We start from the raw sequence: 130,065 nt of genomic DNA, 5'->3' as shown, positions 1-130,065 counted from the left end.
AATTTATCACATCATATAAATCTACTAAAAGTATAAACATGGAATACAAAATGTTCATAGAAAATACATACAATATGGGCCTTGAAGAACACTTATAAAACAATACTGTATATAATATGAAACATATAAAAACAGAACTTAATCAACACATCATGCATCAAAGCCAAAAGATGAAGAGCCCAAGTTTTTTTTATATTTATATATAAAATGGATAGCAAAAAAACATTGTTAAAAAAAGCCTTCATTAACAATGATCACAAAGAAAAGTCAAAGGCATTTATAAGAGGAGAGCTCAGAGATTAATGGCTTGTGGTCAAAAGTCACATAATAAGCATCTAAATTAGGAGAAAAAAACAAAATACACAAAATTCAAGATCTCCGTCCTCATTCCTATAACAAGCTCATTGAAATACCTTCGTTTTCTCTGTTTTTCTCAATGAATACATTTCAGCTTTAGCATGACTGCACTGGCAGTACAGTAAGTTCCCAAGTTGGACATGAAATTGGTTCAAAGGACGATACAGACAGTGATGAAATCAGGTAACATATCTGCAGCTGAGATTTTTGGAGCTGTAGAGTTCAATACGTAAAATGAAGTAAACACAAGTTACAAGGAAGATGTGAGACAATGGAGCTGCAGAATAGTGAGGTCATTTTACCAGTTAAACGGTGTGTTACTAATGAGGAAAGAAAGAGTAGAAAAACACTCCAAGTAGACTTTCTTTTAATTGTGGCAATTAGAAAAGTCTATTTGTAATGATGTCTTTGTCTTTCTTTTTCATTACCTGCTACTTTAAAGATCTAGCACCCAGTTTTCATGGCAGATTGTGAGTTGAGCACGTTGTAACATATTTTTTAAGAATTGTTATCAGTGGGGCTATTTGAACATTTCAGTATTTAATGAGAGGTGCAGGTTTTTTTTTTTTAATTACTTGCAAACATTTTTTTTTACAGGTGCTGCACACAGATTTTGCAAGCCGAGTACCAAACCAACGCTATATAAAGATTATAAATGTATAACAAAAGGTAGTAAGATTTATTAAATCCTTCATAATCTAATGTCGTGTAACATATTAAGGTACTGTAACAATATAGCATGTGATCTATAACATTACCTTCACATAAAATGACAAAAGACTTTGTAAAATTGAGTATAAGCCTCTTTTAAAGACCCCATTAAATGAAATGAAACCTCTGAGGGTTTTTTTAACATAATGTAATATTGAATATTGCATGCTACCAATTTTAATAAAGGCACGATGATCCCGTGGAAGAGATACAGCAATAAAACAATAAAATTGGTCTGGCTTTAATCATTCCTCATTCAAAATTCTTTGTTTTTTTATTTGCCGTCTCCTCATATTTTGTGTAATGACTTTCTGATGTTGATAATCCAGCACTCAGCAGCAGCGTGAGCCCTCCTGCTGTTTAACTTGTAACATAAGTATAACGCATAATGCTGCCCCACATTTCCTTCCACCCAGAGCCAAACTCTGACTTTCATTGCATGGGGTCTTTAAAAGGCTACTCACTGAAATGCCTTCATCCTTAATAAATGCATTAAAGTACATTTTAGATAGAGACAGAGAAATAAAAATACATCACATTTACAGTATGAATGAAATCAGGTCCTTCAACATAAAAAATATTTGGAAGGTGTTAAGTGCAACTGACATACTATTGTTTTTAGCCCATGAATGTACACTAGCACTGCTCACAACCAAACACTGCTTCTAGCATCTCAAAAAAAAAAAGCTCCAACATAAACCACAAGTGCTGTTATGTATCAACTGCAATGACTCACACACAATGAATCAACTTCATTTTAACAGAAAGGTTCTTCAACTCACAATCGTGCAGCTTGGATTTTCTGTTGACATCTCCTTCTACCTTTAAGTCTAGCGTTCCTTCTAGCTGAAGCACATGACAAACACAATCAGGAGTAATTCAATAGTCTAAATGTGTAACAGCGTCGCTTTTTAGGTCCTTTTAGCTGAGAGCGCACTGAAAAAAAATATACATTCTGCGAGTGTCATGCTCGCCGAGCGCACGACGAATGCTGAGATAGTTTTCAGAAGCCTTCTCACACACACACACACACACACACACACACATACACACAAACACAAACAAAATAAGATAGAAAAAACAGAGTGATGGTCCGATGTTTGAGATACCTGAGCTGCTGTCAGAGCGGTCAGTCACCTGCTGACATCTTTGCCAAGTACCCACAAATTATTACACGAGCCAATAAGAGTTTCTATTCGCACTAAAATTCTGAAGTTATTAGATGCTTCAAATTCCAAACACAATATTCTTTGTACAACAGGCTTAACATGACCTGATTGAGTTGTGTTCATATTCAGTAAGATCTTTATCCAAGGCATTGAAGTTGTTGCAGTTTATGTAGTATTATATTTAGTTATTTGCTCTATTAATAGACACAGGGTCCATTCTTTTCACCGTCTTGAGTCCAGAATACTAGATGTAAGTATAAACACACACATTAAAACATTAATGAAACACGCTTGTCTGACTTCAGAATGATTCATCCCTTAATTCTGGTTTGGTTTGATGGGTCATATGTCCCGTACATTCACCAATGAAAGGCAGGCTTTGTTTCTGTAGGTCTACTTTGAGGAAATAGATATGAAACCATGAAAAAAAAAAAAAAACCCCAGTCAGCTGGGAGCATATGTACAGGTAATTTGAAAGAAGCACTGATATCCTGTATTCACTAGGCACAAAGAGGTAACGGCTATGGTGGCAAGTGCTTGTTTTTACGGACGGACGTGCATACTGTAAATCAAGGCCTGATTACCTGGACCTCATAACAACACACAAGATATAAAACGTATAAGTTCAGAAGAATCACCTTTATATCTATGGACGCGATCAATACTGTTACCAGGAATCCTACAGGGTGTGAAGGCATGTTTTCGCAACGGACGGCGTGTTTAGTGTGAGGGCAGAGTGGCAGTGTTGGCTGCATTGAGTTGGCCCACAGCTAACATCAGGATGTCTTTCTTCTCCTTGTAAAAACGCAGTTCTCTGCCCGCCAGTCTGGCCTCCTCCAGTTCTCGCTCTGTGGAAGCCAGCTCCTGGCCGATAGCGCCCGCGACGCTCTGTTCCCGGTTCACCCAGTCGGCAGCCATCTGAGTGCGCATGTCATCATCCAAAGCCCGGTGGGAATAGTGAGCCAGCACTTCCTATGAGTAAAATGAGAGTCATAGCTCAAGTCTTTGATACTGTAAAGCTCTTTTCTTTCATTAAATACTGTCAGTTTTCTGCACTGGATGCTAACTAGGAAGCATTTAAGACTTCTGTAAATGTTTAGCTGCACCTCTAATGGGAATTAGGGTTAGGGTTAGGGTTAGGGTTAGTGGCAACAGTGTCAGAAAAAGAGATTAAAGCATCAAATCTCCCATCTGAAGGTGTGTCGATATGCTTCATGTGTCAGCCAACCAGTAGGATAAATTGTCAGACGAATAGAAAGTATTTTTAAAACTGCTTTTCAGTACTATGAACCTTTCCATGGGAGTGAACTGAAAAACATATCTTCAGTTAAAGATTCATGATTCACAATAAGACCGCCAAAGAATCCCGAGACATCTCATCGTAAATGATCTAAAACTGGGCCATTCACATCAAAGCGACATAGACAACTGTTTCCATAGAAACGATGCATTGCGATATCCCACTACTTCTACGTTGATAGACTATATTGAGCAGATTAGCAGGATTTCTGTTTGTGTTTATCCATCAAGAATTAAAATCAAATGGATGATAGAGGCAGTGTTTTGTTTGCTAACATTAGCTAACGTAAGCTAACGTAACTACTTAACTCACCAGGCATACCCATGGACACATGCAATTGAGCAAAGAGCGTTGTTTTTGTTTATTTTATTGGAATATGTTTTTGAGCTACAATTGTGAATTGTGAAAAGTGAATGCTGCCTTTCAAAAAAGTTGGATGAGCTCTTTTCTGTCCAGAAATCTGTCATGTTTTCATACTGGCCTGTGCCGTGTCCTGATTGGCTGAGGAGAAACAGCTGCGTTCTTACCTGCTAAAACTGAACTTGGCAATTTAACATGCTCAGTATTTAGAGACCCCAGGAAACAGCTTAAGAGTCTGAAACTAACTCATTCACATGGCTGTAATTCTCTCTGCGATACTCTAAAAGGGTTTAATTTTATTACGAATCATTGATTTGAACTTTTCCTTCCCAGATCTCTCTTGTAAAATAAATCCTGCACTCAATGAGACTTCCTGTATAAACAAGTAAATAACTTGCTAACTAAATGTCATCTTTTGCTTTTTGCACTTCCTCTGTGGTATTTTTATTTCCCAGCTTGCTGCTGCTCTCAAACATTACTGACACAAGATGAAAACGTCTCATTCATCCTGAATAATGATGTCATAAGATATAGGATTTGACAGAGGATTTGTTTGTGTAGGAAATACTTCATGTGAAAAATGAAAACCACTGCTGAGCCCGGATAATCAAACCCATCTGTGAGATGGGCCTGTATATTAAACCGTACCTGTCGGGAACACTGTCGTTCTCTCATGGCTTTCAGGCTTCCGTTCCAGTGCAGAAGCTGGAAAACAGTCATCAGCTCCTGAAGAAAAACACAACCAACACAGCGGGAATAAGAGACTCAACCTTTGCCTCACAGATCTGCAGACTCTCAGTCATGTTAGTCGACAGTTTTCAGCATTCAAACTCAACATCACCAGTGCTATTTTCACATAACCCTCATACATTACATGCTACTTGACACAACACAGTCAAACATATTTTACACACCTGAAACTCCAGCATTGATTTTCCTTTGTTGGACTCGAGCATGAAGCGAAATGCCCCGATCCCCGTGTTTGGATTGTCTGCCTCTTCTCTGTTTCCCTGTGAATGACAAAGAGCAGTTAATGCAAGTGTGCTGCTCTATTTCAAACTGCAGCTTGACATGAACTGGATTTTTGGGGTAAACATAATAAAGAGATAATGATGAACAGGGTGAGGGTAACTTGAAATAATAATATCTGACATCTGAAGACATCTTAGCAAAAGTCTGATCATATAATCTCAGCGTCCCTGGTTCGAATGGGACCAATGCTGCGGGTCATTCCCCTCTTTCTTCCTGTTTCCTGTCAGCCTCTCTGCCAGACTGTCTGAATAAAGGCATAAAACCGAACATTTGCTGCTCTCAGCTTCTCAAATGTAACGATTAGATACTTGTCTTGTCATACATGATAGTATAGTAAACTCAACATCTTTCTGTTTTTAACTGTTGCTAAGACAAAACAAGACATTAGGAGATGTCATCTTCATCTCTGGTGAATTATACTGGACATTTTTTAACTATTTTTTGACATTTTACAGACAAAATAATTACAATCGTTAATGAAAATAATTTTTAGTTGCAGCTCTGTTCTTCAGTTTTATTGCAGATAAACTGTGACTTTGCTTCCTACTGACAAAACCTTCAACAATTGAACTTACATTGAAGGAGGCCAGAGCCTCACTGACGCTCTTCTCAATGAAGTCGTCTGTGATGCGACGAGAGGGATGCTCATTGAAAACAGAGTTCATGAGAGCAATCTTGGCAGCACTGCGTCTGGCCTCTGCCTTGGTGGGACAGAACTGTCAAACAGTGAAGAATTCAGGCGTTAGCTTTTGCATGCAATCGGACACACACACAAATATAAAAACCCAAGTGGGTCCAGTTAGGTCCAGCAGTCACACTAACAAACTGCAGATGCCTTACCTGGAAACTTCCAAAGCAGCTGCCTCCTGGAAGACTAACATAGCAAACATACGGTGGGCTGTTGGATGGGACCATTTCATAAACAACGAGAGCTCCGTTCCGCAAGTCGGCCCCTCTGGTCAGCTTCATCTGCCAAAACTCCTGTAAAGCTTCCACCACGTTTACTATAGGGCACAGATATAAAAGAAGTCTAATCACACTGCGGTACTGTATATCAACTCTGTCTGTTATCGTTGACATAAAAAATACTCAAGTTTCCAGAAGTCTGAGTACATTTTGTGATTAGTTTGTATTTCAAGTTACAGACTGTTGATTAGTTACTGGCCGCGCTCTGCGACATCCTCTCTAAACAAAACAAATGAAAGGGTGGGGGGAAGGTTATCTGGAAGATGCCAGGGCTTTTTCCTGCTGGTGGCTGCTTAGAGGAAACTACATCAACTCAGAGAAGCTGCTTAAAGAAACACTCACTCAGCTCTACACTTCGTTTTCGCTCATGATGGGAAGTTAGATTCCTGCCCCCCCCCTCTCCTTCAGTAAGGGAAAAAACAACAAAGAAAACCAGTAAAATTTGCAACTGAGTCATGAGCGATTCTTCGGGCTTGGTTCTGTGGGGAGGTTTGAGTGCAGCCAACATTATCCAAAGCTCTTTGACTTCTGTTACCTCACAGCTCTTTCCTGCTGAGCTCTCGCTGTTTGATATGAGCACAGACAGTCTGCTTCTGGCTCACACATACAGTCTGGAGCCTGATCAGTGCGTTTTAGAGGTGCTGCCGTGCCAACTATTGAGGCTTCTGTAAACAAGCTCTGAGGTTTATTCTGTCATCAGATAGATAAGTGTTAATATACACTGTAATCCAAATCATTTTGTCATCATCGCTCTCTGTGTGTGAAAGTAAAATCCTCTGTATTAACTCTGCTGTTATTGTTAGCCTATGATTAAATTATAACTGATGGGATTCAAGAACTACTAACCAATATCTGATGGGAATGCTGTACTCTCATTATTCATATTGGTCTATAATATAAAACATATAATATAAAAATCATTACACATCTTATTATTTATCATGGGTATTCTTTAAATGATAGAAGATGTATTGTAAAGAACACATTTCTGACATGTGCAGTTTTTTCTCAGAAAACAACTACGTCCAACAAACCAAATTCAGACCCCAACAAAGTTTGTTTGTGAGACTCCAAAAAGAATAAAGGATTCAGGACAGTGGTAAAGTAATAAGCTGGGTCTGTTTTCTATCTGTTTTTTAATGTTTCCAAAACAATGAAAAGGAACTATTGAGAGAATATTGGGAAAGACTGGACATATTAGACTGATCTCAAACACACAATGTGACAGTTATATGGCAGATAACTGAGTCCACTGATTCACCAGGACCACCCACCTTCCACATTGTCATTATAAACATCTGTCTTGAATAAAAAGTCCAAACATTTAATAATAATATAATGAATCGTGTTACGTGATCAAAATGACTAGTACAGCATCTTCCAATGATGTGCACGGCTCTTAATCTTCTATATTTGGACCTACAAATATGCAAACACGCCACAAGCTGAAGTAAACATACACTACCACCTCATAGATTATGAAGATTATATAAAATAATGCAGACATTGTCTGTTTAAATTATGGCTGAGCAAATTATTTGATTTTTGTATCTTTTATGGGAGCCAAAAAGACTCTTTCTTACTCAATTGTGTTTCATATTGAAAATTACTTATTTTTAATACCCTGGTAATGTCATAACGACAATTATATCAAAGGAAAAAATGTAGAAAGGCTTCAATAATATGGGAGAAATTATTATTGCAGTGCCAAAATATAATATACATTTTCCGTTAAATGTTCTGTTCTGCAATATTCTCTAAAAACCTTCTTTCTTTTCCCTGAGAATAAGTCACAAAATTGGAGCAACATTAAGAACAAAAATATATCCCGAATAAAAAAGCCTTCGTATTGCTGCCAAAGCTGACGGTGTTAAGTAGCCTAAATGGGATAAATGAGAGAAGAAGCTGTTTTTTCAGAGCACAGGGGGACAATCTTTGAGAAATAAATCCTATTACCACCAGACAGGCACACTTGTATTAGCTGCCAACTGCCAACATTTACTGCAGCTTTTGGTGTAATGTTATAAGAAAGGCCTCTGCCAGGGAGATGTAGTGATAAATAAAAAGGTGAATATCCATCCATCCATCAGGAGGCAAACAGCAATCAGAATGAGCATTAATCAATCATATGTTCAGAAAATCTACCATGTCTTTTTCTGTTAAGATCTCCTGTCACTGTACAGTATATCAGTGTGGTGCTACTCACTGTAATATGATGTATAGTTTAGATTTAACTAATATGTTGGCCAACTCTAGGTAGATGGATACAATCTTTTTTATTATTAACTAAAAGGGGGATGGTTTTAAATTCTACCCACTATATCTGCTCTTACTGACAATATCAAAAACAGCTTTTTGTTAATGTTATTAATATTTTTGATAATTTACATCACAGGACCAGGTACATCTGAGAGATATGGACAAGATCAAATATCACAAACCAAACCAAACCAAGACCAAATACCTCAATATCGATATTGCAACAATATTGTAGAGATGACAAAATATTTACAGTAATTTTTGATAATAATCATCTGTGATGTGGATATAACAATTAATTGTGTAAAGGCAAATACTAGAAGAAGTAGAGCAGTCTGATGAATTCATAAAATTGCATCAGTTTACTATAATGCAGCCTTTAAAACCAGGAAAAGACAAATACTTATGCCATATTACAATATTATAATATCGATATATTTCCCAGCCCTGGCTCCAGTATTACACCTTGTCTCATGTAAAACTGTTTTACTATGGCTAATTTAGAGGTATAAAATCTTATTGTTCTTTAATAATCCCCCCGAGTTGTTGTAGTTAATCCTGTAATGAATTGTGACTGAAGCCAGCGTTCCTGGAGGCGTGCAAATATCAAAGGAAAACTTTTTAACTGCACACAGAAACATTATGGCGATGTTTCAATAGTTAAAAATGGGCATAGTACAGTGTAAAGTCAGTGTAAAGTATTTGTGTTTTACACTGTGTAGAAAAACATAAATATTACAGGAATGTGGCTCAGTGCTTTTTCCGTCTCTAATCCACTACCAAACAAATGGCGCAGCTAAAAGTGTCTCTCTGCCCCTCCAAACTCCCCGAGTACAAACTGAGGCACATTAACACCATCATCTCCACATCAAATTGAGCTTTAACCCCTCTGCATGTTACCTCTGCCGTAGCCCTGCGTGTGTTTAGCGAAGCTGCGGACCACAGCCTCCACCGCCTCCTTCAGCACCGCCGGGTTCCCCGGGTTGCAGTGGCCGCCGGCCCCCGGCCCTAGCCCGGCGCCGATGCCTCCGTACAGGCTGTGGAGCTGCAGCGGTGGCGGAGGAGGAGGAGGCCCGGAGGAGGCGGCCAAGGAGGCCGGGGAGGGCAGCAGTGGCGCGATGGGGACCGTAACCCCGGGCCGGAGAGAGGAGGAGCGGAGGGTCCCGGTCGGTCCTGAACCGAATCCAATCCCCGGCTGCAGCCTCTGAGGGCGGATACTGTCCGGGATCACGTTAGACTCCATTGTCCCAGCGTCACGTCTGTGTAGTCCGGGTCTGGTTCAAATCTGGGACGGGTTCAGGCTCAGAAAACGGGCTTTGAGGGCTGAAAGCACAAAGTGTCGTTGGTTTTTTATCAATCAGAGCCGAAAGAAGTAGTCAGCCGAGGTTCAGTCGACACATCACAGTGCTGCTATGCATCCTCACTCTCTGGATTAACTGCTGCGTTCACTGACACCTGGTAATCTGCAGTTTCAGAGATAAAGGACCAACCCACCAATGTTTATCAACAGGGTTGGGAAGGTTACTTTGGAAATGTAATAGGTTACAGATGACTAGTTACCCTATTTAAAATGTAATAAGTAACGTAATTATTTCAATTACTTAATCAAAGTGACGTCACTCATTTGATTACTTTTCTAATTTTATAACTAATGTTTTCAGCTGTTAGGGTAAGTGTACCCATTAAACCCACTGAAATTCAGGTGTTTTTCATGGATACTGACATGATGTATAAGGGAGATCATTTTTTATAAAGCAAGATTTTGCTCTCATTTGAAAAGGTATTAATTAGTTCATGTAGATTTTGGAATATGAAATAGAGATATTTTATGAAAAAAGTTTAAAAAAAAATGGCAAGGGCTTAATTGGTACTATGATACCATTCAAACCCAAATGTGTCCCAAATAAGGTCCATGTCATGATTTATTTACAAAATGTAAAAAATATTGGTTTCAAAGAATTAAAATAAGCAATATATGTATTCAGTTACATGTCAAATATGTTATATTAGAAAATACACTCCTGAGCAAAATCTTAAAGGTTTGGCTTCAGATGTAACCCCCTTTGTAATCATCAACATTTTTATAAGCAATAATTTATTTACACATTTGTTTCTCAGTAACTGTAACAGATCACAGTTACATTTTTTTGTAATTAAATTACATAACACGTTAACATGTAACTAGTTCCCTCGCAACACTGCACAACATCTATATACAAGTGAAACTATTTCTGTGAACTGTAAACAGGGTACAAATAATGCAGAGGTGAGGAGCTCACAGTTTGCTGAGATAAATATTAAATAGTTCAAAAAAGTGGAAATGTTACTTTATGTGGTCAGATGTAATGTTCAGTACAACCTGTTCAAATATACAATAATGAATTAATTAATCTCTGTGAGCAATATTACAGTGTTATTTTCACAGTGTTTCTTTATTATGACATGCCAAAGTCATTTATGCACAAAGTCCTATAATCCAAAACTGTTTCTCTTATGGGAAGCATTAAAAGTAACAATGACCTTGATATTACACTGATATGATTTTATGTTTATTTTTTTTACCTTATTACAGATACTCAATATAGTTATTGTAGCTGTATCTTTAATTGCATTCAGTTGTTTACCTTTTTAACTCATTGTTTTTGTATCTATAACGTTCAGAGTCAGAGAAATGTTGATGCTTGACATGTCAATTTTGAGGCCATATAGTGGTGGTAGTGTTGTGTTGGCTTGAGTTACACAATATTGTGAGATTCTTTTAGTTTGTGCACCACTATTTACATACATGATGCTGGGAGATTATTATATACACTCACTGACATATGATAAAGATGTAATGCTATGAAAAGATAACATAACAAACTGGATATTACAGGTTTCTGGTTTCTGCTGGATGCTTGTTTGTAATGATAGTATGTTAATCTCTAATTTTTGAATCTGGGAATTTGTCATTTGCAAAGTCTTTTAGAATTTATTTGTCACTACAATTTTGTTTAGTCCATGTACTATTGAAATAGTCAAATGGAACAAAGCTTAGGTTGCGCTAGCCAAGAAGAAGGTAAAAATGCTGTATTTATCAAGCTTTAATACAACCCTAAATGTCACATTTCAGTAACTCAAGCATAAAAAAATGCAGTTTTTCCCCTGACATTAAGTATAGAGTTTGTACAGTTCTGTGCAAACTGGTGTCATAATTTCCATGTTTTCTGCAGAACTTGAATGCACCACTGGAAAGTCAGAGAAATATCAAGCCAAGAAATCTGAGCCTCCTCTGTTCTCTGGCACCAACAAAGCACAACTGCACTGTGAGCTTACAGCTCCAGCTCTGGAGCATGGAGCATGTGATTAAAACTTGGAAGCAGAGTAATTCAGTTTTACTCGATAAGGGGGCGAACCAAATGACGTTACGTCTTTCACAGACAGCCAAACAGATATCCTAATGCCAGTTTTTAAGATACTGGGTTTAACTTTGAGTTACTGGACCACCAAGTTTGTGCAGAACAAAGAGTCAAAGAGGAAATGGGACCTCCTCTTGTGCTTCCTAGAGGGTTTTTTATGACTTTCTGGGCCTTGTATAATTTTTCATTCTTTCTGTGGTCTGAGAAGAGGCCAAGGAGGTTCAGAGGAGCAACCAAGGAGCATCTCTTATAAACCTGAATCTGCATTAGAGTAAATATTCACACCATTTTAAAACAATTTAGCACAGACTGAGAGACTGTGCGAATCTCACTAAAACCAAGAAATAATGTGTGAAGTCTGACGTCAAGATGCAGCCTGTTGACACACATCAGAAGAGGAAACACAACAGTCATATATCACAGCTGTAATGAGTGTTTGGCTCACTGGAGGGCGTACTCTCATTACATCAGTTAATAACTTCAACAATGCAGCTTACTGGCTGATGTTCAGTTCCTGAGATATTTGGACGTTGATGTTGTGAAGTTGTTTTCTAATGCCCAGTTTGTTTAAGCTCCTGTGTGTGAGTTGCTGCGGACTGAGCTCCTCTGACCCAAATACTGAGGGTTCTTTTTCAAGGTTTTTCAAGTTTTTGTGCTTCCCTTTTTACAATTAAAGTCTCAATTAAAGTCAAGCATAACTACCTACATCTCTTAGCTTTATGTTTCCTCATTTTGCCCCAGCTAAAATGTTCTTACCACTCATGTCTGCCACACATTTGTATAGTACTCAGGTCTGTGTTATCCTTGCATGCCTCGCATACCACAGCAAAGATGATCCCATGTCTTGAACCCGTTTTTTTTTTCATTTTTAGAGGATGAGACATAAACAATCTAAGCCATTTCCACCAGGGGAGACCAAGCCAGTGGTGAGCGGCCGCTGGACAGCGAGAACAATCTCTGCTTAAAAACATGGTCCACATTCCCACATCTGGTTTTAATCAAAGCCTTATAGTCGAAATCTGACTTTTAAAAAACTCTTCCAGGCTTTTCTCACTAGAGGCTCATAGGACTGTCATCCAGGCGCATGTTGTTCATGTCCACTGCTCACATACTGTATCTTCTGTGTCAAATTGTTTATTAGTGACCTGGGTGGAGTGCGGTTGACAATTAATTACTTTACAACAACCATAAAGATAGAGAGTTAGAAACAAGACCTTGCTGGATGTAAACCAAAGGTAGAAGGTTTACATTAGGGTGGCCAAAAGAAACATTTCAAGAGAGCATATTACTTAAAAAAACTTGGTTCTCCTCACAATTTATTGCTTTCTTGCCAGTAATTTCCTGTGTCAAACGTTGTCTATTAGGGTACAACTCAGAGGGAAGAAAATGTGTATTTACTTTTGTATATCTACTCACTTAACACCTGTTTAGACTGGCATAAATCTTTACATTGAAACTTCACAATATCCATCATAATCTTAGCAAACACTTTTTTTTAGAATATAATCAGTTATTTTAATGCATTAATGCTGTTATATCGTGTCATGATGATCATTGATAGGTTGCCATAGATTAATTTAACAGTAAATCTAGGTTAACACCAATTACATTTATTTATTTATTCAGTGTTTATTTTTATGAAGAGTAGTAGCACAGATTGATGACACTTACATCATAATTTACAGCCTAAATTGCTGTAGCTAGTGATTTACAGGTGGACCTTTGTACAAATACAAAACATAATACATGTCACAAAGTACATCTATCAATGAACTCATCAGTGCAATAAAAATAGCATAAAAACAGACTGATACCTTTCAAAAAAAAGGGGGGGGGATAACTAAAAAGGTACCTACTTAACGCTGGATTCTAATAATTCTAATAAACTTTATTTATAGGCCATTTTCTTAACAAAACTACAAACTTCTTAACAACATGAAGTCAAAACAGACAACCACAATAATGTAATTAAATGATACAAACTCAAACAAGACATCCTGTGACTAATCTTATCTGTTATCATGTCTCTCGAAGCTGATGTGGCAATATCAAGTGCTCAACCAAACGTGGCCTCAGTGACAAAAAGCAGATGTGATGATTAAGTGTTTTATTTAATCAATATGATAAGATGCACACACTCATGCATACAGTCAGCAGAGGGACTATTGGACTTTGGTTCAGTTTGTCCAGGTGGCAAACTGAACAGCAAGGGTCAACACTTTAACATCCAATGATGCTTTGCCATTTTATCTTGTCCAATCAGAGTCACATCCCAGCAGGGCTGCAGCACCATGCTGGACTATAAGAGGTATGACAGTACTGCAGGAAGGCACCATCCGGTCCAAATTCTTCTGCCATACAGGTGAGTTTCACTCCGTTGGTCTTCTCTTCTTGCTGACTTTTAATGCACTTCTTTGAACCTTGCTTTTTACTTATACTGAAACTTTACTGTGAGTCTGTAAAAGTGCATTCCTGATGTTTGAAATCAATCAACCTGTGACCTGTAATCTTTATTCAATGTCCACTTATACATTTTTTCAGGGCTTTCTAGTGCATCTTGTAGGAATGTCAGGAATTTTTCCCATTTAAAAGTAAAATGTATGTTAGTCTTTAGATGGGTGAAGGCAGCACATTGCACTAGAAAATGACTCTTACACTGTACAGTTAAATCCCATGTGTATTTTAAGAGAGCACTGAATAATCAAGTAATAGTGCAGATAACACTTCAAAACAACCTAATATATTGATATTTGTATGATTTGCTCTTAAAAAATAGGAAACATTTAAACAGATTTTTCTTGCTGTAATTATTCCTCCTGTTAATATTGGCAGTTAGAAGATCCCTTCATAATGCACTTACAATGTAAATGATGGAGGCCAAAATCCACAGTGCAAAAATGGTTTTAATAGTTTATCTAAAGCTAATGTAACGCTTCAGTCGTCCAAATGAGTCAAATCAAGTTAATATCTTTTAATGTTATAATCTTTTTAGTGTGGAAGTTACTATATACTTCCACAGCAGCTCCACAGGGGAACACCAAGAGGGAATTTGATGCTAAGAAGCCTGTAAATGTGGCAGATATCCATGTGAAATTGTGAAAAATTGTGAACCTATTCTTTAAAGGTGTTGAGTTTTAGGAATCATGTTATCTATTATCTAAGTTTTGAATCTTATGAATTCACAAAAAGTCTGGCAAAAATCTTGAGATGTTGAAGTTAATTCAGAGCAGTATAATAATATTCAGTACTGTATAAATTAACACAAAACTAAAAGAAGTGATTCTGACTCTTCTAAATTCACAAAAGATGTTTATAACCATCATGTTGTGTGACAAACAATATTTATCTTACTACTTCTTGGCAAAAAGCCTGGCTGTGATTCATAATAAGTGTGACTTTTGATCAGTGAGTCATCAGATTGAGCAACAGGAGTCCCTCCTACGTCCAACATGTGAAAAACAAACCTCACCAAGTGTCGTCATAGCTCCACTCACAGCATGCCATTAAATGCTTTCAGTCAATAGTGCAAAAGAATGAAAAGAAACATACAACATATTAATATCAGGTTATCATCCTGGACAATATAGAGGAATTAAACATTGCTTCTTTTTTTTTTTATAGGTCCTCGCCCAGTTAGCAGCCATGAAATTCACCCTCATCGCAACCCTCGTCGTGCTCGCCCTGGCTCAGGGTACAGTATAACTTTCATACCATTTCTCTTTAAGTTCTCCATATTTAAGTATTTAGTCTACATACTTATTGACTTTTTTTTTTTTTTTTTTTTTTGGAAACCCACAGGTAGCTTTGCACAAGACATGGCCGATCTTGAAAGACTTGGTCAGTACTTCGAGGAGATGAAGACTAAGATGACCATGGAGCTGACTGAAATGATCCGCACCCAGGATCTGGCACAGCAGGCTCAGTAAGTATTGATTCCTCTCACCCACTCAGAGGTTTTAGTCACAGGTCTGCATAGAAAGACCTCTGCAAATACTACACAGCATTATCAATCAATGCTTTTGAAAATGGACTCAAGTACTGTGGTTGTGCACACATTTGAGGTACTTGTACTAGAGTATTTAAAAACTAGTATAACATAATAGTTATGAAAGGTTTATAAAATATGATACACTTTATCACCCAGCAGTATAAAGTGATAATAATCATATATGACATTGTAACATTTATTTTCTGTATTATCCCTATTTTTGTTATTTAAATTAACATTTTGCAAATAGCTCCTTCCCATAAGTTCCATTTTCATTTAGCTATCTGTTATGGAGCATAATTATATTACAGTTGGGCTATTTTTACTCCACTCAGAAATATGTTTTACTCCATGTCAGTTCAGTTTAATGTGTGAACTTCACTGTGCAGAATGAATGTTTTTTTTTTCACATTGATCTGCCAGTTTATCACCTTAAATTTCACTCAGATGTGAACCAAGGAGGAGGATTTGATAAATCACTACTAGTTTGGAGCCAATTGTGGGTCCAGTGTATGCAAATTAGGAATGAAACATATTCACAAATCATCATTAATGAGTGGAGTATAAAACATGTCTGGAGGGAGTCTGAAGTAAATTATCAGCATACTTCCTCCACCAGTGAGTAAATATAAATGTGGGAAGGAAATATTTAAATTTATCTTCTCATTTAGAGGTTTTTCTGTGGTTTCTGGACTCACTTTGACTGTCAGTGATTCCAAACATAATAAAAAACAAAATTCAGTCGCCTCGGACACATTCTAATAATAAAAGAGAATTCACAATAACATGTATTTGTACGAGGTGGCTCATCACGATCCTCTACCCAACAGGACCTTCATGGAGGACAAGAAAACCCAGCTGGAGCCCCTGGCCGCTCAGATCCAGGAGCAGCTGAAGTCCGTCTCTACCACCGTCGAGGAGCAGATCAAACCCCTGGCAGCCAGCGTGCAGGCCCAGATCGCCCCCATGGTTGAGGACTTCCAGAAGCAGATGGAGGCCATCCTCGTTCGTCTGACCGAGCAGACCAAGGCCATCGGCAACTAAAGCGCTCGTCCTTCCACAACGATGCAAACGTGCCACCAAACAGCATCTTTCTCCTCCCATCAAGGAGATAATGGACTTGTATCTGAAGGCTGGCCTGAAGCTGCGGACAGAAGCCTAAGATGTGTTTCAGTGCTTGTTAACAAAGATATTTATTATCTCAGCGCCAAAGCACAATTAAAAACTTGAAACACAACTTCACAGTGTCAATCTCATTTTTTTTGTGCGTCACTTCACCATTTTGGGTTCTGAACATATTTAGTGTTATACCTAATGTCTCTGTGTCTGATGAGGAGTGAGTTTGGTCTTAAATCATTGTGTTTTCTTCCTATTTTCACTGGAGCAAAGGTTTTACAAAGGAAATTATAATTTCTTACCACAATCACATTGGTATGAGAGTGATAGGAATAGACATATCTTTGATAATCAGTCATCTCTCCAGCAGCTGACAACAGACGCATCATTATTTTATAAGTTTTATTCAAGCAAGCAAAGGTTGAGGGAAATTTCACAATAGCAGGCTGTCCCTGTACTTCTACAGCCCAAACATTCAAACATTAAAAGGGATAAAATGGCAGAAAGGAATGCTTTCAATCATATTTTTGTCACAGAATTCTCCTCTAAAACCCCTCATAAATTGATCATTTTTTATTTTGACTTTTTCCTCTTTTTTTGTGGGTTTTTCTCTTTTAACTCAGCAAACCAGGCCCGGAGTTTCTGTTCATTAAAGGCCTGGCTGGAGACTTGTTTCCATTGTTTTGTTTTGTGTTTTTTTAATATATTATTTGACTTCTTTTTACTTTGTTTTGTGTATTTTCACTTTTTCACTGTTAAATTTTTTTCTCCATCGGCGAAGCCAGTCACAAGGTTCCCCCTTCCTGTGAAAACACAACAAAATTATGATCAGTCATCTTTTTTCACAATTTAAAAGCAATATAAAATTCACATTCCACCACCAACCAAAACCAGAACTTCTGCTTTGAAAGACTGCACCAGTTGAGTGTTGAGTTCAATGTAAGAAGAGTCATCATGAAGATCTGTAATGTAAGCTCAACGCTGTCCTCTACTTGTTAAAGCAGCTCTAAAGAACTTGTCATACCTTGGGTTCAGACACTTGGGACACCAGCTGAGTTTGTCACAGTCTTCTGGGCGGCCTCCTTGGCCTGGTGTGCCTGAAGCACAGCCACTGCCTCATCCACCTGCAAAGAAAACAGTTTAATGTTAGTCACACTACGACATCATGGTAGGATCTCAAAAGTCCTCCGCTTCCTACTCTCCAGAGACAACTAAGGGACTTTGTCACGTACTGACCTTCGAGCGGAGAGATTCAGGAGACTCCAGCATGTGCAGCAGCTCTGAGTTGTCAATCTCCAGCAGCATGCCAGTGATCTTCCCTGCCAGGCTTGGGTGCATGTTCTGGATCAGTGGAAACAGGCGCTCACCTGGCAGATGTACAGAAACAGATGTTTTAAGAGAAGACATTATTAACACTCCAAGGGTCAAATGCTAAAACTAAATTTGCGGTTTAAATCCAGCATTAAAAACACTGAGGTCTACACTGTATAGTCAAGGTGGGGTATGGTTGTATTATCATTCCCACCAGAAAAAGTCTCAGGTAGAAATAGTATTGTAATGCAGAGCTGCTGCTGAACCTTACCGAGCATCTGCTTCTGTTCCTGTGGTGGAGCGGCGGCCAGCATGGAGGCAGTCAGCGGCTCCTGTCCCTGAACATGAACAGCAGGCTGAGGGAAAAGAAACAATGAAAGAAAAGTCACTGTCAGACCTTTTTTCAGATGAGGTCAGCATGTTTCAGCTGACAGAGATGTGTACAGTAATCTGTACCTGCTGCATGTTGACCTGTGGCTGGGTGTTCATGTGCTGCTGGGGATTGCGAACTCCTGCAGCGTACTTGTACTGAGGGACTCCTCGTACTGGAGCGGCTGCTGCAGCAGCTGCGGAGGCTGGTCGGGGACCCATAGTCTGAGCAGCTGCAGGAGGAGACAACATTAGGACAGAAACATTAAGACACAAGGAAAAGATGCACAGTTTGTACTTTCTGTGCAGTTAAGACTTAATGGAGTATAGATGACTAACCGACACGCTGGGTGGACATCATACGGGGCACCTGGGAGGCGGGCCGCATGGTACTGAAGGTCTGAGGGCGTGGAGCTGAGGGACGCATGGCACCGGGCATGTTCTGGAAGTCTATTTACACACAAACACACACATTTTGTCCACTGTGTCTTAAAGTGCTTTTAAAAATAAAAACGGAATTAAAGTAAATATTTGATAGGGGCGAGATACTCACGCTGGGGTCGGACACCTCCTGTGGTCCAGCGTGGGCTCGGGCGGAGCTGAGCCATCTGGCCAGCAGCTGGGTAGTAAGCAGCTCTGTTCTGGGCCTGAGGTATGGCGGCCATGAAGTAGCCAGAGGGCGGTGCCGGCTGGTAGGGATTGATGACAGGGTTCGGTACAGCACGCACACTGGCCATACGCTGCATGTACTGGTTGGTCAGGTGGGCTTGGCGCTCCTCCTTCCGCTGGGCCAGGGCCACATACAAAGGCTTGGTGGCAACAATGCGTCCGTTCATTTCCGTCACCGCTTTGGTGGCCTCCTCTGGGGACGAGAAGCAAACGAATCCAAAGCCTTTGCTGCGCCCCCCTTCCATCATCACCTGAGAGAGAGGGGGCCAAATTAATTAAAAAATACTTCAAGTAGCACAGTACAGACTATATATTCAGCTAGAACGTGTACCAGTAAATGAAAGCAGCCATATGTTACAGCTGAGGTTACCTTGGCACTGGTTATGGTGCCGAATGGCGAGAACTCCTTTCTCAGGCGTTCATCGTCAATTCCATCATCGAGGTTCTTCACGTACAAATTGACACCCTGAAAATAAATATAAAGACAAAAGTAGTGTTAACTTTTGGGTTATCATTTGAAAACACCACATTATGTTCATTTAATGGTTTTGTCTGTAGTACATATTTATCCCCAGAGCCTATGGTGAAGAAACGTGGGGCCCATGAACTACAGAGTCACTGTTGCAGCCATTTTGGCCGGTGCAACCTACTGAGGAGGGAGCACCGAATTTGACAAAGCTGCATTCTTTAGACAGACTCGTTAGACTGAAGGCGATCAGGAACTATATGACGAAGTATGTCAAACTACAATGTTTCATTAAAAGACACTGCAGCCTAAAAACAGCTCATGATCTCTAAACTATTAATGTTAGTTGTGGTATTTTGCTGTTAGACTGTGGTGAGCGTTTGTGAATTTGTGCTAAATCGGACCTGGTAGCGAGTCATGCGGTCCTGCTTCATTTGCTCAAATTTGCGCTTGAGTTCTGTCTGTCGCTCCACCTTCTTCTGGGCACGGCCGACGTAGATCAGCTTACCGTTCATCTCCTTCCCGTTCATCTCATCCACTGCCTGTACAAAAAAAAAAACAACAAAAAACCAACAACGTGAGCTTAACATGAGGTAGGAAATGGGGGAAACTTCCTCATGGTCACTGGTTAGTTCTTCCTGTTTCATTCTTCACCTTCTGGGCGTCCTCGTGCCTCTCAAAGCTGACAAAACCAAAGCCTCGAGACTTTCCGCTGTCATCTGTCATGACACGGATACTCATGGCATTTCCTAGGCAACAGAGAGATATAACCTTGAGCGAATATATTTTGCAGCATATATTTTACTGCAGAGGATCAAACACTATATAAGCATGCACAGACACAGACTAGACAGAGTGTGACATCATTTAAAATGAAATGTTGAAATGTGGACACCCTGACTGACCGTATTTACTGAAAAGTTCACGCAGCTTCTCGTCGTCCATTTCGTCACCAAAGTTTTTAATATAGACGTTTGTGAACTCCTTGGCTCGGGCACCCAGCTCAGCCTCGCGCTCTTTGCGAGATTTGAAGCGACCCACGAATCTGCATCAAAATGGAAATTAATCAAAATGTTACGATTACACCACAGCTACAAATTAAAAGAGAAACTAAAAGAATCACTTTTGCTCATCACAACTTTGATGCAGATTATCTGAACAAAGAGAATCAGTTTTTTATTTTTTTATTTTCACACATTAGTATGCACTTCAACAAACCATTTAAAACATTCACTTACACTTTTCGGTCATTGAGCAGCATGCCATTCATTTTCTCAATGGCTCGCTCAGCTGCCTCCTGAGTCTCAAAATGCACAAAGCCGTAGCCTTTAGAGCCATTCTCGTCACAAACCACCTTAGAGAAAAGAAAACACATGCTGCACTTAAGCCACACACACACACACACATGCAGGCGCTGTACAGAAACCTGAACTGTGTATTTAATCTTATATTATTATATTTGTCTGTCCTCTGACTATTTTTACCCCTGAATATAATTTATTTCAGTATTGTTTTGTGATGTAGTTTAATGTTGATATTCCTAATTTAATAACAAATTAATATTTGGTTATTTCACCTGTAATGTCTGCAGCTACAAACACAATCTATGATTCCATTTCATCTTAGTGTCATTATTAGTTGGGGGACGGGTCTCACACCTTACTACAAACAACCGGAAGTAATTTATGAGGCACACAGATGCAAATTATGCCTACACTCACGATGCAATGCTCCACCTCATCAGTAGTCCCTTTTTTACACAGCCTGTTCAAGGCAGGAATGTTGTGTTATTCTGTCTCGCCGTTTTGTATAAAAGGAGCGAACACGGAGTTGGGGGGGTGCACTGTTGTTAAGCCATTAAGCCGGCGGCGGATGTAGTCATATTGCCGGATCAATGTCTGTGTAAAAAGGACAGCCAGCGTGGTGGGACTTGACACACTAGATGCTGACGCTGTTGTGTTAAACGTCACACCTCCGCTTCGGCAAAAATCACACACTAGGCTGTTTTTTTTTGGTTCAGTGTAAAAAAGCAAAACCAGCACAATGACGAGTTTTCTTTACCGCAATATAACAGAATATGTGTAAATAGGGCTACTGATGGCTCAGGTGAGATAAAACCAGGTGAAGACGACCACACTTCTTTTACCTTGCATGACAAGATGTTGCCAAAAGCAGAGAAGGTGTCGTACAGGGCCTTGTTGTCGATGGACTTGTCGAGGTTCTTGATGAAGATGTTTCCCACGCCGCTCTTTCTCAGTGAGGGATCCCGCTGTGACCACATGATGCGCACAGGCCGCCCCTTGATCACATCGAAGTTCATGGTGTCCAGAGCACGCTCGGCTGGGTGGAGAAACACAAGGAGCAGGGGTTAGGGATATTTATTTAAATTTAAGTACTGTTTGGTGGGTTAGACATCTATTCTGTTTGTGTGTGTGTGTGGGGGGGGGGGGTAAGGGAAGGGAGGGGACTGTTAATATGACAGCAGAATTAAAGGCGGGGTCATTAGTCTTAAGGGAGTTTCTAGTATTAGAAAGCTGGTGGGAACATGAACTGGATCTTCAGGTTTCTCCTGAGGTGATTTGTAATGGAAAAGAATGACGCCGCCTTGCTGGTTAAGCATATTTACATCTTTTAAGTCTTGCAGGTGTCAGTTTTCTTTCAGCTCTTTGCTCCTGGGCAGCTTGACAGTAGGTGATGCTGAATCATCTACTTCCCCTAGTCCTAAATTTCAAAAGAGGACCTCATAGTCAAAAGTACCAATTTAGACTGACAAATTTAACACTTAACATAGATAGAGATTTTGTCATCTAGTTTAGACCATGGAAGCTACCCATTTAATAGCTCTGGTAATATTAGGCATTAATTTATGGTATTAAAGTCGATTTCTCAATCACTATGATGAAGTACCTTTATCCAAGTTTTTTCCACTATATTCATTAGTTGTATTTCATAAACTCTTTCGAAGTTGAGTTTTTGGAAATGTTACCATATCATGTTATATACCAATACTATCCCTACTAACAGTTATATTAAGATGCCACTGGTGGAAAAGCTTCACCAGATTATATCTCAGTGAAAACACTGACACACACACCCAAAGCAAAATGCAGACCTGTGCTCTTATCACTGGAATGCAGACCATTTGTTTGCAGAGGGAATATTGATATATGGTTTGGAGACTTGACACATAAAGAAAAAAAATCAATAATTGACAAGTTATATCCTAACAGATGGGGTACATAAATTGATATCCATGTCACCAAAAAAACAGGAGTGGTTAACACTCTGCAGGGGGAGAGGTATTTAATCTTAAACTTTTGTGGAAATGCATAGCTAAGCAGGACAGTTGGGGTGTTGTCTGGACAGAGCAGAGATAAAGATGCACTGAGGATTGCTATCCACTGCTACATAACCGGGGTGGGCAGGGCAGGGCTGGGTTGGGCTGAGTGGTGCTTTCTCACTGCTAACGCTAAGTTACGCCACTGCTGGGAGGTTCAAACGGGGAGACCCTGCTGACAATATGTCGGCCGCAGTCACGTGTAGTGGAAAAAAGGCTAACTCACACTTGTTGTCAGCGACATTTAATATTTTTTACCATTTTAAGTCTTTATTTTCATAAAGTTACCTACCGTCCGCTGGCTGTTGGAAGTTGACATAGGCGTAACCAAGGGAACGCCGGGTGATCATGTCCCTACAGACCCGGATCGACAAGATAGCTCCGGCAGGGCTGAATTTCTCGTACAGCATGGCCTCGGTCACATCTTGATGCAGATCTCCGACGTACAGGGAGGCCATGGGGTAACTGGGAGCAGTGGGGTTCATTTTTTTTCGTCAGCTGTGGATAGACTTTCTCAACGAATAAAAAAAAAAGAAAAGTTTTCTACTGCTCTACTAACGCTGGGTTCTCTAACGGCCGCTGGCGTCACGTCAGCTCGGGGCAGAACGCTGATGGTAAACGTTAGCAACCGTTGGGCTTGTCAGTTACAATGATTTCGCCTATAATTTAGAATTTTTTAAAGATGACTACACTAAAAATGACACAATGTCGATGTTCTTATGTGATTAAAACTGTCATTCAAACGTGACACGCAAGGATAAAAGCAAAAAATCTAACACGTTACTTTGGCCTCTCTCTTCTTCACACCGGTAAAACACGTCGACCGAAAAAATGTGTCGTTGGAATTTTTTAACGTTAGGCAGCCCGTTCTTGTACGTTACCCGTCCGGTCCTCGTATGTCTACTCCAGCTTCACCGACTTGTTACAAAAAAGGAAAAAAATAAAATAAATGATTTTTTGGTTTTTTATGTTTTGAATTTTTTTTGTATTTTTATTTTTTTATAGAATGTGTGCCGAGCGAGCTCAGGAGCACACACGCACTCACACAGCACTAACAGCCGGGGTTGAGGGGGAGGAAACATTGGGAGGCTGTGGTATATATACTAGTGGGCACGTCACCGAAATGAGCCAATCAGCTTCCAGGATAGTTGAAAAAACGTCAACAAAGGGGCGTTAACCACCACTGGTACCCATGATGATGAAATCCTATAAAAACGTATTGCTAAAGCCTAAAAATGACTTTACTGTACTGACAACAATGCTAAATTGTTCAGGAAGGACTTAACTTCCTCACATGTGTCCCAGTGGTTAGGATCCACATGCATGAGCCAATAATCACACACCCATCCCAACTACTTATATAGCCTACAGTGTTGGGACTGTCATGGGTTAGTCATTCCTTGACATTTACTGTAACACGTGTGACATTTCTCATTTAATAAGAGTAGGGCCATTCAGCATCACATACAAAAGACTACACACATTGAATTTTCCCCCATATTTTTTCCTAAGTGTAGTGCTTAGCCTTTATGCTGATTAACTCTGAAGGGCCTCATCAGCTGTTATCATAGATAGAATGAAAGACAGAGCCTTTCAATGGCCACTGATCAAAGCTGAAGTACCATTGAAATCAGCAAATGATTGCAGAGCGACCCCTTTGACATAAAACTGCAGTGTAATGTGATGGGACTCACTATTGCTCACAAGTATTAGGCCAACAGTGTGCGCATGATCTGCATGGTTGAGGAATAGATTAGGATTTGACATCTATGCAATAATTCAATGGAGAGACTTTGTGCTTTGTCATTGCTCATATGAGTTAAATTTGTTTTATAATTAGATTTGGTTTCAACAGCCAAGGGTAGGACAAATAATTTGTACGTTTATGTAGAGACGGTTATCTGTGAAGCACCAGATAATCTGTAATGGGTTTACTAATGCACACCATAGGTTAAATTAGATGTAATGATTTTTTTCCCCCTCACTGTATAAATTCAGCATGGCCTTTCCTAGCCATTACCATCTGCAGAGGGCAGTGTTGTCAGTGAAATCCATGGTTCCCAATTGAAACTATGCAATGCTGACACTTTTTAATTCAACAGAACCAAGACTTATAATGATATAATAATTGATGTGAAGTCATGACATTTTATCCTTCTTGGTCTTTCAGCAGTTTAGTTAAAGCATATTAAGCATCTCTGCAACTACTGGAAGTCAATCTCACCCCAGGATTGTACTTTTAAGATATGAGTTTGATTCAGAACAGGTTTGAAGTCATGAGGATGTAGAGGGAACTTATGCCTCAGTAACAATACACCAACATAAACAACCTGTACTTTAATTTCTGTTATAAATCAAAGTTTGGGTCCCATGTACCAATCTAGATTTGAGAGATTAAACCAATTGTAGATTTAAACGAGTCATTGTTGGGGTCCATGATGGCTGACAACAGTGTACCCCTTTCCCGCTTCGTATGCGTTTAACATTGTCAAGGTGTCATTGCATATGTGCAGAGAATAAACACACACAGTAAGCACAGCACACTTGATTTTAATGTTTTAATTCCACTTACATGAAAGCACATAACCAAATAACGTACTCAGAGTGTAACTTGCAAATTCCGAATCCTGCATCCAATCTTTTTTTTTTTCTTCCCCTCTTTAAAACCAAGATACTGTAATTATATGAAACTGGCACTACTTTGTGTCTACTAAATGGTCGTAACGCAGCTCTCTACCAAGTTACTTTTATAAATCAATTTATATTTTAGCATTGTTTTAGTTAATCTTTTCACAATGTACTTTCAAGGAAGGTAAATGTTACTGTAAACCACCTGGTTCAAGCTAAATCCTAAGCAAAAACTGCCAGTTTCGAAGCACGCCTAACCCTCACACCATACTACTGAGAACCACATACATTCCAGGAGTCAAAAATCAAGATTCAAAGGGAATAAAATACACAAAAGAAAATACAAAAACACCTGAATAGAAAAAGAGTAGAAAGCCACATAAAAGCACATGGCAAAAGTATCCTCTGCACTGCTGAAAAGATAAAATATCAAAAGTTACAGTATTGAGCCGTTTTGTCAAGTTGTTCACTTTATCTTAGGCTGTCTATACCTTGTCATATGGTATGGAAAATTGCAGGAAATTATAGTCTACACACATTTCACAAAGAGTGAAAAGATGCCAGTAAAATGGAATGTGATGCTCTCAACAAAACTATCCAACCAAAAAGTTTGACTAGTTTTCGCAAGTGGCCAGAAAACCTTTCCTACACCCGAATGCACATAGAACCCACTGAGCCGTGACACATGTACCATCCATAAAAACACTACCTGCTACACTGGACACACCGACACGGCAGGATGGATACAAGCAATATGGTTATAGATCTTTACCAAGGTAAAATTCTGCCATCTATATGATCACCATTGTTGTCAGATGGAGCCTAAAATTTCGTGAGACAGCCTCAGATTCAGACTGCTGTGACCTTTTTTTTTTTTTATTTTACTTTTTATGGTTTACATGCTTCAAAGGTGTTTTGTGGACTCAAGTGTCACAAAGGTTGTAAATGTTCAAGTAAAAACATACAAATCATCAAAATACAGTTAGAGGTTTTCTGTTTAGTTTTTTTTTTCCTGCAACCACTGCAGTTTGCTACAGTGAACAAGGTTCAAGAGCATGGGGGCTTAAAGAGCATTTCATCAAGACTAAACGATGGACAAAAAACAAACAAACCAAAAAAAAAAAAAAAAAAAAAAAAAAAATCCACTGGTTCACACAATGAGTAATGTTCAATAATAAAAATAAAAAAAACAGATCTATTCCATTCTTTTCTCTGTGGAGGTGCTCATACAATTAACACACACACTTCAATGTATCTGCACACACATACTGTACTTTACACATTGTGAGTGGAGTGTAAACATACATATCTGTGCATGTATGTGCACACACAACCACACACACAACTTAGGCTGGTGAGAGGTAAAAAATGTGTGTTTTTGTTTTGTTCTGTTTTTTTTTCTCTCTGAAGTTTCAGTTCTTCTCGGCTGCCTGCTCCGTCTCCTCTCCCTCGCCCTCGCCCTCACCCTGGGCTTCTGACATCCACAGCTGCGATAAAGCACAGGATACCAGTATTAATGCACACTCAGAAGCACCAAGGGGAAAAAGACACCCATGTCAGAATAGGCAACATTCATTTATATTTTAAAAGGGAAACTCCATCAATGTTACACATCAAAGTCCGTTTGCAGGTCTTGGGGAGTGCTACTGCATGTGTGTAAAAAGCTGTAGAAAGCTTTTTGTGGTTCAGATAAAATGCCTCACTCCTCATTTCTGCTTGAGGCTAGCAGCTCAAAGCTACGCCAGCCGCTACGAGCATAAATCTGACCAAAGTATTGGCAAGTGAGTAGAAAAGGAACAAGAATGTACAGCAAAAGAAAGTGATCTCTGTGGTTGTGCTGCAATGATTAATTTTTTTTTTTTTTTTAAAGAAAGAATCCATCGTGAATCCAGTACTTTTTTTAAAGTGATGACTTTCTAACAGTGAGACATCAGTGGCATTACATAAATATTCCCTATGACTTAGACTTAACAGGACCTTTACTGAAAGAGTCATAAACTTTTTTTATTTGGCACCTGGTGCACAAGAGGGAGCAGTGGCAACACTAGAGAACAGCAGTTAGTTGAGGAGCAATGATGGTCAAGGAGAAAAGAAGTGCTCTTAGGATGCTTGATCACCCCTCTTCTCATAGATTTAAATACATAATGATTTTGTCTCAATTTTATCATTTGACATGATTTGATAGCAAATTCTGTTCCTGGTTTTATAATGTTTGACAATGAACAAACAAAAGCTGTTAAATTGGGAACCTAGATTAATTTGTATTTGTTTTACAAGCTTTTGAGGATATTTATCTCTTCATCCATGTAGCTGACATGGTTGAAAGTATAGAGAGGAAATGCTGGTCTCATTACTATTGCAGTTGTAAGATTTTGGGGGTTCTTTTAACTTCTTCTGCCTCACTACGGGGGATAAAATGATTTTCACAGACTGATCTAACATGATAAGCATCACTTCAACAATGTAAAATTGGCTCATTCACATCTACTGATTTAATTATTTTTTTTGTGAAGATATAATTCCTTGTCATAAGGAAAATAAGGCAGGTTTTTCGTTTCTATTTGTGCTATTTAATCCTTTGCTGCTGCTACATTTATGACAATCATTAATTTCAGATGTGTGCCATGATGGATGTTTTACAGAAATGTTACAGGTCCGACCTAGTAAGATGGCCTTATTAGGCATAACATACTTTCTACAATGAGGTGCGTTTCTGAAAGGGGCTTCAGTTAAGTCACACACGTACTGTGAATCTCAAAGAGACCGGAAATGAAGCAGAGCAAAACAAGTGAGAGTATAAGACAGAAGCTGACATGCAGGAAGACAAAGATAAAACACTCACTGTCAGATTGTCACGGAGCAGCTGCATGATCAAGGTGCTGTCTTTGTAGGAGTCACTGTTGAGGGAGTCCAGCATGGCAATGGCTTCGTCAAAGGCCTGGAGGAGGTAAAGACAGCCATAATTACTTTTAAAAAGTGACTGAAATCATCAACATGAAATAGATTCAAATAAATACTGTTTTAAAACAACATCAAGCAGATTTGGGTAAGTATGTAGTAACGTGCTTAATGTGCAGTACGTCATAAAAAAACTGAACAAACAGCTCCAAATTCATTTAACAGACCACCACAATCGAGTTAACCTCATATTCTACTACTATTCAGGGGAAAAAAAGGAACATAAAAAACGGACGAAAGCCAAATAAGAATGAAGCAAAGCCAGTGAGAAATTGATGTTAAGATAAGAAAAGAGGAAGTGAGTCAATGTAAAGAGAAGCCCAAATATGAGAAGAGGAAGTGTTCTTACCGTCTTGGCCAGCTGACAGGCCTTCTCAGGTGAGTTGACGATCTCGTAGTAGAAGACGGAGAAGTTAAGAGCGAGGCCGAGGCGGATGGGATGAGTAGGCTGCATTTCGTTGTAGCTGATTTCCAAGGCCTTCTGGTAGGCTTCTTGTGAGTTGTTGATGATGGCTTAGGACAGAACAAGCAGAAAGAAGACGTTTAAATGGAAGCAATAAGATTTCATGAGGTTTGTTCACAGCTTTGGGCAGGACAACAATCACAGCCATCCATGCCAAGATTTACACATATTAAAAGTTTTTAAAAAACAGAAATTTAACAGACTGCATACAGATCAACTCCTACAAACAAGAGTTAGTTTAAAGCAGTCTGAACAAGCTGTATACCAAGACTCTTTTTAGGTTTGGACCAGGATGTTACAAAACATCATAAAAACCTTTGAAGCAAGTTATTCCAGCAACATGACCCACAAACAGCAAACAATAAAACTGCAATAATAGGGACAAAAACAGGATTCAATTGAAAAATTATCCACAAAACCAAAATTTCTTCAGATGTGATTTAAAAAAAAATGTTCCTTTTTGTCTATTAAGAGCCAAACATCAGACTTACTAAACTAAAGGCTCACAAGCATAGGCAAAAAAAAAAAAAAAGTTAAAAAGGAGGTTATTATGAATTTCCCATGGGAATAAAACTTGTGCTCTAAAATCTTTGAGATTTTCACGGCAGATCTGCTGAAAGTCACAACCAGCGATTAAAGAGAAAAAGAGAAAAAAAACCATCATCCAGATAGTTTGGGTTGCCACAGCCACCGAAGAAACTCTAAAAAATGCCTCCAGGCAACCAGTAGCAGCCAACACCCTGGTGCTGCTCCTGTTGCCATGACAACGTGGCAGCAGCCCTAGCCTGCATTTAGGCTGACAGTAGTAGGTCAAGGACGTCAGTATTCTGGCCACAAACAAAAACCTGAAGCGATTATGGTCTCCTCACCCTAAAGAGGATTTTAAGGACCATTCATCTCATCCTCCAGTAGATGTGCGATAGGCCATCGCCATAGAAACATGAACATGAAGCAGCTGTTCTCACAGCACAGCAGCCATGTGTTTTTTGGCGGTGAAAGGCGACTTTCACATGTGTTTCAAGTGTTCTGCGCTCTGCTCATGAACCCTGGGTATAATAACCCCCTTGTCTGTTCTGATTTGCTCGAGTGATTGCACGAGAGATGGATGGAGAGGTTATTATCGATGTACGATGGGAGGGGGGGGGGGGTCACAACTTCATAGGAGACAAAAGAGGTCTGTTTTACTCACCCTCTTTGTCCTCTCCAGTGGCCACCTCAGCCAGGTAGCGGAAGTAGTCTCCCTTCATCTTCAGGTAGAAGACTTTACTGTCAGCAGGTGTAGCGTTGGGAATCAGATGTTTGTCGAGCAGGTCCTGCAGGTGAGAGCGTGCAACACATGGATTGAAATGTGTGGAACTCGACCACGCCAATAATTACACCTCTGAATTACATAACACTGACAACAGTCTGCTGAGTGTGCAACCTAAGCCCTGCAATATAAAAGCTAACATACTTTAAGAACAACGCCTTCCTCAATGTCATTGACGGAGTGACAGTGTGATTTCAGAGAGCATCAGATTTTTAAAATTCAGACAAAATATATCATAAATTAGTTTCCCCCTTCATATTCATCATGCACAAATTGATATGAAACAATCAGCAGAGGAGATGGCCTCTTGTTAATAAATTGATAAAACTGATTGGGAGTGAATGAGCCCAACAGATTAACTTAGATAGCGGAGCAAAAAGACAAAAAATACAAAAGTAATTGTAATTTAAGTGCACCAGTTTGCTTCTTTCTGGCTGGCAGTGAATGTGTGAATACAGGATGTATCCAAGTTATCCTCTAATGTTTATCTGCAGAATATTCAAACATCTGTTGGTTCAGGAAGGCTTCATTTGCATAACGGATAGCTCCTCTACATGGCATGACGACTGCAGACCTGAGGCTTTAGTCTCAGACATGTTAATATCAGTTATTACAATGGCACAGATGATGGATTTTCTCAGTTACTTGAATTAACTGTGACGTTTGCAAAGCTAGACAACATTTGAATTGTACTCTTAAACTTATTCTTCCTTCATTTTTAAAGATGTCCAACACACCACATACTACAGTCCTCTTGATTTGCTGGGTGGGTGTCGACTGTCACATCACCCCCCTCAATTCTCTAACCCGTTCACGTTGGACACACAACCAACTAATAGGTGACAAAGCCATGATCCCTCACTGACCATTGTGTGTTGATTTGAGTACTGATGACACACATTTATATGAAGTTTAAAAAAATGTCTATCTTCCTGGTTAATTTCTGCACATGCGCATTAGGGTTTCTCTCGCTGGCCCTGCCTGCTTAGACCAGCTTGTCCCATAGACTTTACACTGGTATGACATCATGTACATCCAAAATAGCTTTTATATGTTCTCCATAGTTTTACAAACATAAAACCTTAATAGTTTAAAAATTCATAACACAAGGTATTGACTGACCTTGTCTAGAGTTTGAGAAGTCCTTTCAACAGATTTAAAGACGTCTCCTTTATGATGGCTGTCTATAGGAAAAATTATTTTTGGGCCACATTGGATTTTTTTGTTGCTGCAGTATTGCGGTTTGCCACCGGGGCAAACAGCCAGCAGGGCTGACTGCCCAGTGGCCACAACATATCCAGCTCTCTTAATACATCCATGTCTCTGCCAGGCCAGAGGCACTGCAGTCAGGGACTGAACTGAAGTCGCCGCAGTGCTCTGTACTTTTCTTCTTTGCCACATGGCACTGAGAGAAAAAAATTCAGCATGCAAAGGCATTTGGAAGTGGTTTCAGATGAGAATCACTTCTTGGTTCTGCTATATAACTCAGTATAGCTATGTCATGATAGTTTGCTGTGTGGATTTCCACATAAAAACATTTATAAAATTATAAAAGATTATAAAATCATTGCCAATTATTCTTATTTTTAAATCAACTAATCATTTTAGTTCTACTATTACACCACTCATTTGTTTTTTCACCCATCTATCTCGATTCAAGCATTTACTTCCTTCCTTCCACCAGCCCCCCCCTCTCCAACGTCTCTGCTCCTTACCAGCACTTCCTTGCAGATGTCATTCAGCTCCTTCTCGATCTTCTCTCTATACTCCTTGGCCAGTGTGGTCTTCCCACTGTCGTCAGATTTCTGCTCCATGCTGGAGACCACCCTCCAGGAGGACCTCCGAGCCCCCACCACGTTCTTATAAGCTACAGAAAGCAGATTGCGCTCCTCATTGCTGAGCTCCGAGCCCTCCTCTGTGACAGCCTTCATGGCTGCGGCCATGTCATCATAGCGCTCGGCCTGCTCAGCCAGTTTGGCTTTCTGTACCTGCTCCTCCTTGTCTGCCATGGCTCCTGTGTGGGCTGCGGAAGGAAGGAAGGAAGGAAGGACAGAAGAGAGGGAGTCGGGAAGGACAAAACAAAGGGGACAGGAGACGGATTAGGAAGACAGAGGAAAGAGAAAGAGATAGAGAAAGGGAGAGGGAGGGAGAGAGAGAGCCAGAGAGTTGGGGGAGGGCAGGAACAAGGAGAGAGGAGCAACATGATGGGGAAGGGGGGAGGGATATGATTATTTCACTTGGACGAAAGAGAACTACAATGCATGTAAACGCCCTGTCCTTCCTGCGTAACCTGAAATCTCTGAAGCAGTTTCTTGTGTGTAGGTTTGACTCTCGAGCACTCTCCATTATATTCTGACATCAATTTGATGATACAAAAAATAGCAATCAGTGAGTCCACAGGGAGTTAATGGACAGAAAGTCCAAGTCACATAAAACATTTGGTACACTGGTCAGTTTCATAATTCTTTGCTGTAATCCAAGCAGCATTTCGGTCTCTCGCAAAGTTTGGGAACATTTCTGAATTGTATGCCTGCCGTCGGTGTGTACGCACCAGTCTCTTTGAAGTGTTTTTTGATTTCAACCAAATTGGCTCATCTTAACTCTGGCACAGACATGAAATACCAATGACTTAAGTTACTTGAAATCTAAGTCATTAGATACACAACGAGAGAAAGTGGTTGTTTGTGCAGACAAGTTTTAATTCACAAATAATTTTGTATGTGGAAATATAAAACGGCATCATAATGGAAACAGCATGATGAATTAAACAGCACAGTGTGGTTGTATAAGACTGATTGTAAAGGCTGCTTTAGGGCCACAATATTAAAATAGGAACTTACATTATGGATGCAATTAATTATCATTTTAATTATTCATCAATATGCTAATTATATTCAATTGTTTTGTTAAAGTGCAGTGAAATAATGAATATCCAAGGTGACTTATTTAAGACTTTTCATTTGTCCAACCAAAACCCAAAGATATTCATTTCTCATGTGTCATATTAGCTATAAAATGTCAGATAATCAATCAAAAGAAAACAAATCACAATTTCCCAGAGTCCAAAGTGACATCTTGTCATTTCTTGTTATTCATGACCAACAATCCAGTTCAGTTAATCATCATATGTGACACAGAAAAGCAGGAAACTCATTTGGAACCAGTGAATGTCTGACATTAGAGCATGAAAACTGATTAATTAATTATTAGAATAGTTTCTAAAATATTCTCCTGTTTAAATCAATGTATTATTTCAGCTCTACTTTAATTATCACATAAAATGAAAGAAAAGCAGCTTGATAAAAAAAAGTGACTACTTGATTATTCAACTATAATAATCATGACAGCTGTATGTTACAAAAATAACTGACTTGATACAAAACCAATTATGAATTTAAGACTAGGGCTGCAACCAATTATTATTTTGAGTATCAATTAACTGTCGATTATTTTCTTGATACAATACATTAGTTGTTTGGTCCATAAAATATCTGAAAATTATGAAAAATTGATTACTATTGTTTCCCAAAGCCCAAGGTGACATCGTCAAATGTCTTGTTTTGTCCACAAATATATCTAGTTTACTGTCATTAAAGACTATATTCACATTTGAAGAATTGTGATTTTTCTTTTCTTAGCCAGTGGCTCCAAACAATCAATCGAATATCAGAATAGTTGACAACTAATCGATTAAATTTACTAATCGCTGCAGCTCCGTTAAGACAAACGTATACATGTAGACTGATACAAGCATGATAAATCAGTAGATTATTGTTATTATTCTGATCAGACGCCTGCAGGCTTCATTTTTACAATTGTCTTGCTTTATTCAAGGATGGCTGCACGATTATTGTAATGCATGAACAATAATGTCATAAAATTCATTTGCAGATCGTGGCTTACCGGCTGTCTTGTTCAAACGAAGAAACACCAAATCTAAGATACCAGCATTTACCAAAAAAAGGAGGAAAAAGAAAAAAAATCAAACGATCAATGAGTCAGATCTGCAGACACCTGCACCCTTCAGAGGAATGTCGGCCACCCAGTTTCACGTCACACACCTGCCCGCACACAGACAAGGACATAAAACCGCCCAAAAATAGCCTTCCTGGACAATTTGGCTTAAAAGCTTTTAAATATTTAGAGTGAAAATGCTTTCATAACGCTGGATAAGGAGCGATAAGAGCTGCTAATAGAGTCACCGGCTCAGTAAAGCTGCAATGAAAAGAGACTAGCTTAGTACAGTCCACAGTGAACGCCCTTTTTCGTTTCCCGGAAAGCAGACCAGAGCTGTCGGTTTTTGCGAGCATTAAGCATTAATTTTACGTTGTTCCATTTACAAAGGCTTACTCGGTACATCCAAAATCTGCCCTCCAAACGGAGCGAGCGAAAGAAACGGATGGCTGAACGCTAAAGAGCAGCAGCGCTTCCCCATTCAACGAGCGCCGAACAATGACTGAGCAGCGGAGCATCACTGGTTTCAACTGCACGCCCCCCCCCCCAACCACCTCACCAAAAGGAAGCGGCGATTTGCGCTGGATTAAAAGCGTCCTCGAAGCACACCGAGCAATTTAACGAATCACCGTCGAAAATAACACCGAGTATCAGTGGTTAAATAAAGGAGAACTGACCTGTGAGCGTCGTAAAACGATGTTGTTCCTGATTCCCGGCAGCACAGCTGATGATCTCTCCCGCTCATCCACGGGGTTTCCCTCCAATCAAAGACACAGCAGCAGGGTCGCACCGGGACGGGTGACGTCACGATCGGGTTGCTAGGGTAACAAAATCGAAAGGCAATTTTTTTTCTTCTTTTACCGCCACTTAATGCAACTTTTAAAGATATTTCCCTGTTTTATAAAACAGAGTATTTTAACAAGCAACTTAAACATTTTATCTATTTTTCTCTCTAAACGAAGTAAATAGTGCACACAAAACACACTATTTCTTCAATGTTCATTTTCTGAGCGCTTCAAACTGTTAAAATGTGCAAAGTTTTACTCTTATATGAAAGTAAAACAATACTTATCGCCCGCAAAGACTCACGGGAGATGTCGTTTTTGTATTCAATCTTCAGTATGACAAGGGGTTCGTATACCACTTGATCTCGAAAATAGATACTAATTCTTTGGCCAGGAAATCCCATCACATGTTTTATCTTTTTTTTTTTTAATGAGGTAATCTAGGAAAACGTAAATTAACCTGGAAGTAGGGCATGACTAATCATTTTCTTTCCCTTCCCCTACTATGCAATTAATTAGCCATGTTACTTGTACAGAAGGTAAACTATGTTTTACCTCCTTGTAGTACAATTAGTTACTACATAACTGTGTTTAAATCTAAACTGTGTTTAAATCTACTAGCAATATTCAGTTTATCTACATAATGAAGAGATACATGAATTAATAATCCCAATTAATGAATTTGTCTGTAATAATTCAGTTTTTACCTCGTAATATGTGTCATTACCTTAAAAACAGACTTACCATGTCATGCCATTTAAATGCAGTGATTCAAATTCTGTCAATTTATATGCCCTTGTAGGTAGCCTATAACAGCAATACAGCTGGAGAGATCAATGGCCCAACAGTATCGTTACAGACCGACATACAATAAATGTATTGTACTAAACATTACTGATGTTCAGTGTGTGAAGTGGTGGAAGAGTATGCAGATCATTTCCTTTATAAAAAAGTAGCAATGCCACAATGTAAAATACTCCAATATCATATCCAACTTAAGTAAAAGTACAAGCATTATCCACTATATTTACTTTAAGTGTTAAAAGTAGTAGTTTTGTAGAAAATCAGGAGCAGTGACTGAAATATTACACACTAAATAAAGTACATTAGTAATACTGAGCATGTATAAGCAGCATTTAACGGTTGTATCTGCTTGACGTGGAGCTAGTTTGAACTACTTTATATACTTTTATATAGTTTAATGCTGTTAACTCCCACATAGGCCCCCTCTAAATGGTCTAAAGTTGTCAAATTAATGTAATGGAGTAAAAAGTACAATATTTCCCTCTGAAATGCAGTGACCCACTGTTAGGCCTTTCAGTGACTGTGTGGTCATAAATCTAATAAGGTAACTCCTTTCTGTAATTCTGACCAAACTTACTTTTAAACTGTCTTCCTTGTCCAAGCAAAGAGCTGATACTGAGCTGCTTAATCAGGCATTATCTCCAAAATGTATCTGCTTAGGTTGCATTACATTGGCTGGCCTCACTGGTTTGATGAGCCCTTCAGTTGTCCAGTCACTCCCCCTGTTTATTGAGTTTCACTAGTCCTACAAATAAACACTATCTGGCAAACCCGCCGGTATCAGACACCATGCATTCTCTGATATATTGCTAATTTAAACCTTTGAATCCAACCCTGACAAAGAGAGGACATTCCGTTGCGTAAACAGGTCTTACAGCATGTTGTGTCTGCTTTATATTTAGGCTACAATGGTTGATACCACTGCCCTGATAGGCAGTATCACCTGAAAGTCACAGCCCAGTCTTATGGATAGCCATTCATTATCATAAACCTTTCCACACTGTTGGGCCATCCCTGTGTCATGAGCTCAATCCAACAGCATACCAATTATTGAGAGATGACTCACTTACACTGAGCTTCAAGATGAAGCAATTTTCCCTTTTTTTCCTCATATAAAGCAGGTCAAAGAACATGATTTATGTGCTCAAATGTTTCTGGTGCATAGGCCCTGAAGGCTCCACCAATTGTCTACCTTCAAATACACCATCAAGAAATAAAATTACAAGATTGAAAGACATGACTGGAATAATCAGCTATTAACATGTTGGAGAAAATGTGCTCAGTTATCAGGTTTTCAACAGGTTGTGCCTTAGTGCCAGTGACTTTTGGGTGTGGTTTTAAGTTGTTCTGAGGTCAGCCAGCAGATGGCAACGGATTTCTGTGCTGACCATAGACTGAAAAAAATATTAGTGACTTTCAAAAAAAAGACAGTTTTGGTACCAGACCAGAGACAGACATGATGATACTGCATTGTCATTTACCATAGTGACCGGTATGGTATACCATACATTGTTTTTGATGAGAATAGTTTATATTATAGCTGACAAAAATGTAGATTTTAGCTGTCAGTGTGAACAACACCTTGAGTTTCTTTATATGTTGGTCTAAATTAATCTTAGATGTTCATGAGAGCAGAGAAGCCACAATGTGAGCAGCTATTTTCATCTCTTCAAACTGAGATGTGAGGCTGGAAATAGATGATCTATAGCCTGTGGGAATCAATTAAGTCCTTCACCTAATTAAGATGACTAATTTCTTTCTTCTTTTCTTTTTCTTTTTTGCTATTGCTCCTCTTTTTCTTGTACATCATGTGCTTGAATTCAAAAAAGGAGGACTGGTAGATGTGTGTGTGTGTGTGTGTCTGTTAGTATGAATGAATGAGTATATCTTGTGGTTTTTCATTCACAAGTTTACACATGGGAAGGAAGAGAAACAATATGCTTGGCTATGGCTCATTCATAGCTGAGCCTGTTATTCCTCTTTCTGCTATAGACCTATAACAGCATTTTACAGCCTGTTGATACCATTATAAACATTTTAAAAAGCAGTATGGCAGCAGCTCCTCTGAGTGCCTTATTCCCTCTTAATTATGACACATTTTGTGACCTTCTTTGGCCTGTATTCTTAAGTGAATACACAGCGAGGAGCTTGTAACATCAGTAAAAGCAGTGCTCGTCCACTCACTGAATCTGAGCTAAGCTGATGTGTCTCTGCACAGCTGGGAAAATGGGTTCAGACAGGATTAATTGCTTTAATTGACTGGAGACACACTGTGCTGTGGTTTGAGTCATTTCCTGTTGTCAGCAGTTTAATACAAAGCTTTCCATGAAGTTGGTGTCAGATTCATTATCGCACCGCTGATGTATTTGTTTCATTACAATTTGAATTTCCGTTTTGACATTTGGCACTTGTTTTTCTGTTGTTTGCTTCAAGTCGTAATTTCCACTTGCAATCATTTTCACAGGTTTGTCTGAAACATTTTTAAAGCAATGAAACACAAAATTCAGAATCTTGAGTTGATCACTTATGTAAAATAATTCATTTTTTAAATGTAGAACACTGTTGGTACTTTTAAATCTTTTCCCAATTCAACCTTGGTTTAACTACTACTCCAAAAGGCAAAAGAACAAAGAGTTACCAAAAGAAGGGTAATGCTATATTTATATAGGCTCTTTTATGCTCATTTCCAGAAAGTTTTCTGAGTAATTTGTTGGTATTTTACAGTTCAATTTAGGTCATTTTACAGAGAGGGTGGTGCAAGTTGGTCCAATAAATGTCAAGTTGTTATGTCTTCAGTGTGTGTCAAACTACATATTGAATAACACTATTTCTTAAAACTCCATAATGAGCACATTTCCAAAATACATACCAAATTACATAACCACTTCAAAGAAATTAAATACACAGAGGGTACTTTCAGGAAATTATTGAAAAAACCTAATGTGCTAATAATCCTAATGTGTGTTTGGCACACAAAACTACACATATGGTTTAGACCTGCTCTATGTGTAAAGTGCCCTGAGATGACTTTCGTTGTGATTTGCCGCCATATAAATAAAGATTGACTGATTAACTTCTGTCAGCTAAAGAGCTGTCAGGACTTTTGCAAATGAATAACTAAGTATGAACCCAAACATATTGAATGCCAAGATAATGAGTGTAAAATCAAGCTGTACTTAAAAAAAAAACAAAAACAAAAAACTGCTGACATTCAGGTGTTTAAACCTCCAAGTGTAGTAAATGTACAAGCTAGTTTCTGTGAAGCATGTGTATATTTAGTTCAATCAAAGTGGCTGGAGACTAATTTATTTATATCAAAATGTCAAAGATTATTAACGAGGCCTCCTGTGAAGATTTCAAAGTCAGCTGTCAACTACTCTCTGTGAATCTTCCCGTCTCCCCTTCAGCCAGATATTCATGTTTTCAAGTGGCAAAATGCATCACTGTGTATAAAAATTATTCATTAGTTATTACACATTTATAAAGTTAAGTAACAGCTGATGTCTACAGGAATATTTACACTCACATTATGTGATAAGAGAAGTGATAAGAAGTAAATATGGGCAACACTCAAAAACAAAAAATGGGGGGAAAAAAGCAGACATACCACAAAGTAAAGTTTAATAAAATGCTATAATACATCATTGGAGCGTACATTCATGTTCCTGTCAAGCTCCCGTAAAATTTTATTAACTTGCATTTCAATGTAGCAGCTTGGCAATGGCTGGCAAAATTTCACATTTCGATGACCCCAACATGAAATTATGATTAACTAATGATGAAAAGATTACAGTACAAACCAGGCAGACAGCACTGTGGTGGAATTTCATACTGAACGACGATGATATGACACCCAAAGAAAATTATAAAATAAAAATATAACAATGTCACAGACTCCTTTTGATTCAACGCTCAGCATTCAAAGACAAATTAAATTTAATTACTACTAAAAAAAATAGATGAGGTCACATTTGTCATTGCCCTGATTGCAACAAACTAAAAAAATCAAGATTAAAACTTTTTTTTTTTTTTTTTGGTCTCCCACCAATGCCGAATCCCTGCTTTGTAAAAAGGACACACTGTTGTGTTATAACAATTTAATCAATCCATCAGAGATTCAGATGAAGGCGTGTAAGTGATAGTAGCAAGAATTATTCCTATGTGCAGAACACATCAGGGCAGTGAGGAGTCTGTTTCATTCACCACTTGGATTGTTCATGGATCATACAGGTCTTTAGAGGCCTTCAAATAAAAAAAAAACAAAAAAAAACAGGCCTTTGGGGGTTTATTTACATACACAGACGAGCGCCAGGACTGGGTGGGAGGAAGCATTGTGTGTGTCAAAGGCAACCGGGCCTGTTAAAGCCTAAATTAGGGAAAATGCCTTCATGTTGGTTACATCAATCCAATGCTGTCAGACTGAGACAAGTGCAGAGTTGGTGCAGGGCCTTGAGGAAGTCGGTTTGGTTATCCAGGAGCGGTCGTTTATGCCTCCACTCCCTCTAGCTCGGGGGGCATAGGGGATTTGGGATGCTTGCTCTCAAAGTGTTGCTTAAAAGTTTTGGGGTCGGGCATTTGAGACTGCAAGAGGAGACAACACATCCAACATGTTAGAATGTATAGCTTTGGATTTGGTTGAAAAGTACGACTTATCAGTATATATTTTGTCTTTGGGTTGTCAGAGTTGAGGCCTGATACTCACCCTGCACACAGCACATGTGAACACTAGCGCTGCCTTGGCCGCTGTCTTCTGATCGTGACCCTTCGCCTTCTTCATCTCGGCCTGTTTCTTGGCATTCTTCTGCTGGGACTGAATCTTCTGATGCCCGCGTGCCATGTTGGTGAAGCCTAGAGGCGTGGACACAAAAACAAAGGGCTTAGAATGATGAGATTATTATTATTGTTGATACACACCCACCACCAATAAGTCAGTCATAAAAGCCCAATCATTTTTTTCATGCCTGCTGATAAGGGTTGAATCATACCATGTTTACTGTGAGACCAAAGATAAAGTAGTGCTGTATGAGAGGTAGCGTTGTCCTTACTGTATGTTCCATCAGTCTTTTTTTTAAAAAAAGGGGCCAATGCTAAGCCTTTCTTAGCAGCAGATAAATGTTTAATGAGTATTAAAACCAAACAAAAAGGAAGCAAAGAACTAGTAAGTGCCAGCCATCCAAGGTCAGGCAGAGTAAACAAGATAAAGCTCCAGTCTGACCTCACAGAAAGGTACTTCAGGTTTTTTGCTACTGAAAAGTGTTCAGATTAAATGTTTTCAAAACAATAGCCTAACCTTTTAGCCTTTAGCCTAACCTTTAAAACAATAATATATAAGGATGGTATTTTCTAATTTAGTTTTAAGCTTAGACCTGTGCAAAGCTAGCCTGGCTAACACCAGACTGCGTCTCAATATCTTTCTCAGTGAAGTAGAATCTCGCTGGAATGAGAGCATGGGTATACCCAGGCATAATATAAATAACATGCTAGATTGATAGTAAATAGTCATGTATATTCTAAATATCTGGTACAAACTGGAAAGTGTACAAGTAAAGTCCTTGCAGAAATCATTAGAGTATTCATTATTCAAAATGTATTTCACACTTTAGTTTGTAGAGAGGGACATTAGCATTAGGTTACTTAATGATTATAGAATGCCAAAAAAAGACAGAAAATTGAAGAAATATATTTTCTATGACAGAGATGTTTGCAAGTAGATCCTAATCAGTACAAACGTGTTCTTTGCCTTATATTTTGAGTCAAATTATAACATGTTTATCTTAATCCATGTATCCTATCAACCAAACATGGACCATTGTTCTCTACTGAGAAGCAGAGAGGGAGCATTAACTGTATTAGGTGCCGTTTATAGTTCTTCCCCCCTGTCTCTCAAACAGCCACAGTTCACCCCTGGGTTAGGGTGTATAAATGGGAAGAGGTAGGAGTGGGAACTAAGGGACACACTTATGTAACAACGCAGGACCCCTCTTCGGCTTTTATTGGGCTTTAGTGCTGCATATTCCCACATAAATTAGCTATTAGTCTTACAAACAATGTGTAATTGGGTTCTCAAGACCCCTGAATGTATATTAGGACCCATTTTGACCTGCTGGTACACTCAGCCTTGCTTACAACTCCTATAAATAGCCTGGTGTCCGTCACCAATGTATTCAGTGTTAACAAGTGTTTGGTTTGCCTCATAAAAGCCTGATTAGCCTGATAAACACCTGGTATGCTAATTTCTGTCTACACTATATTTGAGCTATCTGGTTTTTAAAAAAGCCTGTTTCGTGTGTTTGCGGTATAGGAGGAACACAAGTAGAGCATATCAGTGGTTCCCCGTGTTCACTATTATTCTCCCAACGTGGGAACAACGAGAAACAAGACACTTAGCAGCTAGCAGGATAGTTAGCTTAGCCGCTACTGTTTTGATCTGGCGTCGTCTTCTCGCTTTTACAAGATGGGCAAACACCAGAAAAGTCCTGCCAGGTTGGGCAGATTGAGATAAAACGTCCCATCTGGCGAATACGGATCCTTGATGTGACTTTAGATTAGTTTTAGTCCTCACAAATCACACGACTAAATCACACAATTACATGAAGCTACAATCAGCTGTAACGTGGGTTAGCATCGCAGGCTAGCGTCGGTTCAACCCGGCTACCCCATGGCGGATATTAGCTCCGACCTGAGGCTAAAAGTGTTATCTCGTACCGTTTACCATGTTACAGCTAATAACGAGTTTAAAAGACGACAATACTTACCTTTTAACACTACAAATACGTGTCCTTAGTCGGAAGCGCGCACACACAAGTTGTGACAGCTGCTCGATTCCCACTGACAAGTGAACGTCAAAGGTGCGTTCACAGGCTCTCTGTAAACTCTAGTTTTTATAGTACAGTATAGTACAGTTCTTGATTTAATCCAAGTGATTAGGTGGTGTAGAAATGCAAGAAATTTCTTTTAAATTATTATTTTTTTCTGGGAGAGGAACCTCCTACACCCCACCAATTATGTATTACTGAAAGTTTGCTCCCCCTCTGAAAAACATAAGCAGGTGCTCATGACCCCAAACTACACATTGCTTTTTGTAAAAAAGAAAAAGAAAGTTGGAAACCACTGGTTTCATCTTTAATGATGTGTTGTATTTTAAAAGCATGTTATATTATCCATGTATTATCCAAAAGTAACCAAAGGTGGAGTAGAAAGTAGTTTCCCTCTGAAATGTAGTGGAGTAACATAAAATTGAAATACCTTAAAGTTTTACTTCAGTAAATGCACTTAGTTACTCTCCAGCACTGCAACCAAGTTTATATTTTAGATCTTGGTATAAATACAATTACCTTAGTTTGATTTAACTGAATGAGCGGATAACAAGAACAGCTGAATAACCAGACTGGAGATTGACGATAATGACTTGATAGATATATAGATAGATAGATAGATAGATAGATAGATAGATAGATAGATAGATAGATAGATAGATAGATTTGTATAATTCTGAAATGGTAACATCCAATCACAACACTATTCACGCTAAATTAACATATTATTATTGGAGATACTTATTTTCTTAGTTGTAGAGAAAATGTAACTGATAATAATAGTTATAGCAATAGTAGTTCGCGGAACTGACAACAACACGTCAGGAAATTGACATTTTATAACTCAAGGAGGGTTCCTGAAAGCACCATCCTGGCAGAGTGACGTCACTATGCTGCAGAGACATACGACCAGGGAAATGTCTCCCCCACGTGGCTCAATTAGGTTAATACACTCTCATAAACACACAAGCTGACTTCTTTTAGAGTGTTATATTATTATAGTATATTATATTGTTTGTTGTATCACTAATAAATAAATGCAAGAACATTTTAAAACTGTAGTTTGCCAGTGTGGAGCCAATTTTTCACATACACATGCAGCTGCAACTGACACATTAACAATTATTTTGAAAATACATTATTCATGTAAAATCTTAATCTAAAAACTTAAAGTATTTACTAGTTGAGTAGAAATACAAAGTACATTTTCTACTTAAGTACAATAATTCACTGCATTTTTGATTGTATTATATTTGATTGTATTTAATGTATTCATCACAAGTTATAGTTATCCTTACTTTCTACTCTACCATAGTATATATGATGATGATGATGATGATGATGATGATGAAGATGATGATGATGAGCATCATGCTGTTGTGCTTGTTGGTGAATGATTTGTGGACTCAGCTGATTTTTTATTATTATTTTTTTTTTAAATGTTTTGTATCTACAGTTTTCACACGTTCATTTCAGCAGGACTGGAGCAGTGTTCTTGGACTTAAAGACATATACAAACTTAATACCTTTTTCTACTTGATGATATGTATTAAGGGAAAGAGCTCCTTATATCAGTGAGAAATCACTATTTGTTTTCTTACTATTTTTTATTATCTAATTATACATTTTACAGATCTATATAACTTGTTACGCCAAATTGTCTTCATTGGAAAGCATTTTATAACATTATCTTTGTATGACTTTCCCAAAATTGTACCAAAAAACGAAATGTACAACTCCAATTATATATGTTCATGAACATTTTTCAATTATACTGCTTGTCAAATTATTTGCTATTTATTGAGCTTTTTGCACATTATTCTGTGTTAACTTGTTCTTCGTTTTTTCTTTTTTCTTTTTTTAGCTAAACAGCTCCAGTCTAGTGGTATTACATCAATGCACAGCACCAAAACTCTTTCACCCTACATTCACTTTGAGAAATAATTGATGAACGAGCTGTTCCCTCAGAGTAACACTAGAGGGCAGGTACAGTGTACAGTACTGTGAGGGAGTAAACAGTCAAACATCAGGGTTAACTCATGCTGTGCGAGTGCTGCTGTGCCACCAGCATCCAAATGATGTGCATCGCTTCATATCTGCAACACTGATACTGATATAACCCTCATACTAATAATGGTTGTAATGTTTAAAAACAGCTGAAAACAACCTCAAATAAAAGACTCAACATATTTAAACATTCACTAACTAACATTTATTTTTAATCTTTGCTACACAAATACTACAGCAGTACATTGAGTTTACACCCTAATGTGGGTCATGGGAAAGTATTAGATCCCTTTTATCTTTTCTGATCTGTAACTGTGGTTTTGCCGTCAGATGGGAACAGTAGTTCTCTTCACCTCCGTTCGTTATTTGACTAAATTCAGCTAATATGCAAACAACCTGCGACTCCAGTTATCTCGTGATGCCAACGCAAACTCTCAGGCTGTCCCAGTGACATCAAATTATTGATCAGTCTATAAAAGTACAAAATGAAATCATAGTTTTTATTTGACTAGTTGAGAAAGAAGTAAGCCAAAGTTCAGAGAGCGGTATTTATATATGTTTTTATTCTCTCATTCTTGCTGTAAATCGTCCTGACAGTATTGTATCATGACTTTCTTGAGAGAAATCTTACCGTTGTGAGAAAAGTCCCAGGCAAACCATTGTGTCCTACTCACCTTCCTACTTTTTTTCCCATCATAAGAACAGAGAGACAATCCCTTCACTCTTTTGAAAGGGGGGGAAATATCTCTCAAGAGAGAAGGATGTGATTATGCTTTCAGAAGGGTGTAAAAAAAGTAAAGGAAAGAGGAGGGGGGGGGACTTTATGACAAAAGCCACGCATTGCTCAAGTTCCCCCACCCTGGAGGTAGTTGTGCAGGGACTTGCTAGCTTAAGTTTGGGGTGGGGTTGTCCAGCCTTAGGGCCTGTGTGAAAACAAATCTTCCAGGTGTCAGCTTTTCAATAGCAGAAGAGAATATTATCTGGCTGTTCATTGTGTTTATGAATACGCAGGGGTTTGCCGCAGACAGACTGAGATTTTATTCTTGTTTGGGTCCTTCTCCACCCACCAAAAGGGGGGCTTTCAGGTTCACTTTCGGCTGAGCCAAGCTATTTCTGAGGGATCCTTTTGTTGTAAATGATCTTATAGCTGTCACACTGCAGTTTCTGGTTTGTGTTTCTCAATGCTCAACCACATATCTGAGGTCAGCTAGTTTCCAAGAGGTTAAGCCAGGATCAAGGAAGGTTTCTAAAGATGCATTTCAGGGTTGAGAAACTTGTCTGAGCGACTGAGCACAGTGAAGAACGGGGGTGAGCATGACCTTGTTTCGGTGGAGGCTGTTGAGGGAAGAGGAAGTTGGATTTCATCTTCCCCATCAGTCACTTCCTCTCCCTGCACCCCCCCCCCCCCATGCTTTCCCTTTATTTTCCAAACCAACAGGTTTTGCCACAGTCGGCTGCTGCTGCAGCACCGTGACGTGCCACAATGTTGCCAGACCAGTCGGACTGTACACAAGCCGAGACACAGTCACAACACATCCACATGCTGGTAACTTTCACTGCCTTCAGAGGGCTTGTGTCATGTGACTTTATTGACACATAGAGCACATTTGAGCAGGGTTTGTTGAAGCGTACAGTGTCTTTTGAGAAAGAAACCATCATACAGATCTCTGCGGTAGACCTCTCCTCTGAGAAAGAAAAACAAAACCTAGTGAAGCCTGAGTGTTTATTTGCTATAATGCAAAGCGAACGGCTCATTGTTTAATTAAAACTGACCCTGAGATGCCCCTTAGAAACCACATCAAGAGTGTGAACCATGCCTCCAGGGTGGAAAAAAGTTAATTTCTTACCAAGACACACACTTGCACACACACACACACACAAACACAGAGTGCAACTGAAGGAGAGGTGAGGTCTGGGGTTGGGCGGACCTGAGCCGCTCAGACAGAGGCTGATTGTCAAGGTGCTGACAGCTCACTAACAGCAGCAGCTCTCTGATATTTGGGCCAACTGTGACTGTTAGCGAGTGCAGTCAACAAGATTGGATCAAATGTCAGTTTTAACACATGTGATGGAAGTTATTAACCATTTAGCTGCTGTAATGACTGGTCAATAAGTATTTTTAAACTGAATTTGTGGTTTGTGGTTTGAGATTTAAATCAGTTCACTATATTCTGTGAAGAAGTTCTGCAAATATAAATGTACTCATGTAAGTTTGTGTGACAGAAACGCACAATGTTGCATAATGTTTCATAAGATAATTAATACAATTTGTAATGACTATAAATTTACAGTGATATAAGTTTGTTAACAGTTACACAGTGTTCAAAAAGTTGGTATTTCTAAGAGTAATACACAAATAGTGCAAATGGATATCCAATAGAAGTAACTCAATGAGTACTTATCTGAATAGAAATAGTGCAAACATTAACTTGACAAAAAAGTAACAACAAGGCATCTCAACTTAAAGGCCCACTTACTAGTTTTTATGGTCAGTTAAGTGATTATAAGTTACACATTGTTTTATATAGTAAGTACATTTGGAGTAGTAGTCGCTCCATCAAGAGGCCAAAGTGTCTTAAGGTACAATGACAACTGAGCGATCTCCATGACAACTGACTGAGCAATCTCCCTCTATTGAGGAGGAGTGCAAGATGTTATTGAAAGCTCTGGGAAGAAGCTTTTAAAAAAGTGGACATTGAGTTAGTTTTCAAGGTACCAAGTTCATGACTTTTCTCTGTAATGCTGACAGTGACATTCATATCAATGCTTACACTAAAGTTAATATTCATTTCACAACTGAAACTACAAGAAACTACAGCCAAAAGTTTCTCAAGAATTAGAAATGTAGTATATTACTCGTACTAATAGTAATACAAATACTTTACAATTGCCTTCCCTTCCTGGTCAAGCCCTTTAACATGTACTTCAAAACAGAGAAACTCAATACATCAAGCATGTATATAAACACATACACAGAGGTGCTATACTAGAGTTTAAATAATGATTCAATTCAATTAATCTTTATCTGAAATGATAGTTTCAGTAATTTTTCAAGCAAAAAATGTTAATGTTCTCCTGATTAATGTTATTATTTTCCTGCTTTGGTTATTGTGAATAATGTATTGTTTTGTTTCATCTTCACTGATAATAATCTAATAGGATTTTAAAATCATCATCTTGTTCATTCAGTGATACATTTAGTACTTTTAGTCATTTTTCTTCATAATTATATACATAATTGTCTTCTTGGTGATTAGACCTCCCGACCCAGACAGACCCCTCTTTCTAAATATCTCAAATAAACACGGCCTTTGCTCCAAACACCAATCAAGTGAATATATTTTTGGAAGAATTGTGAGCAGATTACAGACTTGTAGAGTCTTTATGCTAAACTACACTAAACTAAGACACTTAATGTCATCTTCTCCTTGGATTTTTCGCCAATCTGCTGATATATAAACACACTTTAACCTGTTGTTTACCTTTTTAAAAGATGTTCATGTGCCTGCAAATCTACCCAATTACCACTAATCTGTCCCCAAATGTCATTACCCCCTCCTCCTCCTCCTCTTCTTCTTCCATCCCATCCTCCTGTTCCCCCTCACATCTGTCTTTCTGGAAGATGGCACATCCCCTCTCACCTCCTCTCTGTTTGTTCCTCAGCTGCTGCGTGTTTCTCGCACTTACTTGTGGTCTTTCAGCTGCCAAACAGGTAGATGCAGACATCTAATCCTGGCCAAGTCCAGACAAGCTGCTTCTCCTTGCGAAAAAACGCCTGGTATGTAAGATACACCTTTCACCTCTCTCACAGAGTGGGACATACACACAAACACACACACACACACAAACCGAGGAAGGTATTCTGTGGCTATTGGCCCTCAACTTTCCAGTCTTGCCCATGCCTGCTTGTGGCAGCTTGTACGGTAGCCCTCGCATTATTGCAGCTGTCATGCTGCCATATGGAAGACATTCCAGCGGGGAAAAGTCATGTAGGGAAAGGTGCAGATAAGACAAACATTTATATGTAACTATTGTTTTCACCAAGTCAACCACTCTCTTCTTTTCTGTTTTCTTAGTAAATTAATGAGGGTTAAGAAAAGCTGTAATAACGTGAAAAGAAATGAAAATAAAGCCTGGAATTCATCAACTATTCACCTTTATGTTATCTTCTACAACTAAATTAGGGTTTTTTTGTCTCCCCTTCTCTTTTGTTTGTGTCTGTGTATTGTTGGGAGAAAAGAACCCCACCTGTATTTATCTAGCAGACACTCAGAGAAAGAAGAGAGAGAGAGAGAGAGAGAGAGAGAGAGAGAGAGAGAGAGAGAGAGAGAGAGAGAGAGAGAGAGAGAGAGAGAGAGCTGAGCAAAGGCCTGGATCTGTAAAACAAATTAGACGAGGGAGGATAGTAGTGATCATCCACAAGGCACGCAAACAACACGCTTACGTCTTTCAAACACACGCAGACGGACACAACTGACGGTTAAACTGAATCTGAAACGTAATTTTAAGATTTCCATAGAAGAGTGCCTCAAGGCAATCATAAGCAAATTCTCACATTTTGTCATGCAAACAGCTTCATAAAGACATCAGACCGGTTTTGAAAATAGCATCCGAACTTTTTCTCAAAATCCAGATGAAATTCAGCTGAAGGGGTTTTTATCTTTTCTTCATTGTCTGTAAAGTGATGGAAGACGTACGAAGACATTTTACATAAATAAACGTCCAAATACCACAATGTAAAAATGCTCCATTAAAGTTGTTCATTCAAACTCTTACTTCAGTAAAAGTACAAAAGTATTATCAGCTAAATATACTTGAAGTTTGAATACTCTGTGTGTGATATATTGGTCATATATTACATCATCAGATTATTGTTGTAGCTTGTCAGTGTGCAGCTAATTTAACTATTTTATAGACAGTCAGTGTTTCTGATCCCTGCAGAGGGTCACAAGATAGATCTGCTACATACATTTGGATTCATTTTTGGGACTTTTTTCTCTTCATACATCTACATTTGTCATCCTTTTTTTCTGTGCCATATTCCTCTACTTTTTCAATCTTGATCTATTCTGTTCAAACATCTTCTGCACATCTGTCCAGCCTCACAAATCTCTGCACATCTGTGTATGTTTCAGGTGCATCGAAAGAAGGTGCAGCTTGAAAACAATCAGAAGATCTCCTTCATGCTGTCTCGCTTACTGCTGAAATATTTATTAGATCACAGAGTTCTTCTTGTCCTCTGTTGCTCTCCTGAGATTTCTCCCATTATTTCCTCATTAAAAGGATTATTTGGGGTATGTAATGTAATGTAAGGTCTAAGATTGGAGGATGTTGGATTGATGTTAAGATTTTAAAGCCCCCCTGAGGCAAATTTGTGATTTGTGATCTTGGACTGTACAAATAAAACTGACTTGACTGGATTTTGGACCTTGTACAATAATTTAAATAAAACCATTTTACCTTTAGTGAAACTGCTCACAGACACCTGTAACATGACATGGACTTGCAACTAGGTTTTTTAAAGTTCTAACAAGTGTAAAAGGCTGGAAAACACTGGTTTATCCTTTAACAATGTGATATATTTAATAATGTTATGTTTTTTCTTAATGTGAAATCTTAATCTGAAGTAACTACTGACCACAGCTGTCAAATAAAAGTAGTGGATGTAAAAAAGTAATGGCTCTGACGTAGACGTGTAAAGTAGTGTTAAAATGTTAGTTTATTTAAAATCTAGTATTTAAATTGCATTGTTTCTGATTGTCTTCACATTGCTAAACTGAACTGAATGAGTCATTTAATGAATGAATGCATCTTTGAAGCATCTTCTCACTTCAACACAATAATTAATTATCTGCTAGACTTACTCATGTATTAACAGGCACTATGATCGTATAGAGTATCATAGCCTTTAATTTGACTTCTGTTTCTACTTCAGTTTTTAGTCAATCCACAGGTAATTCATTTTGATCATCTATATTTTAAAAAATCATACAATCTCTTGTTTTAGGTTCTGAAATATGAACATTTTGCAATTTATTTTGCAGAGTAGTAATAAATGTAATATTGTAATATATGAACAAGACATTTAGTATCACTTTGAGCTACAGGAAATGGGTTGCAACTGGTGTGTTCTGGTGTTTTAGAGGCCATATGACATACAATTACATTATAAATTAGTAACAGTCCTCTTTGAGCTTTATACTTATTTCAATCTGTACTGATAAAACAGAAGCAAAAAAATAGTTTTTAAGGTCAGTGGTCACAAACGACCTCAGTGGTGCCACAGCATTTTAGGAGACACACACACAGACACACACACACTCATCATTGTTTGCTCTGGCGGGGTAATCCCAAACACTGTGATCTCCTCTTACAATGGCTTCATTAAGTGGACAATGGCATTGTGTGAGCTAATGATCCGGCTCCTCCCTGCCTTCTGTCTGCATCACCTGAAATACACACACACAGACACACACACACACACACACACACACATACACTCTCTCTCTCTCTCTCTCTCTCTCTCTCTCTCTCTCTCTCTCTCTCTCACATACAGCAGAGAGAAGTCATTATTAAAATCAGAGGGAGAAAGGTTAAATCAGAGGTGCATGGTCAGTCTGCTCTGTGAGCCTGTGCAATCATGCATCTCATCCTCTCATTCCTCCATTTAACTTTTAACCTTCCTTGTTTTTCTTTTCTTTCTTTCTTTCTTTCTTTCTTTCTTTCTTTCTTTCTTTCTTTCTTTTGGAAATATGAAATACCCAGAAGTTAATTTTCTTGCCTTGATCCCCCTGTTTCGTGTGTCACTGCTGTGGTCTTCAATACAGTCTTTTGGTTTGCTTGCAGGTGAGGTGGGTCATTACCTGCCTCTCTCACCGGACAGCCAATCAGAGCCCGGCCCCGCGCTGACACAGCCAATCAGCGGCAGGCTCGCCCTCACCTTCAATTCTTTCACAGTGGAAGAATTTGCAGCCAAAGTTGACCCGCTGCCATTCAGCAAGCCAACACAAATAATATAATACAAGGCAGCAGGATGTGTTAATATTTGTAATAATCCGCTGTGCTAATTGACCAGCACGCGGGCGCTGTGATTGGCTGTCCGGGGACAAAAGCAGCTTCACCTGCCAGGTGGAGCGGAGGAGAGAGAGAGAGAGAGAGAGAGAGAGAGAGAGAGAGAGAGAGACGGGGCAGGGAGAAAAGAAGCGGGGCGAGAAAAAGTCGACTTACCTGTAGACCAACTTCTGGCAACTTGCTCTCTCTCTATTACCTGCTCCGACTTGAAAGTCCAGTTTCACAAGGAAGAACCGTAGAGGAAGCAAAATATGTCACAGGAGACAGACAAGTAAGTGGTCGAGCCAGCGGAGAGGATCTTTGATGATTTCTGCTTGAATGAGGGAAAAAAAAAACGTTTTCAAGCGTTTTCTTTATAGTCTTTAATTAAAGGGGTGGAAAAGCTGGTATAAAATCAGGATTGGTTAGAAAAACAGTGGCTCTTGTTATGGTTGTGTTACTTTTTTGGATACTTTCTGACAGATGTGAAACTTTTTAGGCCTGGAGGAAAAAAAGTTGACAAGCAAAACGTATTGGCGCCGTGGATTTCGTTAGAGCTGAATTCGCCATTTTTGACTGATGGAAAAGGCTGCAAAGTGCAAGACGTGGATTTTCTAAACACTTTTATTTCTCTCAGAGATATTAGAGTTTAAGTCTTACTTTTGCATTGCATTTTTCATCTGTAAGGGCCGCAGTGGGTGATTTTTTTTTTGTGTGCTTGTGAATGAGGACAGTTTTGGCCTTCTGTGTTGTTTTGTAACATTAGAAATATTCTTTAATCATATTACAGAAGAAATGACAACCTTTGGACTCATAGCTGCTTATAGAGAGAAATTAAGCCTTTTTAATGAATTTTAATTTACTAGGAAAGGCTGTGCTTTTGAAAATAATCACATTATATCTAATTTTTGTATATAATATCTCATTAAATATCAAAAATATTAAGCTTTTGGTGATTGAAATCATTTAAATTGTGGCATCTCATGGGTTTTAGTTTAAGAAAATCACACCTTTAACTTTTTAGTTAATATTATTGTTATTATTAGGTAATATATTCTCTGATCAATAATGATATATATTCTAATGTGCTGTTATCTAAATTCTTAAGGAAAATGTGTAACATATAAGATATATTAATTACATTATTATTATTTATATTAGAATAAGAAGGAGTAATAATTGTGGAATAAAAACTGTTTGTGTGTATCTTAATTTGAGACGACTAACTGTCTCTATGTGTACAAACATGTTGGCTTGTAGTTGATTTGATGTTTCAAGCTGCAGAGGAAACAGCAGGTTCCCACCACAACTATCATTACTCACTGTGGCAATATGTAGTCAGATCCACCAGAGTGGAGCTGTTCAAATCATCCACATCACCTGCTGTGTTTCATTTCTCTCTGTGATTATCGGCTCATGGTGTGGTTGCCATGGAGAAGTGTCCAAAAGTTGACCAGGATTAGCAAAAGATGGAAGATCAATATAAGATAATGAGTTTGATTAGCAGATATAGATCATATTCAATTAACTGCAGCAGAATAAAAACAACATCCTGCAAAATGAGAAAAAGTGAGGACTTAAATGTGTGATTTGGGTATTAATGAAATGAGGCAGTCACTTTAAAACAGCTTTGTCCTTTCAGCTGCGTGTTTCTGCCTCTTTCCTTCTTTTTTATGACTTCTTTACATCAGTGTGACATCAGAGACGAGAGGCGTGTATCTGGCAGGTAGATCTGGCACACAGTAGTTAATATCAATTAAAGGAACCACACAATAAAAATTTGTTAGCCTATTACATGCCATCAATTTGTTATTTTCGATTGCCGCGGATGTTCTCGATTTCCTGTTTACATTGATTCAACAAAAACCGGAAATGAACTTGATGCTACGACATTCCAGCTGACTTCTCACACTAAAAGAAGTCTTTGCAGGAGTTTTGCCGCTGATGTCGCTCACTGTTTAACATTTTCTAAGTGCAAGTTGACACATTTGGAGCCAGTCTTGTGATTGGCTGGGTGCAGAGAGCTGTTGTGACAACACTGTGTGTTTAACTGGTCTGTGATCTCCTCTTAAGTGGGTCTATAGAGAGGAGACATAAACATACGCTCACACACAAACAAAAAGTGCTACAGCAGCAGTTTTTCCAGTTTATTTATTTATTATTATTTTCATCACTTGTTTAAGATAGAAAATGTCCAAAATAAAGTGGTTAGATCTTTTCGACAAGTTTTGACTTCAGTATCCCCCATTTTCTTTGTAAAAGTAAGACATAAAGGAAAGTAAGATTGCAACTAATGACTATTTCCATTATTGATAAATCTGCTGATTGTTTTCTTAATTATTTGGTGTTTAAAAAACAAACAAAAATTACAATCATAATATCCTAGAAGACAAAGTTTCAGCCAAAAAGTGTTTAAAAGCTTCTTTTATTCGTCATATATGTCATATTTGGACTGTTGGTCAGACAAGACGTTGGAATATATCTTCTTGAGGTGTCAGAAATGAAGAGTTTTCTCTATTTTCTAACAATTCATAGACTCATTGATCATTCATTGATAATACAAAATAATAGCCATAATTTGTAAATCTAAAACCAAGACATATCTAATCTAATGTCCACACGTTGAATTCACACGTTTTTGTTCCTGTGTGTCTCTCAGTAAGCGTTTGGTGGTGGTGGTCCCCAACGACAGCTCCTACCCTGCAGTGCGGCGGGCCTACACCAGCGAGGATGAGGCGTGGAGGTCGTACCTGGAGAACCCACTGACAGCTGCCACCAAGGCCATGATGAGCATCAACGGGGACGAGGACAGCGCCAACGCCCTGGGCCTGCTCTACGACTATTACAAGGTGCATAGCTGACAGAAATGGTGCAGTGTCACAAGTGTCTGAGACCCCAGAATTACCTCAGACATAAACTGAATGTTCAACAAAATGTCCTTGAGGACTAGATAAAACACTTCTTCATTACTCTAATTACTCGGTTGAGCAGTTTTCTGATTTTAGAGGCCTTCAGAGAAAAGGCAAAAGTTTTTTAAAAAGCACAGACATTCAGAGCTCTGAAGGAAAATAGTGAAAGTCTAACTTAATTTGCTCACTAGTCTGTGTAAATTGAACAAATGAAAGCACAACACATTATTATCCTATTTAACCACAATTTTAACAGCACCACAGCTAAAATAAATGGTGCAGAGGTAGAACATGAAGAGAAAATTGCTATTTTGTATAGGAATAAAGAGAAAATGGTCAAATATTAACATGCATTAACTCCTTTTTTCCCTCCAGGTGCCGAAAGAAAAGAGGCTTCTGCCAGTCCCTAAAGTGGTTGAGGTTACAGAGGAGCAGGAGAAAAGGTCAGCAAAATGGGTTTCTCCTCGTCTCGCTCAAGGATGCACATGTACAGACAGAAAGACCGCGAAAAAATGCCAAACATGTAGTTGCTGGCAGACACTTTAGTTGCTGGCAGTTAAATCATGAGTAATTGTAGTATTTGACATGTTAGACCTGTGGTTAAAAGGATTACATAAAAAAAGCAGTTTAATATAAAAAGCTTTCACATTTTCTAAATGCAATTTACATAACATGATAAAGAACTTTGTACCAGAGATAATAGCGATATGAGAAGAGTGCTGTAAGTATGCATGCGGGCAAATATCACAGATGAGTGAGTGTTGTTTTTCTTGAAGTGCTGATAATGAGTGAAAGAAGCTGGAACCGGGCCAACAAGAGGCTCCTTATGCCCTCAGAAAAAGAGAAAGTACAAAAGATTGTCATGATATAATGTATCTCTGATGTTAGATAAGACTTCATTTACAAAAAAAGGGGAAATTATTTGGTTGAAATGCAGAAAAATCCTTTGGCTGTAGCCTGATTTAGCCCAGTCCGACACTGATTGTATATAACATGATATTGTAAGGATCTTTACATAAATACAGGTGCAAAACAGGTTTAAATTTCAGATCTTAAAGGCCATTATTTTTTATTATGTTATTCATGTTATTCATCAGTGGACAGATGTTTCCTTATCCTGCCTGTGGCACTCAGCCCCAAGGCAATTTGAACTGAAGACTTACATTTTTATTACATCAACAAGTATTTGAATTAGTAGTAGTAATAGTAGTGGTGAAAAAACATTACTCAAACAGCAGGAAAATAGAGCATTTGTTGGGGATTATTTTTCGATGTATACATATAGGGAGTATTTATGACAACAGGAAAGTGCATGTAGGACTAAAAATAGAGTACAGTTCTCATGCTCTTTGAAATGAAGAAAAATGTCTACTGAAAATGTCTAAATCGTTGTGTTTTTTCAGGTCTGCGTTGCATAGCAACCCCAGCAGCCAAAGCGAGGTGGAGACAGTGGACAACCGTGTTCAGGTCCTCAAATCTGTCCCCGTCAACCTGTCACTCAACACGGAGCACCCAGAGACCAAACGGGAGCCCTTCAACAGCACGGCGGGAGCGGGTTCAGGGGACGGAGGCTCGGCAGCCGTTGCTGTGGTAAAGGCAGAGGTGTACGCACCCGTCTTCATGGCGGGAAGCGGGATTCACTACAGGATGGATGGGGAGGAGTCAGCGAGGGTGATCTACGAGCAGAGTCCATATGAGGTGACCACTGTCAGTCACAGCTCCTACGTCAAAGAAGACCAGCAGAGTCCGCCTGACAGCCCGTATGAGGAGGAGAGAGATGGGGTGAGAAGAGACGCCTTGAAGTCTGTAGATACTGTGGTATGAGACAAATTTATACTTTTATGACACTTCTCAGCAAGTGAACAACAATGAAATTTCCACTTTTTGCAAAAAATTATGCAATTGCAGTAATTCAGAACTCTCTCCAAAATGTTGGGTACCACTGTCCTAAAACACGCTATAACTTACAGTAACTCAGTTTTCAAAATATTTTCTCATTCCTGAAGATAATTGTTGAAATATAGTTTTTTAGGTGTGAGTCCTCTCAAAGAGCAAACGTTTTGAACAAATGTTTAGTAATTATAAAGAGAGAAATCCGTCTTTAAAGATGCAACAAAAGCAACTTTACAAAATCCTCAATACACCAGAAGGCAATGCAGTGACAAGATACGTTTAACTTGGAGAAAAGGGCACAGCTTTCACTTTTTCTTGCCGTTATTAGTTTGTTGCTGTCATCTTTTATATATCAAAGTAGAAATCACAGCTGAATGATGATCAGGCACAGTGTGGGGGTTGATTGAAGACGTATAGTAGAAAAGAAGACAGATTTAAACAACACAAGAAAAACAAAACGTCTTCATTTGAACATGTTATGACGGCTGGAAACCACTGAACGTCACAGGCTAATGATCTGTAACAGGATATGCTGGGTGGAGTTTTTGTTTAATGAGATGTAAAGACAGAGATGTTTAATATGATTCACCAAGAGTCCAAAGGTTCCTAACCTGAACAGGAATCTACAAGTGGTTTCTGAGTTTGATTCCTGTTAGTCTGAGATCTCCATGATGTTATTATGTCAATTATCTGTTTATTTTTTCTCACTTGCAGCATTGTTTAACCAGTTCCTCTCACACTAAATATACTTTTCAGTGTCACAAAATAATTTCCTCTTTCTCTGGGTTTTTTTTTATTTTTTTACATTCTCAACAGAAATACCACACACCTTCCTCTCTGGCTACAGATGACTTCTTATTTCACCAGGAGGGAGTGTAAGTCTCCAGCATCACACTCACAATACAAAGACTTGCCGAGTTATTGTTACAGTGCAATAATCCCTGTATGTTATCCTGTAAATACACAAACGCATGACATTTTGAAGTCAAAACACTCACCAGAAGTGATCCAGAAAGTAATGAAAAAGAATTAGGCTGTGTTGTTGTACCTTAAGACTCACGGAGATCTTGCTTTGGCAGCCCCAAAACTTTGAAACAGTCTCCCAATAAGTTTGAGGTCCTTGGACACTCTTAAAAAGCAACTAAAAACCCATCTATTCAGACAGGCATTTAGGTAGCTTGTGGTGTCTTATGTTTATGTCTTTATTTGATTCGATTGTATATGTAAACACTTTGTGACTGATGTCTGTGAAAGCAAACTTGTTATGTCTAATCACATATTCTCTGTGTGTGTGTGACAGTGACAGCTTCCAGTACACGTTGGATGCCACTCGCTCACTGCGTCAGAAGCAGGGCGAGGGGCCAATGACCTACCTAAACAAGGGCCAGTTCTACGCCGTGACGCTCAATGAGCTCAGCGCCAACAAACGCCTCCGTCACCCCATCAGCAAAGTCCGGGTGAGCAGATCAGTTCAACCTCTGTGTGACTTTTTCTGCTTTTAATTAGGCTGATTTTGATTTAGCTGTAGTTTATATATTTCCAGGGCTACAACTAATGATTATTTTAGTTATCAGGTGGCCTGTTAATTACTTTCTCAATTAAGTGGTTAATCTCATATGTGTATTATGAAATGACAACATGTGTTATGACTGTATACGTTTGTGTGTCAATATGTGCTCCCAGTTTGTTTGACTTGATTAATTGGCTGTGCAGGTTAATATTATCTTAATTAAGACCATAAAGTGGATGAGTATCATAATTTGGATCTAATATATGGCAACAGAGCTTTCGACAACGCAAGAAATTATCCGTCACACAATTAACACAAGTCATTAGTACAGCCAGATTATCTAAATCACTTCATTTGGAGGTTAAACTGAATTAAATGTTAATGTGAGTGCACCTGAAATGTTGGTAATAATCTGTAACAGAATGTGAAAACTGTGTGCACAACCATGTCTACAACAGTAGGACAAATTCCGTCTGTTTGGGTAACAAATTTGACTGCGTGCCTTCGTTGTTTCTTCTAAATAAATACGACTAAGCTCTGAGGTTTGTTAAAAACATCTGGGATCATCTGACTTCTGTTTATTGATATTGCTGCTTTCCCAGATCTCAGCGATTAACTTGGTAAATGCAGTGTTGTTATCACTGGGTTGAAATAAAATGGAATTCAAAGAAAGACGCAGAAGACAAGAATCTGGTGCAGATTTGTCTTAAACCCAGGGACAATATTGATAATTGCGCAACCTTAATCCCAAACTTGACCATCATTCAGTTGAGGCTCATCTTCATTTTTGTCCCGTCTTGTTTTCCTTTCTCAGAGCGTGATCATGGTGGTGTTCAGTGAAGATAAGAACCGAGACGAGCAGCTTAAATACTGGAAGTACTGGCACTCTCGGCAGCACACGGCCAAACAGAGAGTCCTCGACATCGGTAAGACTACAACTTCCCTTCTTCTCCTTCCTCCTCATCCTCCTCCAGGTGAAAAGAGCGTAATGACCGAATCAAAACACTTGAACTGAAAGACAATGGCAGATTGATGTTATTGCGAATGCTGGAATGCACTTAGCTAACAAACAAGGCATGACCAAACTGAGAGCAAACAAGCCCCCACCCAACTGCCTGCCCGGGGCTGTTCAGCTGCCCACCGACATCTACCTTCATAACAGTAGACTGCAAATTCACACACACACGCACACGCACACACACACAGATCTTTTAATGTTTAGGTGTTGCTGCGACACACAACTTAAATCCTCTAATCTCTGCAACATTACCTGGGAGATTCAACAAAACACTGCTGTGTAAAAAGATACTGGCAACAACTTGGAAAACTTTCTCTCTTACAGCATTTCTCACGCTGCTTCATATTTGTTTCTCAAAACTTTTGACCTTTTGCATGCCTTTTTTTTGTTTTGATGGTGTATGAATCTGGATTTGAATGGAGCCTTTTCTACGCCTCGTTGAATGTGAGTGAGTGTGTGAGAAGTTTGTAGGCGGTTTGTTTTTGACAAGCTTGGGCCTGCTAACCGAGCAAAGAGTCAGAGGTATGTGGGAGACTCAGGGTGGATGATGGGATACACACACTCACACACACACACACACACACACACACCTACATAGAAGCAGCACACCTATACACAGCCTGTCGAGACAGGGATAGGAATGCCAGACATTACTTCGGTTGGTCTTATTGGTCTGTTGAAAGTCATTCCTGCCCAATTTAGATCTTAATCTTAATTATCATCTTAACATTCACCTAAACAAATCTTGATCAGACTACAACGCATACAAAGATCTTTATACTCACTGTCACATGATTACTGACCTAGAAAAAAAATCTGCAAAACAAAATGATATTTATTTTTTGGATTTTTTCCTCTAATCTTTTCAGAAACTGTACCCTGAATACGGTCTCCTGAAGAGGGTGGGTGGGGGCGGGGGGGGGGGGGGGGGGGGGGGGTTAGGGTCAGACAAATGAACAAAATTAAGAACAAAACAGGTGTGAAAACATTACCTCATTGATGGAGGAACTGATCTGAGGGAACATAGACATGCTCCCCATAATGCCCCCCAGGAAACCAGCTCGCTTGGCTCTGTCCAAAGATAAAAACAAAATTGTCTACCAGCACCTCTAAAACTCACTAATTGACACATCAACTAGATGTATGTAATCTCCCATGAAACACAAATTGTGTTATTAACCTTCAGTTTTTGTATATTATATATTTGTAGTATTCATCTTATCTCTCAAAATGTTCGACTATGTTGAAAATGTTGAACTATTCCAATGTTTTTGATTATTATTCCAATGTTGAAAAGTCCAGAAAAAATGTTGGAAACTGCTTTGCTTGAAAATCAAATAATTTCTGTTGTTTTGCTGTCGAACAGCATCTGGATACTGACGTGATTTGGAGGTTAAAAGTATTTTTTTGACATTTAGTTGCTTGTAGCTGCTGGTGGATCCTGATAAGAGGAAGTGTGCTATCTTTTTCTGCACGATTCCCTTCAGTATTTGCATTTGTAATGAGTACATTTGTGTGTATGAACCACAGATACATACAGATACCTCTACAGTATAGCTCAACCCACAGGGCATACATATTTTCCATCACACTCATACCTGTGTGATGTACCATATAACAAAAATATGATGGATGGAAAAACTACTTATATCATCCTGATAGTTCTAGTAATTAGTTCTACCTGTTTTATGTATTCATAATTTCTATTAGGGATGAAATTTATGATTAAAAATTCCTGTCACAGTTTCCCAAAACCCAACTGATAGATTCAGACCAGCAAATATTAGGCTATTAGTTGCCAACTATTAAACTAATCGCCATCTATATAATTCCTTAATTGGTTGGAGTCATTCTTTAAGGCAAAAATGTCTCAATTCTCTGTTTCTGCTTCTCAAATATTTCGTTTCTATGATTATACACTGAATATTTAGGAGTTCTGGGCTATCGTGCAGGACAAAAGAAGACATTTAAAGGCGTCATCATGGCCTCTGGAAAACATGTTATGGACCGAACAAGTAATGGACAAAAAATAATCATTAGTTGTAGTCCTAATTTACATTTTCCTTCATCAAAACTGTTTCTTTCTCTCAACGAACTAATCGGCCTTTCAGCCTTAATTTATGTGCATGTAGTTAGACTGTAGGTTAAAGTGGGGTACACTCTGACTGGCCTCCACTCAGCTCCGCTGAGTCGGATCGGCTTGTAGCTGGATGCAGACTGTAACCTGAGGCTGCTCAGAGCGCTGATTTGAATAGCGGTGGAGGAGGGTTTGTGTGTGTGTGTGTGCGTGTGTGTGTGTGTGTGTGTGTGTGTGTGTGTGTATGTGTGTGTGTGTGTGTGTGTGTGTGTGTGTGTGTGTGTTGAGGGTGGTGGTGGGGGGTACATCATGCCCTTGGGCCACATCTCTGAATGGATCATTTGAATAGGGTCTATTTAATGGGGGATACTAGCAGGGAGGCATGTTGCTGCCTGCCCTGCTGCTTTGTGCACCTGCTGAGGATCCAGGAAGTGTCGCTGTGATGCTGGTTATGATGACGAAGGAGGTCGGAGGTCACAGAATGAGATTCGATGCTCTGAGACGAGAACAGCATAACCTATCAGCATCTCTTACACTTTTATACATAATTTATTTCACTTGAGAACTACAGCAGGTGATTTCATGAATAGTTTAGCCTGTAGCCATCATCAGTTAAATGATAAGACTGGTGTTATTTTATTTAATATGATCAAAAAATGAAAAATCCAAAACAGCCAAATGCTTTCCCATTCTCCTGCCATGTCTGTAGCTTGTTTGATCCTACTGATGAATAGTTTCATGTTTTTAAAGTTTTGGGACCAAGAATAAAATCTAACCAGCTTTGTTTTTTAAATCAGCTGTTTTTGCTTAAACTTTTGACATCATGAGAGTTTAGCTGTGGGAAAGAAATCATAAATCTCCAAAAATCTTACTTTTCCATAAACTGAGAAAATCAGTCTAGCTTCCTGCTTGACATCATGTGTTTTTCAGGTTTTTCATTTTTTTTCCCAAAGTGAAGAAAAGTAAACAAACTAAATAAAGTCACAAGACACTTAGAAGCTTTTTTTCCACAGCATACCAGTGTACTTGACCCTGTATTTTCAGAGCCCCTCCTGTTTGCAGTAACACAGGTTAACAATACCCAGCCGATGCGCTCATCTTAATGGCTTTTAATAAGGTCCAGAGAGCCGAATGGCCTCCTGTGTTTCCTCTCGCTGCCTTTGAAGCCAGAGAGTTTGTTTGCTGAAGCAGATAAGGTTTTATCTTATAAAAATTGAAGCGTGCCATTTGATTGCTTATCTTAACAAATAATAGCTACCTGCTTTTCTAATTTATTGACCAATCTCTGCTGTGTGTGGAGGGTTTTTTCAGAGGGGAGGACTGATGTTTGGTGAGATTTCATTTCTGCAAACAAAAAAAAAGCTCATTCTGGGGACATGTTTTCAGTGTGTTTTTGTAGCAGAAGTTAAATCTGAGGGGTTATTATGATAGCAGGCATAAACCATCTCTCTGTTCTGTTTGTGCTTGCAGCTGATTACAAGGAGAGCTTCAACACAATCGGCAACATCGAAGAAATCGCCTACAATGCCATTTCCTTCACCTGGGACGTGAATGAAGAGGCAAAGGTAAAAAAAAAACCCAGAAAGAAACCAACAAATATTGCGGTCATTCTTCTCAGGAAATAAATGTCACTGTAATTTTCCCAGAAACCCATTTGTTATGTTTACTCTCGCTGGAGGCGTGCCGTGAAAGTTAAAAAAAGCAGTGGGACAGGTTTTTTTCTTTTTTCTTTTTGCTGATTCAGTTGTCGGCAAACAAATGCACTCACTTGACAAATGAACCAGCTTTTTTATTGTGAGGCAATCGCTCCACAGCTCATCTAAACATGAAATCATCCATATTTTGTTGCAAGAGAGTAAAAGCCAAAAAACTTCATGTTGTGTTGTTTCTGACTGTCCGTGATAAAAACTGATGGGCAGTGTTGTGTACTTTTCCTCTTGTTTGTCTTCTTTGTGCTTGTGAAGCCCACTCCTTTTGTGGCCGCTCCTTAAATGCATGTTACTGTTTGAACTCCAGAGTCCCCCAGGGGCCAACACACACCAATCCCCGTCCCCACCCTCTGTTGTTTGTTTTGCCCTCATTTCTGTGTGAATGTGACAGTGTGTTTGTGTGTGTGTGTGTGTGTGTGTGTGTGTGTGTGTGTGTGTGTGTGTGTGTGTGTGTGTGTGTGTGTGTGAGTCACTCTGTATGTGTGTCTTTCATTGTAATAGCAGCCCGGAGACAAAGACGTTGTTGGAGCAAATCCAAGCACCCTTCTCTGAGCCAATATTGACTCTTCTTCTCTATATCTTTCCCTCTCTTTCTCTTAATCTGTGACTATTGAGCCTGAGTATGATGTACCTGTTGAAGGAGCAGGTGTAATATCCAGGTAGTTTATTGGACATGCTGCGCCTGGTGTAGTTCTAAAAATGTCGTCTCAAATTTCTACAAAAGAAAGAGATAGCTCAAATATGTTTTGGGGGATTGTTTTTATGCCAAAGACAAACTTATTTATGCTACAATTTTATCCTGCAAAGTTCCTAAATATTTATAACTATTTATTCTTCTCAATAATGTTCAAAATATGTGGTCCAAACTGCTTTATCTGAGCGCAGAATATAGAACCACAAGATCCAGAGTTGTTATATTTTAAGTCGATGACCAACTTCCTCCGCTTTTATTGTAGAGTGCATTAATGTTCAAATACAAAACCCAGAAGTGGATGATGATGTGAGCAGAGAACAAGAGATGTGAAATACAACCCTGTCATGTTACAATAAACCCTGCAATAAGCTGCAAAAGTTAGTAGTGGTTGCCAGTTTATTAAAGGGCCAGTTCACATGATTAAAAAATGTTTCTCACTTCTCTGTTGTGTGATCCAGCTTCACAGCTACATGGAGTTTTGGATTTTATCTACCAGAATTTTACGATATCTGAAACTTATACTGCTAGCTAGATGCAAAGGAGGTGAAGGGCATTTTTTGTGCTGCACAAAGCATCAAAAAGAAAAATATAAAAGCTTTAACAGCAGTGTACTCTATATCTGATGAAACAACGTCCTGACTTCTTCACAGTCCTCCTTCAGACTGTTTATCTTCTGTAAAAAGTATTTATTGAGTATTTCTTCCTTTAGTACCAACGTTAAAGGATGCAGTGCTGAATCTGAAAGCAGCATGTGTCTCTAACAGAGAATGAAGGACCCACTCATGTTTTAAAAATGAAAATCATTTTTCAAACACAAACAAACTTAGAAAAAAATATTTTGTTTCCAGGGGCCACGTTGTTCAAGGACCAGCTTCTAGTCTGTATATTTGAGTTGTCACAAAGGTTGTGGAGTCTTAAATTGTGCGTTAAAGAATGAAAACAGTCCTCTAAGCAAAATATGTTTTATTCACGCAGGCGAGCTGAAATCGAAAGAACAAAACGTGTGTATGTGTAAACCTCTCCATCATCTTCCTGGCAGATCTTCATCACGGTCAACTGTCTGAGCACAGACTTCTCCTCTCAAAAGGGGGTGAAGGGTCTCCCTCTGATGATCCAGATCGACACCTACAGCTACAACAACCGCAGCAACAAGCCACTGCACAGGGCATACTCACAGATCAAGGTCTTCTGTGACAAGGTGACCTGCCCTTGATTATTATATATAAGTATATTAAGTACATTCTGGGGATTTACAGTGGTGAGGGTTGTTGCCACCTGCTGTCATTGTGAAACTATATTTTGAAGTTGATCCTAATGTAGTGTGTCACCCTAAAACAGAGATGTCAGTCGGTTTTGACTTCCTCATGTGCTCTAATGTAAAACTGCAGTTTACATGTAAACAAGACAATGTAGTAAGCATGATGCGTCCTCCCAGTTACTTGCAAAACTGGTTTATATGACATTACGCTTTATTATACAGGTCCCTTAATTTCATTCAAATATCTTGGATCAATTTTAGGACAGTTTACAGAGTTACAGAGTATTAAGTTGGTTTAGTTTGTAAGTATCCACTCACTTAGTTTGTAAGGATGACTATTGGTGCTTTCACTGAATATTAACACAATTAGATGTGTGATGAATAATCACCAGTAATGTGAATATAATGACTAAGTGGGTAAAGACAAATAATAGAACAGCTAAACCGGTCTGGTAAGTTCAATTTACTGTAATGCAACATTCATAACCAGGAGACAACACATATGGTGTATCATGATATTACGATATCCAAAATACAAGACAATGTCTAGTCTCATGTCACGATATTGATATTGATATGATATCGATATATTGCTCAGGCTTAGTGCCATCTTATTGTAAAAAAGGCTCAGTTTTGACTGAAAGTCAGAAAATGTGCATTCATGGTGATTTCTTTGCCAATTAAGTTTTTTCTGGGAAGAATACATCAATATTGGCTTAATATGAGGCTTAATCAAACCAAATTTTAACCAAACTGTCAATTTACTGTATGCTAGTAAACAGTGTATTGACTTCCCTCTGTTAGATTTTGAACAGCTGTCTGGATTTATAGGAAAGTATAAATCCATATGACTGACAAGAATGTGAATTTATCAAGTATCTGTTTCTTTATCTTACTTAATGTTTCCAAGATGTTTAAACTGTTGGGATCTTCACCATTAATGCAACTGCAGAAATACTCAGATTTAAACTTTACTACTGGCTGCAAAGTATTCAGACCTGCAGGTGGGAGTGAAATCATGACATCAGTCCTCCCTCTAGTGGACTCACCTGCGCAGTGAGCCTCCTGACACACCTGAACATATACACAGTGTGTACTGGACAGAGTGTACAGGATATTTTTACACATGAAAAACAAACAAAGCTCCTGTAAGATTGAAACTTCTCTGTCCAACAAGAGTTTTGTCAGGGTAGTTATATGTTTATTTAATGCTGCACCAACTGATGATTTGTCTAACCTTATTTTTTTCCCCGTCTTTATCAGGGAGCAGAGAGGAAGATCAGAGATGAGGAGAGAAAACTGTTTCGCAAGAAGTCAAAAGGTTTGAGCTGCAATTTTAGCATCAAAATCTGAGAAAATGAAAGTTCCAGTGTGTGACCCAATCACAAGTTTGAATGGCAAGAAAATGAATCGTTAATAACAGCTTTCTCTCATCTGCCTGTTCCTTTTTTTCCACTGCTGTCCAGGAAAAGACGGAGGCGTAGGTGTGATAACCGTTTCCAAGAAGTCTGACACCACCCATTTCAAGACCATGACCGACTTGGAAGCGCAGCCCGTCCTTTTCATCCCAGACGTTCACTTTGGCAACCTGCAGAGGGCCGGACAGGTACGCAGATCACTTCAGCACCTTCACTCCTCCTCCTCCTCACTTGTTGCTAGAAGTGGAAAAAAAGAGTTTCATATCAGCTGGGTTCATCTGTTCAAAAGTGAAATTGAAGCCGAAGCTAAGTTTCACACCTGATGGTATTTCGGCTCCATTTCAAAACATTTAACCAGTTTTTCTGGTTTCTGTGACACAGTGTGATTCAGTGTTACTCATTCATGCTTTTGTCATTACATATTGAATATTCTATTTATTCATTTTTTACTGTGTTTTTTTCCAGGTGTTTACCTTCAACACAGAGGAGATCGAGAGAGAAGGGTGAGTATGAATCAACAGGAAACAAGTCTTTTTCATTTACATCAGGTCATACAAATGTAAGGGATGCAAATGGGAGCAAGTGCTGATAACAAACGTGCATGTGGAGAAAGTGCACGTTACCACATATGCAAACAATATGAGTTATGTGTATGGCACGTGACGTTTGTTTTTGTGTTTGTTGTGTTTTTTTCCCAGGAGTGTGTTGGTGAAGAGGATGTTCAGGCCGTCAGATGAAGATCTGTGTCCGTCACCTCAGAAACAGATCAAAGAAGAGACACACAAGAGAGGTAAAGAATGGCAGCTTCTTCTTCCTCCTCTCTCTCTCTCTCTCTCTCTCTCTCTCTCTCTCTCTCTCTCTCTCTCTCTCTCTCTCTCTCTCTTCTCTCTCTCTCTCCGTTATCTCCTTCATTGAGCTTCAAGGCGTCATTCAGTCCAGGCAGAGCTGAAATCAGACTATATCTTCATAATTTCACTTTCAACACTTTCTGCTTTCAGCGTCTCATATGTTTTTGTCTATTTCATATCGGTGTATTCATTATTTTCCTCATCAACCAAACAGTCTCACCGCGAGATTTCATGGAAGTGCAGATTGATTCAAAAATCTTTTTTTTTTTTTAAAGTATATTTTTTGGGCTTTTTTGCCTTTAATGTTCAGGACAGTGTAGAGAGACAGGAAACAGGTGGCAGAGAGAGGGGGAATGACACGCAGGATAAGACCGCTCGGATCGGGATTCGAACCGGGGTCGCCTGCAACGAGGACTATAGCCTCAACACATGGGGCGGGTGCTCTACCCGCTGAGCTATGCTCAACCCGATTCAAAAATCATTTTACGGATTTTTCAGACCATGTTAGCTGAAAAGTTGAGGTTGAAAGCCCATTCTTGACTGCAAGGTTAGGGTTAGGTAAGGGTTAGGCGTTAAAGGTTTAGGTTTAGGGTTAGGGGGTTAGGGTTAGGATTAGGGTTAGTGCAAATTAAAGTGCAAATTAAGTGCTAATGTTGAGAATAAAATCATGCATAACAATATGACATCAATAAAACCAGTAAAACCTTTTCACCCTTCACAAACATGTTAAGTGTAAAGACCACCTATGTAATACATTATTATACTAGTATATAACTAAGATAAATAAATAAATAGATAGGAGGTATAACAAGGATTTGTAGATGTTAAGAGAGTACAAAATCATACTTAAAAGATGGGGATTATAGATACAAATATCAACATTTCCCATCAGTGTGTACTGTTAAAAGATCATGGACCAATGCAGACAGAACAGTCAGGGTGGGGGAGGGAGGGAGAGAGAGGAGGGAGGGTTGGGGTTAAGGAGGTTGAGGTTAGGGTTAGGGTTCAAGTAGTAGCTGATTTTTGCCCATTTTTAAAGGAATATTTCTATGATTAATCTGCACATTATTTGATTTAATTTATGAATATAAAACACAATGAAGCCATGTAAAAGTGAGACAACCTCAATATAAAAGCAACAAACCTGAAACTTCAATCCCTGTCATAGGACTTTTGATTTTGTCTCAAAAATGTTACTTAATAGTGAAAAATGTTCATCACAGTTGTCCAGAGCCCAAGATGATGTCTTCAAATTGCTTATTTTGTCTAAAAAACAGTCAAAAACACATTTTCAGTTTATAGAAAAGCTGCAAATGTTCACATCATAGATGCTGAAAACAGTCAAAGTTTAGTATTATTAATGATTGCAAGAAAGTAAAGATTTTTCAAAATATCTAGTCTCAGCACTTCTGTAAATTATAACAAATTGTAATGTGGACAAAATGAAAAGAAATCACTTATTGTTCTCTGGTCATTTGTGTTAGCATTTGCCATGATTTGTGGCCATATATCAATTTAATCAAGCGATTTATCAAGTGATAAAAAAAATGATAAGATTAATCGATAACAAAAATTAACTTACTGCCCCCTATGTGTAAAGTGCCTTCAGATGACTTTTGTTGTGATTTAACGCTATATACAGTAGATAAAGATTGATTGATTGATTGAGTGATTGATATAATAAATATGACATCCATATACATCTGACAGCGGTCTTATATTCACTCAGTGCTCCACAGGTGAAACACATGTATGAAATGATGTTAACAGTAAAACCTGACTCTCCTTCCTCCTCCTCCTCTCTGCAGTGCTGTTGTATGTAAGAAAAGAGATGGACGAGGTCTTTGATGCTTTGATGCTCAAGTCTCCAACACTCAGAGGCCTGATGGATGCAGTGAGTGATGCCTTCCTGTTAAAAGTGATGTGAAGAGTTTTCTTGTTTACCTGTTTACAAACTGCTTTCATTTGTCATCTGCAGATATCAGAAAAGTACGGCGTGCCGACGGAGAGGATAGCCAAAGTGTACAAGAAGAGTAAAAAGGGGTGAGTGAGGAAACTTTGCGAAAATGAGATGAAGAAATAAACAGTGGTGGAAAGTAAGTACCGGTACATTTACTCAAGTACTGTACTTAAGTACGATTTAGAGGTACTTATACATTACCTGAGTATTTCCATTTTATGGGAAATATTGTACTTTCTACTCTACTACATTTATCAGAGCTTTAGTTAATTTTCAGGTGAAGATTTGACACAATCTATTATATAACAAGCTTTTAAAATTCAACACATTGTTAAAGATGAAACCAGTGGTTTCCGACCTTTTTGTCTTTTGACAAAAAGAAGTTTGTAGTGGGGCTCACATTTCAGATGTCTATGAGTTAACAGCTTCACCAAAGAGTCATTTTTCCCTCTAAACTTCTCACATGGTTTAATTTTAATAAATTGTTAAATGATTCAATATTTCAGCAAAAAATAAAAGATTAGAGAAAAAGTCAAAAAACTTCAAACAGATTTGTGTATCAGAACTTTTTTTTTCTTTTGCTATCCCATTAATCATCTCACAACCCCTCAGATTTATTTGGTGACCCTTTGAAGGGGCCTGACCCGTAGATTGGGAACCACTGGACTAAATTAGACTACTGTATATAAAGTAGTGTAAACTCTCTCCACCTCCAGCGGCTACAACAGTAACATGCTGCTCTAACACTGATGCTTCAGTATTAATAATCTAATGATGTCATATATAATAATATATCAGTCAGAGGGACCAAACCACTTTTACTATAATACTTGATGTAGGATTTTTCCTGCATGTCTTGTACTTATAGTGGAGTATTTTTACTTTGTGTATTGATACTTTTACTTAAGTAAAGGACCCGAGTACTTCTTCCACCACTGCAATACATGTCTTTAGAAGACTGATGCGGTCTTGCAGTTTTAAAAACACACATATATGACTTATGGTGTCTTTTGTGCTTTGCCTCAGGATCCTGGTGAACATGGACGATAACATCATCGAGCATTACTCCAACGAAGACACCTTCATCCTCAACATTGAGAGCTACGCGGACGCCTACAAGATCACACTGACGGAGATCTGACAGCTCAGTCAGCCGACCTGAAGGACGGCAGGCTGAGACGAAAGAGATGCTGTGACTGATGGTTGGCTGAAATCTACGAGGCTGCTATCGACTGGCTCATAAGCTGACTGACAATCCTGGAGACATTTTACTGGTGGCGTTGCTGTGACGCTGCCGCTCTCCGACACTGTTACACTATGAAGCATTTTCTGTGCAGGAGGAGGACCGTGACATAAATAAAAAAGAGGAACTGAAACAAATGAACATTTGAACATATGAACTGGTTATATTTACTCTTCCTCTGCGCTGTGAGGAGAAATGACAGAGCACAGATCTATCTATCCACTCCACTTAATGACTCATGCTGAATATTTTTATTGTATAAAAGAATTTGTACTTTTATTCTCATTCTGTACAGTCTTGTGTTTTTGCCAAATACACATCAGGAGTAGCCTCATGAAAACACCTGATGTACAATAACATAGCCACAGCTTCAATTAGTCAACTTTAAGTAAGTTAGCAGCTTCTTTGCATGACAGTCTTTTGTTTTTGTTAGTTGTATAATTATTTATTAATGCTTTAAATGACCCTTTTTTTGCATTTCTTTAGCAGTTTGTCCAAGAATTTCAAGTACTTTACATTTCAGTGGTCCTTTATAAGAGAGCTGGAGGAGTTTCTAAACAGCCTATTTCTATATTTCAGCTGTGTTGTAATGCTTTAATGTCAATAAATATACTGAGTGTTTCTGAAATGACTCAAAAATACTGTAAACAACTTCTGAGGGGTGACAAATGCCACTTGGTTGTTGCATAGATCCTGTACAGTTGGCTGTGTTCTAAAAGAAATTAATAAAAATATAAACATTGAGATGTCATCGTTTGGTAAAACAAAAAGTCTACAGCTATGCTGGCAGCTCTGTGAGGCTATATATATACATATATTATAATATAAACCCGTTATAGACGTTAGCATGAGCATGCTGATGTTCACATACATACATATATATGTAATATATATATATATATATATATATATATACACATACATTGTATTACATACATTATTTATAGGTACAATGGTTTTACTGGTCTGACCCTCTTAAGATGAAATTGGGCTGTATGTGGCCCATGAACTAAAATGAGTTTGTCTACCATTTTCACTCTCTTAGTTTAGGGTGTTTGTAAAAGAGACATTTCAGTCAAAACTACAAATGTGAACATCATTAAAATCACCAGGATTTATCCTCTTCAGACAATAATTATCTGTAGCAAGTTTTATGGCTATATATCCAATAGTTGAGATATTTCAGTCTGGATCAAAACTACAGCCATCCTTCTAGCATATCTAATTATGTGTATTAAATTCATATTATTCCTGTTTTAAAAAGAAAACAATCAGACAATCAGCTTTTTTCCCACTTTGTCTTTATTTGAATAACAAAATGGACATTCTACACAGAACACATAATGCAAGTTAACAATACAAAATCTACAAAATGATAGTGATAAAGTTTTTCTTTTTTTTGTTCGACAGGTAACTGTACAGTATAAATGGATACAATACTGTGTTTTCTTTTTCTTTTTTTAATCATTCATCTATATTTGGCACTTGACCACAAGATGCTATAGAAGTGAAATGTGGGACTGAAGTACCTGAAGTTATCACCTACAAGAAATGTGCAGAAGCCCAGAAAAATTGATCACAGTTGTCACATTCAACCACCAGTAAAAACAACTGTGTCTCGTGTTGTTTTCAGACCAGTGAGGGTAAATAAGCAGGATGGAAACAGCAAAGAGCTATCGGTAAATCCTGTGAAAATCCCTGTGGGGTTTTGGTGGAAGCTGCTGCTACTCACTACCAGTGTCAGTGCTTTTTAATAGATTTTTGTTCTGTTAGTTTAATATCCAATACTGTGCGTCAAAGTTGTGTAATTTCCATCATCACATTTTTCAAAAGTGCATATTCAGGATGTGTGACATCTGCCAAAGATGGTAAGATTTGTAGATGTTACTTTTGCACTTTAATGATGCGTACACCATTTTGGAGGCTGTTAACACAGAGACGGACAGTACAGGAAAAACAAACGGCTTCCTGGGAAACATAAAGTCAGCGGGGATGAAGCTGTGTAGCCATTTTTCTCGCTTGTTGAAAAAGGGGGAAAAAAGAAGCTAAACAATAATTGTATAAGTGGATGTTCAAAGCTGAGTGCATAGCAATATGTGAGGTCCTCTCCTCTTTTAACATCTCTATCATAAATATGAGTGAATATACTGTACAACTTTTTTTCATATCATAATTGTCAAGTAAAAGAAAAATAAAATTGTCACATTTCCAATAATTTATACGTCAAACGTCAGTGAATCTCTTCCGTTGCGGCGAACGGCCACAATGTTATCACAGAGTAAAAGAATATATAAGTACATACTATATATTCATATAACATCTAACTTTCTCTTTTTTTTGCTTATACATTTGTTGAATCATATTTGGAGAAAGAGAATCACAGCTCGGTTTACATGCATATGTCAAGTTCATGTATTCATCAGTGTGCGTATATATGTGTGTGTTTATGTGGAGTGTGTAGATGTGAGTGTGAGTGTGTGTGTGTGCATGTGTATGTGTATGTGTATGTGTATGAATTTATGTTTGTGTGTGTGTGTGTGAATACAGAACTTGGCATAAAAAGTCACTTTCAAAAACAACAGATGGTGTAATCTGTAGTCAAAATATTCCCCTTCATTTAAAGTTCTGAGTCAGTTTTGGTTTGATGTAACATTCCTCCAAAATCTACATTAAAAAAAGAAGAAAAAAGGGGAAAAAAGCATTGTTCATGCCATCTAAAAAGCTTCTCTGTTAAAAAAAAACTACATTTCCCAGATCTCCTGTCTACATAGACACGCTGCAAGCTGTGAACACTGGCCATCCCAGACTCACATACTTCATTTCATCCAGTGTTAACACGGCGTTAAGACTGCAATACTTTGTAATGATCTGTCCATCGTCACACAACAGACCGGAGTCGATTACACAGAGAATGAAACGAGCATAATTCCCTTTCACTCAGGAACAATGCTGTCAAAAAATAAAAGAATAAAAAGAAACAGCAAACTTGGACTCGGCTCAAATCTGAGGGGACCGATCGTACCTCGTGAATGTTGGATTATCCTCGCTGGCTGTCCTCTCAGACAGAGATAGCACAGCTTTGATTCAGTGTTGAACAAGTCTTTGATGGGATTGGAGTCCTTTGAGTTATATTTGTACCGCAGGAGACTCGTGTTGACTGGAGCTTCAGCCCGGGCATAGAGGCGCATGTACTGTATGTGCATGTGAGCGTCTGAGAGATTATTTACGCATTGGGGGCTTTGGTATTATTTTGTATGTACAGTAGCATGTAGTTGTGTATGTGTCTGTACATGTTTGTGGGTTTGTGTGTGTGTGTGTCACTGCATGCACCTCTATAGCTCAGGTGAACAAATGTCAAAGATATCAGGTGGATCAGCCAGGAGAGATTCTGAAAACCTTGTTAAATGAAATCAAACTGCAACAGGGGGGAAAATGTCCGGGTGTCTACTGTCCAGCACTGCTGGGGTCGCACTGAAGCAGCCGGACGATGGAGGGGTCGTTCTTCGCTCCCTCGACAAACTCCTCCAGGGACAGTTTACCTGAAAGTGACATAGAGAGAAGCAGAGATTAGAGTTCACAATCTTATTATCGTGTTTATTCATTGTAGCAAATCAAAAATAGATAAGATCAGAACAAAGATCAACATTTTCCCAGAGGTGATGTGACACATCAAATTCATTCTTTCAGTCCTTTAAAACTATTATTATTCTGTCTTTTTCAGCTTATTTATTTAAAAATGCTGACTGGCAGGCAGGCATCTTCCAGTCTATTGCTTGTTTTTGCAACAAAAACCGATATCTGATGTGTCTGTGTGTTCAGTTATAACCTTGTGAGGCAGCTTGATTAGCGAGAATATGTTATGTGCTTAAGGTCAAATCAATCAGCGTCCTGTGAGGATTCTTGCGTGATCTCATGAATCTAGCTGCCTCGCAAGGTAAGACCTTGATACAGTTTTTTTTTTAAAGCTCCTGCCCCTTTTCCAAACACAACTCTCCAGATTTGTTTGTTTGTTTCAGTGTAACTAAGCATCTGGGGTGTTAGGTTAGTTCAGTCGCAGGCTGTACAGAACCTACTGTTTCAACAACAAGCCCTGCAATGGTAGTGAGACACAGTGAAGACATCTTACCATCTCTATTTGTGTCCATCTGCCTGAAGATCTTATCTGTGCGTTTCTCAGGTGTGGACTCATCCTCAGGCATCTTCATCACAGATGACACCATCTTGTAAATGGCCTGGAGACAGAGGGAGCAGAGAGGGACACAAAATAAGTATGATTGACTCAAAACCTGTATGCACGTGATTGCATCTGTAAAAAAATAGCAGTTTCAGAGAGTAAAGTCCTTACATGTAAGAATGTTTAATGCATTTCAAGAAGTATATAAAACTTTTACAGTTAGACAGAGTCAACGATGATGAAGAGAGTGTGTCCTCTAATCTTATTTAACATCAGAGCTGCTCTGGCCAGAAGCACAACTGCGAGAGATGCTGTATTGTTGCAAAATGCAGGAAAAAGAAACTCTCAGTGAAATATTTACGGCCTATCAGTCAACTTATATGCTGGGAGGAAGAGAGATAACCGAGGCTCAGATGCCTGATTTGACTGCAAAGAAACAAACAGGAAGTATTTGCATTGAAGAAGAAAAAACTGTTAATTTCGTTTTTTTCAGTAGATAATCAAAAAACATGACCGTTGTTGCTGTTTATGTTCTTGAAATATTTAAAGCAGCAGCTGTCAGCATTTTTACAATCTCTCTGTTCATCGATCATAAGAGAACATCCCTACACATCAACACGTCTGCTAACTATATATATACACGAAGAAAGGGATTACACTTTCTTTGGCACTATGCTCAGTTTAACACCGTCATGTGTGATGTAACAACATGTGTAAAGGATTGCTGGGTGGGGTGTGTTTGTGTGTGTGTGTGTCTGAAGTCTCATCCAATAAGTCGAGGAGCCTGCTTGAAACAGTTTATTATAAAGTGACACTGGAGGAAACTGTGTGTTTCGCTTGAACTGCACAGCTGTTGGATGTAACGCTGAGTCAAACTGAGGATCAGAGGAGGAGGGCCGCTCCCTTCTAGAAATACACAGTGGCTTGGGCTTATTTTGAGACGTCTGAGGACCTGAGAGGAACTGCTGGTTTCTAAAATTACACAGCGGCCGGTTTTCCTGCTGTGGGCAGTCAAATGGCGCAGAACACAGAAGCAGATGGATATATGATGTAGCAGCTGGTGTGGAAGGCTGAGCAAAATGTAGCTTCACTGCACGAGTAGTTCATGACCTGGGAGCACGCCGCTAACATGAAGATGGAGGGATATTGAAAGATAGAGATTAATGAATATAAACAAGAGAAATACACATCAGACCCACCGATACAATCTCCAGCATCTCTGCCTTGCTGATGTACCCGTTCCCATCCAGGTCGTACATACTGAACGCCCACTTCAACTTCTGGTCCAGGCGGCCACGTGAGGTCACACTCAGGGCAATGATGAACTCCCTGAAGTCGATAGTCCCGTCTCCGTTGGCGTCAAACGTGCGGAAGACGTGCTCAGCGAACTTGGAGGCGTCGCCGTATGGGAAGAAGTTGGCGTAGATCTTCTTGAACTCCTCCATGGAGAGTGCGCCGCTGGGGCAGTCCCTCAAGAAGCCCTTGTACCATTCGGTGATCTCGTGCTCGGTGAAGTCCGTGTTGTCCATCAGGTCCTGCATCACGTCGGGACGGAGCTTGCTGTTCTGTTTGCCCATGGTCTCTGCTTGTGTGGAGGCTGTGGGTGATTTGAGAGTGCTGGCGGCGATTTAGACTGCTGATATTGAGAAAGAAAGAGAGAGAGAAAAAGAGAGAGAGGTCATTAGAATTCCTCTTAAATGACCTTCATCATACAAGAAAATAAATAATTCAAGGAGGAAGGACAGTGACATAAAAAGGAAATAAAAAGCACAAAGTCTTCATTTTCACACATTAAATGTGCAAAAAAAGTTGGATTCACATCTCTTATAAAAAGGTAGCAACAAATCCATTCATTAAAAACACCAAAAATACAGGTTAAACTGGCAATAACTGATTTTTTTGACGACGTGGGAGCAGCAGAAACAGGCTGTAGACACAACATTGACACATTATCACTTATTAAGTCGGTTTGTCTCCAGCAGTCCTCTTAAGGAGACTTAAATAGGGTTAGTTTAGTTTGGTTTAAGCCTTGAGCAACATCATTCTTTTTCATTTATTTTGTTTCTGTCTCGCAACAAAACGCAAACAAAACATGACCCCAACATCACAGCGATGACTGATGGAAAAGCAAGACTGATTGAGTTGTTGAGCATGTGGTCTCGGGCAGATGCAGAGCCAATTCCTCCTACTTGCACTTGAAAGGCGAGACCACCAAATGTTTTCATGGTGCAGAGCCACCACAGACTTACAACCACACCCAACACGTTCATGGTGTAGCGCACATGCTGAAACGCTGCAGATGCAACTTCCATTTCCTGCAGGAACTCACATGAAATCCACATCCTCTGTATTAATAGTCTAGATTGTTTATTGACCCAGTTTTGATGAGGTATTCATCAGTGTCATAAAAAAAAAATCACTCCTCTGTAGCCAATGAGCTCTTTGCATGAAGTGAACAGGGAGTCTTAACACTCAGCTGAGGACACAGTGCATCATCTAACCCTGCAGCTAATGTGCTTAGCACTTCTCTTGTCAGGCCACTAGCTGCTGCTGAGCTCTCCACACTAAAGGAAGCTGTTCTAAGCTTAGCCGAGGATAATGACAGATAAAATCAGCAAGGTCGGTCCAGGCCAAAGCAAATTAGGGTGCAGGTAGCTTGTTCCAGGAAGGGAAAGTAAGATTTCACCTCTATGTTTCCAGCTAATTATTGGACTTTATTTGAAGATGATGATGATGATTCATAAAATGTGAAGAAATAAAGATTTGTTACCTCATGACATCTACTTACTAAATTTAGCTCTAAACCACTTCAGGATCAATTATGTATTTACTGACTGAGCAACTCTCATACAGGTACATACTCACTGATTTCACTGTATGCATTATAGACTGTTACCATGACAACTGAGTGTTGCTCATTTAGCTGATCCATTAATTGATTAAAAAAAAAAAAAAAAAAAAGAACTGAGAAAAGAGCTATCGTGTTTACTTCCCAGGAAAAGTGGGTGCTTAAGTGGAGATAAATATATGCTCTTCTTGCCAGTAACAACAAACTTTAATGAAAATGCACTCAGAGCTTCTTGAACTGAACGGAACCGAACAAATATGGAAGCAAATACACAAACGGAGGGTGTCGGGGGAGGGTTGTCATGGAAACACGACTACACCAATTCAGCAAAACCGGAATTATACTTGCTCCCTTTTCATTAGTTTTGTTAACATATTTGTCTCTCTTTATGTCTCTAACACTTTCATACTCTATAAACAGACGGTTAAAATCCTTTAATTAACTCAGAGTAAACATTGTGGAGGCAACCTCTATAATTAGTTCCTCGCTGCGTACCTGAAGTTCACTTTGACTGTACTGTGAATGCTAGAGCTGCGTGAATAGGAGATTAACACCTGTTTAAACACTCCTCCTTCTCCTTCTCCTCATCGTCATCATCATCATCATCATCATCATCATCATCATCCTCCTCACACAGCAGTGATCCACCACTGTGAAGAGCTGATACTGGTTCAGATTGTCTACCTTTCAATGAGACTGTATACTGACCTGATAGTGATACTGACTCACACTCACAGGTGTATTTTAAGGAAATAGTACACACAGGTGTCTTCACTTATTTTACCCAATTAAGAATGCTAAATATTCAAAGGTTGGAGCAAATGTGAAATTTTAAAGGCTTTTCTGTCATACATGATAGTAAACTGGGAAAAGATATTTTTCTATATTTAAAATGACAAAAATAATTGATGGCTTACACTTTAATAGTTCTTTCTCACATATTATATTTTGACAAGTCAGTCAGAAAAGCCAATAAAAATAATAAAATTAACACTTTCTATTTCTGCTTTCAGAGTGCTGGTGTTGTACATGCTGGTCACATTATCGCTGGGGCAGAAGGATCAGACGGAGCCATCATTAATGTTATTAGAAACACCTGCACTTTCCCCTCAACAACAAGTCAAAATGCTTGGTGAGAAACTAGTCATTGCCCTTCCCGTTTCCCCAGGTGTTTTATTAAAAGACAGAAGATTCATATCATATCATATGTCAAATCGAGTTATATCGCTCCAGTTTTAGACAGATAGAAAAAGTAAACAAGCAAACTCTTGTGGATCACTTGTCAGCTGATTTCACGAGTGAATCTGGAGCTTGTCAAATTAGATTTGCCGTATGACGAGGACAGAGGCCGCTCTGCTGAAGCACAGCACGAGTAATATCAGCTCACACAAGGAAAGGAAAATGTGGCATTTTGTTCAACTTCAATCTCAACTTTATTGAGCCAGAGGGGAAATTTAAGTTACAGCCAAACATGAAATAAAACAAAACAAGAGCTTCAACTAACTATCACTTAATTTACTGATTCACCTCTCAGATTAATCATTTTATCTGTTAAAAATTCTATACTTCTGAAAGATCAAAGTAAGTCCTTAAAACTCAAATTCTAAGTCTAAGTCAGTAGAGTAGTATTTGATTTTTCTACCACAAGCCAGCTTCACTTTGAGAAACTGGTTTTAACTCACAACAGAGCATCTCAGTACACACACACACACACACACACGCACACACTGACATCCAGCTAATCAACTGCTTGGACGCATCCTGACTACCTCCATTAATTTCATTCATAAACTCAATTATTGGTGTGATGCAGTGAGCGGGACATCCACATAGTCTGCAATCTGCATTTTTAATTGCTTAATGGATTGTGGAGCGTTTCTATGATTATTGAGGCTGCGTTGTCATGACGACTGGGCCTTACAATAACTTGTTTTTGGCAGCATGCGGTCTTAAAAACAACCCAACATATTACTTTACATAGTGCCTTTGATTCACAATAGCATTTAATTACAGTTTCTGCAAAGGCTGACGGCTTGTGTAATTGTTTTGCTTTTAGCTGCCGTGCTAATCATTCGGACTCCTTCCAGCCAGACTGTTTACACATTAACGTGGAGCACAGCGCCGACTACAATTTTCTCTCTATCTCTCTCTCCATTACATCTAAATGAGGTTGGAAAGGTTAATTAGTGCTGTTCTTAATGGCTTTGCAACAACAGGACATGAGTTACAGTGACTATTAAGTCCAATGTCTGACATTTCAAATATGTTTTAAACTACAGCTGCAACAAAACAATTTCCATTATTGATCGGATGATGATGATTTCTTTTCAGATTATTTGACTGTTTAGTCTATAAAATGTCAGAAAATTGCTTATCATTATTTCCCAGATTGCTTTTTTACTCTGAACAGGAATTCAAAACACAAACATATTGAATTTATAACTGCATGAAGCAAAGAAAAGCAGCAAATCTTCACACATAGCAGGCAGGAAGCTGCTAATGTTTGAACAATAAATGACTAATAATCCCTATGGATTCATTTTCTGTCTATCTACTAAAGCTTCCAGCACTATTTCTAACTATTATTACAAAATTTACTATTACTATTGCAAATATTATTGACTAAAAATGACTTTAAAACTTGAATTTAGCAAGTTTTTAATTTGCACCTGTGTGATATGTTTGTATGTAATGTGTCATACAGTCAATTAGTCGATTAACCGCTCGATCGATAAATCATTTCAAATATTTTTAAGCAAAATTTGCAAAACATTTCCTTGTTCCAGCTGCTAACATCTGAGGAATTGTTGTATTTCTTCTTTATATATGATAGAAAACTGAATATCATTGAGTTTTGTACTAGTGGTCAGACATAAATAACTAAATAGTCACCTGGACATTTTCACTATTTTTTGACATTTCATGGATAAATGAAAAAATAATCCACAGATGAATTGATAAGTGTTATGTGTATTGATCTTTGTCTTGTTACTGGATGTTCTGTAACTTCAAAAAGAGTATATTATTCTTACTAGTTTTTAAACTACACAGCAGGCTTGTCCTTCCAGGTTTTCTTCTTGTGAGCTCTCCAAACAAATGCAGGAGACTTTTCATTGTTTATCGACTCTTTTCAGTAACTGAAAGCCTATTAGAGCAAATTTCCACGTCTACTTTTCCTATCTTTGGTCAGTTATTCATATCAAATTGAATCAAGTGCAATTCGTCTCACAATTAAAGCTCAGCTCTTTGGCTGTTAGTCATCATGTCCAAAATGTGCTCGATAAAGATAAAGAACCCCTCATTTCTGTGTTCGTGTGTGTGTGTGCCCTGTGCCTGGGTACAAATATAACTCGCTTTGGACAAAAGCAGCTTAATGTGTACTTTAAAAGAAGAAATGACGGTATGAGAGCTCAGGCCTCCACATAACATCCAGTCACCCTAAGATCTCTGCTATTCCTGTAGTCTCCGAGATCACTGCTTACAATTAACAGTTAAGACTCTTACCTGCTGCTGCTGGCAGACCTGTGGTGGCACCGTTACGTAACAAAGGCTTTAATAAGTGGACAGGTCACATGGTTAAGTGTCACCCTGAACGACCACCTTCTTAGGGTCAGGACAAGCGAGACAGAGTCGTCACCTCCTCAGACTGAGCAGTATTATCCAGGACAGAACAGACTGTCACTTTCAGTTTCTAATGACAGTGTGTGCACATGTCCACCTCCCCTTGGACATTTTGTGTTCAGAGTTTGACGCCTTTAGTAGAAGTCAAGATGAGCTTTGAGACAGATTTAACTCCGGGAACCAAGAACAACTCCACGTCATCATAACAGGATTTCAACTCAAGATATCATTAAAACATCATCATCATCATTCAGCTCTTTCCTACAACAACTGAAAGCAACACAAAAACATCTTGTATTCTCACCCATGAAATACAAAAATATATCCAATAAAGGAGCCGATTATTCCTTCAGCCTGCAAGTGACAATTATTTTCTTGTTAAATCACTGGGCCAAACTGCCCAAATATATTTAATTTTCGAAGTCGAAAAAAAAAAAGTCGAAAATCTACTTCACTGAGGAGTTGAACATGAAAAGTTAGGTAGACTCAAACCATTAACTGAATTATTAATACAGCTACTTATACTTAACTGAATAATCAATTAACCAGCTAATCATTTCAGCTCTAATTCCTATAAAATATGAGTGATATCAAATAGGAGACAAAAAGCATTAAAACACACCCACTAATGGCAGAGTAACATTATTAGATCAGGAAATATCTGATCATAGAACATGCCGAAAAATCAAACCAAGCATTCAACACTTAGATACTTTCAATACTTTATCAATACACTATTCAGCTGTTGCGGTTTCAGCATCCACTGAACGTGTTCTCAGGTTTTTTTTTCTTTTAAGACACTCATCTATTTACTACTTCAATACTGACATTAAACAAGATTTCTGCATTTTCCTAAACTTTGAGCAACCCAGACAAAAATCCCACACACACACACACACACCACCTCATCCTCCTCCTCCTCGCTGCCACTATTTTAGCTGAACGGCTGAATCATTCTTCTCTGCTTGAATCAGACGTCCTCCACGCAGCTTTCAGCCCAGAACATCTTGTTGCTCTCTTATGTAACAGGCAGAAGTCTCCATTTATATCCTGCAGGTAAATCTCAACCTAAGAGTCCTACAGATAATCCAAAGAACATAGATGGCAAAAGAGAGCTGGAGGAGAGGAGGAGGGGAGGAGGAGAGGAGGAGGAGGAGGAGTCAACAGTGAGTGAAAGAGTCCTGATCACAGATAGCGAGCTTATAGATGAAGCCTTCATAATGCAACATGATCCGTGTGTGACAGCTGTGAGAGGCCGCAGAGCCGAGGCCGCTTATTCTTGACCTAACAGACGAGCAGTTATTACACCTGCAGGATGCACAACCTGATACTCGCCCACGGCTCAGAAATTAGATCATTATGTTTCATTTCGGCTGTGATAAGACAGTGGAACAACAACTTTACCCGTCTTCAGATTATAGCCGAGGTCTAATTTGAACAACACGAGATGCTGTGGTTTGAGTCAACGTTTGATGTGTGGTTCGGGTGGGTTGGTGTGTGTGTGTGTGTGTGTGTGTGTTTCCCCATCTGATTAACAGCGTGATGAGCACTATAAACATCTGTTGCTGTTTTTAATCTTTAAATGCATCTTGTACTTACATCTGCTAGAAAACTGACACTTTTATCATTTCTGATGCATAATCTGAGATTAACATTAAAACTGAAAGGGGTTAGGGTTACATGTTTAGACATCTGTTGTGGTGGAGTGTTGTAAAATATGAACACAGTTACTGTAAATGGACTTTTTATACACACAGTGTTCACTAACAAGTCTTAAAAATGCCAAATAAGTCTGTTTAAAGGTCAATAACATGATGTAACACAGTGTCAATTGGTGTAACCAGTATTTCTTCATAAAATATGATTATACCCAAGAAAATAAATGTGGACTAAAAGGTGGAATAAATATAATCCACTTTTACTTCCCAAGTATTGTGGTTTTTAACATATTTTACATCATTCACCACAACTTATTTAGAATAAAATGCTTAATAAACAAAATATACTTTTTAACAAACCTGATGCTGCTTTTAAGACATTTTAAACCAGCAACATGAACATATGTTAGTGTGAAATGACTCTTATATTGCAAAGCCCATGTCATCTCATGCTAAGTGCATCTTGTTAGCAAATAAATTATTAAAGACGTTACCTTTCATACAGCATAGATTGCTGTGAATGCTCCACAGTTCAAAAATCATTTTAATTGCACCTCTCATCAACAACAAGCAGCTAAAAAGTTATGGATTTCAGCTTTAAATACCACTGTAATTACATATTTTGAAAAGAGCTTTTTTAGATTTCGTTAGAAGGGATTTTTTCTGACGTTGCTGCACCACACTCACAGTCAACGTCAAGAGGGATGGAGCAGCTCATATTCCACAGACAGAGAGGAAACACTGGACCGGGTTCAAGCTGGCTGCAGCTATAAGCTCAACAATGTTACTGCAGATTTATGTCGTATCCTTCTCTCCGTTTCTTTTTATACCAGGTTACATCCTCGCTGTCAAGTCTATTTTGTTGTAGATGACAAGGTGGAATGACATTTGATTTAATGTAAATGTGCTGTCAAACCAAAAAGTCTATTTAGCTTTTACAACAACGGTGTCATTTCAGTGCCATTAATCAAAGCTCTCACCAACAGGAGTAAGATCCTGACAGAGGCTCTTGACTCATGACCACACTTTCTACCTCTCACTTACACTTCCTTGACTGCAACATTTAAGCAACTTGTGAGTAAACACCTAAAACTAACCTCTACTGATGTAGGCAGAAACTCAAATAACATATGCTATAAAACTAACATGCATCAGAAGCACAGAGAGAGAGAGAGAGAGAGAGAGAGAGAGAAAAAAAACCAACATCTCAACAACGACTTTCAGCTCTCCTCCAACATCTCGAGCGGCACACACCTCCTTGTGGTTACAACCTGTCGGCGATCACCTGTCTGATCAGCAGCCACATTTCAATTCAAACCGGCACCAAAAACTCTGCTGCAGTGTGTACGGCAGCAGCAGCAGCAGCTTTGGGAGCACCCGTGCTCACGTTACAAGTATCGTGATTGACGGGTTCTCTTTGGTGCGGCATGCTTGAGTGGCTCCTTGAATATCTGACTGCAACTCTATCTCCTGTGTCATTTAGTGTAAGGTCAGAGACGGTCCACTGCTGGTTCGGCCTGTACCAGACTCTGACTGCTGAGGAAAACCACAGATGTTTTGCTGAATGTTTCCTATTGTAGACGTCAGGAAAATGGGAATCCTAAGCTCTAAATGAAACCCCAGTTAGAGCAATTTATAGCTGGGTCAAAGGGCCTCGGAATAAAGGTTTATAAAAGTGAGATAAGAGCACAAACGGGCTGAAACTTGAAATTAAATAAAAACTAAATTTAAAAAAAGCAATATTTCTAACTACCTACTCCAATTGAGTTGAGTCTCATATTACAGGCAGCTGTAATTCACAAAAAAATGTTTTGCTTGTGTTTGTGTGTGTGGGTTTGTTTGTGGGATGGAGATGTCAACAGTCCTGTGACACATACATAATCCACTTTTTGTAGCTTCCTAGATTTAGATTCATATCAAAACTCAAAGGTGAAGTCACTACTTAAACTTAAACCACAAACCTTTATAGCAAACACTCAACTTCCAAGCCACAACTTCCTCTAAAACCTCTTTATGCTTGGGTTTATTACAATACTGCCTTCATTATTGCCTCTATCTGTCATTTCAATGGACGTCAGTGGAATCTGACAGTGGTGCAATTAAGGTGGTTTTCTTATTGTGGAGATTGAAGCATAAATGTGTAGAAAAGCAGCCCCCCCCAAAAAAAATAAATAAATAAATGCCCACTTGTCTGTTAACAGCATTTCACTTCTTCCACAAATGTTTCCCAAAAAAAAAGAAAAAACCCATCCATCTTGCTGTGGAGAAATCCGACGCACAGCAACTTCATCATAATGCAGCACACATGCGCTTCCATTGTCAGCCGGAGAGCTTCGTGCGTCAAAGCGCTGCAGAAAACCACATTCATGACAGAGAAGCTATTATGGAGGGAGCGAATGAGAACAAGATAGAAAAAAGAAAAAAAAAGTGTCAATGACAACAACTGCAAGAAGGCAGGAAGGGCTGCAAAAAAAAGGGACTCAGGACTGGACAAACACACACACACACACACACACACACCACTGTGAACACACTCGCAGCAAATTGTCACTGATTGCATGCGGAGAGTGATGTTTACTTTACGCCGAACATCTAAATGTGCCTTTCTGTGTAACAGCCGGAGTGCTGTTGTAAAGACAAAAGGCTGCAGAGATGGAAATGTCAATCTACCCCGATGACTAAACAACTCCCACACCTCTCTCTGCCAGCGATATCTGCTGCACAGCTTGGGAGAAATGCAGCTTTTTCTTTTTTTTTTTAAATCCCAAATATCATCAGGCTTTTCTAATTCTCCCCTCCTTTTTCTTTCATCCTCCAGGCAGTTTCTCGCTGCTGATCTTCCACTAAATCCTTGCGATGCTTGATTTCTCTCAATCGCTCTTCTCTTTTCTCTAAAAAAGCTCTGATTCGGTTTACGGAGAGCACTCACCGCTGCCCAGACGAGCCTAAACTACAAAGGATGCTGCCAATGTGGCCCCAAAACAAACCCGCAGGACATCCACGCTACCAAAAATAGATCTCATGTACAAATTTAGCATGTATTTGTAAGCATTCTGCATCTTGAAATGTTTGGAGGGATGCTTTTTTACACCAAGGGGGCTATTATGTGCTGACTCCACCCTTATGTCAGCACCTCTACGGGTCTTTAAATGTTCTTGCTATGTTGTGTCGGCTGCATGAGGTAAAGAGGAGTAGCTAGACAGCGTTTTTCAATTCAATTTTAGTTGAAAGCTTTCTAGATGATGTGGAGGAAAACTTTAAAGTGTGTGAGTCTTTGTGTGTATTTTTCTCTTATTTTTCTGCATCTAAAGCCTTCATCTTCTTTCTGCGCCATCGCTCTACCCTGATCATCTCATTTCAGTGGGACCGCCAGAGGAAATTCAACCATCATCGCAGGGTCTTGATTACATCCCACATCCAAAACCAAAACGAAAACATTCAATTACCACGAGTCACCAGCCAAAAAAAAAAAAAAAAGAAAAGAAAAGAAAAGAAAGAAAGTAAATTTGCACAGGGTCAAGTAAGGTCTCTTAATTCTACAAGCCACTTTGAGAGGCAGCAATCTCATCTTCAGTCCATTTAATCCTCAGACCTACTTCAGCTGCTTGATTGTCTGCTGGACACCTGAAACCAACATGCTTCACTGATGAAAAGCTATTTAATGTAATAGAAATAATGAGTTTTCTTGTCCATTTGATTGCTTTTTTCCCCTGACTAATTGATTCAACATTTATTCTAAAAACTGTCAGAAAATGGTGAGTATTTTCCCCACTGTTGAAACAAAACCCAAATTTATACAATTTCCTGTTATATAAAACTTATAAAAAGCAACAATTTCTCACATGTAAGAAGCAAGACTTGATAAATTTTCTTATTATAACTACAAATCAATTATCAGAATTGAGTCTGGTCTTCTGATTGTCTCAGTTAGGTCTACATTTATTTTCATTATCTACTAATCGTTGCAAGAAAATAGATAAAAACAGCTGTGAGTTTTTACCAGAGCCAAAGGTGACATCTTCAAACTGCTTGTTTAGTCTGACCAACAGTTTAAAACCCAAAGATCTTAAGTTAGCTTCAATATGAGACAAAGAAAAGCAGAAAAATCTTCACAGTAGACAAGTGAGTTAATATTTGGCATTTGTGTTTGAAAATGTCCTTTAAAGTTACTAATGGATTATCAAGTGACTGATCGACTGGCTGCTTTGCCATTTCTTTCTAGTGCTGTTACTGTTTTCCAATGTCATGAAATAGATTTAACAGATTAACTTTAATGTGGAGCTGCAACAATTAATTGATAAACTGTCAACTATTAAATTAGTCACCAACTAGTTTGATAGTCTAATAATTGTTTAAAGTAATTTTTTAAGGAAAAAAATGTCCAAATTCTCTGATTCCAGCTCCTAAATTGTGAATAGTTTCTGATTTCTTTAGATCTTTGGACTGCTGTGGAAATAACAAGAAATAAAAAGATATCATTCAAGGTTTTGGGAGACAGTGATCAACATTTGTCACCATTTTCTGCCATTTTCTGGAATGATCTAAACAATTAACCTAGAATAAGATCAATTGATAATGAAAATAATCATTAGTTGCAGCCACTGTTTAATGCCAGATTTCTGCAAAGGTGAACCCATGGCAGAACTAAAAATCCACCTAGACAATAAAACATTATCACAAACAAACATTATTCCACAATTAAATATTACAAGCAGAGTATTGTCTGTTTGTATTGAGGTGCATGGACTTCTTGGCCGATACTTGACTACATTTCACCTCTCATCCAAGGGGCATCTTCAGTTATAAGTGATTCATGGTGGTTCACAGGTATTTCACCACTATGGGAAGTGACGAAGAAGTAGGAAGACCTGAAGAAGCCCCTTGGATGACAGGTGAAAACATCTTCAAGTATCCACAACCGTGAAATCCAGCAGCCTTTGATTCAACCCTCCTTGGATAACCATAACCTGGATGACTGAGAATAATAATAGGCCTAACTAACTAACATTTTTAACTCTCTGTAAGTCTCACTATAATAAAAAAAAAACATCTCACTGTAACTAGACTGTGACTGGCTGCACACTGACAGCATATGGATGAGAGGGAGGGGAACGACACACACACACACCATCAAACACACTCATTCACAGTAAAATAAACATTTCTGCTCACTTGTCAAAGTAAAGCACCCCCAGGGCAACAATGCTATATACCTCCCCTCTCCTGCTTTAAATCCACTGACTGACTGATGTGTATTTGCTGAAATGAGACACCCTGCCTCACTCAGCCCTGTGTGTGTGTGTGTGTGTGTGTGTGTGTGTGTGTGTGTGTGTGTGTGTGTGTGTGTGTGTGTGTGTGTGTTTGTGTGGTTACAGGACTCTTTCACTTCCTGTATCTCACTCATGCTACACTTTAACACGGGAGAGAGTGTGCGGACAACAAGCCTCTCTCCGGGCTCATCTGAAAGGGGTTCGTATGTAGGACAGGAGGCAGGAGGAACAGCCTCATCCGATTAGACATGTAGGTAAAGCTGGAGCTGGTTGCTGGAGCTGCTGCAGTGCAAAGTTGTGGAGGAGGAAATGGTGTTCAAATCCTGTCACATTACATCGTTTTAAACCTGTAAAAGAAACTGCTTTAACCTGCACAGCTTCATCTCACCTGAACATAGAAGCAAAACACAAACACAAAAGTAACAGGAAGCGGGACGAGCGTAACGGGCACATTATAGCTACAACTTACCTCTTAGCTGTGAAGTTAAGGTGTTTTAAAAAGTCTCCAGTTAATAGTCCATAACCTCGCAGCGAAGCAGTCAAAAGTTTTCTGAGACGACAACAGGTTGCAGGAGCCACACACTCACTCACACACACTCAAGAGAGACAGAGAGAGAGAGGCAGAGAGCTGTGAGTTTCCCGGCTCCTTTCAGTCCAAACTCCAGCAGGCTTTTTCCTTCAGCTGCAGCTCAGGCTCCGCTTAGCCCTGCAGACTATGACCGTGACGTCAACGCCTCGCATCACGTGGGGTGGGGGCGGCGGCCAATGGGAGCCGTCGTTGTCCTGGCAACAAAAACCTAGGCACCTGGATGGCGATAAGCGTGTTAAAGTTTGCACACAAGTTAACGTTTTGTTTACCAATGTGAAGTCAATAAAACAGGTTTAAAACGTGTATTTGAGTGTAATTTATTGCACTGTGGAAGTGTTGTGTTCTCTAAATATCTCATGAACGTGAGTAAACTATGAGGTTGACATGAAGATAAGATAAAAAATTCCTTAGTCCCACAGTGGGGAAATTTACATTAGTGCAGCAGCAAGTGGATAGCAAAAAAAAAATAGAAAGAGCATCAATGGAGAGAATAAAGAACTCTAAATAATAAATTAGTATACAAACAATAAAACAAACAAACAGTAGGCAGTAAAAAATATAGAAAAAAAAATAGTATGCACAAAATTAATATTGGTGTCAAATAATGAAATACCTGAGTTTGATATAGTCTAGATATTGCACGGATTTTAAAGTGGGAAAAATATATTTTAAAAAATATATTTATATTGCACAGTTGAATTGAAGTAGTAGTATATCCAAAATACTGATATTGCACAGTCATGCACATTAAAAAAGTGCAGTTTGTGAAATTGTCCAGTTCTGGGTAGTGCTGATTTTACAGTGTGACACCTGCAGGGACAAAGGACCTGCGATATTGCTCCTTCATACATTTTGGGTGAAGGAGTCTGTCGCTGAAGGAGCTCTCCAGTGCAGTCAGTGTCCTTCATGGGGTGGGAGTTGTTGTTCATCAGAGATGTCAGCTTGGCCATCATTCTCCTTTCTCCCACCACCTCCACCAGGTTGAAGGGGAATCCCAGGACAGAGCTGGCCTTCTTGATCAGTTTGTCCAGTGTCTTCCTGTGTGCAGCTGAGATACTGCTGCCCAGCAGACCACCCCTTAGAAGATGGCTGATGCCACCACAGTGTCAAAGAAATGTATATGTTTTTTTAATCTATCATGTATTTTATGTTTCAGCCTATTTTATTACTTAGACTATCCCTTCATTCTGTTTTATCTCCTGATAAAATGGGTTGTACTTCATCACATTTCATCTTAGTTGTTTTATTATTTTATTTTCTTCTTCTTTGTTTTCCTTTCAACGCCCTTCTTCACACTTCTGGTTTTACCCGCTTCATTTTATTATTTCTTTATTATATTTTATTAATCTTTTATTGCCTTTTATTTTATTCAGGTACTCTTAATTTTTACCTTTTTATCCTGCCTCTGGTGTTTCCTCACTGAGAGTTATGATAGTGTTTCCTTATTGAGTCTTGGTTTTTTTGTTTGTTTGTCAAAAAGTTAATGTTGCACCATCAATGTGTAATCAGCATGTTACTGTTGCAGCTGTTCAAGGTGGAGCTAGTTTGAATTACGTTATATAGATTTTAGTTCAGTTATTAATTAATATTTAATCTTTATGTAGTGCACTAAATGTAGTGTAATACATGCACTCATCATATACTATTTCATGTAAGTTTTTTATCTTAAAAGTAACCATGCTGTTTAATAAATGAACAATATTTGTCTTTGAACTGCGGTGGAGTAGAAGTATTACGTTGCATAAAATGAAAATAAAGTAGAGTAAAGCACAAGTACCTTAAATTGTACTTAAATACAGTAATTGAGTAAAATACTTTCCACCACTGGACAAAAACACAAAACTCAAGGCCCACTGACTAGCTTTTTTTAGATTTCTTGCAGGCTTTCAACCACACAGTGTCCTCAGAGGATGGAGATTGTTTTTTATATAATTTGTACAACAAATTCATAGGGCGAGAAGTTGTTGAGATTTGGTATTTGTTGCTGTTTTTTTAAAAAAAAAAAGAAAACCCCAAATGGACATTCAAAGCTCATAACTGCCTTTTAATAAAAGAGACTCACTTTTATTGGTTGTTTTTACAAGCGTGCAGTGTCCACAGCTTTCCTGCTCTCATCTTCAATGCAAAGATGGGAGCAATTTCGTGCAATTGTAATTTGATGCCAAAGATTGTTTTGCATGCATTGTGTGTTTTATGTGTCTTGTTATTTTTTCCATAATGGCCAAAGATAAACCTTCCTTTTTAATACTTTCTGTACATTTGTAGCATATAGCTTTTCCTTAAACTGAGACTTTATGTTGGAGTGACAACATAATAAGCTTAACCAGTTAATTTCTGAGTATTGCATGATGATGATGATGATAATAAGGAAGGTTATGATGATAAACACCATACATTCACAGTAACCCGGTACAGGTGTTCCCATGCAGGCACATTGGGAGCCACGCTTTGCCTAAGATGATTAGTGGAAGTCAAAGGCACGGGGCTTATTCAGGCAGTGTTCCAGGGAGCATTTTGTTAATGGCCTTATAAAACACAGAGAACCCCCCTCCCTCCTGTTGAGTCAGCAAAATCCTGACCACACTGACAGATAAAAGGCAATACAGAGATAAATGGCAATTGTATTCAAAAAGTAAAACATAAAACATGGATTGATGGCTAACACGTTAATGGATAATCTGTCCTAAAACAACAGTCAGGTGCCCAAATTAACAGTGACACGTTTTTCTTGCTGTAATCATCCCTCCTGTTCATTCTGTCCATTAAGAGATCCCTTTATAAAGCACTTTTAATGTAAGTAATGTAGGACAGAATCCACAATGCTTTCATGCAAAAAAGTATTTTTTAAAGGTTTATGTGAAGTTAATATGAAGTTTAATTTTCAAATCAAGTCAATATATTTCAACATCCTTAGGGCCACATACCCTCTAACTGATCAGGGGATCACTGTCCGGTAAGTGTGGAATATATCCACCATTATTTCACTCTCGGAAGCCTCTTATTATCTTCAGATCAACATTTAAATACATGTCTGCCCTAAACAAGGCCTATGGTCTTTGTCCTGATTGCTTACATTGTAAGCACATTTGGAGGGGATCTCCTAATGGTCAGAAACAATGATGACGGCAAGAAAACTTGTTTTAATGCTCATTTGCACCTGACTGTTCTTTTAGAATGGACTTGAAAACTTGTGAATATATCCTTCAATGGTGCATTCAGTGGCCTCTCTTTGCAATGTTCTAAAACAAAGCAATGTATGTACCATAGAAGCCATCACTTAAAAAAGGGCCACTCAGAGCAATTTATGTTCCTTCTTAAAGTTTTATTGAATTTTTAGTGGTAAATGTTCATAAGTCTCATCTCATAAGCTTGGACATTGCCATACACTCAGGTTTGGTCAACAGAAATACATTCACAATGGATGGACAAACAGTATGTTTAAATACAACAGTGGTGATATATGCAACAACAATATGAGATGGGTTAAGCTTTTTATGTCTGTTTGCAGATATGTTTGCTCCTAATTAAGTAAAATACAGGTGTTAAAACAGAGATCCAGGTGCAGACATTGTCCTGGACAGAGATAAACACAAAAAACAACAGTTAAAAAAAGTATTATGTGATCATTATGAAAATAATTTAATAAAATTGTACGTATACATATGGTGAACTTCATACAGAAGCAGATAAAACATCAACAAAACATTTTTTTGTTACTGAGCAAAGATCATGTCAAAGTTTCGTAGAGTGCAAATTCGAGATAACATAACCAAGCAGTAACTACTGTGTCAATGCATTTCCGGAGGGAGTTCAGATCAGTGTCATGCTTGCATTGTTTAACACAGTAAAGTTGTGGTTCTCCGTTGTGACCTTTAACCAGCAGACAACATTATTATTCATCCTTAACAAAAGTGAGGGCTCATCAGTGAATTTGACCCTGAGGGAGAGTCCCTGAGTACTGTAGAGCTAACACTGCAACCTCTGACTAATAGCTTTGCATAACATTGATCTGACTGGCTGTCCACTGAAGAGCAATCCCCAACTTCGCACTCATCAATATACACAGACGCACACATGCACGCACACTAGTGAGACCCGGTCTGCCACATCTCAACCGACAAGAGGCTTTGAACTGGAGGGCCACCTTCTAAATCAGCCGGCCCATGGCTCTACACGGGCTCTGTCATTAGGTAACAGCTGCTTTAGAGACAAGGATAAGTAGCTGGGTGCTGGATGGAGAAGCCACTGATCTGCGCAGTACCAACAACATCTTCTCACTGATTATCTGTTACCTAACACACAAAGCTAACCTTATGGTGCCTTGAGCCTACTGTGGAGTGCATCCAAAAGTTTTTAGATGAGCTAAGGCTGTGATCTCACTGAGGAAAAAGTCCATAAAAGTGACTCATTCTGCAACACCATGTGAAATCCATCTCTTACTTTATAATACACTGCCTAATGACAACATTACTTTCCTGATTTTCTAACACAGAAAGTTGATAATGACTCTGCTGTTAATCAAAACATTATGTGATATTATGAGCCTGTGTGAAAGAGCTTTATTGGTAATAGTATGATGTGGGTGTCCCCTGTATCAGCAGACAAAAGCATGGGTCACTGGACACTGAAGAGGAGCAGGTGATCCTCCAGCAGTCAGAAAACAAGGCCAGCTCTACCTCGCTGTGCGTCATGAGCAGCAGACTAATGCTCAGGCTGACTGGATTACCCAGCAGGTGAATTTATTCTGAACCAGAACATGCTGAGAATTGCGTGTTGAGCTTCTTCAGAACCGTTAGAAAGACTCTGTGTGTGTGTGTGTGTGTGTGCTTGCATGTGTGTGTGTGTATGTGTGGTCTCTGTTGCATTCCCCCAAGACATCAGCACCTGCAGGAGGGGAAATGAGGAACAGCCCATGAGCTAAGACCTCAGGGAAGGCTGAGTCACTGAAGACATAAGCTACAATATTGTCACCTTTCATCAGTCAGAACAATGTCCTGCATGTGTCCTATGAAAAATGTCTGCATGCTGAAAATGTGAGCCAAGAGATGCAAAGGGATGAACATTTCTGCACATACATTGAGAAGGAAATGCAGGCAGATGACAGCATGACCCCTGATGTTAAATTTGCTCTCTACTGCAAACACTCACAGTAGAAGCTGCTAATGAGTTATGAGAATGTTTTAATAAAAGCAGGCATTTAGGCAATGTATATGTAATATCTATAAAAAGATATATGTAATCATCCTTCCTTATTTTTCAAATGCATGTTACATTAGCACTGTGCTTTTAGTACAATTTTGAGGAACTCATTTCCATCTGATATATCTTTATACTTCTACTTTGACTTTCAGATGGAAATATTGTACTTTTTAATTTGACTGCATTTATTTAATGGTCATAGTTATTTTGCAGATTGAAATTTACATATAAAACATACAACCAGTTAATGAAATATGCTGCAAGATGAAACTTCCCAGCAGTATATAAAGCAGTTCAAATGAGCTCCACCTCAGCAAGCTACAACATTAAAGCTCATGCATCAATAATAATGATCCAGAAAATATAATAACACTGGCATGGGCCACTGCGTAATGACTACTGACCTCTTGATACTTTAGGTACTTATATTTGTGTACCTTTATTCAAGTAACATTCTTGAGAAATTAATATTTAATCAGTGAAAAGACTACCTACATTTCAGCTGTATTTGAGTAGTTTCAATCTGGCTGTTATCGTCACCGCAGCACTACAGCACTATTAAAGTTATAAATGATACAAGGATGAATATGGATGACTAGAAAGTCTCAATATTAGTACTTTTAGACTCGAGGGCTACTTTTCATACGGTTGATCGTGACATCCAAATTAATAGACCACAGATGTGTGTTGGCCTCTCTGGGTCAGTTTTTGATTGGTTTTAGGATTTATCTGTCCACCAGAAACTACTTTGTCTCCCTTGGTGACCACTTGTCAGTCAACACTAGCATAACACATGGTTTCTTAACGCTCCATACTGGGACCTGTGTTGTTCAGTGTCTATACTGCCACTGAGAAATATAATCCGAGAACACATGATATAGTTACATAGCTACGCTGATGATGCACAACTGTATTTACATAATACTATACACAATGGTCATATCACCCAGTGACATCAGCCCAATTGATGAACTGGTTCAATGCAATGATCCTATCAAGTTGTGGATGTCACATAATTTCTTGCAATTGAAAAAATAAGACGAGGGAGCGATGCTGTGCACCAATTTAAAATCCTGGGCACAAAACGCCAAGCCCATGGCAAAAAAAATCTTGGCATGCATCAAGACCCTGATTCAAATCTTGAATCTCAGTAAACTGACTAAAACTGCTTTTTATCCCCTTATTTGAAGACGATAAAGCTGATATATTGCTAAAGCACAGTCATTTCTATCCCTGGCAGATGAGAGTTTTATTGTATGCACACCACATCACACACATCACACACATCACTAGCAGGCTTGATTACTGCAATGCTCTCCATTCTGGAAACCTATAAATAAGCTACAGATCATTCAGACTGACGAGGCACGTGTACTGACCAAGACCAAAACGAGAGCACGCATCTCACCTGTTATTCAAAGGACTAGCGCCTGTATACTTGTCAGATGTTGCCCGCCCTCCAGGTCACTCAGATCCTCTGGCATTGGCCTTTTAGTTGTTACCCAAGTGAGGACAAAGAGATACATGGAGGTGGCATTTAGGGTCTGTGGTCCTGACCTTTGGAATAGTCTGCCAGAGTAGCTAAGAGCTGTAAATCTTAAGACATACCTTTTGCATTTAGCTTTCTCTTAATCCATTCATTTTAATTTATACCCCCTTCGACTGTGCTACACTGGTCCCTCTTTTCTACGATGTCTCTTACGTCCTTTATTATAATTTCCTTATATTACTGTGTATTTTCATTGTATCGTTAAGCATGCTATTTTGCATGAAAGGTGATATATGAATAAAGTTGGATTGATTGATTAAATTAACCTTTCCATCACCTAATGTTCATAAGCAGTACATTGACTGTAGATCTTGTTTCTGATTCATTAGATCACTTTTATTATTTTGTCTCTGAATGTGAGTTGAAGAGCTGAAGAGCTGCAGAGTAAATATAAAAGTGAGGGTAAATTAAATTTTTCAGGTCTTGTTTTACTGAAGTTTATTGCTGCCATACAATACAAAGCACTAGATATGACACTTCAGCCCAAACACCATTTATAAATCCTACAGCAAAGTCATCTGTATTGTTTTTGGAGTTTTATTTTTATCTACTCAGAAGAGGCTGAGTGAAAGCAGCTACACCTTGACTTCAAAGAGCTCTCTCGTGCCAATAAGCTGAGTCAGGATGGGCCTGTGGACTCACGTCAGCAATCTATTACAGGGAGTTTACTTAAGGACTTTAGCATCTCCTCTGTACTGTACCATGACAACTATGACACCATAGATCAGTATAAGTCCTCACCTGCCTGCAAACATGAGGCTGTGACTTTGTAACACAGCTAATTCTGTTATATACTGACACTGTGTGAAGTGTTAATGAGGAGAGGTGGCACTAAACATGATACTCGAGCAAATATCTTAAATTAAACGTGTGGTGCATTTTCCTTAAAACACAATAAACTCCCCTTGGACCTCCTGGTGTGCCATGCATCACACCTTGATATATGTGAATTGATCAGAGAGGAACGTTGTCAACAAGATTTCAAAATTGCTGTGTAATGTAGCAGAGATGATAATTGCTGTGTCTACCACGTGAGTCAGCATTTTGTTAAAAAGTCACCTGCCTTCGGACGTGGCAGCAGATGGAACTGGAGGTTGGCTGGAGATCTGAACTGGCTTAATTAAAAGCCTCAATGACTCCTGGGCTATAGAGGAGATCGAGGGAAGGAGAGGGTTGCAGCCAGATTGCACATCAGGAACGAGGTAAATCTGGATGGGAGGAGCTGGTGGAGATCTGAAAAGAGCAGGGAGGAACATGCAGGGACGTCAAGAAAGGTGGATTAGAAAAAGGTTTGGGAGAGTTTCCAGGTGGCAGAAGGGTGGCGTGGGAAATTATTATGGGAGGAGGTGAGAAGGAATGACCATGTGGAGGAGGAGGAGAAGGAGCAGGAGCGGACAGATTATGTAACAGAAAAAGAGCAGGTAAGCTACTGATCTGCAGCTGCCTCGCACACATGGCCTTGCCTGATACTTTGGCCTGCAAGGACACACACACACACACACACACACACACACACACACACACACACAGTTAAACAAAGACCATGCATTAATCTCACAATGAGAAGAGATCATTTAAGCCAGATTTAGCCAGATTTAAAAGTGCACATCAACATAAAGTGGAGAACTTATATTCTTTTTAATAAAATGTGTGAAACTATATGAGTGAGAAGAGTTTTACACTGTTGTTAAAGACCTTTCATGCTAGCAAAGATATTTCGCAGAAAAGTAAAGGTTATGTAGTTAGGGAAACCCTTAATCCAGTTAATAAGGGCATATTCAAAAATATAATAGATTGCCTAAAACACAAAATAAATGTATTTTATTTAAAAAAAAAAAGATTTCTTCAATGCTTACAACATGAACATAAAACATGACAATGCATTAAACACAATAATAAATGAAATGTTAAAATGAGCTGATTTAAAACAGTTAAAATAAAGCCATGTGTTAAGAAGTGATCTTTGTGGCTTATTACATAGTACATTGGCCAAGTCTGGAGCCTCCAAAGGGGTCCCTAAATCAATCTGAGGGGTCACAAGACAAGGGATTAGAAAGAGAAAAAATTAATCTATTTCTGTTGTACAAAGGTGTGTTTTCTATCATTTTGATTTTTTTTGTAAAACGCTCAAAATGTCTAGCTCTTCCGGTGCGTAAAAATCCTTCCACTGAAACAATAGGCTATATGACCAAAATATGTGGTGAGGAGTCACCTACACACACACACACACACACACACACACACACACACACACACACACACACACACACACGCACGCACACACGCACACACACACACACACACACACACACACACACACCATCTTTCTTTTTAAAGTCTCAAGATCAGAAGCCATAAAGACTGAGAACGACTGTCTTAAACACTGCTGCAGCTGTCTGCTGATTAACAGTATTGATATGCAGCTGCAAATAGAACAACAAAAGGTGGCTGGTGTCATGCATCCTGCAGAGGAAGCAGCATCAGTGCAGGCAGGTCATGCGGCGATGACACACCAGCACACAGCAGAGCAGCAGCATTCAGAAGTGCCAGCAGTGATAAGCTCATTCAAACACAAGTGCTCCAGTCCTTACAGACCTGCGACAGAGTCACACTGTAATACTACCAACTAGTGGTGGAATGTTTAAATAGCGTTTGTGTCCTGAGTTTAAAATGCCTCAAGGTTAGTGGACTCTTATTGTAATTTGATGACATTCAAGTTGGGATTACCTTGAAGAGCGTGAAGAGAGAAAAAGACATAACACTGGTTATCAACGCTTCTCATTCTGAGTTTATTGCAATCACAGATTCCCAAACAATCATACATCAGCGTCAGCAGGCAGAGTGACTCATTCAGTGTTGTTAGTTTAGTTTTTGGCAGAGCTTCCTAAAACCTGTATCCTTTTACTGCTTCTCAATGTGGTGATGACGATTTTATATTTTGTGGGTTTTGCATGACTCTGTGCACCTGGAAGCACTATTTTAGTTGCTGCTAAAAGAATAAAGTTTCCTTCCTCACTGACGTATGGTTGTGAAAATATTTTCTACGCTGTGGCTTTGTGAGTTTGGATGATAAAGGCAAATTTATGCAGCATTTGTTTCTCTAAAGCAAATATGGGACTCAATCTAACCGTAACCCTCTTTCTCACTCCCATCACTCTTTTTAATATGATTTGCATGTATATTTTTGTAAATAATGTATTTTTTCCCTCCCTTTTAAAATGTACAAATCTAATAGAATCCACACTTGTTGTACCTGCTCATTCATATATTTTATTGTTGTAAATCTGCGCTTTATTAACCACAATATTTGCATAGTAAATAATGTGCATTTGTGGTTTTGTGTTGCAGTCAAAAATATACACAAGTCATCCAAGACAAGAACTTACAACAAAATATATGTAAAATATATACTAAGTATTATTATATGCTGTTACAGTTGCTTGACTTCCCCTCAAGGATGTTTCCACTAAGTTTGGGGAGAAGATTCGTCTGCAGAATGTAAGGGATACAAACACGAATAGCAAGCTGGACTTCTTTTCATCCTTTCAGACCCTGAGCAAGCTTTTCTTGTGTACTGTCTCTTTATGGATGGTGGTGGTGGTGGTGGTGGTGTAGTGCTCTCTGGCCATTGGACGCTGTGCTCAGTCTTGTGCAATCTCCACCCTGGAGCCCCTTCCTGCCCGGCCACTGTGCTTAATGAATTCCTCTCCACCCCTCCTCCTTTTCTCCATGCCACAGGGTGTCGATGGCCCTGTGTGCTGCTTTCGGTGCCTCTCAAATTTTAATCTGTGACTTCATCTAAACCAAATTAGAGGTGAGATTTCGTCACAGAACAGCTAAATGTCATCTTCTTCCCCCTAATACTTGCTAGCTGAGAAAAACTCCACAAGTTTCAGCTGAAAAAGGCCAAAGCTTAACCAGCTCTCAGTGAAAATACTTCAAGTGTTTCACCACTTAAATGCATCTGAGCCATAAGTTTGTGATTGTTTCGTTGACCCACATTTTCATGTTAATCATTTATTTACAGCAGGTTGACCTGTGGACTTTCACTTTATGCACATGTTCACTTACATGAAATATATAGATGTGCAGAGTGCAAACTTTGTGTAATGTGTGGTGTCTCTTGTAGATTATTTGCACATCAGCAGTAAGTGTTGTCTGCCTGTTGAGTACTTTGCGATTGATTTAGTGAAGTTTGCGAGTGATTTTACTGCTGCTTTTTATATACTTATACTTTTTCTGTAACATTATAAGAGATTATAAAAGTCTTTATCGACAATTTCATTAACTTGACCACCAGAATGCGAAGTCTCCGCTACGTCCAGTGTGTGAGGAGACTTTGGAGTCCAGCACAAGTGAAAAACCTGCACAGATCTGCATACCAGCTCCAACAAAAACAGGTATTGTGCTTACAGATTAGGCATTTAGCAGATGCTGTTACATGCAAACTTTGGCTGGGGTAAGACAGAGGACTGGAAGTCAGGGGTCAAGATGTTTTAATAGAGGTGTGATGATTGTACTTTTATTGGGGGTGCAGAGGAGTTACGTGAAGGGATGGATAGTTTGGTACAGGTTGTTGTTCTTCTAACACCTGCTTTTTGTATCATAACAAACTGTTTATGGGATGCTTTCACAAAATTTGGATGATTTTTTAAATAACCAAATGCAACTTGATCTGTTGGTTGCCTATGTCCAAGAAGTCACTCAAAACTTTGCATGTTTAATTATCTAGAATCAGTGTAAAGCACATTTGAACATCTTGATTATCCTCTGCCCTAAATGTGTTATCAGTAGCTATGTGTTTATTCAAATATATATCTATAAATATATAGAAACTACTAAACAATACTTAACATACTAGATCTATGACTGTACTACTGTATATTACTGTTCTAACATGTTTGATTTTAATGTGCAAACACTGAATTAATATAATCTCATTATATCAACCCTAGAGGAGAGTTTTAATAGTCATACTGAATTCAATCTGTGCACTGACATATATGAACATGATTACTTACAATGTTCTTGCTATATAAAGAGACATGTCTGCTATATGACACCTAAAATGATCAAATTATCTTTGTTCTAGAGCCAGAATCTCCTGAATAATCTTTATGTTCCAGAACTTTTGAAACTCTAAACCTGAACCTAGACCTAATTTCTTCATCATGTACAGTGGGGCTGCAAGTTAAACAATAAGTGTAATGAGTACAGGATTTCAGGTTAAAATTTAATCTTGCATTGGCCTTTTCTTAAGGTTTTCTTCCATTGTTTACATTATAAATAGTCTGTGAGATGTCTAAAGTGAAGTCTGAGTCAAAGTCCAGCGCTCTCAACTTGTGCAGTTTGTTTTGAACAATAAATACTCTAATCATACTCTGGTTAGATGTTCATGAAGCAGAACAGTGATCTGTCTGACAAATACTGTATATGGATGTTTCATGATTTCTTTTGGCACTTTGTACTTTGAGCTGCATTTTGTTGTTGTTGTTATTATTAGTGGTAGTCACAGTAGTGGTAGCAGCAGCAGCAGCAGCAGCAGCAGTAGTAGTAGTAGTAGTTGTTCTTCTACGGTTAAAAGATTTACTAATTCAAGGAAGTCCTGAAGTTTATTCCACCACTGAGAATCATAGCAGGTTAATACAGTGTTTCCCTGTTCTGTATTCATATCAGAGATTTACGAGCTAATTCATCCTTGTGAACTGTCATTTTAAAGCTCTTATTTTGAAATCCTCCAAATGCCCTTAACGCTTCCTGGGTCAGGAGCAGCAGGAAACCAGGACAAGTGACGCTAGTGAGTGCAGTCCTGTCATTTATTGGTTTCTTTCACTTTTTCAGTCCCTTTTCATTTAGTCTTTCTTTGTATATGTCCTTTAAATGCTCTCTGATCTCTGTTCTCATTCAGTAGTGTGTGAATGTTTGTCAGCAGTGAGAGAAGACTTAAGTAACTTTGAGGCATGTAGCAAGCTGTAATATTTAATCACAGTCCTATCTGTGATTACATTTGAGATATCCATCGTAGCATTTCTCCTATAGTCAAACTTGTATTTTCACTAGTCAGAAAGGTAATAAATGATATCCTCAACAGCATTTTTACTAGTATTAAGTGTATTTCAAGATATCTACAATTTATATGAATCCAAAATAAATCTATCTAAAAATTCTGAAAAAGGACATTGTGGTCATTTAAACATTTAATAGCTAGAAATGTTCATTTTGACTAGGAAGAACTGGATATAACATATCCAGTCTAGCTATTAGATAATAGTGTTGTGTGAGGTATCCATCTCAGAAACTAGTGTAACAACAGATCCTGATTTTGACACCCGCATACACAGCTCTTACACAACATATACAAACACCATTATTTAGCATAACCTATATAAACATACATGTATATACATGTCAAGTACTGTAACTGTGATACAAATACAACTCACTTCTACAGCTATTTAAATTATTAATATATCATTATTGGTATTAGCTTTATTGTCATTAAATTGAGGGTCAGACAACAATATAACGAAATTTAGACACCCCCTGAGGCATACTAAAGACAACTAAAAACAATTATAATAAATCATTTCTCAAAGCACACACTGCTTTTTGTAAAGACGTCAAAAGACAAAAAGATTGGAAGTCACTGTTTTCATCTTGTATTTTAAAAGCTGATTATGTTATCCAGTGTGTCAAATTTTCATATGGAAAGTAAGTGTGTAAATATAAAGTTGCATCAAATGGAAATAAAGTACAAATACCTCAGAACTATTATTAAGCACAGTGCTTGAGTAAATGTGCTTATTTACTTTCCACCACTGATGAAAACTTTGTTGTCCTGTGTTATAAAGTCTATCTCATCCTCACAGGTGATGGAGGACAAACCATGGGCTCTGATCTCAGAGGTGGGCGAGCAAGGTTACATTGAAGATGTCACCGACATAATGACACAACACTTCAGGATCATCTCTCACAAAGACTTCCTGCAAAATCCCCCGCTGCATGCCCCAAAAATCCAGGCCATATTCGTGTGGAACGCCTGCCCCCCAACCGAGCCCTCGCTGCTCACTTCTCTTCCAGCCCTGAAGGTGGTTGCCAACGGAGGGGTGGGCATCGACCACCTGGATGTGCCGTACATCACCAGTCTCGGGGTGAAGGTGACCAACACGCCCGGTGTGGTCAGCGATGCCACCGCAGATATGGCCATGGGTCTGCTTCTGGCATCGGCACGGAAGATTGTTGAAGGTGAGGTCAAAGGTTAACTCACTGCTTACAATAACAGAGATTTAAAAAATGTTCCCGCTTTGAGAGCGAGTGTGAACACAAATTAAACAAGAGGCAGTCAGATTATGAAGATTTTGCATCAGTCACAACTTTCAGCTGTAGTTATTTTAATATTTGTACATAAATATTAGAAACATTAAAAAAACATAAAGCCAAGGTATTTACACACTTTGTGTTATGAAATGATTAATTTGCAGTTTAAGTAAAATTATATGACTTTTTTTTCTCTCAAATATATTTTTATTAATTTTCTCACAATAACAAATGCATGTACAAAATATCCCATCCCTGCCCTTACCCTCCCACGCAACTTAACAGACTTTTTAAAGAAGAAAGGACACATTCTTCATGAGCAATAAACCAAAAAGAAGCTTATAGCTGCTATAATATGTAACAGCAAACTTAAGATCAATTCTGCTGTGAAATATTATTCTGTCAATTCACTGACTTTATTTACCTGTGTTGCATTTCAGCTTGAACCTTATTATCCTGTAATTGTCACTGTTGGCTACAGTTGTCATTATACAACAAATATTGTATAGGCGAGTTTAAATAATGCCATTCAAAACAGTATTGGTTAAAGAAGATCTTAAAATATGCCAATTTATAATTCTATAATACAGTTTTATTACTGTCTAGTTAAATGAAATTACATATTATATATAGTGATATATTTTTGAGGTTGTAAATTATTATTATATAAAATATTATAAATGTTTTTAAAATGATTTAGGCCTTCAAATTTTACATAAACTCCATTCCAATCCTGCATCATCTCATGAGTAATTTTTCACATTTTTGGTTTCAGCTGTCTTATTCAAAGTAGAATAATAAAACACACTACTTTAATGTGCCATAACATGAAAGTAAAATTTAAATACATTTTTAGATTAAGTCTAGTAAATAAATGTGTAATTAAATGATCTTCATTTAAAGGCACCCTACAGCCTCTGTATGAAGTGCACAGCTTCAATTGTAGAGACCTCTGCAGCGATCACTGATGGTTTTAAAAAGTTTAACTGACTTTTGGTTTTGGTCTTTCTTCTCCTTCAAAGGTCATCAAGTCTCTGTGGACCCAAAGACCACCCACATACCACAATGCCTGATGGGATATGAAGTCACAGGCTCCACTCTGGGCATCATCGGGATGGGAGACATCGGACACAAAATTGCTCGAAGAAGCAAAGGATTTGACATGAAGATATTGTATCACAACAGGAGGAAAAGGTAAAACTTCGAAGAAAAAAAACTGTTTTCTATGAGGACTATTTTCATTAAGGTGATAAAACAAAGAAATATATGATCCACAACAATCAGATGGAACAAGGAGAAGTGATTTATGTAACAACTATTTAAATGTCCAATTAAGCAAGGCTTATTTTAGTCCATTACTGGATTTTGGATTAGGACTTTTGTCATCCAAAACCATCAAAATTCGTGTTTTTCACCTTTATCTTCTGAAATGATGTGTCTTGGTTAAGAATGTGTTTAAAATGTAAAAATGAATAGATTAATTATGGTGATTTTTAAAATCCTTTTCTAATAGATGAACAAAGGTGAAGATCTGTCTAGATATTAGCAGTTAATCATTAAATTACCAAACCCAGTAATGGTGTATTTAACACAAGCAAAAATACCTGAAACTACCCTAAAAATAAAAGTGAAGAACATGAATTTTGATGGGTTTTGGATGACAAAAATCAAGTCAAAATCCAGTAATGGACTATAAAAGCCTTGCTTAAATGTAGATATGTAACTACTGTACCCATTTATCAAAACTATTAAAATATTAAGATAACACAACACAACAATGTTCATGGTCAACTTCATCCTTTCTTGGTGCTGCTCAGGAGTGTTGAGGATGAGGAGGCCGTGGGGGCGACTTACTGTGAAAGCATGGACGACCTGCTGAGGAGGTCGGACTTCGTGATGCTGGCGGTCAACCTGACCCCTGAAACCACCAGCCTCATCAGCCGCAGAGAGCTGAGCCTCATGAAACCCACAGCAACACTGGTCAATGTCAGCAGAGGTGAGAATAATGTGTTTCATAGACGTATTAACTGTTATTCTAAGATGCATCTTTAGCCTAATTTTGCTCTTTTTATGTCTCAGGTCTCGTCGTGGACCAGGATGCTTTAGTCGAAGCTCTCCAGTCTGGAACGATTCGAGCAGCCGCACTGGACGTGACTCATCCTGAACCTTTACCAAGGTCTAATCTCTCTGAAAAAAAAACCCACCCACACTGCACTCAGTCTTGAACTGCGCTCAATATAACCTCGAAACATCTACAGTTTATGCATGAACACTGATGTACACAGTATATAGAGACCTCACCTGTGTAAAAGGACAGAGCAAAGCTTTAAAAAAAAAAAAAAAAAATCAGTATTATTCATTGAATTATTATGTGAGACAGTTGTTCTGAACATGGGGTGGAAACCAATGTTTTACTATGTATTTCTACTACATGTATGAATTGTTTAAAAATCTATTCATCCTTTCTTTTTCTAATTAAAAAAAAAATATTTCAAGAAAATAACACTTAATTTGCTTATAATGTAAAACGAGAGTATAAACTTTTCTTTAATACAAATTTGCAGCTTTTACAACAAGGCAACAATCTTTCCACAAAGCCTGATGTCAGTAGAGAAAATATAGCCTGAACAGTCTCACTGCTTATTGTATTAACTGATTACCAAACACTCGTGATATGTTCAGTCACACCTCTGCTTCATTAATTTCTGTAATATTGTGGAATTTTAACATTTTTCTTTCTTTAAATAAGCTTATTCTGCCTCTTCCTGCACTGTATATTATCTGTTCTTTGTCTTTTTTATGTAATTTTTAACTATAAAATAAACTAAAAATGTTCATGTTGCAGGCATCATCCTCTCCTCCGCCTTCCCAACGTGATCATCACCCCCCATGTCGGGACCAACACATACACCACAACGAAGAGGATGGTGCAGAGGATGGTGGACAACGCTCTGGCAGCAGTGAACGGCCAGTCAATCCTCAATGAAGTCAAACCCAAGTGATGAGATGTGTTTAACTGTCGGCATTAGTAGAAATATTTGATCTTTTCCTGTTTGGTGGCACAGTTTCTTGTTTAGTGACCTATTGTAATCACTGTGCTAACATTACAACTAATGTATCTAATGTAGCTAATCATCAATATCTTCTGTAAAGAAATGGTGGAAATGATTTTTAAGTGAAGCTTTGAAGCAACTTTATTTTGATTTAATGACTGTTACGTTAAAATGTAAAGTTTATATACAGCAAAAAAAAAAAAGAGAAAAATAATAAAACTACCTCAAATTTTGCCCTTTTTTCATCTTAATGCCATGATACTTTGACTGTCTTCAGCAGTAATACAGAACAATCTCATGACTTGTCCGCCCCACAACATCACTCTCATTTCAAGTTCTCAGTATCATTATCTGAAAATACATTGGTGGGCCTCTGGAGCTTGAAAGGTTCCATTCCTCTCTTTAAATTATTTAGTGACTAATAAAAGTAGCACAATATATTCCTCTTCTCACCTCCTCTCTATGCCACAGCCCTTTAATATCTAACATGTCACCTAGGAGATTTCAGCTTCTGCTTCTACATCTAATTCACTCGCAAAGGAAACAAAGTCAAGTGGAAAAGGTTTTAAATGGATCCATAATATGTATTTTTTTAGGTTCAGTTCAGCATAAGGGTTTGGTTTAGGTATTTAGTTATGACAGCATAAAGTTTGGTTACGGAGTTAGGAAATGCATTTAAAGTGTGTGTGTGTGTGTGTATTAGGGTTTTTTATACAGGCCTCTTCACTTAAGCTTTTAATTATCTTTTCTATCAGTCACTACTGCATTAATGTTTTTATTTCTTTGCTCTTTCTTTTTTGTCCTCTTTTTTAACCCTTACATATTGTTCAGGGTCAAATGTGTGTCTGTGTGTGTGTGTGTGTGTGTGTGGGTGTGTGTGTGTGTGTGTGTGTGTGTGTGTGTGTGTGTGTGTCTGTGTGTCTGTGTGTGTGTGTGTGCAGCTGATATACATTGTTATATAAAAACATTCAAATTCTATAAAATGACCATAAAATATCGAATAGAATATCTTTTTTCCCCATAAATAAATAGAATACACTGTGTTTGCTCTCTGGCAGCTTCATTAAAGATTAATCAAACATGTATGAATGACTGAGGGATTTATGATTGTGAATTGGTGTAGAGACTAATTATGAGTCAGAATATGTGAAGCACTTGAGGTAATTTCTTTTTGTTGTAAAGCACTTTGAGCTGCATTTATTGTATGAAAAGTGCTAGACAAATAAAGCTGTTATTATTATTATTATCATTATTATTATTATTATCATTATTATTATCATTACTATTATTATTATTATTATTATTATTATTATTATTATTATTATTATTATTATTATTACTAGTAGTAGTAGTAGGCTAGTAGTAGAAGTAGAAGTAGTAGTGCATTTTAAGTTATAGTCTACATGTTGGAAAGTGAGTTGCATATCTCTAAAGCGCAGTACATCTTTGCAGAGCTGCAGTATACCTCTGATATGCCTGCTTATAATAACGAGTCTTAAAACACTATTTTACTAATTTAGACCATTAAACTCAGGCATCAGGAGAGGCTACTAAAAGGCTTATGTCGTCATCAATGAGCGACGTTTAGCTTCATCAGGTCCACAGCACCAGGCATGAAAACATAAGTGAAAGTAGCTGATAGACTATAACTTTAATATAACTTTTAGTCTTTGTATATAATATTTAAACAGATTATTCGGCAGCTGTTTGTCTCCGTGTGTCTATAAAACAAACAGAAACATGTTTATCTCTTCAGAAAACTCTCCGCCTGTCTTCAAAGGTTTCACCCTCGTCATGGTGAGTTTAGTCTGCTTTATTATAATATATTTATTTATTATTCATGTCTTTATATTATTCTTAACACATGCGTGGATCACATATTCTGTCCTGCTAAAATTAAAAGTTGGCTGTAAAAGTTAAGAAGAAAATGATCATTTGCAGTAAAATTAAAAGTATAACAACTCAGGATTAGGATGCTCTGTGGTTTCTTCTGTTATATCAGTGTACTGGTTTATTCTGGCCTTTTAATACTGAGTATGTAGGACCACAGAAAATAAGACTGCTTTTTATTTATACAGCACTTTTTAAAGGTTTAAGTTTACAGACATAAAAAAACGGATATAACACACAGCAATTACAAATCAGTACCATGTTCAGAGGTCAATAAGAAAACAATGCTTCAGTAAAAAATGAATACAACTCATTATTTGAATCTGTGATGTATTTTGTCATGAATTAGTTTTGGTTTCTTGAGACTTTTTTACACTGAGCAGCAGGTTTGAACACAGCTAACAGAGATAAGTCAGGTTCAGCATCATAAAGAAAAAAACAAGACTATACAAATCTTAAACAAAGACTGATACAGAAACCCAAAGTCTCAAAAGACGGCAGTTTTAGCTCGTGGGGACAAAATGATACTTTATATATATGTAATATGGTTGAAGTGAAATGTTACTGTGCAACAAGTTGTATTCTGAAGACCAGATTGGTATGTTGTGTGAAGGATATGTTTTTAGCAGATGGTTTGGGTTAAGATTACAACTAACTATTATTTCCATTATTGATTAATCTGTCAATTATTTTCTTGATTATTGTTTTTGTTCAGGAAAATGTCAGGAAATGTAGATATGTCGATCACTGTTTCCAAAAGCCCAAGTTAACGTCCTCTAATGTTGTTGTAAGATATTCATTTTTGAAAGAGAGCCAATATATACCAATGAGTTTGCACTTTGATCAAATACAAAATAATTATAGATACAAAATAATTTGATTTAATCTGTTCAGAAGAGCCAGTGCCAAAAAGAACTGGTGTTGGACCCCCTTTATGAAACAACCAAAGAGAAACTACTATTTATATGCTACAATATCATCCACTTCACCTTCCCAATTCACTCCACATTTCACACTTTATTCACCCTGTTTATTCTTCCTCCAGCCGGCGGTGGCTGTCGGTAACGTGGGCCAGCTGGCGGTGGACCTCATTGTGTCCACTCTAAACATGAGCAGAGTGGGCTACCTGCACACAGACTGTCTCATCCCCATGGCCGGGAACAACCCGTACCCCACCTGCAAAGAAGACGCTGAGGAGCTGCACACCGCTGCAGAAGGTAAAGCTGAAAAGGCTCCACTTCTGTCCTTCATTAAGTCAGCACTAAGGGCCTGTTTGAAGAAAAACTAAATCTTTATCTTCTCCTTGACAGTAGCCTGCATAAAAGCCCTGATCTATAAGGAAAGTTATATTGGAGTCAATTTCATAAACAGACCTTTCTTCCTGTTAGTTGATTTTGGGTCAAACAGTTTTGTGTCCTCCAGCTGTGAATCTACATTTCATCTAAGGCAGTTGTTGTAAAGGACTCTCTTAAAACAAACTTTCAGTTTTAGCACTGACTTATGGGTTTGATCATCACCAGTTTAACCCTGTGAACCCTGAGTAAAAACAATCCAACACTTTTTCTTTCAAATAACAGATAAAATCTTGTTTCTATAACAGTTTACTCATCATCACAGCTGAAACTGGCAGTTCTTCAGATCAGAGCGCCGATTCTTCAGGTAAAGACTGTTGCATCATCGTCAGTTGACTCATGTGTTTGTGTCTCGCCATGGCAATGGTGTGAACGCAACAGTGTGAATAAACTTGGTGTTGATGTCCCTGATTGTGTTACCAAGAATTGAAATTCAGATGAAATCCTGTATCACTGCAAAATTTACAATTTCATATTACAATGACTTTTTGTAGCTGTCAATCTTTTAAGCTCTTTTATAAAAAATAGTCTCATTGTAGAAAGGAACACTGTTATTTTGTTTTATACTTACATAATCTAGATTTGAGAAAGATTGTTTTGAGAGAACATGTTTTCTTTAAAGATCTTGAGAAATGAGAGCTGCATTCATTATTTTATTTGCAGACTAAATCCAAAAAGTTCCGTCAGCTGATCGTTTCCTGGGTCAAATCCAGTGGGTTCTCCAGGACAGTCGTTCTGTCCAGCAGTCACGCCTACCAGAGGGACGACCAGCAGCTGCAAGGGTACGTAACAATGCACATTAGAGCACCTCGTTAACAGTGCATCTCTGACTGTGCTGTTAACTCTGTGTGTGTGTGTGTGTTACAGCACCCCTCTGAGGTACCTGCTGACGCCGGCTCTGCAGAAGGTGAGCGAAGATGCGCTGAAGGAGCTTGGCTGGAGGGAGATGGAGCGAGTGTCGGCTTTCCCGGGACTAACAGACGGCAACACAGAGCCACGACTCTACATCCCCGGAGGAGGCATCACCAAAGGACTCTACACAGACAGGTACGGTGAACGAGCATTGTGACACTTCACCACACTACTTTAGATGATTTAATTTTACCTTAATATCATGTTACATAGTATATGGTAAATATCTGTGACTACATGTCTACTTAAATGTAGCATTAAAACTTTGAGGATGCAGTGTGATGCTAAACATGGTAACAGACTGACTATATGGGCTTTTTGTTTGGTTTAGTTGTGCGGAGGACGTCTCGCTGGCTGTGCTGTTGATCTTCTGTTCAGAGGGCGACAACATCCCAGACGCCTTCGCCCTCGTCAATCACCTGAACGACTGGCTCCACCTGCTGGACAATCCTGTAAGTGATAAACCTGAGCTAATCACTTTATATTAGAGTACAGTACAGTGTGTGATTTAAAGTAATAAACGTCTAATCACTGTTTTTTTTGCCCAATTTTCTCATTTCAGAGCCAACAACCCAACAAATGGAAGATCCCGACTTCCTGGAGTCTTCTGTTCGGAAGCGGCATCCCTCCAGCCCTCTTCTGAATCTCACATTTGTAGTTTTTTCCATTTTCAGTTTATAATTGGCTTGTTGGGTCAAAGCTCTCATATATCTGCTTTATTTTACAGGTGCTTTCCTTTTTATATTAGTTTCCTGGAAATGTTCTGATGGTTAATGGTTCATTCGTAGGACACTTTACAGAGAGGCTTGTGCACCTGGGTACTACATGTAAGAAAAAAGGTTTTAGGGTGGTTTAGTTGGTAAGTTTTCAGCCTGTAGTTTAATAGTTTGGTATGTCCACCTACATTTTAGTTTTTTTTTTTTAGGAAATTATTGAGAAAAAACCTGATAAATTTGACACATAAAACTGCACACTGAAAACTAAATTTTACTAACAGTTAAGATGATGTGCAAATTCACAACTACATTCCAATCCAAATATATTGAGTGGGTTCAAATAAACCAACTTTTTTTCTTATAATTACCACTACCCACACATTACTCAGAAAGCATCCAGAAAATTAGTTTTAAACTAAGGGACCTGTAAAATAAAGAGTTTCCTTTCACACTTAGTTTTTCCCATGTCGTTGTTGTTTGAGGCCGTCGTGAAGGTGTGACTGTGACTTACATCTTGTCAGTTTAACAACAGCTTTGCTTTGTTTACCAAAGCTCATAAGCCAACAGTACTGCAGTGTGTTTAGTTGAACTGTCTCGATTACAAGTCTGTTCCTGAAACACGGTTGTAAACTGACCCTTTAAACATATTTGGAACCTCTAGTTGTATAAACATTACATCATGTACTGGAATTGACCCACACGTGCACTTACCAGTAATACAACATTGTGGATGTTGTTTTGTTTTGTTTTTATTAAAAGATTGTCACATCAGTGTGGATTTATCTAGAATGATAAAGGCTTTGATTGTGTTACACTCATGGCGGGATCCCAGCCTCCGCCCGTCTAACTGAAAGTGGTTGGCGTAGCGCCACACAGTTTTCCTGGCAGTCCCGCCTATGTAATTTGATTCCTTTCTAAAACTCACTACAACCAACATAGTGGGAACAGCGAGGCTGCACTCACATTCATACTTTGACCTTGTTGAGCTGCTTTGCAGAGTTTGTGGTTCTTCCTCTCGGGCTGTGTCACAGTTTTGGGAGGTTTCTGTGTGGACCGCTTGTGGGAAATGAAAGTCCTGCCGGTTTTTCAGGAAAAGTCAAAAGGGAACCAAAACAGATGGCTCTGAAAATCAGACATTCATCATTGAATATTATTTCTGGCCCCTAAAAGTAAATATTATAATCATTTTTCAATAAATGATGTCAAAAATTAAAATAAATATTTGTTTAAAACAGTCAAGGGGGATTCAGAGAGTACTTTCTTCCCTAAAAGCAAGTTTACTTGAAGAGTATAAAATGTGAAATAACATTTTGCTCATTTGCTTTCTGGTGACGAGCTCTATCTAAAGCAGGGGTGTCAAATTCATTGTAGGACCACATACAGCCCAGTTTGATCTCAAGACCAGTAAAACCATCACATAATAATCTACAAATAATATATATTTTAACTTCATCTAAAAAACAGATGAACATACTGAGGTGTATTAAGGAAAGTTTTGCAATTTTAATGTCAGATTTTTATAGGTTATTTTGCACAGAAGCTGCTGATGACAACATTTTGCACAATGTTCAATATAAAAATAGTTTAAATATGTATTCATTGTTTTTTCAGAGTTGTAGTCTGCTCAGGGTAGAAAACCCTCAGAAGCAGCAGAAACATAATGACTTTTCTGCAATCTACACACTTATCAAAGTTATCCAGTGGGCCAGTTTGACACCCCTGATCTAAAGATAGCACATTTTCACACTCTGCAAGAAAATGAACATATTTCCCAAAATGTCAAACTGATGCATTAAAGATGTTGTGCAGTAGGCAGAAAAAGGGCAAAGACGTGTTGTTAAGTAAACTAGATGATACCAGTTTTATTTGTAGATTACACTCTAACAGAAGAGAAACTTCATTTCAAAAGAACAGGTCAGCTTTTTTTTTTTTTATCAAATCTGTAACATTTTCTCTCTTTCGTCATTTGTTTGTTTTTTTACAAGCAAAAAATATGTCTTTTTACACACCTTTTTGTTTTTTTAAAAAGAAACACTATTTACATCATGGAAATATTACGTGCCACTGAATTTCTCATGTGGGAAGGGGGCAGTGCTTGTCATTTAACCCAGCCGCCCGTATCACGGTGAAAAACTTCAAGTAATCTCTTATAAAAAATAGAACATTTTTATTTTTTCGACCTCTGAAAAAAGTTTTTTTTTCTAAAAATACACATATGAACATATGAGCATTACAAATTGGCAATGCATAGCCACTATTTTCAGTCTCGATTTCATGAATGCAAAGAAGCAAAATAAGAATGACAAAATAATGTTAAAATCAAAAAAACAGATTTGCTGACTCCAGAAGCAGCGCAGGCGAGGGTGGAGGTATAGCCAAGGGTTGGTGTGGGGGTGGTGGTGGTGGTGGTGGGAAGAGGTGAGGTGGGAGGGTGTGTTAAAGCGCTGGTGTGTTTGTCTTTTCAAATGTGCTCTCTTCAAAGAATGTCGAAGTGTCTGCTGTAAACAGTTTAGAGAGGATGACGAGAAATGAGGAGAGCGAGGACGCGGGAGTGACATGCTGCTAATGAGAGGGAGAAAGGGGCGTGTGCAGCAGCTGGATAATGCTATCAAGCCGGAACCAAATATATAACAACAACTAAAAAACATGAAGAAGGGGGGCGGGAGGGGGGGGTTAGCTGGCTATCGCGGTGTAGAGGTGAGGAAGAGTGGTTTGGAGTTGAGGAAGAAGGACACAGAGAGGTTGGGAGAGAGAGCTGGAGATCCCTGCCGATGTTGGCGTTGCTGCCAGAGCTGTAGTCACACGTGGCTGCAGGTGGAGGTGGTTAGCAGTCACTGGTTTTCGCCCTGTCGACACAAAAACAGTTCAAAGGGTTGAAATCAAAATTCTTATCTGTCAAAATGTCAGTTCAGCTCACAAAGTGATCACAGGAAAAAAGGTGTGCCAAAAAAAAGTAATAAATGTCTTCAGCTTAAGCTTAAGTTTGCAGATTTAAACTTTCCCCACAGAGAGAAAGACATATCTGTGCCACTTTATCGATGTTGGATTGATTATCAATGCAGCGAAAGCAGCCGTCGTGTTTAATAAGCGGCACGTCACACTCTCTTCAGATGTTCTTACTGCAGCTATAGATGTAAACATTTTGATGGAAATTTCCACTTCTTTTACACACAAATTTGGAGCATTTGAACGCATCATTTAAATGTGACGATCTGAGAGCGAACTCGCCTCCAGATGATGAAGAAAAGGCTGTGAAGATAAAAGCTGAGACGATAATTGATGAATAGATTAGCTGATCAAAAGAAAACTGGTGGGAAATTGTTTAATTCTCAGTTTCTAGCTCCTCAAATGTGTCGATTTGCTCCTTTTCTTTGATATTTTAACATTAAGTTGTTCATAAAAAACAAGACGTTTGAAGATGTCACCTTGAGCTCTGGAAGTTGCATTTTTCAGTTTTCTTTCGTTTTACTGACACAACACAACAGTAACCTACATTTTACCTAATAATGAAAGTAATAATTAGTTTGAGCTTTATATAGGAGCCATAAATGTGACTTGCTATGCTGCCGTGTTCAAAACCAGCCAGGAAAAAGGTAATTAGCAAACTAAATGTTCTGCTAATGCTGCTCAGCTGTTTGACTTAGCATGTTTTTTTATTTGCATTCATGCAAAAATAAATATAATATAAATTTTACAGGATGAATATATATAACAGCTCTAGTCCTTTAGTCAATATAATCTACAAACGTCCTCCCAACCAACCCATAAATATGGAAATCAAATGCTTGTTGTTCATTTCTCACACCCAAATGTTCATGTGCGCCAATTCCATTCAAACTTTTTTAAAAATACAACCAAAAATACAACTAATGCAGTTTAAAACCCACAAACCGATTATGATGAGGAACATGAACACTCCTCGGAAAACAACACTGAAAGTTAGGAGCAACCAGCAAAAAACAAAAACCACAGAATCATGCATCAAACTTTCACGAGGACCGACAGCTTCAACCAGGACGAGAATTGACTTTATTTCTCTCCTTTAGTGGTGAAATTCTGCAGTATCTGCTTGTTTTGGATGTTTCTGTATTCTCTGTCCTCACTTCCTTAGTTGCAAAAAAACAAAAAGAAAAACAGCAACGCTTTGATGCGCATAGCAAGTGAAGTTCACTCAGGTCAACATTTCAACATTTGATCGGGTAGAGCAGATAAAAAGATGCAGCTGAGTTTAAATCCATGATGCACGGGTTTGAATAAGCGCCTTGCATTATTCCAACTGCACCTGAAAGTGTCAACAATTAACCGCGAACACACACACACACGCGCGCACACACACGCACACACACCATGCTAGAGTGCAGCCAGACTGAACACAACTCCAAACCACAGCCAAGCGACTCACAAAAAAGAAAAGAAAAAAAGAAAAGAAAACAACACAGCACACACACACAAACACACACAAACACACACACACACACCTCCACGTACGAGAGTGGGAGTCGTTTATAAAAAGCTGCGGGTAAACTTCCTCCTCAAATAAAATGTGCTCTTCACGGGTGTCGATTCTGTCGCAGAGAGGGGGGAGTGAAGGTACACCGCCCCCCGCTGGACAGACCAGCTCTCGTCATGTGCAGCAAATGCAGCCCAAACTGTCCGAGAAGAACCACAACAGGAGATTAAAAGGAGGGACGGGTCAAACAGGAGGCTGACTGGAACAACACACACTGAGACATGTCACACACACACACAAACACCCACACACACACACACACACACACACACGCACCCACACACACACACCCCCAAACCAGAGGAAGATTTCTCAGAAATGACTTTAGTGAAGGTGCACAGTCATCAGAAATAAATGCTTCATCAGGTCTATCTGTCTCGTCTTCATGAGAACTTGAAGTAGATGTCAGCTTTGTAGTAAATGAGTAAGATTGAGAAACACTGATCAGGAAAAAAAACTTTAGTGCTGCGTAGGTGTTAATTGATACTATTTGAGGGGAGGGGGGTGGTGTTGAGTCACGCTTGCCTGGATTCTCTCTCTGCAAGGTTTAAAGTTAATGAAGCTTTGAAAAAAATGACTCTCTCTCTTTTCTGACGTCTCTTCAGCGTCACAGAAGTCGTCATTTCTGTATAAAAAGGAAAGTTAACTATACTGTAGTTTACAGCAAATACACAAAAGAAGAAGCGTGACCAAAAAAAGAAACTGATGCGATTCTGTGTGTGAGTTTTTGGTTTCAGCCGAAGGTTTTAAATCACCTTTTTCTCTTTTTCTCTGAGTCGTTCGTCCTGGGCTTGCTTTGGGGTGTCTTAGGTGTGCCTGATTTGGAGATGCTGTCTTCTCTGCGTCGCTTGCTGTGTGGAAAAAAAAAAGAAAAAAAAGACAAAAAAGATTAGGAAGATAGGTTTTAAAAAGGGACATCATTGTGTGTTTTCAATTAAATAGTGTAAAGACTTTAATTTAGAAAGCAGATTGTAATGCTTTATGTCAATAATTCTTCTATTATTATTATTTTGTATTATTTTTGGTAGAACTGGGCAATATATTGATAATATATCAATAATGTGATATGAGACTAGATATCAACTTTATAGAAAAGGCTGCCTTACAGTAAATCGATGTAATTAAATACTTATTCATTATTTGTTTTCACCCACTTAGTCATTATATCTCAATGCATAAATATATTGTAAAAGCACAAAGAGTCATCGCTACAATACTGTCATAATGCTGACAGAGGTTTTTGGTGTAAAGTATCATAATATTTGATTTGGTCCACATCTCCCAGCCCTCTTTTTTTTAGTCTTTTAGAAATACTGACGTCATCAGTCGACCCCAACATAACCTCTCCCATAAAAGTTTGAAATAGAGAACGAAAGACTATTAAACTTCCAAATTGTATTTATTTACTCAACTTTTAAAAGTGCCTGAAACTTTCAAATTCAAAAATATTTAAGAGTGAAAATGTTGGTACCACTTATTAATCCAACACTTCTTTTGGTGTCATGTAATCCCAAATTTTAAGATGTATCAGAGAGCATGACTTCCATTTCTTTAAGCTCTCAAGTTGTGTTGAGATCATAATTATATCCGTTGAACCTACTCAACAAACCTAAAGGTGGTAGATGATCAACGGACAATGATTGGTGTGTTTTATAAGCAGCTCGTGGCTGCAGAGTGACGGTATACTGACTGTGCTGAGCTGCCGTCCAGCTCCTGTTCCTTGCAGGGAGACTGTGGTGGCATTTTGCTGTCCTGCCTGTAGTCTCCTCCCTCGTCTAGCTGTCCTCCTCGCTGGTTGCCGTTGTACCGCTCTGTCGTACACCTGGCCTGAGGCTGAGCTGAGGGCGGAGAGTCAGTCGCTGGCTCCTGGTCTTCCCTGGACAACTCCCGCCACTGATTCTGTAAGAGAGAGAGAGAGAGAAAAGACCCGGGGAGTTTTTATACTGATACAATAAATAAAAATTTGGTGTGAATTTGTCATGATGGACTGATAATGTTGCATGGGTTAAAAAAAAAAGAAAAAAAAAAGAGGACTTTAAGCAAAGTCATGTGGCGAGATCACCGTAATGAAAAAACACATCCGCTTTGTGGCTTGACGCAAATAAACCACTGCAAGTCATGAAAAAGGCCCTAAAGTATGATAATGGAAGACAGGAAGTGAATATTGGGGGGGGGGGGGGGGGGGTGTTCAGTCTCATCATGTGGCCGTGGTTTGACCAAGATGTGTTGAAAGATGACAATCTCTCAGACACAAGAGACGTAAAACTGACTGTAATTCATGCAGCCAAGTGAGCTAGCAGCTATCCCCATGTTTAAATTATCATCAGGTCTCCCGGCTGACGTTGAGAACAGTTATAAAACACTCGTGTTGTGAAACGGTCTGACATCTGTTGAACAAACTTGTTTACTAGCATAAATTTGGCCCCGAGCCTGAAACAGAGGCCCACAAAAAAAAAAGGAAAAAAAAGATGAGGCTGCTTATAAAGAATCAGACAAAGCAACATTTAATCATAACATTGCTCCATTTAATAAAACAATGAACGTCTTATTGGTGCATCAGGAAACTGTTTGAGTCTCTGCCTGTGATCCTTCTTTAAAGGGTTGGGAGTAGGTATGCTGATATCCACTGAAAGAAGACACCATTTATCAATTCACTGACTCTTTCTTTCCCGAGGACAAACTCCAGCAGAAAAAAATATGGGACTAAACCAAGTCTCTAAAGCTTCAAAGGGGGAAAAAGTTGAGTTATGTGTCAGAATGAATGACAGAACTGGTCCTGGTGTACGTGGTGCAGGTACCTGTACAGACGAGTCTCCCATGATGTACTTGGCTCCTTCGAGGACAGCCATGTAGGAGAAGCGCAGCTGGTCAGGAGTCTGGATCAGACCCATGCGGTACTTCCTCATGTCCAAAAGAATGCCTTTGATGTCCACTGATGAGGGGTCTTTCCTCTTGTCCATCTGGGACAGGACAGAACAACAGTTTGTTTCAGCTCAGATGAACTCATTCATTTCTGTGGAAGGAAGATTCAAGCCTAAAACATTCTTACACATCGTCTGTGACCTTTTAATTATACCAGGTTTATCTTGGCTTATCTACAGCTTCAGCGTCATGTTTTCATACGTTTACCAGAATAACTCCGAGCAACCACAGAAGTGTTTTTCTGACGAATAAGAACCTATGTTTATTGAAAACATTCAATCTGATGATCATCGGGATTCGGGAACAAAAAATGACGAAGCAAACCCAGCTTCTCATCTGCTTCATTTATAGTTTCATAAGAAAAATCACAATTTTGGAATGTATAAAGATGTTAACCAAAAGTACACTATTACTGCTGTTTTTAATTATAGAAAAATAACAATGAACATTACTGCAGAAAAAGTCTCTTTTGGCTGCTGCACCTGATGCTGCTCTGTCACCATGACAGCACACAAGAGTGGAAAATGAGATGTGAAAATGATTCTTTTTATTTACTTTGATGTTACTAGTTATCTCATTTGCACCTAAATAAACATTTCCACAAATAATTTAAAAAATATTTTGGATATTTTGGATTTAATGAGTTGCTCCTATTAAGGTATAAAAAAATGTGTCTCCTGGTGCATGTGGCCTGTTTAAGGGTTAATGCTGTATTTCAAATCAAACCTTATCTACAAGTATCGTTTTCCATCATTTGCATTCATCGCCCGTCCTGATAAAACTTTTTTATATTATGGAAATGTATCTAATCTTAATCTTTCCACGATCAGCCTGCAAAACATAAAAACAAAGAACAGAGAGATCTCACCAGGACCAGACATGTGTCCACTAACGAAAACGTCCCTGAGCGTCCGATCCCGGCACTGCAGTGAACCACAGCCGGTCCCTGATCTGGACCCAACGCATCCGACTCCCGCACCTTGAAGAGGAAGTTTAGGAAGGACGCCGGGGATTCCGGGACGCCGAAATCAGGCCACGTGGTGTAATGAAAGTGGTAGAGCTCTCTCTTCTCCCCGGTCTGTGAGAGGAGACAAACAATGAGGCCTCATTAGCAGGTACAGAGCGATCCTGTTTATTTGCAGTGAGCCTTTGGGTGCTGACGTTTATCAGTTCTGGTCGAGGTCACTGGTTACTTGGGTGGTTTTGACAGCTGAACTTAGTAAACATTTCAATACCTGCAGTAAACCAGCACATAGCACATCATTCAAAACACATCATAGCAGCAAATCTGTTTTTGGTTTATATTACAGAATTTGCCAAGTATTAAAAATGAGAGAATGATGGATTAGAGAAGTCAATAACACAAAAGTTTGGGTGAAAAATGTTATTTACAGCTCAAACATGATCATTGAAACAGTTGTTTTTTTTACTGTGATTACTCTAGCTGCTCAGTATGCAGCTCATTTGCATTTCTCCCCACCTACACCTTAGAAGAACTTTGAATATGTGGGAAGATGAAACTCAAACACTGTTTATTAATTTCTTATCAACTCTGTAGGAACAGAAAACAACAAGCTCAGGTGACGTTCTAAGAAACTGTGATGACTTTTCAAATATTTCACTTCTGCATTTCTACCTTTCACCTTTCACCCGCCCCCCCCCCCCCCCCCAATCCCCTCTCCCCTCCCAAACTGTAGTAAATAATACTGAGCCTACATTAATATTCTGCAGCTCCAACACTCTGGTGGTGTAGTAGGACTTGGTGTCTTCTGACAACAGTGTGACCAAGAAACGTGTGTCTCTGAAGGCCATCTCTCGCTCCTCAGACGTGGGCCAGTACTGGGCACACTTTTCCTGGCGAAGAAGAAGAAGAAGAAGAAGAAGAAGAAGAAGAGGAGGACAGTTTAATGCTACGAACGCGAAAAACACTGAATGAGGAAATTAAAAGAGGACAAAAGTGACCTAAAAGTAGATAACATACTTTCATACAAGCTCAGTAACAATTACAAATACAATATATCAACACATTTTTAAAAACAACTAAACATCTAAACCAAATCCAACCATAACCTGTTTTGGCTCATACATTTTTTGTTCCTATGACAAACTAATTTAAGTCATCTGTTTATGTTTTTATGTTATTTCATTATTAAAAAAAGAAGATAATAACCATAAAATTCAAATGATGGTTAAAACTAGTATTTCATACATGTATTTTTGGGCACACTGTGATTTGTTGATTAACTTATGAGTCAATAGTCAGACAATTAATCTGTAATTTTAAGCAATTTTCAGTATTAAAAAATAAAAACATGACCGTAAAAATTGAGTGGTGGTTAACACTAGTCTAAAATATGATTTTGCGCATGTATTTTGTTTTTCTTGTGTTATTTTTGGGGTATTTTCAGGTAACAGTCCTAACAGAACACTGTGATTTAAAAACAATTAGTTGATTAACTAAGCTAAGCTAAAATTTGCAGTTTTCAACTTCTCAAATATGAGGATTTAATGTTTTCTTTTGTCATACATGATATTAAACTGAACATCTTTGGGGGTGTTGGACTGACATCTAAGACCTCACCTTCGACTCAGAGAAATGGTCCTTTTCCACTATTTTCTGACTTTTTTTTCTCCATTTTTTGGGACCAAACGATTAATTGAAGAAATAACCGTCAGATTAATGAATAATTAGAGTAACAGGTTTCCGTCTTTAAATATGCACAGCCATTCTTAAAATCCCATTTTGTTATTTGATGCTCTTGTAGTGGAAAAATCTACCTCAGACAGAGCTTAGATGAGAAATCCAGCTCAACTCCAAAACTACTCCTGCTTGAATTGAGAGCTTAAAGTAAAATCATTATGAGAGAAAAGAAAGTTATGTGTCAGTACTGCGGTCAAATACTGAGACAAATATTTGAAGTACTTTAACAGACTAATTACACTGTCACCATACAGTATTTTCCTAGTAAACAGACAATGGCCCGGGCAGCTGAGGTTAAGTCTATTATGTAAGCTTCTCCGTGCGGGATTGAAGAGCTTGGCCTTAAATAAAACGATCTTGGTGAGGTTAATAATATCTGTGGACTAGGTGCTCTTTATCTTCAGTTCCCAAGTAAACAGGCAGCGAGTGAATCTCATGACCAGGCAAGATCCACTCCAGCTGCTTTACTGAGAAACGACGGAGATCACAGCTGCCTTGTGTGAAAGAGACAGTGTTTTTGTGTGTGTGTGTGTGTGTGTGTGTGTGTGTGTGTGTGCGTATGTGTGTGTGTATGTAGGGTTAATCAGCACATCAAAGGATCCTGGGAATCTTAGGAATTGACAGGTTGGCAGCATCCCAGATATTCATATTAAAAAGAACTGTGAGCAAAACACTGGATTCCAGTTATCCTGCTGACAGGAGACTGAAGCTTCGAGGTCAACCGCCTCACATACTTTAAGATGAACTTCAAAAAAAAAAAAGGAAAAAAAAAGTATTTCACGCTGTCAGCAGGCTGCAGAATCGAACAAAGGGTGCGTTATTGTGGATAGAGTGGTCTGTGTATGACTGTGCGTGTGTTTCTGTGGTCTGTTCAGCATGTCTGCAGACAAGTGTGTAGGTGTGTGCGCGAGCCGTACAGTCATTAAAACGAGACGATATGATGTTATTTTGTGTTTACTGTGCACGCTTACCGAGCCTTTTTCGATGACCCTGTTGAGCATGATGACTGCTTTGGTCCTCTGCTCCCAGATCATGAGCCAAAAGTGGCCGCAGGTGTTCCTGAGGGGACCCTGTGGGCGACAAAACACACTACTTTCAAGAGATATATATACATACATACACACACACACATCACGGGACCAAATCAGTAGGAAGACATTTACAATTCAAATGTGTGTGTCTCACACATGAGTAATAACAATATTAAATATCAGCTGAATACATTAGCTCATTAGAGTGACAGGTTGAAGCTTGTCTTTATTAATGTGACAGTAACACATGCAGCAGAGATTTGCAGAAGGATAACCAGTGTGTACTTAAAAGGTTAAGACTAGTAAAGGTTACAGTGTGGTTGAGTCAACATCTTCTAAATGTCAAAAGTCTCTCAAATACTAGACAATAGTTAATGTACACAAAGCTCATTAGGATAATGATTTGAAGCAGTGTGAGATTAAACTCAAAAAGAAACAAAAAAAAAACACCCACACAACTCAGCACATCTGGAATTAAATAAGATAGAAAAATCTAACTTATTATTTTTAATTTGCTTATGAATGGAACTGAACCAATCTTACAGTTTTAAATGAGGCAAAAGTATGTGTTAACTCCTCCTTTCGGTAACTGCTGTGAACTTCCCTAAAAAAAAATGAATCAAATGTTTTCGGTAATTGTTTATGAACTCTGCACATCAACTACAAGGAATTTTAGCCTATCGCTTCACACAGTGGGTTTCTTTGTATGAATCCGCCCCGCTTCAGGTCCTTTCAAAGCATTTCTGTAAGATTGACGTCAGGACTTTGACACCTTGTATGTTTAGGGTCGTTGTCTTGCTGCATGACCAACTTTCTGTTGAGCTTTGGGTCACGGACAGATTTCCTTGACGCTGTTAGATTTGTAGATTGGCTGGTATAACTCACCTCCGTCAATGATTGGTCCAGAGGCAGCAAAGCAGACCCCAAAACATGACCTTACCACCACCATGTTTCAAAGATAAGATGAGGTTCCTTGTGTTTGAATGCAGTGTTTGCTTATCCACAAACAAAACACATTCATTAAGAAACACCCAACTCTAATTTCCCCTTCAAATGAATTCATAATCCTGTAGGTTCACATACTTTAGACAGAAAAATGTAACATTAGATAATTTTCCCGATTAAACTAACAAGTTTTTTTGATTTACTGATGTCTCTAGGGCTCAAGTTTTAGGTCATATTTATGCTGAAATAAAGCAAATTCAAGCAGCACTGTAGGTGAGTAATTTCAGACTGTGTGTGTGCTGTGTTTTGGGTCATTTTAATGTCTCAGTAAACCACAGAGGAGTAATACATCTCTGCTTTGACTCATTTCAAAAAGGGAAAAATTCTGTGGTCAAAAATATCACATGAATAAATTAAGTTGTTGTTTGTCCTTTAATTTCCTGAAGACATGAAAATGTTCAGTGGTATCAGTTTATTAATCAGTGGGTTTCTTGTTTTTCGTCACAAAGACGGACGGACGGACGGACGGACGGACGGGGGGGGGCTGTACATAAATGTAATTTATTATGGTGATGTTGACCACGGTAATAGGTTCCACATCTTGAAAGAGGGTTATAATAACGATTAAATGTTATTATTAATATTAATATTACTAATAATAATAATAGTATTTAAATCTCACACTCTGTATGTGCCCTCAAAGTATAATTACTGGAGGTTTTTAGAGGGGAAAAAAATCTCACTCATCACCAATATTAAGTCAAAAACCTGGTGTCACTTTTTCTGAATAAAACTTTGTCAGGAGCCGAATATCAGAGTTTCTGAACTCACATTTAAGCTTTTATCGTCTTGCAGTGTTTAAAAAAAAAACACACAAAAAAAACATTTTTCTGTGTCTATGTAATTACATACAATCAGTCAAATCTGTAATGGAAGACTGAAAAATGCAAACATCATACAAACCTCAGCAACCGAGTTAAACAAGGAAATGTTTTCATCCAACTGCCAGTGTGACTGGTGGTGGCGTTTGATTTTCAGATAGCAGTTATCTTTGAAAAGTACAGGTGGGTGCTTCCGAAACGTTTACGAGCGAGCGCACACTCTATACGGAGCAGCTGACTGAGACCAACTAGCCTCACGACCTGAGATCTCCTTTTTAGTCATGAGGGAACCAGCTGAATAGAAAATGCATTCAACGAGGGGTCATCCTGAAAACAAACTCTGCACCCTTGAGTGGGGTTTCTTAATTAAAGGCTCAGTTTAACCTCATTCATGAGAGCCGGGTGAATTATCTACGCCATGTAACGTATATTGCTGCACACAAGCAACACTGTCTGTAGGCAGTAATGAAGCCAAAGATTGTTAGTATACTCTTATTTTTAATCTCTATTGCATGTAACTGATGCAAAAAAATAAACATGTGTAGATTGATTTATACGTATATAATAATAAAAAGAAATAATATAAATTGTAATAATAAATAAATATTTAACTTTAAAAAAAGGAATAAGTTAAGTATAAAATACTGTGTAAATTATTCAAAATGTTTAGAAATAAAGATAATTCTACAATCATTTGTTTATTTTAGGTGATAATCAGGATCAGGTTTTACTGACTTTGTTTAAATTCGCTATTATTCAGTAATAATCCAATACTTTCTTTATAGCCACACAGGCACAAACGTGATTATACACATATCAGCTCTACAGTTAATAGAAGACACTGATACAGGTGCATGACTTATTATGTGGTTTACCTAAACCGCCAAATGACTCAATATAAACACACGTAATCTAACATCAAGTCTGGAGAAACAGAACTAGCCTGCTCTGTAAGTTTGCTTTGATAGCGTCACACTTTTACCGTCACAAAACGAGATCTGCTTGCATGTATTCCTGCGTGTGTATATGGAGGACTGCAAAAAAAAAAAAGACTTGGACTTGCCTGAGTCAATATGTAACTTCTCTGGGCTTCCTCCATCTCTACCAGACTTGCGTTGATGTAATCATTTTCTGTACTTTCCAGCTTCACCCGACTGTGATCAACTGCAGGGAGAATGTGACAAACATAATTAGTAACCGCCATCAATTTAATTCCAATTCCAATTTCTTTTACAATAAATTAAACAGTTACAAACTAAAATGTATACTTACATGGACTGACATCTCTGTATCTGTTGCGGTTGCGATTCTCTGGATATTTTGCCACTTTGTAGGCGCACTCGTGGGACTGATTCCTGATTTCCTGAAGATGACAGAAAAGATCATTTAGACATGAGAAATCACCACATGCACAAAAATATATCAACACATTTTAGGTCAAAGTGACATGGTGACAGATGATAATTATATACAGTCAGGTGTCCATATTAAAAATGAAAGTGGTTTTCTTCACTGTAATCACTCCTCCTGTTCATACTGACTATTAAGATCCATTTCAAATGTGGCTTCAGTGAAAGTGAAAGTGTTTTCCCATGTTGACCTGCTGTGGTTAAAGTATAGTAACAAAAAGAGGGACTTTAGCACTAAAATGACTGTAACATTAAACAAGATATCTATAACTATCTTGAATTCCAAATCTCATTTGGGCTGCACAAGCTTCATATTCACTTCAGATCAACTTTTAACTACACTTTTAAGAAGGAAGCTTGTACACTTAAATTAAAAGTGCATTATAAAGGGATCTTCTAATGGCCAGTATGAGCAGGAGGAATGATTACAGCAAGAAAAACCTGTTCCAGTGCTGGGTACCTGACTACAACTTTAAGACGGACTTAAAAAGATCCTTTCCTTTAATATGATAATTAATTATCATCACGGGAGAGAAAAGCAGGAAACCAGTCACATCCTAAGTGAAATGTGTCCAATAATGTGTCTGAAATGTGTCTGAAATGTTTACTGTCAGACATAAACAACCTTTTACAATCATATTAGACTTTTATCGTAAGAGTGGATACACTAAATAACACCAAATATATTACAATAAATCAACATAGCAAAGCGGCATCTTTGTCATATTTACATTTACATATGAGACTAAAGTGTCCCTGTGTTGTTTTTTTAAACAAATGGGAACACTTTAAAGCGATTAAAGACATAAATCTAAAAGAAAACAGCGACAACAGATCAAACTTAACATCGGATACTTGTTGAGCTGGCTGAAAAACTAGTTTACTAAATTAAATGCGCGCTTAAAAGTACTATGATCTGTATTAGCTTCATGCTAACCAATGCTAACAGACTTACTAGGTAGAGTTTTTGCCACCGGCCCTCGGAGTCTATGCCTTCAAAGTCCTGGTCCATTTTCACTGAGGCAACGCCAGTCTGGTACATCAAGGGTTAGTGTAACTAGCTATCCGACTATCTACCTCATTACTTTATTCAGGCTACAGAGAGCTTTTGATTGAGGAGGAATTACTTCCCTGCGCCGCGGAGCTTTCGTTAGCTGTTTGTCCGTTATCTCCCGAGCAGTTGACATCTAAAAAAAGGCGTCCTTTGCGCATGCGCCGACAGAGGCCCTCTGCTAGCTGTCAAAGCAAACAGCTTCAAGATCTTCAATGGAGGACGAGATATGCAACTACACTGAAACAACACATTACTGCTGCCTCGTAATAGTATTTATTTTTTCACGATGTATACAGTAAAATATTTTGGGTAGATGTACAACATTTTATAATGAGAAAAACTAATAACACATTTCGTCTTAGAGATAGAGATGTTTTTTTACACTTTGAAAATGAAGAGAAATAAAAAGATTTTGTTTATCTTATACATTTAATTTTGTTGCTGGAAAATTCCATATGCATAAGAAGAAATGGACTGACTCCAAGCCAAACTTTGGACACTTTGCTCAAGAACTAAATCAATATGGCACCACAGTTAAGCAATGAAAACAAACATTAAGTCTTTTTGAAAAAAGACTTCATGTGACAGTTTCCCAGAAACAGATATGTTTGTATATATTGTTTATGTTTAATAAATAAAAAATACTGTATATTAATAGTATTAACTCTCGCATACTGTTCTGACTCATAATCAGTCTCTACACCAATTCACCGTCAGTCATAAATAAATGTTTAATCAATCTTGTGAAATAATTGAAAAAACAGTATGTAAGGGTTAAATAGCTTCTCTAAACCTAAACCTAGTATTTAAATTTTCATTAGTTGTTTGTTTTTGTTTTTTTCATTTAGTTTTTGAGGTTGTTTTTTATTTCAGTTTAGTTTTAGTTAGTGTAACAAGTGATTAAGTAGTTTCAGTTTTAGTTTTAGTTGTATTTTAAGGAATTGACTAGTTTTAGTTTAGTTTTTATTCAGTTTTAGTCTTAGTTGGAGTTTTTCTGGGTATTAGGAGAAAAGCCTTGATTTGTAAGAGCTGAAAATGAAAGAATGGACAACACCGAATGTGGTCTACCAAGTCATTGTTTATTAAAGGTACCATATTGTGTACCATATTCGTTGTGTGATCCAGAACCTGCGTTACCATAATATGTAAAGCCATTTTATTATTTCTTATTCTTTAACCATTAGCAATGCTCAAAACCCAGTAATTATCACCTGGCTAGAGCTAAATCAAAAGTAAAACTTTAAATGGTCTGCGGCAACAAAAACAAAACTGATTTTATCTGGAATTCTGTTTCGTTTTAGTTTGCAAAATTAATTATTCACTGCTAGTTTTAGTTTTAGTCTGAGTGTTTGTTAACTATAATAACCCCAAACATATTTTAAAATGTTCAAAAACTTACAGGACTTGCTTTGAATAATAATTTGTGTATAATATGATTTTCCACAAAAAAGAAATTCAATTAAAATGACATCTACTCCTTCCAATTTCATGATCTATGAATTAAGCAAATATTTTTCATTTCAATAGTATAACTGCTGGACACCAAATGTCATCCACTTTACTGTGAAGCCCATTTTCTCAGTGTATGTGCACAACATCAACCGTGTGTAAGATGAATTATTGGCCACCATTAGCTTCCAAACCACAGCAAGAAAAACCTATTTCAGTGTTTGTTGGGTCACCTGACTATTGTTCTCAGACAGACTTGGAAAAATGGTGAAAACCGTCCTTTAAGAGCTGAGAAATGTGATGCTCATTGTGCAGGACAAAGTGCACTCCAGTAATCTGATTCGAATGAGACTGATTACTGGTGAACAAAGGGGTCATAAGCAGCATTTCTAATGTTACAGGGCTGCTGCACATTTCCCTTTTCACAGCTGCTAGTTCAACTGATTAATCTATTATCTTTCTTCCATTTACTTCCCTTTTTGAGCCAGGTTACTGAGGCACAGTTACAAAAACCCCCTCAGGAAATTGTTTCCTTTGGTTAAATTGTGGACGGGTTTGAACACGTTTGACACATAGAAACAGACACAAGGATGTACTCTAGATTGACAACCAGTATATAACAACCCTGCATGGACAATGACTGTTCAAACCCACTGGACATTTATTTTGATTTTATTACCAAATGAAGGGTATTTTTAGTATTAATTAGATCTGCAAGGAGACTGCAGGCAAGTAATGTGAGACTATGAGGGGAGAGCAGCATGTCTCTGTGTGTACTTGTCTTAAGTTGTGAGGATAAAAATGTGTTTTCACAGTCACATTTTTAGTGACTCATCTCCCTTTTGGAGATAAAAAGCTGGTCTCCACAATGGATTAAAATATAGTGCTATTTGTTATTAAATATATTTTTGGTAAGTCTCTAGGGAATGAATGAAGCCAAAACAAGCATCCTGTGTGTGCATGTGTGCATGTATTTGTATTACTTACGTTGTGTGGGGACTTTTGTGATTATCGTGGATCATTACATTTTAGGGTGAACACATAAGGCAAGGTTAGGGTTAAAAAGGTTTGTGTTATGGTTCAAGGTTCAAGATAAATTTGATTGTCTCCCAAAGAAGGAAATTAAGGGAATTACTGAAACATCAACATCAAACATCACAATGAAATCACATTGAACAAGAACACAAGCCTGAGATTTAAAAAATAGCCAAGCAAATTAGTACAAAAAATTCTGACTCAAACATTTCAAAGCATAAACAACTTAGTAACTACATTATAAAACAAACAGACATAATCACAAACAAACCCTTGTGTCTATTGTCCGGGGATTTCCAAGTAATAGATGTAACTGATAGTGTGTTTATAACGACTGTGTTGACACCAAGGGAATTAATTAGCACGTACTACCAAACATGTCAGTATTTAAGTTTCCAGGAAATAAAATCAATATAATGTCATCTGATGTAATGGAAACATGACTGTGTGTGTGTGTGTGTGTGTGTGTGTGTGTGTGTGTGTGTGTGTGTGTCAATGGCTACTTTCGGGTACAAATTTCAGATTGAAGACCAGTTCATTGGGAATGGTTTATCCAGTAGGGAAAAAAGCCATATTCCCAATTTGTCAGTGGTTATGGTTAGGGAAAGGAATTGAATGTAAGTCTATGTAATGTCCCCAAAGGTGACAGTGTGTGTGTGTGTGTGTGTGTGTGTGTGTGTGTGTGTGTGTGTGTGTGTGTGTGTGTGTGTGTATGTGTGTGTGTGTGTGTGTGTGTGTGTGTGTGTGTGTTTGTAATAGAGAGAGAGAGAGAGAGAGAGAGAGAGAGAGAGAGAGAGAGAGAAGGGGGGGGGATTAGTGTAGAGGAACAACACCACTGTGGCCGCAAGGTGGCAGTATTCAAACACATCTACATAAACATAAACAACAGACTGACAACGTGTCAAGTCAGCAGCTGCAGGCAGAATAAGAAGTTCCTGTTGAGCGATTTGGTTCACAAATAAAAGCATAGACAATGTTTAATTATAGAAGCGTGAAAGAAAAATCATACAAGTAGTTCCATGTGTATGTTGCAGTTTTTATTTTTGTTATATTTGTATGTTTTAGTAAATTGTTTTTTGTTTAAAGCAGGAAAGTATGTGTGCAAATGTTAGTGTTGATACATTGGCTTAAAAAATAAACCATGTTGCTATCCAGGAAAATAGAGCTGCAACAATCAGTTAATTGACAGAAAATTAAATTGGCTATTTGATGAACTATTTTGATGATTGTTAGAGCCTTTTTTCCACTTCTTTTTTTTGTCTTGCCAAAAATGTGAAATATATTCAGTGGTTGCAGTTTTCATTTCATACTTCATACTTGCACTCCACCATATTTCAAATAGAAATATTGGACTTTATATTTTACAATTATTTACCATTATAGATATAATTTACAATTCCAATTATTTCTATTAAAAAATATGGTTAGCTTTTTAATTATTCATTGTCAGTGAATAAACTACCCAATATAATGTAAAGCAGTTAACATTTGTTTTACAGTGACCAGCTACAACATTAAATTGTTGCTTAAAATAATATGACACACAGTATTATACAGTTTTACAGTATACACAGTACAATGTTATATATAAAGTGAGTATTTTTACAGTGCTTTATAAAAGTGAGAAATCTTAGTTTTGTTAATATACTTCCACCGTAGCCCAACTCGGGATCCTGAAGGCTGTCAGTGTTGATGTGGGCACCTGACTGTTGTTTTAAAACAGGGGTGTCAAACATATGGCTCGCGGCCCAAAACCGAACCACTAAAGGGTCCAATCTGGCCCACTGGATAAATTTGCAATCTTAGAAAAGCAATTCCAATTTTTCCACCATGCCCAGAATACAATTGTCCGAAAAAACAAT

General features: G+C 38.4%; 10 protein-coding genes and 1 non-coding gene across 16 annotated transcripts; 4 read left to right on the top strand and 7 right to left on the bottom strand.

Moving 5' to 3' along the window:
• Positions 1–2,112: 2,112 nt before the first annotated feature.
• lix1l (limb and CNS expressed 1 like) lies at positions 2,113–9,558 on the bottom strand. The gene is made up of 6 exons (XM_053334914.1): positions 9,055–9,558; positions 5,770–5,933; positions 5,505–5,645; positions 4,812–4,907; positions 4,546–4,623; positions 2,113–3,209 (listed from the first exon to the last, which is right to left on the bottom strand). Exons 1-6 carry the CDS (start codon positions 9,395–9,397, stop codon positions 2,958–2,960), a joined length of 1,074 nt encoding a protein of 357 aa, XP_053190889.1. The 5' UTR covers positions 9,398–9,558; the 3' UTR covers positions 2,113–2,957.
• Positions 9,559–13,829: 4,271 nt separating this feature from the next.
• LOC128374670 (type-4 ice-structuring protein LS-12-like) lies at positions 13,830–16,777 on the top strand. Its single transcript, XM_053334916.1, has 4 exons — positions 13,830–13,914; positions 15,174–15,243; positions 15,351–15,474; positions 16,371–16,777. Exons 2-4 carry the CDS (start codon positions 15,195–15,197, stop codon positions 16,582–16,584), a joined length of 387 nt encoding a protein of 128 aa, XP_053190891.1. The 5' UTR covers positions 13,830–13,914; positions 15,174–15,194; the 3' UTR covers positions 16,585–16,777.
• A 267-nt stretch (positions 16,778–17,044) lies between these two features.
• Positions 17,045–23,875, bottom strand: LOC128374667 (polyadenylate-binding protein 1A-like). Of its 2 annotated transcripts, XM_053334913.1 has the most exons (15): positions 23,368–23,875; positions 23,101–23,273; positions 21,618–21,811; positions 20,710–20,825; positions 20,377–20,516; positions 20,126–20,220; positions 19,876–20,013; positions 19,376–19,471; positions 18,890–19,256; positions 18,676–18,786; positions 18,424–18,569; positions 18,239–18,323; positions 17,893–18,023; positions 17,681–17,780; positions 17,045–17,459 (listed from the first exon to the last, which is right to left on the bottom strand). In XM_053334913.1, the coding sequence occupies exons 2-14, from the start codon at positions 23,264–23,266 to the stop codon at positions 17,688–17,690; spliced, it is 1,878 nt and encodes a 625-aa protein (XP_053190888.1). In that variant the 5' UTR covers positions 23,267–23,273; positions 23,368–23,875; the 3' UTR covers positions 17,045–17,459; positions 17,681–17,687. The 2 variants fall into 2 exon arrangements, with proteins under 2 accessions (XP_053190888.1, XP_053190887.1); XM_053334912.1 differs by having other exon boundaries at positions 23,101–23,875.
• Positions 19,552–19,688, bottom strand: LOC128374774 (small nucleolar RNA SNORA5). The gene has a single exon (XR_008323031.1). It is a non-coding gene; the product is annotated as a small nucleolar RNA SNORA5 (small nucleolar RNA).
• Positions 23,876–25,465: 1,590 nt separating the features above from the next.
• Positions 25,466–34,891, bottom strand: LOC128374669 (14-3-3 protein beta/alpha-like). Its single transcript, XM_053334915.1, has 6 exons — positions 34,798–34,891; positions 31,882–32,189; positions 30,047–30,170; positions 28,744–28,907; positions 28,279–28,374; positions 25,466–26,923 (listed from the first exon to the last, which is right to left on the bottom strand). Exons 2-6 carry the CDS (start codon positions 32,173–32,175, stop codon positions 26,849–26,851), a joined length of 753 nt encoding a protein of 250 aa, XP_053190890.1. The 5' UTR covers positions 32,176–32,189; positions 34,798–34,891; the 3' UTR covers positions 25,466–26,848.
• Positions 34,892–39,313: 4,422 nt separating this feature from the next.
• Positions 39,314–42,549, bottom strand: znf706 (zinc finger protein 706). Its single transcript, XM_053334598.1, has 3 exons — positions 42,465–42,549; positions 40,412–40,557; positions 39,314–40,290 (listed from the first exon to the last, which is right to left on the bottom strand). The coding sequence occupies exons 2-3, from the start codon at positions 40,544–40,546 to the stop codon at positions 40,195–40,197; spliced, it is 231 nt and encodes a 76-aa protein (XP_053190573.1). The 5' UTR covers positions 40,547–40,557; positions 42,465–42,549; the 3' UTR covers positions 39,314–40,194.
• Positions 42,550–51,853: 9,304 nt separating this feature from the next.
• grhl2b (grainyhead-like transcription factor 2b) lies at positions 51,854–70,016 on the top strand. Its single transcript, XM_053334084.1, has 15 exons — positions 51,854–51,873; positions 54,241–54,430; positions 54,866–54,933; positions 55,894–56,292; positions 57,684–57,840; positions 58,708–58,819; positions 62,459–62,553; positions 64,431–64,589; positions 65,913–65,988; positions 66,116–66,255; positions 66,533–66,570; positions 66,766–66,857; positions 68,724–68,809; positions 68,894–68,958; positions 69,902–70,016. Exons 1-15 carry the CDS (start codon positions 51,854–51,856, stop codon positions 70,014–70,016), a joined length of 1,812 nt encoding a protein of 603 aa, XP_053190059.1.
• Positions 70,017–73,415: 3,399 nt separating this feature from the next.
• Positions 73,416–88,405, bottom strand: LOC128373789 (neurocalcin-delta B). Of its 3 annotated transcripts, none has more exons than XM_053333978.1 (4): positions 88,159–88,405; positions 75,492–75,928; positions 74,245–74,350; positions 73,416–73,657 (listed from the first exon to the last, which is right to left on the bottom strand). In XM_053333978.1, the coding sequence occupies exons 2-4, from the start codon at positions 75,867–75,869 to the stop codon at positions 73,563–73,565; spliced, it is 579 nt and encodes a 192-aa protein (XP_053189953.1). In that variant the 5' UTR covers positions 75,870–75,928; positions 88,159–88,405; the 3' UTR covers positions 73,416–73,562. The 3 variants fall into 3 exon arrangements, with proteins under 3 accessions (XP_053189953.1, XP_053189954.1, XP_053189955.1); XM_053333979.1 differs by having other exon boundaries at positions 75,492–75,925; XM_053333980.1 differs by lacking the exon at positions 88,159–88,405 and adding an exon at positions 87,592–87,627.
• Positions 88,406–98,727: 10,322 nt separating this feature from the next.
• On the top strand, positions 98,728–105,626 carry zgc:136493 (uncharacterized protein LOC692276 homolog). Of its 3 annotated transcripts, none has more exons than XM_053334310.1 (7): positions 98,728–98,840; positions 99,327–99,426; positions 101,896–102,271; positions 103,366–103,537; positions 104,161–104,339; positions 104,423–104,519; positions 105,189–105,626. In XM_053334310.1, the coding sequence occupies exons 2-7, from the start codon at positions 99,328–99,330 to the stop codon at positions 105,343–105,345; spliced, it is 1,080 nt and encodes a 359-aa protein (XP_053190285.1). In that variant the 5' UTR covers positions 98,728–98,840; position 99,327; the 3' UTR covers positions 105,346–105,626. The 3 variants fall into 3 exon arrangements, with proteins under 3 accessions (XP_053190285.1, XP_053190284.1, XP_053190286.1); XM_053334309.1 differs by lacking the exon at positions 98,728–98,840 and adding an exon at positions 99,152–99,173; XM_053334311.1 differs by lacking the exons at positions 98,728–98,840; positions 99,327–99,426 and adding an exon at positions 100,805–100,823.
• A 1,359-nt stretch (positions 105,627–106,985) lies between these two features.
• On the top strand, positions 106,986–111,188 carry psmg2 (proteasome (prosome, macropain) assembly chaperone 2). Its single transcript, XM_053334315.1, has 7 exons — positions 106,986–107,193; positions 108,332–108,503; positions 108,887–108,945; positions 109,302–109,420; positions 109,506–109,685; positions 109,882–110,002; positions 110,113–111,188. Exons 1-7 carry the CDS (start codon positions 107,137–107,139, stop codon positions 110,191–110,193), a joined length of 789 nt encoding a protein of 262 aa, XP_053190290.1. The 5' UTR covers positions 106,986–107,136; the 3' UTR covers positions 110,194–111,188.
• Positions 111,189–112,644: 1,456 nt separating this feature from the next.
• Positions 112,645–125,834, bottom strand: ptpn2b (protein tyrosine phosphatase non-receptor type 2b). Its single transcript, XM_053334604.1, has 10 exons — positions 125,621–125,834; positions 124,529–124,619; positions 124,320–124,420; positions 121,371–121,469; positions 119,415–119,552; positions 118,567–118,776; positions 117,575–117,736; positions 116,467–116,675; positions 115,532–115,627; positions 112,645–113,112 (listed from the first exon to the last, which is right to left on the bottom strand). The coding sequence occupies exons 1-10, from the start codon at positions 125,705–125,707 to the stop codon at positions 113,091–113,093; spliced, it is 1,215 nt and encodes a 404-aa protein (XP_053190579.1). The 5' UTR covers positions 125,708–125,834; the 3' UTR covers positions 112,645–113,090.
• Between the last annotated feature and the right edge of the window lie 4,231 nt (positions 125,835–130,065).

This window comes from Scomber japonicus, chromosome 15 (genome assembly GCF_027409825.1).
Source record: "Scomber japonicus isolate fScoJap1 chromosome 15, fScoJap1.pri, whole genome shotgun sequence".
Classification (NCBI taxonomy): Eukaryota; Metazoa; Chordata; class Actinopteri; order Scombriformes; family Scombridae; genus Scomber; species Scomber japonicus.
The sequence above is the reverse complement of the archived record's forward strand: the minus strand, read 5'-3'. Positions and strand labels throughout refer to the sequence as shown.

What these genes read in the sequence shown, in the direction of transcription:
- lix1l (XM_053334914.1), bottom strand. Translation starts at nt 9,397, where the DNA reads ATGGAGTCTAACGTGATCCCGGACAGTATCCGCCCTCAGAGGCTGCAG. An exon ending in AGGCTCTGGCCTCCTTCAAT is followed by an intron (nt 4,908 to 5,504) that starts GTAAGTTCAATT and finishes TGTCATTCACAG; the next exon opens with GGAAACAGAGAAGAGGCAGA. An exon ending in AATCAATGCTGGAGTTTCAG is followed by an intron (nt 4,624 to 4,811) that starts GTGTGTAAAATA and finishes GTTTTTCTTCAG; the next exon opens with GAGCTGATGACTGTTTTCCA.
- LOC128374670 (XM_053334916.1), top strand. Translation starts at nt 15,195, where the DNA reads ATGAAATTCACCCTCATCGCAACCCTCGTCGTGCTCGCCCTGGCTCAG. An exon ending in CGTGCTCGCCCTGGCTCAGG is followed by an intron (nt 15,244 to 15,350) that starts GTACAGTATAAC and finishes GGAAACCCACAG; the next exon opens with GTAGCTTTGCACAAGACATG. An exon ending in GATCTGGCACAGCAGGCTCA is followed by an intron (nt 15,475 to 16,370) that starts GTAAGTATTGAT and finishes TCTACCCAACAG; the next exon opens with GACCTTCATGGAGGACAAGA.
- LOC128374667 (XM_053334912.1), bottom strand. Translation starts at nt 23,293, where the DNA reads ATGAACCCCACTGCTCCCAGTTACCCCATGGCCTCCCTGTACGTCGGA. An exon ending in GCAACATCTTGTCATGCAAG is followed by an intron (nt 20,826 to 21,617) that starts GTAAAAGAAGTG and finishes CTTTTCTCTAAG; the next exon opens with GTGGTTTGTGACGAGAATGG. An exon ending in CACAGGTCAACATGCAGCAG is followed by an intron (nt 18,324 to 18,423) that starts GTACAGATTACT and finishes CTTTTCCCTCAG; the next exon opens with CCTGCTGTTCATGTTCAGGG.
- LOC128374669 (XM_053334915.1), bottom strand. Translation starts at nt 32,175, where the DNA reads ATGGCAGACAAGGAGGAGCAGGTACAGAAAGCCAAACTGGCTGAGCAG. An exon ending in ACATCTGCAAGGAAGTGCTG is followed by an intron (nt 30,171 to 31,881) that starts GTAAGGAGCAGA and finishes TCTCACCTGCAG; the next exon opens with GACCTGCTCGACAAACATCT. An exon ending in TGCTCCGTGACAATCTGACA is followed by an intron (nt 26,924 to 28,278) that starts GTGAGTGTTTTA and finishes GCTTTATCGCAG; the next exon opens with CTGTGGATGTCAGAAGCCCA.
- znf706 (XM_053334598.1), bottom strand. Translation starts at nt 40,546, where the DNA reads ATGGCACGCGGGCATCAGAAGATTCAGTCCCAGCAGAAGAATGCCAAG. An exon ending in TCACATGTGCTGTGTGCAGG is followed by an intron (nt 40,291 to 40,411) that starts GTGAGTATCAGG and finishes CTCCTCTTGCAG; the next exon opens with TCTCAAATGCCCGACCCCAA.
- grhl2b (XM_053334084.1), top strand. Translation starts at nt 51,854, where the DNA reads ATGTCACAGGAGACAGACAA. An exon ending in AGGTTTGAGCTGCAATTTTA is followed by an intron (nt 65,989 to 66,115) that starts GCATCAAAATCT and finishes ACTGCTGTCCAG; the next exon opens with GAAAAGACGGAGGCGTAGGT. An exon ending in AGAAGAGACACACAAGAGAG is followed by an intron (nt 66,858 to 68,723) that starts GTAAAGAATGGC and finishes TCCTCTCTGCAG; the next exon opens with TGCTGTTGTATGTAAGAAAA.
- LOC128373789 (XM_053333978.1), bottom strand. Translation starts at nt 75,869, where the DNA reads ATGGGCAAACAGAACAGCAAGCTCCGTCCCGACGTGATGCAGGACCTG. An exon ending in AGATGCTGGAGATTGTATCG is followed by an intron (nt 74,351 to 75,491) that starts GTGGGTCTGATG and finishes CTCTGTCTCCAG; the next exon opens with GCCATTTACAAGATGGTGTC. An exon ending in GATGGACACAAATAGAGATG is followed by an intron (nt 73,658 to 74,244) that starts GTAAGATGTCTT and finishes TGTCACTTTCAG; the next exon opens with GTAAACTGTCCCTGGAGGAG.
- zgc:136493 (XM_053334310.1), top strand. Translation starts at nt 99,328, where the DNA reads ATGCGAAGTCTCCGCTACGTCCAGTGTGTGAGGAGACTTTGGAGTCCA. An exon ending in ACCAGCTCCAACAAAAACAG is followed by an intron (nt 99,427 to 101,895) that starts GTATTGTGCTTA and finishes TCATCCTCACAG; the next exon opens with GTGATGGAGGACAAACCATG. An exon ending in TATCACAACAGGAGGAAAAG is followed by an intron (nt 103,538 to 104,160) that starts GTAAAACTTCGA and finishes GGTGCTGCTCAG; the next exon opens with GAGTGTTGAGGATGAGGAGG.
- psmg2 (XM_053334315.1), top strand. Translation starts at nt 107,137, where the DNA reads ATGTTTATCTCTTCAGAAAACTCTCCGCCTGTCTTCAAAGGTTTCACC. An exon ending in AAGGTTTCACCCTCGTCATG is followed by an intron (nt 107,194 to 108,331) that starts GTGAGTTTAGTC and finishes TTCTTCCTCCAG; the next exon opens with CCGGCGGTGGCTGTCGGTAA. An exon ending in AAAGGACTCTACACAGACAG is followed by an intron (nt 109,686 to 109,881) that starts GTACGGTGAACG and finishes TGTTTGGTTTAG; the next exon opens with TTGTGCGGAGGACGTCTCGC.
- ptpn2b (XM_053334604.1), bottom strand. Translation starts at nt 125,707, where the DNA reads ATGTACCAGACTGGCGTTGCCTCAGTGAAAATGGACCAGGACTTTGAA. An exon ending in ATACAGAGATGTCAGTCCAT is followed by an intron (nt 124,421 to 124,528) that starts GTAAGTATACAT and finishes TTCTCCCTGCAG; the next exon opens with TTGATCACAGTCGGGTGAAG. An exon ending in TCAGAGAAAAAGAGAAAAAG is followed by an intron (nt 113,113 to 115,531) that starts GTGATTTAAAAC and finishes TTGTGTCGACAG; the next exon opens with GGCGAAAACCAGTGACTGCT.